A 144179-nucleotide genomic window follows, 5' to 3' on the forward strand; every position below is an offset into this window, starting at 1 on the left:
AAAGTAGATACGTTGGAGACGTATCAACTCCCCCAAGCTTAACCCATTGCTTGTCCTTAAGCAATTCAGTTGACAAACTGAAAGTGATAAAGAGAAACTTTTACAAACTTTGTTTGATCTTTTTGCAAATATGTAAAGCCAGCATTCAAGTTTTCAGCAAAGATTATGAACTAACCATATTCACAATAACATTTTAGGTCTCACGTTTCTTCATATCAATGGCATAATCAACTAGGGAGTAATAATAATAAATCTTGGATGACAACACTTTCTCAAACAATCATGATATGATATAACAAGATGGTATCTCGCTAGCCCTTTCTGAGACCGCAAAACATAAATGCAGAGCACCCTTGAAGATCAAGGACTGACTAGACATTGTAATTCATGGTAAAAGAGACCCAGTCACAGTCATACTCAATATCAATTAATAACAATGCATACAAATGAAATCACATGCATACTCAATATCAATTAATAACAATGCATGCAAATGAAAGTGGTGCTCTCTAACTGGTGCTTTTTATAAGAGGATGATAACTCAACATAAAAGTAAATAGATAAGCCCTTCACAGAGGGAAGCAGGGATTTGCAGAGGTGCTAGAGCTCGAGTTTTTAAAACAGAGATAAATAATATTTTGAACGACATACTTCCATTGTCAACATAACAACCAAGAGATCTCAATGTCTTCCACGCTACATACATTATAGGCGGTTCCCAAACAGAATGGTAAAGTTTATACTCCCCACCACCAACAAGCACATTCCACGCCTGGTCCGAAACAACGGGTACCGTCCAACTAACAACAATCTTGGGGGAGTTTTGTTTGCAATTATTTTGATTTGATTTGTGCATGGGACTGGGCATCTCGGTTACCAGCCATTTTCTCGTGAATGATGAGCCGAGTACAGTCATCATGAGAATAACCCACCTATCATGGAAGATATAGATAACCCTAGTTGATACATGAGTGATTCGAGCATACAAAACATAATTTCATTTGAAGGTTTAGAGTTTGGCACATGCTAATTTACTTGGAACGACAGGTAAACTACCACATATAGGTAGGTATGGCGGACTCATATGGAATAACTTTGGGGTTTATGGAAGTGGATGCACAAGCAGTATTCCTTCTTAGTACATGTGAAGGCTAGAAAGGGATTGGGAAGCGACGGACTAGAGAGCGACATAGTCATAAACATGCATTAGGATTAACCAACAATGAGTGCAAGCATGAGTAGGATATAAATCACCATGAACATAAATATCGTGGAGGCGATGTTGATTTTGTTTCAACTACATGCGTGAACATGTGCCAAGCCAAGTCACTCGAATCATTCAAAGGAGGATACCATCCTATCATACTACATCACAACCATTTTAACAGCATGTTGGCATGCAAGGTAAGCCATTATAACTCCCAGCTAATTAAGCATGGAGTGAGTAACTATAATCTCTAATTGTCATTGCAAACATGTTTCCTTCATAATAGGCTGAATTAGGAACGATGAACTAATCATATTTACGAAAACAAGATAGGTCGAGTTCATACCAGCTTTTACTCATCTCAATCATTTCATCATATATCGTCATTATTGCCTTTCACTTGCACGACCAAATGATGTGGATAATAATAATAGTGCACGTGCATTGGACTAAGCTGGAATCTGTAAACATTTATCCAAAGGAGAAGACAAGGTAATATGGGCTCTTTGTTAGATCAACAATAATGCATATGAGAGCCACTCATAATTTTCATCGTGGTCTTCTCCTCTTGACCCCAAAGAAAAGAAAATAATTTCAAAGAACAAGAAAACTATTTACACGGGAAAGCTCCTAACAAGCAAAAGAAGATCAAGAAATCTTTTTGGGCTTTCTTATTGATACTACTACTAAGCAAGCATGGAAAGTAAACTAGCTAAAAGCTATAACTAATTTTTTTCATTTTTCTCAAAGTTTTTCAAACACACAAGAAGAAAGCAAGAAAATAAAATAAACTAGCATGGATAATACAATGAAAAAGTATGAACACCGACAACTAGAATTAGTGTGTGAACATGAATGTAATGTCGGTGAGAAATACGTACTCCCCCAAGCTTAGGCTTTTGGCCTAAGTTGGTCTAAGCCCATGGATCAAAGTAGCCCTCTCCGGTGTACTGAGGAGGATCCTCGGGGTTCCACTTGTTAGCGAGCTCATGCGGATTCCATTGATAAATAGACTCTTGATATGGATTAGGTGATGGCTCTGGCTCTGGATCTGGGGACCGTGTCCGCTCCTAGTTTGCATGAATGTCCGCGGGCATGATGAGGTATTTGCCTGAATGAATATTAAACAAAGAAGGTGCAAGCAAGGTAATAATCTGACAAGTCTTTTCACTAAATACCAGGTTATAAATGAGTCTCTTTTCCTTATCATAGCAAAGAAAATCATGTGCTACCATACTTTGATAATCTAAGTAAATAGTGGGCAGTAACTTTTCTTCTTTCTCATAGTGTCTAATAGGTATCTCAACATATTTAGCAAGACGAGAACCATAGATGCCTCCAAAATTGGGCCCTTCGTACGGTTTGAACTCAACAGTTTAGCAACCATAGCGCCTAAACTGAAAGTTTTATCACGAAGTAGAGCATGGCGTAAAATGGTAAGGTCTGGAGCACCGAGGCCCCCACTGTTCTCGTGACCAATTAAACATCTACTAGCAAATATTGCATAGTAACACAGGATAGGAAAATGTATACCAGTAGTTCTTGCATCCGACACTTTCCTCCTTTCCCCTACAGTAATTTCACCAAAAAAAATCTTCCACATCACTAGGATGTGGTTCCTCAACGCTGCCCTCAAAAGGTAATTTGCAAACCTCACAAAAATCATAGAGCAACATCTCCTTATACTCATCATATAAGTAAAATTCTACCGATGGCGGTGGTCTCCTAGCATGAAAATGAAAATTTTGCACGAAAGTATTAGTGAGTAGGAGATACTGTTTACACTGATCGTGGAGAAATTCGGTGATGCCTGCATTCTCAGCCAAGTAATAGAAATCCTCATAAATTCCGGCTGCCTTCAAGAATGTATCACATGGCCATTCACACGGTTGGACCTCCGCGGTGCGAGGAAGGTTGTACTTGGGCTTTTCAATCTCTTCATTCTCCTTTTCCTTCGAAGCCCGACTCGAGGAGCCTCTCAACAATCTCCTCAACATTTTCTTCCTCTAAAAATTTCTGAAATTTTTAGTGAGTCAAAATAAAAGTGAACCAAACTCAACAAGATTGAAAGCAACTACTCCCACAAGTGCCTAGAGGCTATATCATGCATTAAAACTACTTTGGACCATATAAATTTGACATGCAAGCTCAAGAACAGGGTCACCTCAGCTGCAAAAATTTGCAATAAATAAAGCACTAGACAAAAACTAATTGGACCATTGGAGGAGTTACATAACGAAGAACAATCCCCCAAAGAAGTTTTGTGAATAGAGATTTGAGCAAGGAGATCGAAAATGGCAGCGAAATGAGCAAGAACACGAGTTTGAGCTACGTGATGATTTTTTCTGAAAGAACACGAAGTGGATGGGTGCCGGAATAAGTGGAGGGGGGCCACGTGGGGCCCATGATGCAGGGGGCGCGCCCAGGGGGTAGGGCACACCCTCCACCCTCGTGGCTAGCTGGTGTGGCCCCCTGGTGTGTTCTAAGTGCCAGAAATTATCAAATATTCTATAACAAATCATACTAAATTTTCAGGGCATTTGGAGAACTTTTATTTTTGGGGCATGTTTTATTCCAAGGATAATTCAGAAAACAGACAGAAAATACTCTTTTTGCTTTATTTAAACTAAATAACAGAAAGTAAAAGGAAGATATAGAAAGTTGTGCCTTCTAAATTCATCCATCTCATGCTCATCAAAAGGAATCCATTAACAAGGTTGATCAAGTCTTATTAACAAACCTCTTTCGAATAACATGAAATCGGAGAATTTTCGAATAACACTAGGTTACCTCAATGGGAATATGCATGTCCCCAACAACAAGAATATCATATTTCTTTTTGACAGTAGGAAGAGGGAATTCAAACCCTCCAATAGTGATAGTTGGAATTTTTCCAATGGAATTGATAGTTGGAAAGTGTACCGTATGCTCATTACCATTAACATGAAAAGTGACATTGCCTTTGTTGCAATCAATAATGGCCCCTGCAGTATTCAGAAAGGGTGTGCCAAGGATGATCGACATATTGTCGTCCTCGGGAATATCAAGAATAACAAAGTCCATTAAGATAGTAATGTTTGCAACCACAACAAGCACATCCTCACAAATACCAATGGGTATAGCAGTTGATTTATCATCCCATTGCAAAGAGATTTCAGTAGGTGTCAACTTATTCCAATCAAGTCTATGATATGAAGAGAAAGGCATAACACTAACACCGGCTCCAAGATCACATAAAGCAGTTTTAACATAGTTTCTTTTAATGGAGCATGGTATAGTTGGTCCTCCTGGATCTCCTAGTTTCTTTGGCATTCCACCCTTAAAAGTATAATTAGCAAGCATGGAGGTAATTTCAGCTTCTAGTATCTTTATTCTATTAGTAACAATATCTTTCATATACTTAGCATAAGGATGCATTTTAAGCATATCAGTCAAACGCATACGCAAAAAGATGGGTCTAATCATTTCAGCAAAGTGCTAAAAATCCTCATCATCCTTTTTCTTGGATGGCTTAGGGGGAAAAGGCATAGGTTTCTGAACCCATGGTTCTCTTTCTTTACCGTGCTTCCTAGCAACAAAGTCTCTCTTATCATAACAATGATTCTTTTATTGTGGGTTATCAAGATCAACAGCAGGTTCAATCTCTACATCATTATTATTACGAGGTTGAGCATCAACATGAACATCATCATTGACATTATCACTAGGTTCATGTTCATCACCAAATTGTGTTTCAGCATTAGAAATAGAAATACCATTGGGATTCTCAGGTGTGTCAATAACAGGTTCACTATAAGCATGCAAATTCCTATCATTATTCTTTTTCTTTTTATTAGTAGGTCTAGGTGCATCAGTATTAATTCTCTGAGAATCTTTCTCAACTCTCTTAGGATGGCCCTCATGATACAAAGGTTCCTGGGTCATTTTACCACCTCTAGTGATAACCTTAACAACATTATCATTGTTCTTACTATTCAACTCATTGAGCAAATCATCTTGTTCCAAGTACTTGTTCTACTTGAGTTGTAACCGTGGAAGCATGTTTACTAATAAGCTAAAGATCACTTTTAACTCTAGACATATAATCACTCAAGTGTTCAACCATATAAGCATTACGTTTCAATTGTCTACCAACATAAGCATTGAAGTTTTCTTATTTAACAATAAAATTATCAAACTCATCCAAGCATTGACTAGCAGACTTATTATGAGGAATATCACCTTCATCAAATCTATAGAGAGAATTTACCTTTACTACCTGTGTCGGGTTATCAAGATCATGTATCTCTTCAATAGGCGGTAAATTATTAACATCTTCAACTTTAATACCTTTTTCTTTCATAGATTTCTTTGCCTCTTGCATATCTCAGGACTGAGAAATATAATACCCCTTTTCTTCGGAGTTTGCTTGGGAGTTGGTTCAGGAAGTGTCCAATCATTACATTACTCAATATATTATTCAATAGCAATTCAGCTTGCTCAACAACTCTTTCCTTGAAAACACAACCGACATAACTATCCAGGTGGTCTCTGGAAGCATCGCCTAGTCCGTTAGAAAAGATATCAAGTATTTCATTTTTCTTGAGAGGATGATCAGGCAATGCATTAAGTAATCGGAGAAGCCTCCCCCAAGCTTGTGGGAGACTCTCTTCTTCAATTTGCACAAAATTAAATATTTCCCTTAAAGCAGCTTGTTTCTTATGAGCGGGAACATATTTTGCAGAGAAGTAATAAATCATATCCTTGGGACTACGCACACAACCAGGAGCAAGAGAATTAAACCATATCTTAGCATCACCCTTTAATGAGAAAGGAAACAACTTAAGAATATAGTAATAGTAAATTTTTTCCTCATGAGTAAATAAGGTGGCTTTATCATTCAGTTTAGTAAGATGTGCCACAACAGTTTCAGACTCATAGCCATGGAAAGGATCAGATTCAATCAAAGTAATTAACTCAGGATCTACAGAGAATTCATAATTCTTATCAGTAACACAGATAGGTGAAGTAGCAAACACGGTATCATATTGCATTCTAGCATTCAAAGACTTTTCTTCCAGCTTAGCTAATAGTTTCTTAAGATCATATCTATCATTACAAGCAAGAAAGTCTCTAGCAGTTTCTTCATCCATAACATAACCCTCAGGTACAATCGGCAATTCATATCCAGGGGGAGAATCTTCATCATCACTTTCATTAATATCATCAGTTTCAGTAATTTCATTCTCTCTAACCCTAGCAAGTTGTTCATCAAGAAATTCATCTAGTGGCACAGTATTATCAAGAAGAGAAGTAGTATCATCATAAGCATCATTGAGGGAGTCCTGGACTAGGGGGTGTCCGGATAGCCGAACTATCATCATCGGCCGGACTCCAAGACTATGAAGACACAAGATTGAAGACTTCGCCCCGTGTCCGGATGGGACTTTCCTTGGCGTGGAAGGCAAGCTTGGCGATACGGATATGTAGATCTCCTATCATTGTAACCGACTCTGTGTAACCCTAGCCCTCTCCGGTGTCTATATAAACTGGATGGCTTTAGTCCGTAGGACGAACAACAATCATACCATAGGCTAGCTTCTAGGGTTTAGCCTCCTTGATCTCGTGGTAGATCTACTCTTGTAACACACATCATCAATATTAATCAAGCAGGACGTAGGGTTTTACCTCCATCAAGAGGGCCCGAACCTGGGTAAAACATCGTGTCCCTTGTCTCCTGTTACCATCCGCCTAGACGCACAGTTCGGGACCCCCTACCCGAGATCCGCCGGTTTTGACACTGACATTGGTGCTTTCATTGAGAGTTCCTCTGTGTCGTCGCTGATAGGCTCGATGGCTTCTTCAATCATCAACAACGACGTAGTCCAGGGTGAGACCTTCCTCCCTGGACAGATCTTCGTATTCAGCGGCTTTGCACTGCGGGCCAATTCACTTGGCCATCTGGAGCAGATCGAAAGCTACGCCCCTGGCCGTCAGGTCAGATTTGGAAGTTTGAACTTCACGACTGACATCCGCGGGGACTTGATCTTCGATGTGTTCGGGCCACAGCCAAGGGCGCCGCACTGTCACGATGGGCATGATTTAGCTCTGCAGCCGGACAGTACCCCGGAGGCCGCACTCGAGTCCGCTTCGATCTTCAATTCGGAGCCGGCTGCGCAGATCGAGGACGGATGGTTAGACACCGCCTCAGGAGCTGCAACCTCTACGGAGATAGAGCCGAACACTGACCTTATCCCTCATGAAGCTCGTGACTCCGAGGTGCCGGACTCCTTGTCGGACTCCGAACCTCCCGTGCCCCCTCCAATCGAATCCGGTTGGGCGCCGGTCATGGATTTCACCGCTGCGGACATCTTTCAACACTCACCTTTCGGCGACATCTTGAGTTCGCTAAAGTATCTCTCGCTATCAGGAGAGCCCTGGCCGGACTGCGGCCAGGACGGTTGGGATGTGGACGACGAAGAAATTCAAAGCCCACCCACCACCCACTTAATAGCCACTGTTGACGATCTAACCGACATGCTAGACTATGACTCCGAAGACATCAACGGTATGGACGACGATGCCGGAGACGACCAAGAACTAGCGCCTACCGGGCACTGGAAAGCCACCTCATCATATGACATATACATGGTGGATATCCCAAAGGATGGGAATGGCGAAGGAACAGCGGAGGATGACCCCTCCAAGAAACAGCCTAAGCGCCGGCGTCAGCGGCGCCGCTCTAAATCCCGCCACAGCAAGAATGAAGATTCCGGCAGCGGAGATAATAACACCCCGGACAGTGCCGAAGACAACCCACTCCAGCAAGATTCAGCACAGGAGGATGGAGACGCCAGCCCTCATGAGAGAGCGGCAGAAGAAGAGGTAGAGGACTATATGCCTCCCTCTGGAGACGAGGCAAGCCTCGACGACGACGAATTCGTCGTGCCTGAGGATCCCGTCGAACAAGAGCGTTTTAAACGCAGGCTTATGGCCACGGCAAACAGCCTCAAGAAAAAGCAGCAACAGCTTAGAGCTGATCAAGATCTGCTAGCCGACAGATGGACTGAAGTCCTCGCGGCCGAAGAGCATGAGCTCGAACGCCCCTCCAAAAGTTACCCTAAATGCAAGCTGCTCCCCCGATTAGAGGAGGAGGCGTATGAACCTGCATCACCAGCAGACAATATGGCTGACCGACCACCCCATGGTCGCGACAGAGAGGCCCCTAGGCCCTTCACTAGAACCGTACCCCGGCATCGCTCGAAAAGCACAAAGCCACAGGGGAAAGCTCCGGACTTGTGAGATATATTGGAGGATAAGGCAAGACAATCAAGATCGATCTATGGATCGCGTGGGCGCCCCATGATACATGACGACAACCATCGCGCCGGACACAGTAAGTCCGGCCGGGCCGAACAAAATAGACAAAGCTCTTTCGAGCTCCGTCGTGATATCGCCCAGTACAGAGGCGCCGCACACCCACTATGCTTCACAGACGAAGTAATGGATCATCAAATCCCCGAAGGGTTTAAACCCGTGAACATTGAATCCTACGATGGCACAACAGACCCCGCAGTTTGGATCGAAGACTATCTCCTTCACATCCACATGGCCCACGGTGATGATCTTCATGCCATCAAATATCTCCCACTCAAGCTTAAAGGACCAGCCCGACATTGGCTTAACAGCTTGCCAGCAGAGTCAATCGGGAGTTGGGAAGACCTGGAAGCCGCACTCCTCGACAACTTCCAAGGCACGTATGTGCGACCACCAGACACTGATGACCTAAGCCACATAATTCAGCAGCCAGACGAATCGGCCAGACAATTCTGGACACGGTTCTTAACCAAGAAAAACCAAATCGTCGACTGTCCGGATGCGGAGGCCCTCGCAGCCTTCAAACACAACATCTGCGACGAGTGGCTTGCCCGGCACCCGGGATAGGAAAAGCCAAAATCCATGGCAGCCCTCACATCACTCATGACCCACTTCTGCGCGGGTGAGGACAGCTGGCTAGCACGCAGCAATAACCTCAGCAAAAACTCTGGCAGTCCGGATTTCAAGGACCGTAATGGTAGGTCGCGTCGCAACAAAAACAAATGCCGCATTAACGGCGATAACAGTGAAGATACGACAGTCAATGCCGGATTCAGAGGCTCTAAACCTGGTCAGCGGAAAAAGCCATTCAAAAGAACTAATCCGGGTCCGTCCAATTTGGACCGAATAATCGACCGCTCGTGCCAGATACACGACACCCCCGAAAAGCCAGCCAACCACACCAACAGGGACTGTTGGGTATTCAAGCAGGCAGGCAAGTTAATTGCCGAAAACAATGACAAGGGGCTGCATAGTGATGACGAGGAATTGACCCGACCGCCGAACAATAGAGGACAAAAGGGTTTCCCCCCACAGGTGCGGACGGTGAACATGATATACGCAACGCACATACCCAAAAGGGAGCGGAAGCATGCACTCAGGGATGTATATGTGATGGAGCCAGTTGCCTCGAAGTTCAATCCATGGTCCTCCTGCCCGATCACTTTTGATCGAAGGGACCACCCCACCAGCATCAGCCATGGCGGATTCGCCGCATTGGTTCTAGACCCAATCGTTGATGGATTTCACCTCACCAGAGTCCTGATGGACGGCGGCAGCAGCCTGAACCTGCTTTATCAGGACACAATGTGCAAAATGGGCATAGACCCCTCAAGGATTAAACCTACCAAGACGACCTTTAAAGGCGCCATACCAGGTGTAGAAGCCAATTGTACAGGCTCAGTTACACTAGAAGTGGTCTTCGGATCCCCGGATAACTTCCAAAGCGAGCAGTTAATCTTCGACATAGTTCCGTTCCACAGCGGCTATCATGCTCTGCTCGAACGTACTGCGTTCACAAAGTTCAACGCGGTGCCGCACTACGCATACCTCAAGCTCAAGATTCCAGGCCCTCAAGGAGTCATCATGGTCAACGGAAACACTGAACGCTCTCTCCGAACGGAGGAACATATAGCGGCTCTCGCGACAGAAGTACAGTGCAACCTCTTAAGGTAATTCTCGAGTCCGGCCATTAAGCGACCAGACACGGCTAAACGCGCCCGGAGTAACATACAACAAGACCACCTGGCACATTCCGAGCACGCGTAGCAGTGCGGCCCCAACCCCAGCCCCTGCAAAACGTCAAGACAGGTCCTTTGCGTACACCATTACGCTCTGCAGATACCATGGGCATGGGGAGAGGGGCATGACCACGATAGGCCCAGAATATGGCTTAACCACACCAGGGGCTCTCAAGTGTGTCATTCTTTTTTTTCTTTTCTTTTCTTTCTATTTTTACCCACAGGACTCCGTTCGTCAGAGGCCCTGTCCGGCAGCAGACCTGCCGAACTCACGATGCAACAGCCAGGGAAGGAGAAAGGCTACAACGAATATCCAGGTGGTCTCCACTACGAGCATTAAATCTGTTTTATGCACCATTCCGCAGCCTACCCCTGGAGGGGGACATGTTTAACAGTCCCATCCCTTGCTTATCGCACCATTTGTATCGTTCTGCACTTACAGCAGTTTTTCTTGAATAAGTAATGCATCACCTTTTTGCTTCCAATTGCATTTCTCTCTTATACATATGTTCATTTGTGACATGTCGCATCCGTACGTTTTGGTACAGCTAAATACACCAGGGGCTTATGTTTCCCGCATCATGGTGTGATAAGTCCGAACACTTTCACAAGTGCGGCACCCCGAACTTATAGCATTATATGCATCGGCTCCGAATCATGTCTTGGGTCAATAGTTGGGTTTGCCCGGCTCCCATGTTTTGGTACCTTACGTTCTGTTGTATCGGCTAAGGTAGCACTGGGAGAACCACTGCGATTGCGCCCCGGTTGAGCTGGGCGAGCGCCTCAGTGGAGAAAGCTAAAACTGACCGTCATGATGAGGCGAGAGCTGGTCGCTGTTTGAGAAGTTTTTTGCGAGTCCTTAAAGACTTATGCCGCTTAGAGCGAAGAGCCGACTTTGTCCGACCCAGGCGTGGATAGCGCCCCAAATTCGGCCTTCCAAAGACTAGGGGCTTCGCCGAAATTTAAAATTATAGAATTCTATGGCTAAGTGAGAGTGTTCAAGCATTATAAGTCCGGTTGCCTTGTTCGTTGTGTTGAGCACCTCCCTAGATGGACCCAAATATGGGAACAAGAGTGCTCAAATTTATCCCGAACACCCCAGCACTCGTGGCATGGGGGCTGAAGACGATGACTTGCCATCTCTCAGATTTGATAAACAGCCGCACAGAAGGTAATATTTTAAATTAAAATGCGTTGCTTAGCGCAAATGAACTAAGTTTTTAGCGCATAGGATAACAAAATGCGAGTCTACTCAAATATTACATCTTTGGAGCACTCACCCGCAATAGTGCGGGCGCCCTTCAGCACACTCTTATAATACATCTTGGGCGTGTGATGCTCCTTGGCCTACGGTGGCGGGTCCATCATGAGCTTCTGGGCATCCATCTTGCCCCAGTGCACCTTTGCGCGGGCAAGGGCTCGACGGGCACCTTCAATACATGCGGAGTGCTTGATGACTTCAACCCACGGGCACGCATCCACTAGCCGCCGCACCAGGCCGAAGTAGCTCCCAGGCATGGCCTCCTTAGGCCACAGCCGAACTATGAGGCCCTTCATGGCCTGTTTGGCCGCCTTGTGGAGCTCGACCAGCTGCTTCAGCTGGTCGCTAAGGGGCACCGGATGTCCGGCCTCAGCATACTGAGACCAGAAGACCTTCTACGTCGAGCTCCCCTCCTCGGCCCGGTAGATCGCGGCAGCATCGGACACGCTGCAAGGAAGATCTGCGAACGCTCCTGGAGAGCTCCAAATTCGGGTAAGCAACAGGTAATTAACACTCACATGCTTACTTTGCATGAAAAATGCCTTACCCGCTGCTATTTTCTTCAACGCCTCGATTTCTTGGAGGGCCTTGTAGGCTTCGGCCTTAGTGGCTTTGGCACTCTCAAGAGCCGTTGCAAGCTCAGACTCTCGAGTCTTCGAGTCACGCTCCAGGCTCTCATGTTTTTTCAAAAGATCCAGGAGCTCTTGATGTACCTCCGCCACCCGTGCCTCCTGCTTCTCTCGCTCGGTGCGCTCCGCGGCCGCATTGTGTTCAGCTGCGGCCACCGCCTCTTTCAGGGTCGCCACCTCGTTAGTGGCCCCTGCAATACCCAGGTTATCCTTGTCATTCTTTTTGCAACCAAAATCCTTTTCTGTAAGGTACAATTTTAATAAGGTGTTACTCACCTTCCTTGTCCTCCAGCCGCTTCTTGGCACGGCCGAGCTCGTTCTCGGACCGCTCGAGGCTTTCCTTCAAAGTATTGACCTCCGCAGTCAGTGCGGCAGAGGTCAGCAGCGCAGCCTACAATCCCATATTGACATATTTTTTATGACTCCTGCGTATATCTTCTTAGATCCTCAGTCCGACTTTTCTTTCCGAACACCGAACCGAGCATCAGGGGCTACTGTCTATGCGGTACTATTTTACATATATCAAAATTCTTAACTCAAAGCCTGTTAGAAGGCTGCTGCAGGCTTCGGTCAGCCCGCTCTTGGCGAGCTGCACCTTCTGAATCACCGCACTCATAACAGTGCGGTGTTCCTCTTTGATGGAGGCGCTATTGAGCGCCTCCAGCAAGCTATCCGGCGCCTCCGGTTGGATGGAGGCTGCCGGCGTCACGGTCTTGCCCTTCTTACGAAGGGGCCGCCCACCGGACTCCGGAGGCACTATGGGATCCGGAGCCGAGTCCGGTGCAAAGTCCGGGAGGTTGTCCTGCGACACCTCCGGGGCCTCCTCCTCCTGGCGGGTCCCTTCCCGGGATCCCACCTCGGCATCATCCATGTCACGGGGGATGGAGGCGGTCGGAAGAGAATCCATATCCGACGCACCTAAGGACCCGCTCGACGAAGCGGGAAGATCGTCCTTGGGCGGACTGCAGGGTTGTATGCGGCATTAGAAATACATTGTGTGTCAAAAAAGAAAAACCATGAAGTTATTCGGGAGTCCGGATACTCATGATCTCGCCAGGGGCTTGGCCCTTGGAGGCCAGTCCTTGTCGTCGTCACTGGCGTTGGCAGAGCAGTCCGGGGGAAGAGTTTTTCCCTTCTTGGACCCTTCGACCTCCCTCGTTGGGGAGGCCTTCCTTTTCTTCCCTCCCCCCACTGGGGGAGAGGCTTTCTTCTTCTCCTCCTCCCCTTGGTGAGAGGAGTCGGCCTCGGAGTCATCATCCGATAGCACCTGAAAACGGGAACTCTTCCGAGTCCCCGTGTCCTTCTTCTTGGCCTTCTTCTCCGGCACCACGTGGGGTGCCGGAGCCAGCAGCCCTGTTAGGCGGGCGGCCGCTGGGTCCTCTGGCAATGGGGCCGGACAGATAGTCTGCTCGGCCTTCGCCAGCCAGCCCTGTCAAAGAAAGGGAGCTTAGATCCCGCATAGAGTCAAACTATGGAAAACAAGCGTCCCGTAAAGGACAAAATCGCTTACCTCGTCAGCCGGACGCTGCGAGCCGAATCCGCGATCTTCGGTAGCGGAAGCGGGAGTCTCGGCGCCCTTGAACAGCACCTTCCAGACATCTTCGTACGTAGTGTCGAAGAGCCCGCTCAAAGTCTGGTGCTGCGCCGGATCGAACTCCCACATGTTGAAGCCCCGTCGTTGGCACGGGAGAATCTGGCGAATGAGCATAACCTGGACTACGTTGACGAGCTTGAGCTTCTTGTCCACTAGCTTTTGGATACAGGCTTGGAGTCTGGTCAGCTCCTCCGAATCACCCCAAGTCCGGCCGCTCTCTTTCCAGGAGGTGAGCCGTGTGGGGTTGCCAGATCTGAATTCGGGGGCCGCTGCCCATTCAGGGTCACGCGGCTCGGTGATGTAGAATCACCCCGATTGCCACCCCTTGATGGTTTCCACGAAAGTGCCCTCAAGCCAAGTAACGTTGGACATCCTGGCCACCATGGCGCCTCCGCACTCCGCTTTGCTGCCTTTCACAACCTTCGGCTTGACACTGAAGGTCTTGAGCCACAAGCCGAAGTGGGTCTGGATGCAGAGGAAGGCCTCACACACGACGATAAACACCGAGATGTTGAGGATGAAATTCGGGGCCAGATCGTGGAAATCCAGGCCGTAGTAGAACATGAGCCCCCGGACAAAGGGATGGAGTGGGAAGCCCAGTCCGTGGAGGAAATGGGTAAGAAATACTACCCTCTCATGGGGCCTGGGGGTGGGGATGAGCTCTCCCTCGTCGGGGAGCCGATGCGCGATGTTGCTGGACAAATATCCGGCGCTGCGCAGCTTCTGGCTGTGCCCCTCCGTAACGGAGGAGGCCATCCACTTGCCTCCCGCTCTGGACATAGTTGGAGAAGGTTGAGGTGAGATGTGCGGACTTGGGCGCTGGAGCTCGAGTTCGCAGAGATGGATAAGCCAAGGAGGAAGAAGGCGCAGGTAAAAGGGTTGGGTCTTTATCCCCTTATATGGGCGGACAAAAACATGTGTCCCCACCGGCCTGATAAAACTCGCTTATCTCCCAAGCGCCGCAATCAATGGCACGGTTGGGTGACCCACGTCTGTATTGATGGGAATCCCGGAATAAGGGGAACACAACCTCTGCTTCGACAAGACGTGCCAAGGAAACCGCTTCACTAAACACGCTGAGGTGGTACAATAAAAACAATTCGAGTAAAGGCTTGGTAGTGGTGTGACATCACGCCACGAAATACGTCAGCAGATTGAACTTGTGTAAATATTATTCTCTCTACGGTGGTATGTGGAAATTATTTTGCAGAGCCGGACACTATCCTAGTGTTCACAATCTTCTATAAATTATTCGGAGGAGGAACCCGCCTTGCAATGCTGAAGACAATATGCGCGCCGGACTCGTCGTCATTGAAGCCTGGTTCAGGGGCTACTGAGGGAGTCCTGGACTAGGGGGTGTCTGGATAGCCGAACTATCATCATCGGCCGGACTCCAAGACTATGAAGACACAAGATTGAAGACTTCGCCCCGTGTCCGGATGGGACTTTCCTTGGCGTGGAAGGCAAGCTTGGCGATATGGATATGTAGATCTCCTACCATTGTAACCGACTCTGTGTAACCCTAGCCCTCTCCGGTGTCTATATAAACCGGATGGCTTTAGTCCATAGGACGAACAACAATCATACCATAGGCTAGCTTCTAGGGTTTAGCCTCCTTGATCTCGTGGTAGATCTACTCTTGTAACACACATCATCAATATTAATCAAGCAGGACGTAGGGTTTTACCTCCATCAAGAGGGCCCGAACCTGGGTAAAACATCGTGTCCCTTGTCTCCTGTTACCATCCGCCTAGACGCACAGTTCGGGACCCCCTACCCGAGATCCGCCGGTTTTGACACCGACAATCGTGCATAGCAGAAGTGGCATCATCAATAACATGCGGCATATCGGAATCAATAGCAGGTGTAGGTGTCGCAAGTTTACTCAAACTAGAAGGTGAATCAAGTGCAGAGCTAGATGGCAGTTCCTTATCCCCTCGTAGTTGAGGGATAGATCTTGGTTTTGTTGCCTTTTAGATTCCTCATAGTGATCAACAGAAATAAATCCCAAGTGACTCAGATAATAGCGCTATGCTCCCTGGCAACGGCGCCAGAAAAAGGTCTTGATAACCCACAAGTATAGGGGATCACAACAGTTTTTGAGGGTAGAGTATTCAACCCAAATTTATTGATTCGACATAAGGGGAGCCAAAGAATATTCTCAAGTATTAGCAGCTGAGTTGTCAATTCAACCACAACTAAAAGACTTAATATCTGCAGCAAAGTATTTAGTAGCAAAGTAGTATGGAAGTAACAGTAACGGTGGTAAAAGTAACAGTAACAGTTTTATAACAATCATAACAGTGGCAACAAAAAAGTAACTTAGCAAAGATCAATATGAAACGAGCTCGTAGGTAACGGATCAATGATGGATAATTATATCGGATAGCATTCATCATGCAACAGTTATAACATAGGGTGACATCGAACTAGCTCCAATTCATCAATATGATGTAGGCATGTATTCCGAATATAGTCATACGTGCTTATGGAAAAGAACTTGCATGCCATCTTTTGTCCTACCCTACCGTGGCAGCGTGGTCCTATTGGAAACTAAGGGATATTAAGGCCTCCTTTTAATAGAGAACCGGACCAAAGCATTAGCACTTGGTGAATACATGAACTCCTCAAACTACGGTCATCACCGGGAAGTGTCCCGACTATTGTCACTTCGGGGTTTCCCAGATCATAACACGTAGTAGGTGACTATAACTTGCAATATAGGATCAAGAATACTCATATAGTCATGAAAACATAATAGGTTCAGATCTGAAATCATGGCACTCGGGCCCTAGTGACAAGCATTAAGCATGGCAAAGTCATATCAACATCAATCTTAGAACATAATGGATACCAGGGATCAAACCCTAGCAAAACTAACTCGATTACATGGTAAATCTCATCCAACCCATCACCGTCTACCAAGCCTACGATGGGATTACTCATGCACGGCGGTGAGCATTATGAAATTGGTGACGGAGGATGGTTGATGATGAGGATTGATACGTCCATTTTGCATCATGCTTTTATATCAATATTTATTGCATTATGGGCTATTATTACATGTTATGTCACAATACTTATGCCATTTCTCTCTTATATTATAAGGTTTACGAGAATGCCGGCAGCTAGAAATCTAGACTGTAAAAGGAGCAAATATTAGAGACCTATTCTGCACAACTCCAAAAGGCCTGGAACTTCACGGAGATCAGTTTTGGAATATATTAAAAATATTGGGCGAAGAAAGCACCAGAGGGGGGCCACCAGTCATCCACGAGGGTGGAGGGCGCGTCCCTGCTTCGTGGGCCCCCTGGCAGGCCCCCGGCGTCCATCTTCTGCTATATGGTGTATTTTTCCCTGGAAAAAATCAGAGAGAAGCTTTTGGGACGAAGCGCCGCCGTCTCGAGGTGGAACCTGGGCAGGACCAATCTAGGGCTCCGGCGGAGCTATTCTGCCGGGGAAACATCCCTTCGGGAGGGGGAAATCACCACCATCGTCATCACCATCGATCATCTCATTGTGAGGGGGTCAATCTCCATGAACATCTTCACCAGCACCATCTCCTCTCAAACCCTAGTTCATCTCTTGTATCCGATCTTTGTCTCAAAACCTGAGATTGGTACCTGTGGGTTGCTAGTAGTGTTGATTACTCCTTGTAGTTGATGCTAGTTGGTTTATTCGGTGGAAGATCATATGTTCAGATCCTTAATGCTTATTAATACCCCTCTGATTATGAACATGAATATGCTTTGCGAATAGTTACGTTTGTTCCTGAGGACATGGGAGAAGTCTTGTTATAAGTAATCATGTGAATTTGGTATTCGTTCGATATTTTGATCAGATGTATGTTGTCTCTCCTCTAGTGGTGTTATGTGAACGTCGACTACATGACACTTCACCATGATTTGGGCCTAGGGGAAGGCATTGGGAAGTAATAAGTAGATGATGGGTTGCTAGAGTGACAGAAGCTTAAACCCTATGCGTTGCTTCGTAAGGGGCTGATTTGGATCCATATGTTTCATGCTATGGTTAGGTTTACCTTAATTCTTCTTTCGTAGTTGCGGATGCTTGCGAGAGGGGTTAATCATAAGTGGGAGGATTTTCCAAGTAAGGACAACATCCAAGCACCGTCCACCCACATATCAAATTATCAAAGTAACGAGCACGAATCATATGAGCATGACGAAAACTAGCTTAACAGTAATTCCCATGTGTTCTCGGGAGCACTTTGCTTTATATAAGAGTTCGTCTAGGCTTGTGCTTTGATACAAAAAGGATTGGGCCACCTTGCTGCACCTTGTTACTTTTGCTACTTGTCACTTGTTACGAATTACCTAATCACAAAACTATCGGTTACCCATAATTCAGTGCTTGCAGAGAATACCTTATTGAGAACCGTTTGTCATTTCCTTCTGCTCCTCGTTGGGTTCGACACTCTTACTTATCGAAAGGACTATGATATATCCCCTATACTCGTGCGTCATCAAGACTCTTTTCTAGTGCCGTTGCCGGGGAGTGAAGCGCCTTTGGTAAGTGGAATTTGGTAAGGAAACATTTATATAGTGTGCTGAAATTTACTCTCACTTGTTACTATGGAAAATAATCCTTTGAGGGGCTTGTTCAGGGTATCTTCACCCCGACCAAAAGTGCAAAGAGTTGCTCCTCAACCTACCGAAACTACTTAAAATATTTACTTTGAAACTCCTTTGGGTATGATAGAGAAACTGCTAGCTAATCCCTATATAGGAGATGGAACATTATATCCCGATATGTACCTAATCTATGTGGATGAAATTTGTGGATTATTTAAGCTTGCAGGTATGCCCGAGGATGTTGTCAAGAAGAAGGTCTTCCCTTTATCTTTGAAGGGAAAGGCATTGACATGGTATAGGCTATTTGATGATATTGGATCATGGAACTACAACCGATTGAAATTGGAATTTCATCAGAAGTTTTATCCTATGCATCTGGTTCATCGTGATGGTAATCATATATATATAATTTTTGGCCTTGTGAGGGAGAAAGTATCGCTCAAGCTTGGGGGAGGCTTAAGTCAATGTTATATTCATGCCCCAATCATGAGCTCTCGAGAGAAATTATTATTCAAAATTTTTATGCTTGGCTTTCTCATAATGATCGCTCCATGCTCAATACTTCTTGTATTGGTTCTTTTATGATGAAGACTATTGAATTCAAATGGGATTTATTGGAAAGAATTAAACACAACTCTGAATATTGGGAACACGACGAAGGTAAAGAGTCAGGTATAAACCTTAAGTTTGATTGTGTTAAATCTTTTATGGATACCGATGCTTTTCGTGATTTTAGCACTAAATATGGACTTGACTCTGAGATAGTAGCTTCTTTCTGTGAATCATTTGCTACTCATGTTGATCTCCCTAAGGAGAAGTGGTTTAAATATAATCCTCCCATTTAAGTGAAGTAGTAGAACCTATTAAAGTTGAAGAAGAAACTATTACTTATAATGTTGATCCTATTGTTCCTATTGCTTATATTGAGAAACCACCTTTCCCTGTTAGAATAAAGAATCATGCTAAAGCTTCAACTGTGGTTCGCAAGAGTAATACTAGAACACCTACACCCCCTAAGCAAATTAAAGTTGAACCTAGTATTGCTATGGTTAAAGATCTCTTGGTCGATAATATTGATGGGCATGCTATTTATTTCTGTGATGAAGCTGCTAGAATTGCTAAACCCGAGACTAAAGATAAACATAGACCTGTTGTTGGCATGCCTATTGTTTCCATTAAAATAGGAGACAATTGTTATCATGGCTTACGTGATATGGGTGCTAGTGTGAGTGCAATACCTTATACCCTATATAAAGAAATTATGAATGATATTGCACCTGCTGAGATAGAAGATATTGATGTTACTATTAAGCTTGCAAATAGAGATACTGTTTCACCAGTTGGGATTGTTAGAGATGTTGAAGTTTTGTGTCGGAAAATTAAATACCCTACTGATTTTCTTGTTCTTGCTTCCCCACAAGATGACTTTTGTCCCATTATATTTGGTAGACCCTTCTTGAATATTGTTAATGCTAAGATAGACTATGAAAATGATATTGTTACTGTTGGTTTAGGGGATATGTCTCATCATTTTAATTTCTCTAAATTTCATAGACAACCCCATGATAAAGAATTGCCTAGTAAGGATGAAATTATTGGTCTTGCTTCTATTGCCGTGCCTCCTAATGATCCTTTAGAACAATATTTGCTAGACCATGAAAATGATATGTTTATGAATGAAAGAATGGAAATAGATGAAGTATTCTTTAATCATGGACCTATTTTGAAACACAACTTGCCTTTTGAAATCCTAGGGGATCCTCCTCCACCCAAGGGAGATCCCGTATTTGAACTTAAACAATTACCTGATAATCTTAAATATGCTTATCTTGATGAAAAAAGATATATCCTGTTATTATTAATGCTAACCTTTCAGAGCATGAAGAAGAGAAATTATTGAAAACTCTGAAGAAGCACCATGCTGCTATTGGATATACTCTCTATGATCTTAAGGGCATTAGTCCCACTCTATGCCAACACAAAATAAAATTGGAGAAAGACGCTAAACCAATTGTTGATCACCAAAGACGGTTCAATCCTAAGATGAAAGAAGTGGTAAGAAATGAAATTCTAAAGGTTTTGGAGGCAGGTATAATTTATCCTATTGCTGATAGTCAGTGGGTAAGTCCCATTCATTGTGTCCCTAAGAAGGGAGGTATTACTGTTGTTCCTAATGATAAGAATGAATTGATCCCACAAAGAATTGTTACATGTTATAGAATGGTAATTGATTTCCACAAATTAAATAAAGCTACTAGAAAAGATCATTACCCTCTACCTTTTATTGATCAAATGCCAGAAATACTATCCAAACATACACATTTTCTCTTTCTAGATGGTTATTCTGGTTTCTCTCAAATACCTGTGTTGAAAGAGGATCAAGAAAAGACCACTTTTACTTGCCCTTTCGGTACTTTTGCTTATAGACGTATGCCTCTTGGTTTATGCAATGCACCTGCTACCTTTCAAAGATGCATGATTGCTATATTCTCTGACTTTTGTGAAAATATTGTTGAGGTTTTCATGGATGATTTCTCCGTTTACGATACTTCTTTTGATAATTGCTTAAGCAACCTTGATCAAGTTTTGCGGAGATGCAAAGAAGCTAATCTTGTCTTGAATTGGGAGAAGTGCCACATTATGGTTAATGAAGGTATTGTCTTGGGGCATAAAATTTTTGAAAGAGGTATTGAAGTTGATAAAGCTAAAGTAGATGCTATTGAGAAAATGTCGTGTCCTAAAGATATCAAAGGTATAAGAAGATTCCTTGATCATGCTAGTTTCTATAGGAGGTTTATTAAAGACTTCTCTAAAATTTCTAGGCCTTCCACTAATCTCTTGCAAAAAGATGTTCCTTTTGTTTTTGATGATGATTGTGTAGAAGCATTTGAAATACTTAAGAAAGCCTTGATTTTTGCACCTATTGTTCAGCCACCTGATTGGAGTTTACCCTTTGAAATTATGTGTGATGCTAGTAATTATGCTGTTGGTGTTGTTCTAGGACAAAGAGTTGATAAGAAATTAAATGTTATCCAATATGCTAGTAAAACTCTAGACAGTGCCTAGAGAAATTATGCTACTACTGAAAAAGAATTTTTAGTAGTTGTATTTTCTTGTGACAAGTTCAGACCTTCTATTGTTGATTCCAAAGTAACTGTTCACACCGATCATGCTGCTATTAAATATCTTATGGAAAAGAAATATGCTAAACCTAGACTTATTAGATGAGTTATGTTGTTACAAGAATTTGATTTGCATATTATTGATAGAAAGGGAGCTGAGAACCCCATTGCAGACAACTTGTCTAGGTTAGAAAATGTTCTTGATGACCCACTACCTATTGATGATAGCTTTCTGGATGAACAATTAGCTGTCATAAATGCTTCGCGTACTATTCCATGGTATGCTGATTATGCTAATTATATTATTGCTAAATTTATACCACCTAGTTTCACATACCAACAAAAGATAAAGTTTTTCTATGATTTAAGACATTACTTTTGGGATGACCCACATATTTATAAAGAAGGAGTAGATGGAGTTATTAGACGTTGTGTACCTGAGAATGAACATGAACATATCCTATGCAAGTGTCACTCCGAGGCTTACGGAGGACACCACACTGGAGATAGAACTGCACATAAGGTATGGCAATCCGGTTTTTATTGGCCTACTCTTTTCAAAGATGCCCGTAAGTTTGTCTTGTCTTGCGATGAATGTTGATTGGTAATATTAGTAGACGTCAAAAGCGTGAGTTTAATGTAGGTGATTATGTTTTGCTATACAACTCTCGTTTAAGATTTTTTGCAGGAAAACTTCTCTCTAAATGGGAAGGTCCTTACATTATCGAGGAGGTCTATCGTTCCGGTACCATAAAAATCAACAACACCAAAGGCACAAATCCAAAGGTGGTAAACGGTCAAAGAATCAAACATTATATCTCAGGTAATCCCATAAATGTTGAAACCAATGTTATTAACACCATAACCCCAGAGGAATACATAAGGGACACTTTCCAGAACGTTTCATACTCCGAAAAGGAAGAGGTATGTGGTACAGTAAGTAAACCAACTCCAAAACTATTCAAATAGCAAATTTTCTCTGTTTTGGAATATTTTAAAAAAAGGAAAATTAAAAGTAGTCCGAAAGAGACACGGGGCAGCCACGAGGGTGGAGGGCGCGCCCTACCCCCCTGGGCGTGCCCCCTGCCTCATGGACACCTCGTGTGCCCTCTGGACTCCATTTTCTTACATCATACTTCTTTTGGTCGGTAAAAATTCATTATATAATCTCCCGAAGGTTTTGACCACCGTACCACGACAAAATCCTTTGTTTTTGTTACGAGTTCTTTTTCCGGTAGATCTAGATCACCATGACGTCTCGAAGCGCCCCCAAGGACAAGTTTTTCGAGAAGGTCATCAACCCTTACCTCGCGGAGGTGCTGCAACATCCTCAAACCATTGAGATGCATGAGGGGGTGCTGCACATCCGCGATGTTAAGGGAGTGAAGAGGACCGGAAGCGTGAAGACAAGACTCGAAGCAATGGAGCAACAAGTTTTCAAGTGCCAAGGGATGGTGGAACGTGGCCTCAATGCCAATCACATGATGATCGTGGAGTTCACCAACAACCACAAGCTGGATGCCAAGAATATCGAGGAGGCCATCTTCAAGCTTCACGAGAAAATCGAGCACCTCCAGGCCCAGATCTATGACCTGCAAAACCAAAACTGTAAGTATGAATATAGATTCAAGAGGATGAGTTTTGCTACAGATTTGAGGATCCCGGAGACTCATTCATCCTTCTATGATGGTGAGCCTATGCCTTGGAAGATGGACGACAAGCCTGCATGATCAAAAACTCCATCATCACCACCTCCAAAGAAAGAGACATAAATACATGGGTATGGGCACTCCCCTTGGCGACTCCCAAGCTTGGGGAAGGGTCCCCGGTATCGTATTACCATCACACTTCTATCTTTACCATTTTACTTAGTTCGGTCCTTTTAGTTATATCTTGATCTAGTAGAATAAAGTTTTAGTATGATCTAGCTTTGAGTTTTGTCTTGATCTCTATCTATGTAATCGAGTCCGTGAGTTATATATAATAAAGAGTAGTTATTATGAGGGAATTAAAGAAAGAATAAAAAGAAATAAAAAGATCATATTGATCTTAGGGAGAGTAATGACTTCACATATAAAGAGTATGATGAATAAAAGTTGTTGAGAGTTGACAAACATAGTTTTGGTCATTGTTGCAATTAATAGGAAGTAATAAAGAAAGAGTGGTGTTCACATATAAATATACTATATTGGACATCTTTTGTGATTGTGAGCACTCATTAAAATATGACATGCTAAAAAGATGATGTTGAACAAGGAAGACAACGTAATGGGTTATGTTTCCTTATATCCGAATAAGTTATATTGTCATGGATCATCCAACATGTTGAGATTGCCTTTCCCCCTCATGCTAGCCAAATTCTTTGCACCAAGCAGAGATACTACTTGTGCTGCCAAACATCCCCAAACCCAGTTTTGCCATGAGAGTCCACCATACCTACCTATGGATTGAGTAAGATCCTTCAACTAAGTTGTCATCGGTGCAAGCAATAAAAATTGCTCTCTAAATATGTATGATCTATTAGTTTGAAGAAAATAAGATTTATACGAGCTTGTGATATGGAAGAAATAAAAGCGACAGACTGCACAATAAAGGTCCCTATCACAAGTGGCAATATAAAGTGACGTTCTTTTGCATTAAGATTTTGTGCATCCAACCATAAAAGCGCATGACAACCTCTGCTTCCCTCTCCGAAGGGCCTATCTTTTATTTTTAACTTCTACCCTCATACAAAAGTCATGGTGAACTTCACCTTTCCTTTTTACACTTTTATCCTTTGGCAAGACCTATGTGTTGGAAAGATCCTGATATATATATATATCCACTTGGATGTAGGTTCTCATAAAATATTATTGTTGACATTACCCTTGAGGTAAAAGGTTGGGAGGGGAAACTATAAGCCCCTATCTTTCTCTATGTCCGATTGAAACTTTGTACCCATAAGTATCGCGTGAGTGTTAGTAATTATGAAAGACTAAATGATAGTTGAGTATGTGGACTTGCTGAAAAACTCTTATATTGTCTCTTTCTGATGTTATGATAAATTGCAATTGCTTCAATGACTGAAATCATAGTTTGTTAGTTTTCAATGAAGTTTCTGATTCATACTTTACATTGTGAATAGAAAAATATATTTAGCATAAGAAATTATATGACAATATATGTTGCTATTCTAAAGATGATCATGATACCCTCATGTCTGTATTTTATTTTATCGACACCTCTATCTCTAAACATGTGGACATATTTCTCGATATCGGCTTTCGCTTGAGGACAAGCAACGTCTAAGCTTGGGGAACTTGATACATCCATTTTGGATCATGCTTTTATATCAATATTTATTGCATTATGGGCTATTATTACACGTTATGTCGCAATACTTATGCCTTTTCTCTCTTATTTTATAAGGTTTACATGAAGAGGGAGAATGTCAGCAGCTGGAATTCTGGATTAGAAAAGGAGCAAACATTATAGACCTATTCTGCACAACTCCAAAAGTCCTGAAACTTCATGGAGATTATTTTTGGAATATTAAAAATATTGGGCGAGGAAAGCACCATAGGGGGCCACCAGTCATCCACGAGGGTGGAGGGCGCGCCCTACCCCCCTGGCGCGCTGATGTCTACTGCGCAACCTTCTCCTTGTAGACATTATTGGGACTCCAAGTGCAGAGGTTTGTAGGTAAGTAGCAAATTTCCCTCAAGTGGAGGACCTAAGGTTTATCAATCCGTGGGAGGTGTAGGATGAAGATGGTCTCTCTCAAACAACCCTGCAACCAAATAACAAAGAGTCTCTTGTGTCCCAACACACCCAATACAATGGTAAATTGTATAGGTGCACTAGTTCGGCGAAGAGATGGTGATACAAGTGCAATATGGATGGTAGATATAGGTTTTTGTAATCTGAAAATATAAAAACAGCAAGGTAACTAATGATAAAAGTGAGCGTAAACGGTATTGCAATGCTAGGAAGCAAGGCCTAGGGTTCATACTTTCACTAGTGCAAGTTCTCTCAACAATAATAACATAATTGGATCATATAACTATCCCTCAACATGCAACAAAGAGTCACTCCAAAGTCACTAATAGCGGAGAACAAACGAAGAGATTATTGTAGGGTACGAAACCACCTCAAAGTTATCCTTTCTGATCGATCTATTCAAGAGTCCGTAGTAAAATATCATGAAGCTATTCTTTCTGTCCGATCTATCATAGAGTTCGTACTAGAATAACACCTTAAGACACACATCAACCAAAACCCTAATGTCACCTAGATACTCCATTGTCACCTCAAGTATCTGTGGGCATGATTATACGATATGCATCACACAATCTCAGATTCATCTATTCAACCAACACAAAGTTCTTCAAAGAGTTCCCCAAAGATTCTACCGGAGAGTCAAGATGAAAACGTGTGCCAACCCCTATGCATAAGTTCACTGAACCCGCAAGTTGATCACCAAAACATACATCAAGTAGATCACGTGAATATCCCATTGTCACCACAGATAAGCACGGCAAGACATAAATCAAGTGTTCTCAAATCCTTAAAGACTCAATCCGACAAGATAACTTCAAAGGGAAAACTCAATCCATTACAAGAGAGTAGAGGGGGAGAAACATCATAAGATCCAACTATAATAGCAAAGCTCGCGATACATCAAGATCATGCCAAATCAAGAACACGAGAGAGAGATCAAACACATAGCTACTGGTACATACCCTCAGCCATGAGGGTGAACTACTCCCTCCTCCTCATGGAGAGCACAGGGATGATGAAGATGGCCATTGGTGAGGGATCCCCCCTCCGGCAAGGTGCCGGAACAGGCTCCCGAGAGGTTTTTGGTGGCTACAGAGGCTTGCGGCAGCAGAACTCCTGATCTAGGTTATTTTCTGGGGGTTTCTGTATTTGTAGGATTTTTTGGCGTCGGGAACAAGTCAGGGTGGTCTCCAAGTTGTCCACGAGGCAGGGGGCACACCCAGGGGGTACGGCTCGCCCTCCACCTTCGTGGACGACTCAGGACTCTTGTGGCCCAACTCTTTCACTTCTGGGGCTTCTTTTGGTCCATAAAAAATCGTCAAAAATCGGCATGTCAATTGGACTCCGTTTGGTATTCCTTTTCTGTAAAACTCAAAAACAAGGAAAAAACAGAAACTGGCACTGGGCTCCAGCTTAATAGGTTAGTCCCAAAAATAACATAAAAGTGCTTAGTAAAGCCCATAAACATCCAAAATAGGTAATATAATAGCATGGAACAATAAAAAATTATAGATACGTTGGAGATGTATCAAGCATCCCCAAGCTTAATTCCTGCTCGTCCTCGAGTAGGTAAATGATAAAAATAGAATTTTTGATGTGGAATGCTACCTAGCATATTCTCAATGTAACTTTCTTTATTGTGGCATGAATGTTCATATCCAGAAGATTCAAGATAAAAGTTTAATATTGACATAAGAGTAATAATACAAGCATACGAACAAGTAATCATGTCTTATCAAAATAACATAGCCAAAGAAACTTTATCCCTACAAAATCATATAGTTAGGCTATGCTTCATTTTTGTCACACAAAATACTCCCATCATGCACAACCCCGGTTTCAGCCAAGCAATTGGTTCATACTTTTTAACACGCTTCAGCTTTTTTCAACTCTCATGCAATACATGAGCGTAAGCCATGGATATAGCACTATGGGTGGAATAGAATATGATGATGGAGGTTGTGTGGAGAAGACAAAAAAGGAAGAAAGTCTCATATTGACGAGGCTAATCAACGGGCTATGGAGATGCCCATCAATTGATGTGAACATGAGGAGTAGGGATTGCCATGCAACGGATGCACTATAGCTATAAATGTATGAAAGCTCAACAAAAGAAACTAAGTGGGTGTGCATCCAACTTGCTTGCTCAGGAAGACCTAGGGCATTTTGAGGAAGCCCATTATTGGAATATACAAGCCAAGTTCTATAATGAAAAATTCCCACTAGTATATGAAAGTGACAAAGTAAGAGACTCTCTATCATAAAGATCATGGTGCTACTTTGAAGCACAAGTGTGGAAAAGGATAGTAACATTGTCCCCCTTTTTTGGGCCTTTTTTTATTTGGCCTTCTTTTTTATTTGGCCTTTCTATTTTTTTGGCCTTTCTTTTCAAGGGACAATGCTCTAATAATGATGATCATCACACTTCTATTTACTTACAACTCATGGATTACAACTCGATACTAGAACAAAATATGACTCTATATAAATGCCTCCGGTAGTGTACTGGGGTGGGCAATGAATCAAGAGTGACATGTATGAAAAATTATGCATGGTGGCTTTGCCACAAATACGATGTCAACTACATGATCATGCAAGGCAATATGACAATGATGAAACGTGTCATAATAAATGAAACAGTGGAAAGTTGCATGGCAATGTATATCGGAATGGCTATGGAAATGCCATAATAGGTAGGTATGGTGGCTGTTTTGAGGAAGATATATGGAGGTTTATGTGTGATAGAGCGTATCATATCACGGGTTTTGGATGCATCGGCAAAGTTTGCACCAACTCTCAAGGTGAGAAAGGGCAATGCACGGTACCGTAGAGGCTAGCAATGATGGAAGGGTAAGAGTGCGTATAATCCATGGACTCACATTAGTCATAAAGAACTCATATACTTATTGCAAAAAAAATATTAGCCCTCGAAGCAAATTACTACTACGCATGCTCCTAGGGGAAGGGTTGGTAGGAGTTAACCATCGCGCGATCCCGACCGCCACTCATAAGGAAGGCAATCAAAAGAGCACCCCATGCTACAAATTTGTTACACAACTTTTACCATACGTGCATGCTGCAGGACTTGCCAACTTCAACACAAGTATTTCTCAATTTCATAATTACCCAACTAGCATGACTCTAACATTACCACCTTTATATCTCAAAACAATCATCAAGCATCAAGTTGATCATAGTATTCAATGCACTTTCTATGATAGTTTTTATTATACCCAACTTGGATGCCCATCATACTAGGACCAATTTTATAACCATAGCAAATACCATGCTGTTCTAAAAGACTCTCAAAATAATATAAGTGAAGCATGAGAGATCAATAATTTCTACAAAATAAAACCACCACCGTGCTCTAAAAATATATAAGTGAAGCACTAGAGCAAAATTGCCTAGCTCAAAAGATATAAGTGAAGCACATAGAGTATTCTAATAAATTATGAATCATGTGTTTCTCTACAAAAAGGTGCGTAAATCAAGGATGATTGTGGTAAAATAAAAAGCAAAGACTCATATCATACAAGACGCTCCAAGCAAAACACATATCATGTGGTGAATAAAAGTATAGCTCCAAGTAAAGTTACCGATGAACGAAGACGAAAGAGGGGATGCCATCCGGGGCATCCCCAAGCTTAGGCTCTTGGTTGTCATTGAATATTTCCTTGGGGTGCCTTGGGCATCCCCAATCTTAGGCTTTTGCCACTCCTTATTCCATAGTCCATCGAATCTTTACCCAAAACTTGAAAACTTCACAACACAAAAGTCAACAGAAAACTCGTAAGCTTCGTTAGTATAAGAAAATAAAACCACCACTTAGGTACTGTTGTGAACTCATTATAATTTCATATCGGTGTACTATATACTGTATCCAACTTATCTATGGTTCATACCCTCAGATACTACTCATAGATTCATCAAAATAAGCAAACAACACATAGAAAACAGAATCTGTCAAAAACAGAACAGTCTGTAGTGATCTGTATCATTCGAATACTTCTGTAACTCCAAAAATTCTGAAATAAATTGTTGGACCTGAGGATTTTGTCTATTAATCATCTTCAAAAATAATCAACCTAAAAGAACTCTCCAGTAAAAAATGGCAGCTAATCTCGTGAGTGCTAAAGTTTCTGTTTTTTACAGCAAGATCAAAAAGACTTCACCCAAATCTTCCCAAAGGTTCTACTTGGCACAAACACTAATTAAAATATAGAACCACATATAAACAGAGGCTAGATAAATTATTTATTACTAAACAGGAGCAAAAAATCAAAGAACAAAAATAAAATTGGGTTGCCTCCCAACAAGCGCTATCGTTTAACGCCCCTAGCTAGGCATGATGATTTCAATGATGCTCACACAAAAGATACGAGTTGAAACATAAAGGGAGCATCATGAAGAATATGACTAGCAAATTTAAGTCTAACCCACTTCCTATGCATAGGGATTTTGTAAGCAAACAACTTATGGGAACAATAATCAACTAGCATAGGAAGGCAAAACAAGCATAACTTCAAGATTTTAAGCACATAGAGAGGAAACTTGATATTATTGAAATTCCTACAAGCATAAGTTCCTCCCTCATAATAATTTTCAGTATCATCATGAATGAATTCAACAATATAACTATAACATAAAGCATTCTTTTCATGATCTACAAGCATTATAAGCAAAATTCTTCTTATTTGGAATAGTGGGAGTATCATAAGAGACTCAAAGACTATAAAATGTTTCGACATTAAAAGAGTAATGTTCAGAAAAAGTGTAATCGTAATCATGACAAGTTTTATAAATATAAACGTCACTACTTTTTATAGCATAAGTATCATCACAATAATCATCATAAGTAGCAACTTTGTTCTCATCATAATCAATTGAAACCTCTTCCAAGATAGTGGAATCATTACTAAATAAAGTCATGACCTCTCCAAATCCACTTTCATAAATATTATAAGATTCAACACCCCCCAAAATAGTGGGATCATTACTTCCTAAAGTTGACAGTCTTCCAAACCCACTTTCATCAATATAACCATCATAAATAGGAGGCATGCTATCATCATAATAAATTTGCACATCAAAACTTGGGAGGCTAAAAATATCATCTTCATTAAACATAGCATCCCCAAGCTTGGGACAAACCCTAATTGCAGCAAATATATTCTCAAACATGTCATTCTCATCAAACATAGCATCCCCAAGCTTGGGTCTTTTCATATCATAAGCATAATCACTCTCATCATTAATAGTATGGATAGCACCAATAGTATAGCAATTATCATCATCACAATGAGTAATAGGAGCAACATCATTTGAGAGGGATACCTTTCTACCTTTGCTTCTCTGTCTTTTCTTTTTCTTCTTCACATCCTGTGTGGGTTTAACCTTCTTTTTTGAGCTCCTTATTAATGAGATTGGTTGAATAGAAAGCTCCTCCTCGTTGCTTGATTCATCATAAGAAATAATAGGAGGATATTGGGAAGTCTCTTCCCTTTCATTAGTATTCTCTTCATCTTCTATTTGCTTTCTTTTCTTTATGTAATTGGAAATATAAGGATTTTCAATGCAATTCACCGCACAATACATATAAATTTCCTCTAGATCAATATCAAGGAATTCCTCAAGATTATATTCAAGAATATGCTTAGTTATACGTTTCATTTCGTCATAACCCAAAAGCAAACTAATTTCATTATGATATGCAAGGGAAATCAAGTCATCACAATTTTTGGACACGGTTCGATCATGAAACAATTTGCATTGGAGATTTAAATGACCGCGTTCATTGCAAAGTTCACAAGTATGGCAAAGAAATTTTAAATTTTTAGCACAAACATCTAGCCTCCCTTGCAACCATTTAGTTTCTAAATACTTATGCCTCTTGCAAAATCTATCTTCCCTATTTGGTGTGTACTTGCAAACTCTATGCACTCCACAAAAATTGACATGCTTATAAGAGACATTTTCATCATGACTAGTGATATCATCATTAGTACTATGGATATTCAAAGAGTTCATACTAACAACATTGCAATCATGCTCATCATTCAAAGATTTAGTGCCAAACATTTTATAGACTTCTTCTTCTATCACTTGAGCACAATTTTCCTTTCCATCATTCTCACGAAAGATATTAAAAAGATGATGTTAGTTGGTACATGTGGGTTGCTAGTAGTGTTGATTACTCCTTGTAGTTGATGTTAGTTGGTTTATTCGTGGAAGATCATATGTTCGGATCCTTAATGCTTATTAATACCCATTTGATTATGAACATGAATATGCTTTGTGAGTAATTACATTTGTTCCTGAGGACATGGGAGAAGTCTTGTCATAAGTAATCATGTGAATTTGGTATTCGTTCGATATTTTGATGAGATGTATGTTGTCTCTCCTCTAGTGGTGTTATGTGAATGTCGACTACATGAAACTTCACCATGATTACGGGAAGGCATTGGGAAGTAATAAGTAGATGATGGGTTGCTAGAGCGACAGAAGCTTAAACCCTAGTTTATGCGTTGTTTCGTAAGGGGATGATTTGGATCCATATGTTTCATGCTATGGTTAGGTTTACCTTAATTCTTCTATCATAGTTGCGGATGCTTGCAAGAGGGGTTAATCATAAGTGGGAGGCTTGTCCAAGTAAGGACAACACCCAAGCACCGGTCCACCCATGTCAGGACCCCGATCCTATGCCACATCGATCTAGCATGTAACACCTCATATCCCTTTGCGGCCTCATGCACGGTATTCCCACGGTGTCGCCTTACCAGGCCCGTGACCGTTTGCGCCTTTTGGCTCACGTATATGATAGTGTCGCTAGCATCCATATGACAAAGAACCCGGGCAGACATGGCTAGTTGTAAACCCAAAGTGGCACTAACTTACAGGGACAGGCATACATGACCCAACAACGAATGTGTCGGTCATCAGCGAGTGAATCCGGGTTGTAGCAACTGGGCTAGCAGGACTCCGGTAAACCGGGTTGTAGCAGGCTAACAGGACTCCGGTAGACACCGCGTGACATTTCCCCGAAGGGACAGACACAGGAACGAAGAAGGACACATGCCGGCCAGCCTAAGTGTTCCAGAGCAGTAGGAAGCTACCAGGGCTCATTGGAAGCACTAGGAGACATTTCCCGGTAAGAGAGGCTACCAAGGATAAACAACTAGATAGTCAGATCCCACACATACCAAGCATTTCAATAACATACACACAATATGCTCAATATGTGCAAATACAACATGGCATCACAACATGACTCTACAACTCAAGTATTTATTCAATAGGCCCCGAGGAGCGAGATATTACAAACATGGATCTCATGACCCAGCATTCAGAGCATACAAGTCAAAACACAAGCGGAAGCTTAACATGTCTGAGTACACACAACTATAAATGAAAAAGGCTGAGAAGAATGACTATCTACCAGATCCTGCCGAGGGCACAAGATCGTAGCTAAAGGTAACAAGCTAAACGACGAAGTCCACGCGAGACTACTAGTGAGACTGAAGTCTCTCTGCAAAAACATAAAATAGGCAAACGTGAGTACAAATGTACCCAGCAAGACTTAGATCAGAACTAACTACATATGCATCAGTATCAACAAAGGGGGATGGTGGGGTTTAACTGCAGCAAGCCAGCTTTGACTCGGTGGCTATCCTGAACTACGCCTGCGGTAACTCTTTTGAGGTGGCGCACCCGAGTCCACATATTCACCATATTGATACACCACTATGGATCCGCTCCCGTCTCCCTACGAGAACTTCATCCATAGCACTCACACTTATCTTGCGTATTTTAGAGTATCCACTTTCACTTGTCTATGAACTGTACAGGCAACCCAGAAGTCCTTTACCGTGGACACGGCTATTCGAATAGATGATGTTAACCCTGCAGGGGTGTACTTCTTCACACACACTCTCACCACTTACCGCCGTTTACACGACATGTACTCCGCAACCTTCAAGCGGAAGCCCAACGAGGGTGTCGGCCACGGCCTACCTAAACACTCAAGTCTCTAGTCCAGGTTTATCGCCTATTCAGGTTCCATCCGCAGGGAGTCCGGCCGAGGTTTCCACATACGGCCCCGAACGATGTGTACAGGGTTCCAAGACTCCAAACGGGCGTTCGGCATACCCGACCACGTGCCTACCGCATCATAGCCCACCCCTCGAGTCAGCGCTGCCCACGACCTCCAGCATACTACAAACACCAGAAACTACTTGCAACTCCTAGACAGAGGACAAGGGTGATTAAGAAGCCGAGAGGGTCCATTGGTTTTGGGCCCAATGCGTGGTAGTAAATGTTTCATGGATCACAAACACAGGACGGCTTCAATGAGACAACCCACCATGTACTCTTGCATGGCCTCTCACCGCTACCTTTACCAAATCGTGTTCACACACTTAGCTCACACATAGTAGGACATGTTCACACACCTCTGATTCATCCCCGATGAATCCGACCTGACTCAACACTAAGCAGTAGCAGGCATGACAAACAAGCATGAATGAGTAGGCACAACAGGGCTCAAACAACTCCTACTCATGCTAGTGGGTTTCATCTATTTACTGTGGCAATGACAGGTCATGCAGAAGATAAAGGGGTTCAACTACCGCAGCAAGTAATAGATGAATTGTTGTTGTCCTAATGCAGTAAAAGAGAGCAGGAGCGAGAGAGTAGGATTGTATCGGAATGAACAAGGGGTTTTTGCTTGCCTGGCACTTCTGAAGATAGTATAGTTCTTCATCGGTGTCATCGATCACATCGTCGGTACACGTCTACTGAGAGGGGACAAGCACCGACAAACAAAGAAGAAACACAATCAATGCAATGCACAATATGATGCATGCTCATGACATGGCAAAATGAGTTTGTTGGGCTAATGCAACTACAACCTGATGGGTTTGAGCCATTTTGAACCAAAAGTTCAATCCCAAACTCAACTTGTGAATTTAAATAGTGTCTTATCATGTTTTGCACTAAACAGCAAAGTTAAGTTGCTTTAACATGCATGAAACCAGTACAGATGGATAGATTGGATTTTTCTGATAATGTTCATATATAACTTATTTCATTCTGAGCTACGGTTGATTTTCTATGATTTTTAGAAGTTTAGGACATCTTCTGGAATTTCCTGAATAAACTTAAATCCAGAAATGCTTTACTATGTCAGCATTGCATCACTGTGACGTCAGCAGGTCAACAGGGGCTGGCCCGGGTCATACCTAACGTGTGGGGTCCACACGTCAGTGTAACAGGGCAGGAACAGAGGCTGACCAGAGGGTCCAGGTCAACATTGACATGGCAGGGTCAAACTGACACATGGGGTCGGCTGTATTAACGTAAACTAAACAAGGAATAAATCTGGGGTTAATTAGGGCATAAGGCCCACGTGTTAGTGGTTGTGGGGTTGGTTAGCACGGTTATTAGCAGGTGGTTAGGTGCTAATGACGGCGCCACGTCGGCCTCACCAGAGTTCGGCCGGCGGTGACCAAAACCGCGGCGGCAATTCTACGGACCTATGCTATAGGCGGCGGATGGATGTGCAGAGACCACCAGGACAAAGCCCAGGCTCGGCCGCATCCAGGGGAGGCAATGGATCAACACGGGGTGGCTGGAGCTCGCCGGAATGGGGCTCGCGGCGACGCCGGAGTTCGGGTGTTTGCGGGGTTGATTGTACGGTGCACGGGAGGGCGAGCTGGTGGGCGTTCTTGGCTCCTGAGAGCACGGTGAGTTCGGTGATACGCTCGAATGTGAGTACCAGCGACTGTGGCTGCGGCGGCAACATGGACGGCGTCCGAAAGCTCACGGCTCCGGCGATTGGCGTGGCTAGAGCGAGCAAAAACGCGCGGGGAGAGAGGGGAATCAAAGAGGAGCTTACGGTGGCATCGACGACGGTCTCAGTGGGCTCAGGGACGGCTTGTTGATGACGAAATGACGGCGGTGATCTCGGGCCTCCCAGCTCGCGTGGCTTGTCGAGGATTAAGAAGACAACGTGGAGGAGCTTCTAGGCACGTCAGTGAGGCGTGGGGTAGCCGGTGGCCGTGGGAACGGCGAGCGGCGTGACGGGCGGGTTCGGGCGGCTGCGCATGAGAGAGACAGAGGAGAGGAGAAGCACGGCGAGAGTGAGAGAGAGAGGTCGGGGGGGCTGCGTGGCGTCACCTGAAGAGGCCAGGGCGAAGCGACAAGCAGGAGGTGGCCGGGCATGCGCCGACGTGCGTCGGCCACGCGCCCATCCTCCTGGCAAAGGAGGAAGACGATAGGGGAGGGTGCCAGGTGGGCTGGGCCGGCCACTTGGGCCGCCAGGTGGCTGCACAAGTGAGGTAAGCCCAGGTAAGTTCCTTCCTCTCTCTCTTCTTTTGTTTCAGTTTTCTATTTTTCTATAATCTTTGTGGCTTTTCTAAAAATACCTAGACCCTTTCAAAAATCACCAAACTGCACATTCCCACTGTATAGAATATATCCAACATGGAACATTTCAGTTTAGGATTATTTGGGCATTTACAATATTTACTAGCATTTAAATGCCCAAATTCAAATAACATATGATTTAATCTAGTGACCTTTGGATGACCTAGAAATTTGTGCACCATTTTTGTCAGAGGTTCTAGACCGGCAAAGATGATGAACATTTTAGAATGGCATTTTTGGTTCATTGAAAATGATTTTAGTAAACCCTAGTTGGTTTAAGGGGGGTGCTGGGGGTTCTGTCATCCCCATTTCAAGTTTCTGAGGAATTTAAACATGAGGCAACACCAAAAAGCTAGCATAGATCATACCAGAATTAGGGATGTGACAACTCACCCCCACTAAACAAGAATCTCGTCCCGAGATTCAAGATGTGAGGTAAGAAGGCAAAGGGGACACTAAGTATCACAAACTTCATGATCCAACTGTCTTCTCGAGGTTGTTGATTTGTTGACTCAAATCGATCTTGACGTCTTTGCTTTTGAGATCTTCATCCTACACGAGGACAAAAGAGCAAAACATGTCTACATGGATGGATCATCTTAATGATCACAAGATCAACTCACGGGGTGAATCATTGAAACATCTCTCGAGATGAGACACGAAGCATACAACTAGAGGGATGGAGTGGAACAGATGACGAAGGTTCACTAGGTAGACAACAATTCCACACTTAAGAGGGTGGTGAACGGTTGTCAACATAGCGAGCAGTTGAGTTGCCATGATACCATAACGAGCACCCTAGAGAAGGATGACTCGTGGAATTATCCCTTAAGTGGCAAAAAGAATTACTTTTGATTCATAGATCAATAAAATTCTCTATACCAACCTAGGGCAAATCTCGAGCAATCGTTTGAAGGAGTTCGAAAGAATGACATACCCTGACTAGAATGGATGATGTGGACTACCTTGTTGAATACAACGTAATGGATGATCTCTACTTATCATCGGAAATGGATGGAACCCATGGTAGGATGGCACAACGGCGGTGCAAGATGGGAATAAAAGGCAAATGCTGGGAATGATTCTAGTAACTGGGGAGAAACCCAACAGTAGAGAGTGAGCCCACTGTTTGGAAAGGTTATAACATAACCGAGGGAACCGTGAGCACAAGGATCCGTAAGGAGCAACTTCTAGAATAAGTCGCACGAAATCCTCATGGAGAAGATAGTCAAGTGGCTCAAACAAGATACTACAATGATAGATCCTCTGGCTAGGTGTGTCGGCCAGAACATCAACCTTGTCGGGGCCTACATCATAGGTTTTGGAAAAGTTCCAACCATCATAACTGCCTGAGATTCAGATCTGGTTGGTAACAGAATATTTCAGACAACATGTTTGGAGAAAGAAAGGTAGCAACACAAATTGACGAGATGACGTTGCAAGATTCTCGGGAAATTAACTACGGTAGCATGCTCCAAAACATGAGCTGGTTCTGCTAAACACAGATGACGTTGCGAGATTCTCGGGAAATTAACTACGGTAGCATGCTCCAAAACATGAGCTGGTTCTGCTAAACACATGTGAACATGCTGTCCCAGATAAGCATGACCACATAGTAGTGTTACAATGAGACACTACCGGGTCCTAGTTAGGAACCATCTTGCGGAGAGCGAAGTCCTTGCATAAGTCATATGATTAGCTCTTATGAAGGATCTTCTTTTCTTTGAGCAAATCAATCAGTGGCTTGGTGTGCTAGGGAAACATATGGGGTGGAGGTAATTAATCTACCAAACCATAGAATACTTCGCACATATGCATGACTGATTTGGGATGATTCCAGGGGAAACAAAACAAACCTTTCTCAAATTCACGGGGGCAACTTGCATCAAATGCACATGAACTAGAGGAAGTCACTTCTTCCATCCAAGCATAAGCTTCATGAATGGATCACGAAAGCATTGCTTACAAAATTTCCAACACTAGCTTAATGTCCAACAAAGTCATGGAGAAGATAGGGATGTTGTCGATGGGCTCAACAACAATTCATCCATGTTTCCATGAAGATGGAATTCCATATCACTGGACTCCCACCATTATGTGAACACGGTGATAGCATTGGCCAGACCAAAAGATGTAATGGCGTATGCTCGAGGGATCAACCACGAGTAAGAGAACATTGCGAACATCGTTGGTTCTGATTTGACTTGACGATAGCCCATACTCAAGTCAAAGTTTTGGCAAGACAATAGATCCAACAGCTGATCACGAGGACCAATTGGTGAAGATATCATCTTTCTTCAACACACACACAAACACAAAGATATCCCTTTAGAAAGAACCAAATTCGGCAAAGCCTTTTATCTTCCAACTCCCCAAGTTGTTGTTTAGCTTAACCAACTAGCTCAGGGGTATCCAACACAGATTCTTGGAGAAGGGGTGGTTTATAAGAAACCAACTTGATCACGAACTCAACATAGCGGTCAGGTGACAACCTGGTTATACTTCCGAGAAGATATACGGAAAATCACAAACCACCAATATGTCACTAAGCTCGAGAACAATCTTGCTTTTCAGGCAAGACGATATGATCAAATAAGCAAGGATTGACACTATCCTAACTCATTGATCGAGAAGTGCACCGGAAATAAGGAATAGGTAGCACGATAAACCCTAGGGTGATGATTCAATAATCAACATGCTAAGGATAAGATTATTGTCCATTAACTACCAAGCAACACAATTGCTAGGAGTATTGATTTCACACATCACGATTCACTTGTCGGCATTCCGGTTGCGACAACACGACACCGATGAATGAATAATGATGGCGAGAAGTATCACTACATCAAGAATTCATAAGAGAAGGTGCAATTCTCATGACATTCCTGACATAAAGTGGGTAATACTTCAGGGTAGAACAGACCAAAAGCTTGATTGCATTTGATCTGCGGAATACAACTGCTTTGACCCAATCCTAGAAATGGATGAGGTACTGGAGTTTGTTTCTCCTAGTCATTCTGAACTAGAATGGCTTGATGGACCATAAGAATGATAGGCACCGATGAACGAATGCACACATACTCTTGACTATTGATTGATAGGCGAAGGTCAGAAGACAACTAAAGAGGGACAACTGAAAGGAACATATGCCTTTCTGAGTTGTGGATGCATGGATTAGTATGCCGAACAAATTCAGCATATTTCTTCTGGATAACCCATGCAGAGAGCTAGGATTGGCAGAGTCACAATATAGAATGGGGAAGTCATCGAGAGCACTCTTGTTGTGATCCTTTGGTTCAACGAGGAACTTCTGCTAAGGATGGTTCATGGTATTTGGAAGAATGATATACCACGGACCTCGAAGACTATCACAAAGGTTACTAATATCCTAAAGGTACGAGCAACACTATCAACACGAGGTAAGTAGAGTGAATCTTGGGTCAAGAACCTAGGAATAGAATGCCTACTAACTAAGTGGCATCACGAGATGCTTTCGAGAATGATGGCCAGAATCATCACATTGGGAATACAAAGCATTGCTAGATTACTAGGTGACTCCCTGAGACACCTAGGGTCATAATAATAGCTCCAACATATGTGTCGAGGCAATAGAGTACCTCAACTCACCGATTAGTGTGGTTGAACTGGCCCAAAGGGACATCGGGAATAGGAAGAAGGGATTTGCAAATGCACCAGACTATTTAGAAACCTGGGATGACTCGGACAGCATAACGGCTGTAAATGCTCAAAAATATTTGAGACATCCTGCAAATTGGTGGCGTAACCACTCAACATCACAATATCAAAGTTCCGAGATCAACTGTCAACACACAGAGGTAGTAGGAACTAAACTCGGGCTTGAAACCAACAATCATATAAGTCTACAGGCCAGTAACACGTGACCCTGATAGAAAGAAGAGAAAGCCTAGTTCCTTAACCCTGTAGGAAAGATATGATGACTCATATCAGAAGGGCATAAGGTAAAGGAGTAAAAAGAGCCTTACGTTCCATCCCACAATCAATCCCCCTACATATAAGTAAATCATTTCTAGACTCAACTTTGACCAGTTTGGCTTGGTAATCCTACAAGCAGTCAGGCTCTGATACCAAAGTTGTCAGGACCCCGATCCTATGCCACACCGATCTAGCATGTAACACCTCATATCTCTTTGCGGCCTCACGCACAGTATTCCCACGGGTGACACCTTACCAGGCCCGAGACCATTTGCGCCTTTTGGCTCACGTATATGATAGTGTTGCTAGCATCCATATGACAAAGAACACTGGCTGACATGGCTAGTTGTAAACCCAAAGTGGCACTAACTTACAGGGACAGACATACATGACCCAACAACAAACGTGTCGGTCATCAGCAAGTGAATCCGGGCTGTAGCAACTGGGCTAGCAGGACTTCGGTAAACCGAGCTGTAGGAGGCTAACAGAACTCCGGTAGACACCGCCTGACATTTCCTCGAAGGGACAGACGCATGAACGAAGAAGGACACATGTTGGCCAGCCTAAGTGTTCCGGAGCAGTAGCAAGCTACTAGGGCTCAGTGGAAGCACTAGGAGACATTTCCCGGTAAGAGAGGCTACCAAGGATAAACAACTAGATAGTCAGATCCCACACATACCAAGCATTTCAATAACGTACACACAATATGCTCGATATGTGCAAATACAACATGGCATCACAACATGACTCTAAAACTCAAGTATTTATTCAATAGGCTCCGAGGAGCGAGATATTACAAACATGGGTCTCATGACCCAGCATTCAGAGCATACAAGTCAAAACACAAGCGGAAGCTTAACATGTCTGAGTACAGACAACTATAAATGAAAAAGGCTGAGAAGCCTGACTATCTAGCAGATCCTACCGAGGGCACAAGATCGTAGCTGAGGTAACAAGCTAAACGTCGAAGTCCACGCGGGACTACTAGTGAGATGATAACCCACAAGTGTAGGGAATCGCAACAGCTTTGGAGGGTAAAGTATTCAACCCAAATTTATTGATTCGACACAAGGGGAGCCAAAGAATATTCTTGAGTATTAGCAGTTGAGTTGTCAATTCAGCCACACCTGGATAACTTAATATCTGCAGCAAAGTATTTAGTAGCAAAGTGGTATGATAATAAAGGTAACAGTAGCAAAAGTAAAGATAAATGTTTTTGGGTTTTTGTAGTAGTTGTAACAATAGCAATGGAAAAGTAAATAAGCGAAGAACAATATGTGAAAAGCTCGTAGGCAATGGATCAGTGATGGATAATTATGCCGGATGCGATTCCTCATGTAATAGCTATAACATAGCGTGACATAGAACTAGCTCCAATTCATCAAAGTAATGTAGGCATGTATTCCGTAAATAGTCATACATGCTTATGGAAAAGAACTTGCATGCTATCTTTTGTCCTACCCTCCCGTGGAAGCGGGGTCCTAGCGGAAACTAAGGGATATTAAGGCCTCATTTTAATAGAGAACCGGAACAAAGCATTAGCACATAGTGAATACATGAACTCCTCAAACTACGGTCATCACCGAGAAGTATCCCTATTATTGTCAATTCGGGGTTGTCGGATCATAACACATAATAGGTGACTATAGACTTGCAAGATAGGATCAAGAACACACATATATTCATGAAAACATAATAGGTTCAGATCTGAAATCATGGCACTCAGGCCCTAGTGACAAGCATTAAGCATAGCAAAGTCATAGCAACATCAGTCTCAGAACATAGTGGATACTAGGGATCAAACCCTAACAAAACTAACTTGACTACATGGTAAATCTCATCCAACCCATCACCGTCCAGCAAGCCTACGATGGAATTACTCACGCACGGCAGTGGGCATCATGAAATTGGTGGTGGAGCATGGTTGATGATGACGACGGCGACGAATCCCCCTCTCCGGAGCCCCGAACGGACTCCAGATCAGCCCTCCCGAGAGAGATTAGGACTTGGCGGCGGCTCCGTGTCGTAAAATGCGATGAAACTTTCTCTTTGATTTTTTTCTCCCCGAACGTGAATATATGGAGTTGGAGTTGAGGTCGGTGGAGGTCCAGGGGGCCCACGAGATTGGAGGGCGCGCCCTAGGGGGGGCTGTCTCGTGGACAACCTATGGGCCCCCTGGTCTTGATTCTTTCGCCAAAAATTCTTATTAATTCCAAAAAGTGCCTCCGTGGATTTTCAGGACATTTTGAGAACTTTTCTTTTTCTACACATAAAACAACATCATGGCAGTTCTGCTAAAAACAGCATCAGTCCGGGTTAGTTTCAATCAGATCATGCAAGTTAGGGTCCAAAACAAGGGCAAAAGTGTTTGGAAAAGTAGATACGTTGGAGACATATCAACTCCCCCAAGCTTAAACCTTTTCTTGTCCTCAAGCAATTCAGTTGACAAACTGAAAGTGATAAAGAAAAACTTTTCAAACTCTGTTTGCTCTTGTTGTTGTAAACATGAAAAGCCAACATTCAAGTTTCAGCAAATACTATGAACTAACCATACTCACAATAACACCTAGGTCTCACAATTACTCATATCAATAGCATAATCAGCTAGCGAGCCATAATAATAAAACTCGGATGACAACACTTTCTCAAAATAATCATAACATGATATAACAAAATGGTATCTTGCTAGCCCTTTTTGAGACCGCAAAACATAAATGCAGAGCACCTTTAAAGATCAAGGACTGACTAAACATTGTAATTCATGGTAAAAGAGATCCAGTCAAGTCATACCCAATATAAACCAATAGTAATGAATGCAAATGATAGTGTGCTCTCCAGCGGGTGCTTTTAATAAGAAGGGTGATGACTCAACATAAAAGTAAATAGATAGGCCCTTCACAGAGGGAAGCAGGGATTTGTAGAGGTGCCAGAGCTCGATTTTAAAATAGAGATTGAATAACATTTTGAGCGGCATACTTTTGCTGTCAACGCAACAACTATGAGATGGCCGTATCTTCCATACTACATGCATTATAGGCAGTTCCCAAACAGAATGGTAAAGGTTTATAGTCCCCCAACCACCAACAAGCATCAATCCATGGCTTGCTCGAAACAATGAGTGCCTCCAACATACAACAGCCCTGGGGGAGTTTTGTTTAATTATTTTGATTTGCTTTGATCTTTTTGGATCATGGGACTGGGCATCCCGGTTACCGGCCCTTTCTCGTGAATGAGGAGCGGAGTCCACTCCTCTTGAGAATAACCCACCTAGCATGGAAGATATAGGCAGCCCTAGTTGAAACATGAGCTGCTCGAGCATACAAAATAGAATTTCATTTGAAGGTTTGGAGTTTGGCACATACAAATTTACTTGGAACGCAGGTAAATACCGCATATAGGTAGGTATAGTGGACTCATATGGAACAACTTTGGGGTTTAAGGAGTTTGGATGCACAAGCAGTATTCCCGCTTAGTACAGGTGAAGGCTAGCAAAAGACTGGGAAGCGACCAACTAAGAGAGCGACAACAGTCATAAACATGCATTAAAGTTAATTTACACCGAATACAAGCATGAGTAGGATATAATCCACCATGAACATAAATATCGTGAAGGCTATGTTGATTTGATTCAACTACATGCGTGAACATGTGCCAAGTCGAGTCACTCAATTCATTCAAAGGAGGATACCATCCCATCATATCACATCATAATCATTCTAATAGCATGTTGGCACAAAAGGTAAACCATTATAACTCATAGCTAATCAAGCATGGCACAAGAAACTATAATCTCTAAATGTCATTGCAAATATGTTTACTTCATAATAGCTGACTCAGAAACGATGAACTCATCATATTTACAAAAACAAGAGAGCTCGAGTTCATACCAGCTTTTCTCATCCCAATAAGTCCATCATATATCATCATTATTGCCTTTCACTTGCACGACCGAATGATGTGTATAATAATAAGAGTGTACGTGCATTGGACTAAGCTGGGATCTGCAAGCATTCAACTCAAGAGAGAAGACAAGGTAATATGGGCTCTAAGTTAAATAAACAATCATGCATTATAAGAGCCACTAAGCATTTTCAATATGGTCTTCTCGACCCCCAAAGGAAAGAAAATAAAATAAAACTATTTACACGGGAAAGCTCCCAAGAAGTAAGAAGAAGAAGTAGAAATCTTTTTGGGTTTTCATTTTAATTTCTACTACAAGCATGAAAATTAAACTAACTATTTTTTTGGTTTTTCTTAAAGTTTATCAAACACATAAGAAGAAAGCTAGAAAAAGGAAATTAAACTAGCATGGATAATACAATGAAAGAGTATGAGCACCGACGACTAGTGTGTGAACATGAATGTAAAATCGGTGAGAAATATGTACTCCCCCAAGCTTAGGCTTTTGGCCTAAGTTGGTCTAGTACCAATGACCGCCTGGCTGATATCCAAAAGTGAAACTGGAGTTGTACTGAGATGCAGAGGCAACAGCCTCCTGAGCAGCAGCGTGTTGGCGAGCTGCCTCCATTCCCCTCTCGTCTTCAGCTGCTTCTTACCTGGTGACAACATATCTTCCTTTTGCCTGATAATCAAAAAGGTAGGGAGCAGGAAGAGTAACAGGGACGACGTTGCGTTTGTCATAGATTAGTCAATAATGGAGGAATTGTTCATTCCTCTCAAGAAAATGATGATCAAACATAGCTTCTTTATCCAAATAAATAGGAGGTAAAATCATATCCCCCTCTCGTGGGGCTATATTAAGAAAATTAGCCACACGGGTTGCATAAATTCCTCCAAATAAATACCCCTTATACTATTATTATGCAACCTACATGCAACTATTGCCCCCAAGTTATAACCTTTATAACCTGACACAGCACTCTTGAGGACACAAAGATCAGGGACACACATGTGACATGCTTCGTCCTTACCATTAATGCATCTACCAATAAAGAGAGCAAAATAATGTGTAGCAGGAAAATGAATGCTCCATATGGTAGCTTGTGCTATGTCCCTAGATTCTCCCACAGTAATACTAGCAAGAAAATCTCTAAATTCAGATTTGCGAGGATCATTAATATTACCCCACTGCGCGAGTTTGCAAGTAGTTGTGAAATCCTCTAAATCCATAGTATAAGATGTATCATAAATATCAAACATAACACTAGGAGAATTACGCGCACATATATATTGGAACCTCCGCACAAAGGAATCAGTCAATTGATAGTATTGAGGACACTTATCTTGTAAGAAGTCCTCCAGCTCGTCATTACGCACATACGCGTCAAATTCCTCCTTGAAGCCTGCTTCGACCATAAAATCATCGGATGGCCACTCACAAGCTCGTACATTTGCGTCCCTCGGAAATTCAACATCTTGCTCACGTATAGCAATCCTTGACCCTTTCTTTGCCGAGGAACCACCTTGGTACATTCTTCTAAGCATATTTCTTTTTCTGAAAATTTCTGAAAATTTAGTAACTTCAAAATAAAAGTGAATAAAACTAAACAAGATTGATAGCAACTACTCCTACAAGTGCCTAGAGACTATATCATGCATTGGAATTGCTTGGGACCTCAAAAATTTAACATGCAAGCTCAAGAACATGGTCACCTACGCAGCAAAAATTTGCAATGAATAAAGCACTAGAACAAAAACTAATTGGACCAATGGAGGAGTCACATACCAAGCAACAATCTCCCAAAGCAGTTTTGTGAATGGAGCTTTGAGCAAGGAGATCGAAAATCGCAGCAAAACGAGCTAGAACTCGTGCTTGAGCTGGATGGGGATTTTTTTGGGTAGAAGATGAAGTGTGTGGGTGCTGGCATAAGTGGAGGGGGCCACCAGTGGCCCACGAGACAGGGGGCGCGCCCTCCACTCTCGTGGCCTGGTGCTTGCCCCTCCTGCAGTGTTTTCAGTGCCTAAAATCCTCAAATATTCCAGAAAAAATCATACTAAATTTGTTGGGCATTTGGAGCACTTCTATTTTCAGACTATTTTTTAATGCACGGATAATTCAGAAAACAGACGGATAATACTATTTTTGCTTTATTTATTCTAAATAACAGAAAGTAAAAAGAGGGTACAGAAGGTTGTGCCTTCTAGTTTCATCCATCTCGTGATCATCAAGATGAATCCACTAACAAGGTTGATCAAGTCTTGTTAACAAACTCATTCTGAATAACACGGAACCGGAGAAATTTCGAATAACACTAAGTTACCTCAACGGGGATATAAAAATCCCCAACAATAAGAATATCATACTTTTTCTTGTCAGTAGGAAGAGGAAATTCAAAACCTCCAAAAATGATAGTTGGAACTTTTTCAATAGAATTGATGCTATGAACTTGAGATTGTTTCCTCGGAAAGTGTACCATATGCTCATTACCATTAACATGAAAAGTGACATTGCCTTTGTTGCAATCAATAACAGCCCCTGCAGTATTAAGAAAAGGTCTACCAAGGATAATAGACATATTATCGTCCTTGGGAATATCAAGAATAACAAAGTCCGTTAAGATAGTGACATTTGCAACCACAACAGGCACGTCCTCACAAATACCGATAGGTATAGCAGTTGATTTATCAGCCATTTGCAAAGATATTTCAGTAGGTGTCAACTTATTCAATTCAAGTCTACGATATAAAGAGAGAGGCATAACACTAACACCGGCTCCAAGATCACATAAAGCAATTCTAACATAATTTCTTTTAATGGAACAAGGTATAGTTGGCACACCCGGATCTCCAAGTTTCTTTGGTATTCCACCCTTAAAAGTATAATTAGCAAGCATGGTGGAAATTTCAGCTTCTGGTATCTTTCTTTTATTTGTAATGATATCCTTCATATACTTAGCATAAGGGTTTACTTTGAGCATATCAGTTAAGCGCATACGTAAGAAAATAGGTCTAATCATTTCAGCAAAGCGCTCAAAATCCTCATCATCCTTTGACTTGGATGGTTTAGGAGGAAAGGGCATGGGTTTCTGAACCCATGGTTCTCTTTCTTTACCGTTCTTCCTAGCAACAAAATCTCTCTTATCATAACATTGATTCTTTGATTGTGGGTTATCAAGATCAACAGCAGGTTCAATCTCTGCATCATTGTTTTTGCTAGGTTGAGCATCAACATGAACATTATCATTAACATTATCACTAGGTTCATGTTCATCACCTAATTGTGTTTCAGCATCAGAAATAGAAATATCATTGGGATTCTCAGGTGTGTCTATAGTAGGTTCACTAGAAGCATGCAAAGTTCTATCGTTTTTCTTTTTCTTCTTTTTAGAAGAACTAGGTGCCTCTAAATTATTTCTCTGAGAATCTTGCTCGATTCTCTTAGGGTGGCCTCCAGGATACAAGGGTTCCTGAGTCATTCTACCAGTTCTAGTAGCCACTCTAACCGCAAAGTCATTTTTATTATTCAATTCATCAAGCAAATCATTTTGAGCTTTGAGTACTTGCTCAGCTTGAGTAGCAACCATAGAAGCATATTTGCTAACGAGGTGAAGTTCATCTTTAACTCTAGCTAGATTATCGCTTACGCGTCCTATCTCGAAAGCATTATTCTTTAACTCTCTACCAACATAAGTATTAAAACTTTCTTGTCTAGCCATAAAGTCATCAAATTCATCTAAGCACGGGCTATGAAAGTTAGTAGAGGGTATTTTAACTTTGTCATATATATAGAGAGAATTTACCTTTACTACCTATGTAGGGTTATCAAGACAATATGGTTCTTCAACAGGCGGTATATTAAGACCATGTATTTCTTCAATAGGAGGTAAATTCTTAACATGTTCAGCTTTAATACCTTTTTCTTTCATTCATTTCTTTGCCTCTTGCATATCTTCAGGACTGAGAAATAAAACACCTCTCTTCTTCGGAGTGGGTTTAGGAATAGGCTCAGGAGTTGGCTCAATTGGTTCAGGAATTACTTCAGGAATTGGCTCAGGAAGAGTCCAATTATTTTCATTAGTCAACATATTATTCAGTAATATTTCAGCTTCGTCGACTGTTCTTTACCTGAAAACACAACCAACACAACTATCCAAGTAGTCCTTGGAAGCATCGGTTAGTCCATTATAAAAGATATCAAGTATTTCATTTTTCTTAAGAGGATGATCAGGCAAAGCATTAAGTAACCGGATAAGCCTCCCCCAAGCTTTTGGGAGACTCTCTTATTTGATTTGCACAAAGTTATATATTTCCCGCAAGGCAGCTTGTCTCTTATGAGCAGGGAAATATTTAGGAGAGAAGTAATAAATCATATCCTGGGGACTACGCACACAACCAGGAGCAAGGGAATTATACCAAGTCTTAGCATCACCCTTTAATGAGAACGGAAATATCTTAAGGATATAAAAATAGCGAGACTTCTCATCATGAGTAAACAGGGTAGCTATATCATTCAACTTGGTAAGATGTGCCACAACAGTTTTAGATTCAAGGCCATAAAAAGGATCAGATTCAACTAAAGTAATAATCTCAGGATCAACAAAGAATTCATAATCGTTATCAGTAACACAGATAGGTGAAGTAGCAAAAGCAGGGTTAGGTTTCATTCTAGCATTAAGAGACTGCTGCTTCCATTTAGCTAATAATTTGTTAAGATTATATCTATCATTGCAAGCAAAGATTTCCCTAGCAGCTTCTTCATTCATAACATAACCCTTAGGAACAACAGGTAATACATAATCATTGGGAGAACCTTCATCATCACTATCATCAGTAATAGGATCTTCATTAATTTCATTCCCCCTAACTCTAGCAAGTTGTTCATCAAGAAATTCACCTAATGGCAGAGTAGTATCACGCACAGAAGTAGTTTCATCATGCATAGCAGAAGTGGCATCATCAATAACATACGATATATCATAATTGTACAGGCAACCCAGAAGTCCTTTACCGCAGACACGGCTATTCGAATAGATGATATTAACCCTGCAGGGGTGTACTTCTTCACACACGCTCTCACCACTTACTGCCATTTACACGACATGTACTTGGGAACCTTCAAGCGGAAGCCCAACGAGGGTGTCGGCCACGGCCTACCTAAACACTCAAGTCTCTAGTCCAGGTTTATCGCCTATTCAGGTTCCATCCGCGGGGAGTCCGGTCGAGGTTTCCACATACGGCCCTGAACAATGTGTACAGGGTTCCGCGACACCAAACGGGCGCCTGCCATAGCCGGCCACATGCCTACCGCATCACAGCCCACCCCTCGGGTCAGCGCTGCCCACGGCCTCCAGCATACTACAAACACCAGAAACTACTTGCAACTCTTGGACAGAGGACAAGGGTGATTAAGAAGCCGAGAGGGTCCATTGGTTTCGGGCCCAATGCGTGGTAGTAACTGTTTCATGGATCACAAACATAGAACTCAGTTCCTAAGGACAGCTTCAATGAGACAACCCACCATGTACTCCTACATGGCCTCTCACCGCTACCTTTACCAAATCGTGTTCACACACTTAGCTCACACATAGTAGGACATGTTCACACACCTCTGATTCATCCCCGATGAATCAGACCTGACTCAACTCTAAGCAGTAGCAGGCATGACAAACAAGCATGAATGAGTAGGCACAACAGGGCTCAAACAACTCCTACTCATGCTAGTGGGTTTCATCTATTTACTGTGGCAATGAGAGGTCATGCAGAGGATAAAGGGGTTCAGCTATCGCAACAAGTAACAGATGAATCGTTGTTGTCCTAATGCAGTAAAAGAGAGTAGGAGCGAGAGAGTAGGATTGTATCGGAATGAACAAGGGGTTTTTTCTTTCCTGGCACTTCTGAAGATAGTATAGTTCTTCATCGATGTCATCGATCACATCGTCGGTGCACGTCTACTCAAAGGGGACAAGCACCGACAAACAAAGAAGAAACACAATCAATGCAATGCATAATATGATGCATGATCATGACATGCAAGAATGAGTGTGTTGGGCAAATGCAACTACAACCAGATGGGTTTGAGCCATTTTGAACCAAAAGTTCAATCCCAAACTCAACTTATGAATTTAAATAGTGCCTTATCATGTTTTGCACTAAACAGCAAGGTTAAGTTGCTTTAACATGCATGAAACCAGTATAGATGGATAGATTAGATTTTTGATAATTTTTCATATATAACTTATTTCATTCTGAGCTACGGTTGATTTTCTATGATTTTTAGAAGTTTAGGACATTTTCTGGAATTTCCTGATTAAAGTTAAATCCAGAAAATGCTTTACGGCATCAGCATTGCATCAATGTGACGTCAGCAGGTCAATAGAGGTTGGCCTGGGTCAAACCTGATGTGTGGGGTCCACACGTCAGTGTAACAGGGTAGGAATAGAGGCTGACCAGTGGGTCCAGGTCAACATTGACGTGGCAGGGTCAAACTGACACGTGGGGTCGGCTGTATTAACCTAAACTAAACAGGGAATAAATCCGGGGTTAATTAGGGCGTAGGGCCCATGTGTCAGTGGCTGTGGGGTTGGTTAGCGGGGTTATTAGAACGTGGTTAGGTGCTAATGATGATGCCAGGTCGGCCTCGCCGGAGTTCGGCCGGCGGTGACCAAAACTGCGGTGGCAATTCGCCGGACCTACGCTACAGGCAGCGGATGGATGTGCGGAGTGTTGGGTTTCGTAGTAATTTCAAAAAATTTCCTACGCACACGCAAGATCATGTGATGCATAGCAACGAGGGGAGAGTATTGTCTACGTACCCAACGCAGACCGACTGCGGAAGCGATGACACGACGTAGAGGAAGTAGTCGTACGTCTTCTCGATCCAACCGATCAAGCACCGAAACTACGGCACCTCCGAGTTCGAGCACACGTTCAGCTCGATGACGATCCCCGGACTCCGATCCAGCAAAGTGTTGGGGAAGAGTTCCGTCAGCACGACGGCGTGGTGACGATCTTGATGAACTACAGCAGCAGGGCTTCGCCTAAACTCCGCTACAGTATTATCGAGGAATATGGTGGCAGGGGGCACCGCACACGGCTAAGGAATCGATCACGTGGATCAACTTGTGTCAACTTGTGTGTTTAGAGGTGCCCCTGCCTCCGTATATAAAGGAGGAGAGGAGGGGAGGCTGGCCGGCCAAGGGGGGGAGGCGCAGGAGAGTCCTACTCCCTCTGGGAGTAGGATTCCCCCTCCAATCCTAGTCCAACTAGGATTCCTCGGAGGGGAAAAGAGGAGGAGGGGGCCGGCCACCTCTCCTAGTCCTAATAGGACTAGGGGAAGGGGGGGCGCGCAGCCCATCTAGGGCAGCCCCTTCTCTTTTCCACTAAGGCCCACTATGGCCCAAATAGCTCCCGGGGGGTTCCGGTAACCCTCTTGGTATTCCGGTAAAATCCCGATTTCACCCAGAACACTTCCGATATCCAAATATAGGCTTCCAATATATCAATCTTTACGTCTCGACCATTTCGAGACTCCTCGTCATGTCCGTGATCACATCCGGGACTCCGAACAACCTTCGGTACATCAAAATGCATAAACTCATAATATAACTGTCATCGTAACCTTAAGCGTGCGGACCCTACGGGTTCGAGAACAATGTAGACATGACCGAGACACGTCTCCGGTCAATAACCAATAGCGGGACCTGGATGCCCATATTGGCTCCTACATATTCTACGAAGATCTTTATCGGTCAGACCGCATAACAACATACGTTGTTCCCTTTGTCATCGGTATGTTACTTGCCCGAGATTCGATCATCGGTATCCAATACCTAGTTCAATCTCGTTACCGGCAAGTCTCTTTACTCGTTCCGTAATACATTATCTCACAACTAACATATTAGTTGTAATGCTTGCAAGGCTTATGTGATGTGTATTACCGAGAGGGCCCAGAGATACCTCTCCGACAATCGGAGTGACAAAGCCTAATCTCGAAATACGCCAACCAAACATCGACCATTGGAGACACCTGTAGTACTCCTTTATAATCACCCAGTTACGTTGTGACGTTTGGTAGTACCCAAAGTGTTCCTCCGGTAAACGGGAGTTGCATAATCTCATAGTCATAGGAACATGTATAAGTCATGAAGAAAGCAATAGCAACAAACTAAACGATCAGGTGCTAAGCTAATGGAATGGGTCATGTCAATCAGATCATTCTACTAATGATGTGACCTCGTTAATCAAATAACAACTCATTGTTCATGGTTAGGAAACATAACCATCTTTGATTAACGAGCTAGTCAAGTAGAGGCATACTAGTGACACTATGTTTGTCTATGTATTCACACATGTATTATGTTTCCGGTAAATACAATTCTAGCATGAATAATAAACATTTATCATGATTATGAGGAAATAAATAATAACTTTATTATTGCCTCTAGGGCATATTTCCTTCAGTCTCCCACTTGCACTAGAGTCAATAATCTAGATTACACTGTAATGATTCTAACACCCATGGAGCCTTGGTGCTGATCATGTTTTGCTCGTGGAAGAGGCTTAGTCAACGGGTCTGCAACATTCAGATCCGTATGTATCTTGCAAATCTCTATGTCTCCCACCTGGACTAGATCCCGGATGGAGTTGAAGCGTCTCTTGATGTGCTTGGTCCTTTTGTGAAATCTGGATTCCTTTGCCAAGGCAATTGCACCAGTATTGTCACAAAAGATTTTCATTGGACCCGATGCACTAGGTATGACACCTAGATCGGATATGAACTCCTTCATCCAGACTCCTTCGTTTGCTGCTTCCGAAGCAGCTATGTACTCCGCTTCACATGTAGATCCCGCTACGACGCTTTGTTTAGAACTGCACCAACTGACAGCTCCACCGTTCAATGTAAACACGTATCCGGTTTGCGATTTAGAATCGTCCGGATCAGTGTCAAAGCTTGCATCAACGTAACCTTTTACGGTGAGCTCTTTGTCACCTCCATATACGAGAAACATATCCTTAGTCCTTTTCAGGTATTTCAGGATGTTCTTGACCGCTGTCCAGTGATCCACTCCTGGATTACTTTGGTACCTCCCTGCTAAACTTATAGCAAGGCACACATCAGGTCTGGTACACAGCATTGCATACATGATAGAGCCTATGGCTGATGCATAGGGAACATCTTTCATATTCTCTCTATCTTCTGCAGTGGTCGGGCATTGAGTCTTACTCAACTTCACACCTTGTAATACAGGCAAGAATCCTTTCTTTGCTTGATCCATTTTGAATTTCTTCAAAATCTTGTCAAGGTATGTGCTTTGTGAAAGTCCAATTAAGCGTCTTGATCTATCTCTATAGATCTTAAAGCCTAATATGTAAGCAGCTTCACCGAGGTCTTTCATTGAAAAACTTTTATTCAAGTATCCCTTTATGCTATCCAGAAATTCTATATCATTTCCAATCAGTAATATGTCATCCACATATAATATCAGAAATGCTACAGAGCTCCCACTCACTTTCTTGTAAATACAGGCTTCTCCGAAAGTCTGTATAAAACCAAATGCTTTGATCACACTATCAAAACGTTTATTCCAACTCCGAGAGGCTTGCACCAGTCCATAAATGGATCGCTGGAGCTTGCACACTTTGTTAGCTCCCTTTGGATCGACAAAACCTTCTGGTTGCATCATATACAACTCTTCTTCCAGAAATCCATTCAGGAATGCAGTTTTGACATCCATCTGCCAAATTTCATAATCATAAAATGCGGCAATTGCTAACATGATTCGGACGGACTTAAGCATCGCTACGGGTGAGAAGGTCTCATCGTAGTCAATCTCTTGAACTTGCCGAAAACCTTTTGCGACAAGTCGAGCTTTGTAGACAGTAACATTACCATCAGCGTCAGTCTTCTTCTTAAAGATCCATTTATTCTCAATTGCTTGCCGATCATCGGGCAAGTCAACCAAAGTCCATACTTTGTTCTCATACATGGATCCCATCTCAGATTTCATGGCTTCAAGCCACTTTGCGGAATCTGGGCTCACCATCGCTTCTTCATAGTTCGTAGGTTCATCATGATCTAGTAGCATGACCTCCAGAACAGGATTACCGTACCACTCTGGTGCGGATCTTACTCTGGTTGATCTACGAGGTTCAGTAGTATCTTGATCTGAAGTTTCATGATCATTATCATTGGCTTCCTCACTAACTGGTGTAGGTGTCACTGAAACAGTTTTCTGTGATGAACTACTTTCCAGTAAGGGAGCAGGTACAGTTACCTCGTCAAGTTCCACTTTCCTCCCACTCACTTCTTTCGAGAGAAACTCCTTCTCTAGAAATGATCCATTCTTAGCAACGAATGTCTTGCCTTCGGATCTGTGATAGAAGGTGTACCCAACAGTTTCCTTTGGGTATCCTATGAAGACACATTTCTCCGATTTGGGTTCGAGCTTATCAGGTTGAAGTTTTTTCACATAAGCATCGCAGCCCCAAACTTTAAGAAACGACAACTTTGGTTTCTTGCCAAACCACAGTTCATAAGGCGTCGTCTCAACGGATTTTGATGGTGCCCTATTTAACGTGAATGCGGCCGTCTCTAAAGCATAACCCCAAAATGATAGCGATATATCGGTAAGAGACATCATAGATCGCACCATATCTAGTAAAGTACGATTACGACGTTCGGACACACCATTACGCTGTGGTGTTCCGGGTGGCGTGAGTTGCGAAACTATTCCACAGTTTTTCAAATGTACACCAAACTCGTAACTCAAATATTCTCCTCCACGATCAGATCGTAGAAACTTTATTTTCTTGTTACGATGATTTTCAACTTCACTCTGAAATTCTTTGAACTTTTCAAATGTTTCAGACTTATGTTTCATTAAGTAGACATACCCATATCTGCTTAAATCATCTGTGAAGGTGAGAAAATAACGATATCCGCCACGAGCCTCAATATTCATTGGACCACATACATCGGTATGTATGATTTCCAACAAATCTGTTGCTCTCTCCATAGAACCGGAGAACGGTGTTTTAGTCATCTTGCCCATGAGGCACGGTTCGCAAGTACCAAGTGATTCATAATCAAGTGGTTCTAAAAGTCCATCAGCATGGAGTTTCTTCATGCGCTTTATACCGATATGACCTAAACGACAGTGCCACAAATAAGTTGCACTTTCATTATCAACTCTGCATCTTTTGGTTTCAACATTATGAATATGTGTATTACTACTATCGAGATTCAATAAGAATAGACCACTCTTCAAGGGTGCATGACCATAAAAGATATTACTCATATAAATAGAACAACCATTATTCTCTGATTTAAATGAATAACCATCTCGCATTAAACAAGATCCAGATATAATGTTCATGCTCAACGCTGGCACCAAATAACAATTATTTAGGTATAATATTAATCCCGAAGGTGGATGTAGAGGTAGCGTGCCGACTGCGATCACATCGACTTTGGAACCGTTTCCCACGCGCATCGTCACCTCGTCCTTTGCCAGTGCTCGCTTATTCCGTAGTCCCTGTTTCGAGTTGCAAATATTAGCAACAGAACCAGTATCAAATACCCAGGTGCTACTGCGAGTTCTAGTAAGGTACACATCAATAACATGTATATCACATATACCTTTGTTCACCTTGCCATCCTTCTTATCCGCCAAATACTTGGGGCAGTTCCGCTTCCAGTGACCAGTCTGCTTGCAGTAGAAGCACTCAGTTTCAGGCTTAGGTCCAGACTTGGGTTTCTTCTCTTGAGCAGCAACTTGCTTGCCGTTCTTCTTGAAGTTCCCCTTCTTCTTCCCTTTTCCCTTTTTCTTGAAACTAGTGGTTTTGTTAACCATCAACACTTGATGCTCCTTCTTGATTTCTACCTCCGCAGTTTTCAGCATTGCGAAGAGCTCGGGAATAGTCTTGTTCATCCCTTGCATATTATAGTTCATCACGAAGCTCTTGTAGCTTGGTGGCAGTGATTGGAGAATTCTGTCGATGACGCAATCATCAGGAAGATTAACTCCCAATTGAATCAAGTGATTATTATACCCAGACATTTTGAGTATATGCTCACTGACAGAACTGTTCTCCTCCATCTTGCAGCTATAGAACTTATTGGAGACTTCATATCTCTCAATCCGGGCATTTGCTTGAAATATTAACTTCAACTCCTGGAACATCTCATATGCTCCATGACGTTCGAAACGTCGTTGAAGTCCCGATTCTAAGCCGTAAAGCATGGCACACTGAACTATTGAGTAGTCATCAGCTTTGCTCTGCCAGACGTTCATAACATCTGGTGTTGCTCCAGCAGCAGGCTTGGCACCCAGCGGTGCTTCTAGGACGTAATTCTTCTGTGCAGCAATGAGGATAATCCTCAAGTTACGGACCCAGTCCGTGTAATTGCTACCATCATCTTTCAACTTTGCTTTCTCAAGGAACGCATTAAAATTCAACGGAACAACATCACAAGCCATCTATCTACAATCAACATACACAAGCAAGATACTATCAGGTACTAAGTTCATGATAAATTTAAGTTCAATTAATCATATTACTTAAGAACTCCCACTTAGATAGATATCCCTCTAATCTTCTAAGTGATTACGTGATCCAAATCAACTAAACCATGACCGATCATCACGTGAGATGGAGTAGTTTTCAATGGTGAACATCGTTTATGTTGATCATATCTACTATATGATTCACGCTCGACCTTTCGGTCTCCGTGTTCTGAGGCCATATCTGCATATGCTAGGCTCGTCAAGTTTAACCTGAGTATTCTGCGTGTGCAAAAACTGGCTTGCACCCGTTGTAGATGGACGTAGAGCTTATCACACCCGATCATCACGTGGTGTCTGGGCACGACGAACTTTGGCAACGGTGCATACTCAGGGAGAACACTTCTTGATAATTTAGTGAGAGATCATCTTATAATGCTACCGTCAATCAAAGCAAGATAAGATGCATAAAAAAGATAAACATCACATGCAATCAATATAAGTGATATGATATGGCCATCATCATCTTGTGCCTGTGATCTCCATCTCCGAAGCACCGTCATGATCACCATCGTCACCGGCGCGACACCATGATCTCCATCGTAGCATCGTTGTCGTCTCGCCAATCTTATGCTTCCACGACTATCACTACCGTTTAGTAATAAAGTAAAGCATTACATCGCGATTGCATTGCATACAATAAAGCGACAACCATATGGCTCCTGCCAGTTGCCGATAACTTGGTTACAAAACATGATCATCTCATACAATAAAATTCAGCATCATGCCTTGACCATATCACATCACAACATGCCCTGCAAAAACAAGTTAGACGTCCTCTACTTTGTTGTTGCATGTTTTTACGTGGCTGCTACGGGCTTAAGTAAGAACCAATCTCACCTACGCATCAAAACCACAACGATAGTTTGCCAAATAGACTCCGTTTTAACCTTCGCAAGGACCGGGCGTAGCCATACTTGGTTCAACTAAAGTTGGAGAGACAGTCGCCCGCAAGCCATCTCTGTGCAAAAACACGTCGAGGGAACCGGTCTCGCGTAAGCGTACGCGTAAGGTTGGTCTGGGTCGTCTCGTCCAACAATACCGCCGAACCAAAATATGACATGCTGGTAGGCAGTATGACTTGTATCGTCCACAACTCACTTGTGTTCTACTCGTGCAGATAACATCAACATCAATAACCTAGGCTCGGATGCCACTGTTGGGTTTCGTAGTAATTTCAAAAAAAATTCCTACGCACACGCAAGATCATGTGATGCATAGCAACGAGGGGAGAGTATTGTCTACGTACCCAACGCAGACCGACTGCGGAAGCGATGACACGACGTAGAGGAAGTAGTCGTACGTCTTCTCGATCCAACCGATCAAGCACCGAAACTACGGCACCTCCGAGTTCGAGCACACGTTCAGCTCGATGACGATCCCCGGACTCCGATCCAGCAAAGTGTTGGGGAAGAGTTCCGTCAGCACGACGGCGTGGTGACGATCTTGATGAACTACAGCAGCAGGGCTTCGCCTAAACTCCGCTACAGTATTATCGAGGAATATGGTGGCAGGGGGCACCGCACACGGCTAAGGAATCGATCACGTGGATCAACTTGTGTCAACTTGTGTGTTTAGAGGTGCCCCTGCCTCCGTATATAAAGGAGGAGAGGAGGGGAGGCTGGCCGGCCAAGGGGGGGAGGCGCAGGAGAGTCCTACTCCCTCTGGGAGTAGGATTCCCCCTCCAATCCTAGTCCAACTAGGATTCCTCGGAGGGGAAAAGAGGAGGAGGGGGCCGGCCACCTCTCCTAGTCCTAATAGGACTAGGGGAAGGGGGGGCGCGCAGCCCATCTAGGGCAGCCCCTTCTCTTTTCCACTAAGGCCCACTATGGCCCAAATAGCTCCCGGGGGGTTCCGGTAACCCTCTCGGTATTCCGGTAAAATCCCGATTTCACCCGGAACACTTCCGATATCCAAATATAGGCTTCCAATATATCAATCTTTACGTCTCGACCATTTCGGGACTCCTCGTCATGTCCGTGATCACATCCGGGACTCCGAACAACCTTCGGTACATCAAAATGCATAAACTCATAATATAACTGTCATCGTAACCTTAAGCGTGCGGACCCTACGGGTTCGAGAACAATGTAGACATGACCGAGACACGTCTCCGGTCAATAACCAATAGCGGGACCTGGATGCCCATATTGGCTCCTACATATTCTACGAAGATCTTTATCGGTCAGACCGCATAACAACATACGTTGTTCCCTTTGTCATCGGTATGTTACTTGCCCGAGATTCGATCATCGGTATCCAATACCTAGTTCAATCTCGTTACCGGCAAGTCTCTTTACTCGTTCCGTAATACATTATCTCACAACTAACATATTAGTTGTAATGCTTGCAAGGCTTATGTGATGTGTATTACCGAGAGGGCCCAGAGATACCTCTCCGACAATCGGAGTGACAAATCCTAATCTCGAAATACGCCAACCAAACATCGACCATTGGAGACACCTGTAGTACTCCTTTATAATCACCCAGTTACATTGTGACGTTTGGTAGTACCCAAAGTGTTCCTCCGGTAAACGGGAGTTGCATAATCTCATAGTCATAGGAACATGTATAAGTCATGAAGAAAGCAATAGCAACAAACTAAACGATCAGGTGCTAAGCTAATGGAATGGGTCATGTCAATCAGATCATTCTACTAATGATGTGACCTCGTTAATCAAATAACAACTCATTGTTCATGGTTAGGAAACATAACCATCTTTGATTAACGAGCTAGTCAAGTAGAGGCATACTAGTGACACTATGTTTGTCTATGTATTCACACATGTATTATGTTTCCGGTAAATACAATTCTAGCATGAATAATAAACATTTATCATGATTATGAGGAAATAAATAATAACTTTATTATTGCCTCTAGGGCATATTTCCTTCACGGAGACCACCAGTACGAAGCCCAGGCTCGGCCACATCCAGGGGAGGCAACGGATCGACGCGGGGTGGCCGGAGCTCGCTGGAACGGGGCTCCCGGCGGCGCCAGAGTTCGGGTGTTTGCGGGGTTGGTGCTACGGTGCACGAGAGGGCGAGCTGGTGGGTATTCTTGGCTCCTGGGAGCACGGTGAGTTTGGTGACACGCTCGAATGCGAGCACCAGCGACTGTGGTTGCGGCGATGACATGGACGGCGGCCGGAAGCTCATGGCTCCGGTGATTGGCGTGGCTAGAGCGAGCAAAAATGCGCGGGGAGAGAGGGGAATCGAAGAGGAGCTCACGGTGGCGACGTCGGTCTCAGTGGGCTCGGGGACGGCTTGGTGACGTCGAAACGACGGCGGCAATCTCGGGCGGCTGATGATAAAGATGACGGCGGTGGCGACGTTCCAGGCCCTCCCGGCTCACGTGGCTCATCGAGGACAAAGAAGACAACCTAGCGGAGCTTCTAGGCGCGTCGGTGAGGCATGGGGTGGCCGGTGGCCGCTAGAACGATGAGCGGCACGATGGGCGGGTTCAGGCGACTACGCGTGAGAGAGACAAAGGAGGGGAGAAGCACGGGGAGAGTGAGAGAGAGGTCGGGGGGGCTGCATGGTGTCGCCCGATGAGGCCAGGGCGAAGCGGCAAGCAGGAGGTGGCCGGGCGTGCGCTGGCGTGCGTCGGCCACGTGCCCATCCTCCTGGCAAAGGAGGAAGACGACATGGGAGGGTGCCAGGTGGGCTGGGCCGGCCACTTGGGCCACCAGGTGGCTGCACAGGTGAGGTAAGCCCAGGTAGTTCCTTTCTCTCTCTCTTCTTTTGTTTCAGTTTTCTATTTTTTTGTAATCTTTGTGGCTTTTCTAAAAATACCTAGACCCTTTGAAAAATCACCAAACTGCTCATGCCCACTGTATAGAATATATCCAACATGGAACATTTCAGTTTAGGATTATTTGGGCATTTAAAATATTTACTAGCATTTAAATGCCCAAATTCAAATAACATATGATTTAATCCAGTGACCTTTGGATGACCTAGAAATTTGTGCACCATTTTTGTCAGAGGTTTTAGACCAAGGCAAAGATGATGAACATTTTAGAAGGGCATTTTGGGTTCATTGAAAATGATTTTAGTAAACCCTAGTTGGTTTAAGGGAGGTGCTGGGGGTTCTGTCATCCCCATTTCAACTTTTCTGAGGAATTTAAACATGATGCAACACCGAAAAGCTAGCATAGGTTAGACCAGAATTAGGGATGTGACAACCCACATATAAAATTATCAAAGTAACGAACGCGAATCATATGAGTATGATGAAAACCATCTTGACAATAATTCCCATGTGTCCTCGAGAGCACTTTTCTTTATATAAAAGTCCGTCCAGGGTTGTACTTTGCTATAAAAAGGATTGGGCCACCTTGCTGCACCTTGTTACTTTTGTTACTTGTCACTCATTATGAATTACCTTATCACAAAAATATTTGTTACCGACAATTTTGGTGCTTACAGAGAATACCTTGCCAAAAACCGCTTGTCATTTCCTTCTGCTCCTTGTTGGGTTCGACACTCTTACTTATCGAAAGGACTACGATAGATCCCCTATACTTGTGGGTCATCAACGATGGCAACAGATTCCCCTCTTCGGAGCCCTGAACGGACTTCAGATCAGCCCTCCCAAGGAAGAAATAGGGCTTGGCGGCGGCTCCGTATCGTAAAACGCGATGAATCCTTCTCTCTAAATTTTTTCTCCCCGAACATGAATATATGGAGTTGGAGTTGAGGTTGGTGGAGGTCCAGGGAGCCACGAGGTAGGGAGCACGCCCCCACCCTCGTGGCCAGGGTGTGGGGCCCCTTCGGTTGATTCTTTTAATAATATTTTTTATTAATTCCAAAAAATATCTCTGTGAAGTTTCAGGTCATTCCGAGAACTTTTATTTCTGCACAAAAATAACACCATAGCAATTCTGTAGAAAACAGCATCAGTTCGGGTTAGTTCCATCCAAATCATGTAAATTAGAGTCCAAAACAAAGGCAAAAGAGTTTGGAAAAGTAGATACGTTGGAGACGTATCATCAATCCCTTCACGGTTACTTGCAAAAGTGAGATCTGATAGAGATAGATAAACGATAAAGTAAATATTTTTTGTATTTTTGGTTTATAGATCGGAAAATAAAAGATTGCAAGAATAGTAGATTGAAAACTAAGATTGTAGATTGGAAACTTGTATGATGGAAAATAGACCCGGGGGGCATAGGTTTCACTAGAGGCTTCTCTCAAGATAGCAAATAATACGGTGGGTGAACAAATTACTGCCGAGCAATTGATAGAAAAGTGCAAAGTTATGACGATATCTAAGGCAATGGTCATGAATATAGGCATCACGTTTGTGTCAAGTAGACCGAAACGATTCTGCATCTACTACTATTACTCCACACATCGACCGCTATCCATCATGCATCTAGAGAATTAATTTTGTAAAGAACGTAGTAACGCATTAAGCAAGATGACATGATGTAGAGGAATTAACTCAAGCAATATGATGAAAACCCCATCTTTTTATCCTTGATGGAAACAATACAATACGTGCCTTGCTGCCCCTATTGTCACTGGGAAAGGACACCACAAGATTGAACCCAAAGCTAAGCACTTCTCCCATTGCAAGAAAAACCAATCTAGTTGGCCAAACCAAACTGATAGTTCGAAGAGAATTACAAAGATATCAAATCATGCATACAAGAATTCAGAGAAGATTCAAATAATATTCATAGATAAGCTGATCATAAATCCACAATTCATTAGATCTCGGCAAACACACCGCAAAAAAAGTATTACATCGAATAGATCTCGAAGAACATCGAGGAGAACATGGTATTGAGAATCAAAGAGAGAGAAGAAGCCATCTAGCTACTAGCTATGGACAGGTAGGTCGGTGGTAAACTACTCATGCTTCATCGGAAGGGAAATAGAGTTGATGTAGAAGCCCTCCATGATCGAATCCCCCTTCAGCGGGATGCCGGAAAAGGCCTCTAGATGGGATCTCATGGGTACAGAAGGTTGAGGCGGCAAAAAAATGTTTTCGTGGATGCCTCTGTTGGTTTGGGGATATATGGGAATATATAGGCGAATTAATTAGGTCAGGAGGTGCATGAGGGGCCCACAAGGGTGGGGGCGCGCCCTATCCCTGGGTGTTCCCTCTGTGCTTGTGGCCGCCTCGTGGCTCCTCTGACTTCATCTCCAAGTCTCCTGGTTGTCTTCTGGTCCAAGAAAAATCATCACGAAGGTTTCATTCCGTTTGGACTCCGTTTGGTATTCCTTTTCTGCAAAACTTAAAAACAGGGAAAAACAGGAACTGGCACTGGGCTCTAGGTTAATAGGTTAGTGCCAAAAATAATATAAAATAGCATATTAATGCATATAAAACATCCAAAATAGATAATATAATAGCATGGAACAATAAAAAATTATAGACATGTTGGAGACGTATCAGGCCGTCAAGCGAATCTTTCGATATTTGGATCATACCCCAAACTTTGGCTTATGGTACCCCAATGGAGCAAGCTTTGATCTCATGGGCTATTCAGACTCGGATTGGGCGGGAGATTGTGTGGAGATGAAGTCAACTTATGGAAGGTGACATTTCCTTGGTCGCTCTTTGGTGAGCTGGTCTTTGAAGAAGCAAAATTGTGTGTCTCTACCTTCCATCGAGGCCGAGTATGCAGATGCTGCGAGTTGTTGTGTACAATTGCTATGGATGAGGCAAACTTTAAAGGATTACGGTGTCACTTGTGACAAAGTGCCTCTTCTATGTGACAATGAAAGTGCTATCAAGATCTCTCACAATCTGGTGCAACATAGCAAGACGAAGCACATTGAGATTGGTCATCATTTCATTCGGGATCACATCAAGCATGGAGATATTGAGATCATCTACATCAACACTCAAGAGCAACTAGCGAATATTTTCACCAAGCCTCTAGATGAAGCAAGATTTCGCAAGTTAAGGCATGAGCTAAATATCATTGATTCGAGCAATGTGGCTTGAATCTAGGCACATCCCACCACATTCACAATTTTATCTTGTTCTAGATGTAGGCATGTACATAGGGGGAGTGGTGTTCTCTCAATGAACTCTCCCTCCCCCAATTATGCATAAATTGATCAAGTCTTTCACATTAGCCATTGTTGATGGTACTTGTGCTTCAAAGATGAGTTTTGGTCATGGGCCCAAGGTTAAAATCTTCGCAATGCCATACCAATTGACTCAACATAGGTGGCTTCAGCCACCGCCCTCTTTTTGAGAAGTAGCTACTAGAGTTGGTTTTTGTTGGTTTTCTCCGCCTATTTATATTTTCTTTCTCTCGCATTCGCTGCACACACACATGTGGATTCGTTTGTTTGGCTCTTGCACTTATGAGTGTATTTGTTTGCTATACGGCATTGTTTGCGATCCACCAAGCCCCTCTCATCCCCAAAGACATGATTTCACCCTTGCAAGTGTCTCGCTTGATCATGCTCTCGTTTTTCGTTTTTATTTTTCATTTTTCCTTGGGATCTTTCTTTTCTCATACTTTTCAAAAAAAAAACTCTCTGGGCACCTCGGGCACCCGGACATTTACGCGTCCAGGCACCTGGGACCAAAGGCACCCGGACGCTTTTGGTCCGGGCACCCAGACGGGATCTGGCCGCTCGTCCTCCGTAAGTCGGGCTAGAGGGGGCTGGGCTAGGCTTTTCTCCCCATTTTCCCCTCACCAGCAGCCGCCGCCGCCCACCCTTCGCCGCTGGAGCTTCTCCAGGCGCCCGGAGCTCCCTCCCAGGAGTTCCTCCCCTTACCTTCATGGTTTCCTCTGGTATATTCCTCTTTTTCTTGGTCAAATCCAGCTTGTCCGTGTTTAGGTCGGATTTGATCTATGTTTGCATTTTTTGGGGGGGTCCTTCATTTGGACGGTGGGATCCGTGCACGCCCGGTGCTCCGCGGCTGAGGCGTCTTCGGGTGCCGGGCGGCCTTCGGCCGGGTGCCCGGGCCGTCCCATGGGGCTCGCCCTTCCCCCACCCCGGGTGGCTGATCCTTGTGTCCGCATGCCCGGACCTCCACTGGGCTGCTCCCCGAGTGCCCGAACTTTGCCCCCAGGTGTCCGGCCGTATCTGCTTATTTTTATTTTTATTTTCTTTCTTTCTCTCTTCGGTTTGATGCATGGACTCTTGCACTCATCCCTCCTCCATATCTTGTCTTTGCTCTTAGACTCGTCAGGTGGGGCTATTGGTGCTCATCGCGCTATGAAGAAGAAAGATGTTGTAGGTAAAGGCAAGTTTGTTCCTACGAAATCCACTGGGGAGTGTTCCGTGGTTGCACTCCCGGGTCGTGCACACTGCAAGGCTACTTGCAGTTCCATCATTGAGGCATCTAGCAGCGACGACGATGAAGAAGAGCAGTTTGTGGCCAATTTTGCTGATGCTCAAGATGATGATGGGTAGTGATGCTCTCGCGGAAGAGGAAGAAGTTGATCAGGAATTTGATCCCTTATCACATGATGATCTCAACAAGGTCTCCAAGGTTGAGTATCGGCAAGTTCGTAATGAGAATCCGTATGCTCATGGCCGTGATGATGGTATTGATTGGAAGTTCTAGAACGAGTTTCAATGTCGCATCTTTGATGAGATCCTAAAGATCAAGAAGTACAAGGTGGCTCCTCATCGCACTGTGCAGCTTGAGTACGTCTGTTCTCGTGATGACCTATTATGTGGTGTATTTGAGGCTCTTGACAAGATGGGATTGCTCCCATTTCTGCGTTTCAACAAGGCATACAATAAGGAGCTCATTTCACAATTTTATGCCACTGTCTACTTCGAATTTGGCTCTGATTGTTCATTTTTATGGCGGTCAGATGGTTCTACTCTTCGTGGTTCTATGGCTGACTTGGCCTCTATCACTGGGTATACCTTCTTTCCTGTGCCTCATGATGATTTTGCCACTGTTGTTCAGCATACTCGCACGAAGAAGGCTCTTGTTTTTTGCATATAAGCCGGGTACTCCAGATTCTATGGTGGGCATTATTCGTGGTTTGCTGCCCAAGTATGCCACCCTTCACCAGATCCTCCGTACCTCATTGGGTCCCAAGACAAGCTCTTCTGATACGCTCTGGTGCACTACCATTGACCTACTCATTTATGCTCACGAAGAATGGAAAGTGGATGTTCTCAATTTCATGTATGAGGAGATGAAGTCGTGTGTATTTGAAAAGAAGTCCTATGTGTTTCCTCCATTAATTTAGGCTCTCATTGAGATGAAGATTCGTGACAAAGACCAGCTCTTCAAAAGTTTCCCATCACTTTGTGCAAGAGGCACGTCAACTATAAGCCACTAGTTCATGAGGATCTGTTACATTTGGTGGGCAAGGAACCCAGGCATTCAAAGGTTTTTGCTGTTGCTCGGGCTATTGATCTTGGAGGTTCCTCCTCATGAGGTGTTGCTTCAGAGGATCCCACTATTTTTGCTCACTCTATTGTGTCTTCGCCTTCTTTTTCTAAGAAGGAGAAGAACATGTTGTTTCGTGCATTCAACAACTTGTTCAAGATGTGCCAGTCCACTGCAAGGCGTCAAGTGGTGGAGACTAACTTCTGCAAGAGTCAAATGTGTCAGTTGAAGGCTGCCAGAGAGCATGAGTCTGGGGTGACTGGGCCTAGGGGTCCTAAGGACACTGATAGTGCTTCCACGGCCTACTCCAACCCTTGCCTTGCCTACATTCCCAAGGATGAAGATGATGACGCTGTCGGTGCCCCTCCTCACGTTTAGGGTGTTTCATTAGCATCGCCTTTTCCCTTTTTGTGTCTCGATGCCAAATGGGGAGAAATGTTATATTAGGATTCGCCATGTGCTTGGAGAGATTGCAAGCCCTTGCCTTATCTTTGATCTTTCTATGGGCTTGTAATACTTTTATGTTCGGTTGTGAGTACTCTAATATGCGTGTGTGAGACTTTGTTAGCTGGATCTTGGTATCTTTGTTTCTTGCATTTTATTTGCTTTGCTCTAACAGCACCTCTAGTTTGGGATCTTTACCACCCGTGTCATTTATTTTTGTTTGATCTCAAACTACCTTGTGCAACTTATTCTTCTCGTTTACATTTATTAGGTTGCACTTGGCTATTGATGTAGGGGGAGCCATCTTGATGATGTGATATGGGTTCATGGCATATTTTAAAATATGCACATGTCAAGGGGGAGCCTTCTACATCAATAGTGTTGCAAGGCATTGAGTTATATCTTCTTCTCTAATGGTTGCAATGTGCGAATCATATTGTTATCAATTCACCAAAAAGGGGGAGATTGAAAGTGCAATTGTCACTAAATTACATTTTGATGATTGATCACAATATGATTTGCAAGGACTAATGTCGGTTGTCAAGTTTATTTTAGGTCTTTGACATGTCTTGTGCGTCTATGGACGTTGGCAGCCCTATTAAGACCAAAGAGGAAAAAGACGATGTTCGTTGGCGGCTCGAGAAGTATGTTGGCTTCGTTTGAGGCATAGGAACATCCGTACTATCAAGAGGGGTTGCTATGATCTCAGAGTTGGGGAACTCAGATATCTCTTTTCCTTTCCTTTCATCTGTTTCGGGCATGTCGGGAGTTTCTTATTTGTCTTGTGCAGGGGCTGCCTCCATCTCCTCGCCATCTCTCTGCCCAGTAAGGGTTCCCGGCCTCTTCTCCGCCTTCTCTTGTTCCTCCCTGATCAGGGCGGGTGCCCCGGTGTCTGGGGCCCCCGGGTGCCCGGCCCCTCCACCGCGCCCCTCCCTGACCGGTGCGGGTGCTCGGGGTCTGGGGGCCCCCGGGTGCCCGGCCCCTCCCCCACCTTCACCTCGCCCTCCCTGACGGGTGTGGGTGCCCAGGGTCTCCTTGCCTCCTCCCTGCCTGGTGCGGGTGCCCGAGGCTTGGGACCCCAAGGTGCCCGGACCCTCCCAGCCGCTCCACCCCCCCCTCTATGGCTGCTCTGGGTGCCCGGGGCTTGCAGCCCTCGTGTGCCTAGTCCCGGTCCTTGCGCCTCTCCTATCCACTCCAGGTACCCGGGGCCTTGACCCACCCCCGGGTGCCTGGATTTCACTATTTTTCTCTGTTTTGTCCGGGCGCCCGGGCCCCTTTAGTCCGGGTACCCAGGGCAGCAGCTGCTACACATGCAAATACTCCGTGGGGGTATTTATACCCCCCCCTTCTTCCTCCTCCCAACCCAAACCATTGCCCAAGCTTTGCTCCTCCATTCCCAAACCACCAAAAGCTTGAGATCTCCCTTCTCAACCACCCGAACTTCACAATACTTTGAGGATAGGAGGAGGTTCCCCCGATCTAAACTTCCACCTAACCGATTTGTGTTCCCCGGCTTCTACATCATCATCAACTTGTTACTCTTGGGTGTTTTGACACCCTGAAAGTGCAACTATCCCTAGGTGGTTTTGGTAATTCATAACAACATATAGCTCATTGATCTAATGCTATTCCAAGACAAATATTTCAGGAAAGCTCAATGAATGGCATGGCATGGATGATGAAAGTGGATCCCTCAAAATATTAAGGACAAAGGATTGGCTCAAGCTCAAAAGCTCAAGACTCTACATTTTACATTTTAGTGATCCAAGATCACATTGAGTCTATAGGAAAAGCCAATACTATCAAGGAGGGATGAGGTGTTGCTTAATGAGACTCTTGCTTCAAGTGCTTAGTGATATGCTCCAAAAACCCTCAACTACTTTCTCACATCCACATATGACCTAAACCCAAAGTCAAAATCGGTCCTACCGATTCTTTCTATCCAGCGCCACCGAGTTCAAATGTCATAGCCACTGCCACAAACCCTAGGCAAATCGGTCTCACCGATAGGGATCTCGGTCTCACCGAGATGGGATTGTAATCTCTCTGTTTCCCTTTGTAACGTTTCGGTCTAACCGAAGTGAGCGATCGGTCCCACCGAGATTGCAATGTAAACTCTCTGTTTCCCTTTCGTAACATTTCGGTCTCACCAAAAAGAGCGAATCGGTCCCACCGAGTTTACCTGACCAACTCTCTGGTTTGCTAATTACCAAAATCAGTCTCATCGAGTTTGTGTAATCGGTGTCCCCAAGATTACGTTATGCCCTAACCCTAACTATATCGGTCTTACCGAGTTGCATGTCGGTCCCACTGAAATCACTAACGGTCACTAGGTTTACTGAATCGGTCCGACCGAGTTTTTTGATTCGGCCCCACCAAGTTTGGTAAATTGTGTGTAACAGTTAGATTTTGTGTGGAGGCTATATATACCCCTCCACCTCCTCTTCATTCATGGAGAGAGCCATCAGAACAAACCTACACTTCCAACTTACCAGTTTTGAGAGAGAACCACGTACTCATGTGTTGAGGCCAAGATATTCCATTCCTACCATATGAATCTTGATCTCTAGCCCTCCCCAAGTTGCTTTCCACTCAAATCTTCTTTCCACCAGATCCAAATCCTATGAGAGAGAGTTGAGTGTTGGGGAGACTATCATTTGAAGCACAAGAGCAAGGAGTTCATCCTCAATGCACCATTTGTTACTTCTTGGAGAGTGGTGTCTCCTAGATTGGCTAGGTGACACTTGGGAGCCTCCGACAAGATTGTGGAGTTGAACCAAGGAGTTTGTAAGGGCAAGGAGATCGCCTACTTCGTGAAGATCTACCGATAGTGAGGCAAGTCCTTCGTGGGCGATGGCGATGGTGGGATAGACAAGGTTGCTTCTTCGTGGATCCTTCGCGGGTGGAGCCCTCCGTGGACTCACGCAACCGTTACCCTTCGTGGGTTGAAGTCTCCATCAACGTGGATGTATGATATCACCACCTATCGGAACCACGACAAAAACATCCGTGCCTCCAATTGCGTTTGAATCCTCCGAACCCTTCCCTTTACATTCTTACAAGTTTCATGCTTTAATTTCCACTGCTCATATACTCTTTGCATGCTTGCTTGAATTGTGTGAAGATTGCTTGACTTGTCCAAAGATAGCTAAAATCTGCAAAAGTCTAAAATTGGGAAAAAGGTTAAGTTTTTAATTGGTTAAGTAGTCTAATCACTCCCCCTCTAGACATACTTCAAGGTCCTACAAGTGGTATCAGAGCTTTGGTCTCAATTTGCTTTGATTTCCATAGCTTTTGGTGGTCATAGCCTTAGTTTCACAACCTAGGAGAGTATGGCGTCTAGCGAGGGAAATTATCACCGTAGAGGTCCTTACTTTGATGGCACTAATTTTGCTAGTTGGAAGCATAAGATGAAAATGCATATTCTCGGACATAACCCCGCCGTTTGGGCTATTGTGTGTATTGGCTTGCAAGGTGAATTCTTTGATGGGAGAGAGCCGAACCGTGAAGCTAGCGCGGATGAATTGAAGATGCTGCAATACAACACTCAAGCTTGTGATATCCTCTTCAATGGCTTGTGCCCCGAAGAATTCAACAAAATCAGCCGTCTTGAGAATGCAAAGGAAATTTGGGATACTTTGATTGATATGCATGAAGGTACCGACTCCGTCAAGGAATCCAGGTTGGATGTGCTCCAAAGTCAGCTTGACAAGTTCAAAATGAAGGATGGTGAAGGTGTCGCTGAAATGTACTCTAGGCTTGCTCTTATCACAAATGAGATTGCCGGCTTAGGAAGTGAGGAGATGACAAACAGATTCATCATCAAGAAGATCCTAAGAGCATTGGATGGAAAGTATGATACCGTGTGCACATTGATCCAAATGATGCCAAATTACAAAGATCTCAAGCAAACAGAAGTCATTGGAAGAATTGTTGCTCATGAGGTGTCACTCAAGGATAAGGAGGAACTTCACAACAAGTCAAGTGGTGCTTACAAAGCCTCATGTGAAGCCCCCACATCATCAAGTGGGAAACAAACCTTTAATGAAGAATTGAGCTTAATGGTGAAGAACTTCAACAAATTCTACAAGAGTAGAAGCAAAGAAAGAAGCTCTAAGTCAAGGTCCTACAATGACAAAAGATCTTCTAGTCGAGAGCGCAATTGCTACAATTGTGGGAGACCCGGACACTATTCCAATGAGTGTACGGCACCCTACAAAAGAAGATAAGATTCTCCAAAAAGAAGAAGTAGAAGAGAAGAATCACCACCAAGAGAGAGAAGGAGTAGAGATGATCGTTATGAACGAAGACCCTCACGAAGAAGCAAGGATTCTTCGGAAAGGAAGGACAAGTCACCAAAGAGCTACACAAAACGAACACATCAAGCTCATGTTGGTGAATGGGTATCTGGCTCTGACTCCGACAATCACTCCGAGAGAAGCTATCACTCCGACTCCGAATATACTCAAGATGAAGGTGTTGCCGATCTAGCACTTGTGTCAACCAACTCCTACGATATATTTGATTCACCAAATGAAGGAATTGGAAGATGCTTCATGGACAAAGGTCCTAAGGTAACACACCCCGAGTATGTTGATTTTAATAGTGATGAAGATGACTTGCTAGGTGATGATGATTTACTTATTGACAACTCTAGTAATGAATACTATGATGAAACGTCAATTAATCATGCTAATCAAGATAAAACGAATGACAATGATAAGGAGAAGATTGAGCTTCTAACTAAAGAACTAAACACTCTTAAGTTAGCTCATGAAACTATCTTCGAAGATCATCGAGAACTTTTAAGGGCTCATGAGAAGTTACGCTTTGAAAAGCTCAATCTTGAGCAAGAGCATGAGTTCTTAAAGGCAATCAATGATGATCTCCGTAAGAAAAGTTCTTCTTACATTGCCAAGCGTTTACTCTTATCTACTTACATGCCTCAAGTCAAGTCTAGTAACAAGAACAAGAAAGATTCTTCCTCTAGTAGTAACAATAATAATGCCAAATCCAATATTGTTGCTTCTAGTAGTTCTCTTGATTCCACTAATGATTCTCTTAGCCAAGTTACACTTGAGCAAGAAAATAGCTTATTGAAGGGAATTATAGAGAAAGGTGTATACAAGAGCCTTGCCGGAGTAAGCAATTCGAGGAAATTGTACGCAAGCAAGGAAGGCACCGGAAGAATCAAGGTGTTGGTTTTGAACGAAAGTTCAATGCCAATGGAGTTGAGTGGGAAGAAGATCAATACCCCAAGACGAAGTTTGTTCCTCAACAAGAGAAGTATGATCCTACTTCCTTCAAGGGAACACAAGCACAAGATGATCTTCCACCACAAGACCACAAGAACAAAGGCAAGGACAAGCTTCAAGAGGAGATTGATGCATTTGAAGAAGCACCTAAGGCCTTGGTCAAGTGGGTTCCCAAGACTACGTCAAGTTCTACTTCATCAAGTACAACTACAACTCCAAGGATTCCCATCAAGATGATGTGGATCCCGAAGAAGAAGAACTAGAGAGTTCTTGAGGGTGACTCCGCCAACATTCTTCACTCATATCATTATGGCAAGGACAAGTGCAATCAACTTCCATATCTTGCACTAGTTCAAGGAGTCACAAACCCTCATGTTGGAAAGGCAAGGGACAAGGTAACCTGATGTTTTCATGGACATCATCTTGTGTGTGCATCACTCTATGTCCATGGATATTCTTGTTTGTTCCTTGTGGGACTAACCCATGTAGGTATTGAAAGTGCAACTCACTCCAAAGGATTGCTCCAAATGATCTACATCAACGTTGAGCATCCACATCTTCAACACCTACATGAAGTCATCATCGACAAAACCCAAGGTTAGTTCATCCCTCTAAGGGGGGATCTCACATCTAGGGGAGCTTAACTCTAAGAATTGAGTCAAAGCAACTCTAATGATGTGAACACATCAATGCATTATGTAAAAGTGGTAACCCCACTTGAGCTTAAACGATGAGTATGACCTATGATCAAATGTTCTCATTTGACTCCTAAGTCAATATACTCATATATAGATGACCTAGTCATCGCCAATTGTTTGATAGATGCTAGAATTGGTTGTGCATGCTTTGCCACATATTTCATTTGCCATTTTATTGTGTGAGCATGTTGGTTGCATATTTTACTCATTCGAGGACATCCACTTGTTGTTTTGATTGATTGGTTTCTTTTTCCTTTGGCCAAGTGGATGGAAAAGAATGCCTAAGAACCTTCTCTACCTATCTATGCTTTTCTCGCCTCAAACTCTACTCATGCTACATCACAAAATTTGATCAAGTCAGATTCGAACCACTCTGTGTGAGGAGCACTCGGAGTTCCCGATTCGTCATAGACTTAAACTTCCAAAACTTCTTTGTGCTTTTCGGTCTGACCGATTCTTCCATTTTGGTCATACCGAGATCACTAAGTCGATCTAGGTTTTCAATCTCAGTGCAACCGATTTGAACTTTTCGGTTACACCGAGTTGCTGTAACTGTCAACAGTTATGCATCTCGGTGCCACCGAGTCGTTCCACTTGGTCACACCGACAGTGTTTGGCTATATATTCACATCGGCAAATTTTTTGGAAAACTTTCTCCAAACCTCTTCGCCCGCGCATAGCTCGCTCTGCCTTCTAGGTCTCCAGGATCATTGACTTCGTCGCCAGTCGCCTCCTGTCGCTGGTCTCCGCCGCCGTCAACAGATTTCATCTCCGCCGTTGCCACCATAGCGAGTTCATCGCCGAACTAGGGTATGAACTCGATCACAGTGCTATCCTTGTCTGATTCTTAGCACATTGTGTTCATTATCATTCTTGCCACGAATGAAACACCTCTATCCAGTCAAAACGATCCTTAGAATAGATGTGATTTGAAAATTTAGGGTTAGGTTTCCGCCGAAACCATCTCGGACCCACCGAGTTGAAAAACTCGGTCCCACCGATTTGGCTAACGCCATTGCACTAGTAACTCTCGGTCTGACCGTGAATTGCTAATCGGTGTGACCGATTTTAGAACTTTGTGACACCCTAGCAGTCTCGGTGCCACCAAACTGTGACTCGGTCTGACCGAGATCACTAGTTTAGGTTCCCAAACCGCTTCGGTATCACCGAGTTTGAAAATCGGTTGATCCGAAATGCTTTCTGTGGAAAACTAAAACTAAGTTTTTGAATCATTCTTTTGCAAAAATCTCTGCATTTTGTGATGCTCATCCACTCTATCTCATCTATAACTATTCACAAGGTCAGCAGTCGGTGTATTCAGCATGTCAGACCAAAGTGATAGTCAGAACAGGGAAGAAGAGCAGATTCACATGAGTGAGGGCACTAGTCCCTCTAGCACTTCAGATGATGGCAGCAGAAGCACTCCTAGCAATTTGCCTAAAGCAGCCACAAGAGCCAGAAGGAAGAGAACCTCAGACTCTGAGGATGAAGACTATGTGGCAGTAGAGGATGAGGCCACTTCCAAGAAGAAGGTGGTCAAGAAAGAATATGGGTCAGCTGCAGCCACTAAGCCAGTTGTGCAGAAAAAGGCACCTGCCAGAAGGGTACCCACTTCCAAACCCAGGAAGGTTGCCACTCGAGAAACCATGAAGTTTACTATTGAGTCAGAAGATGAGGCTGCTGGTTAAGACAAGAAGAAGAAGAGAGTCAGAACCACCACTACTAAAGTTCTTGGCAATCCCTCTATGAGGAGAGACTCTGAGGAAGAGGAAGAAAAGGTTACTGCACCAGCACCCAAGGCTCAGAAGCTTATGGGTGATGCTGTAAGATCAGGGGCTGCAACATCAAAGCCCAAAGAAGCACCCAAAGCTGCCTCCAAGCCCAAGAATGCACCAAAGAGGAACACCAGGAGTATACTAGCTGCTAAGAAGAACAAGGCCCCAGTTCCTGAAACTGTTGCTGAGGAAGAAGAAGATGAAGAGCATGTGTTGAGAAAGCTAAAGCCAAAGATTCCAGACCACAATTATGCTCATCCTGTGGCTGAGAACATGAAGCTGAGAAAGGATGCAGGACTCAGACAGTGGAGGTTGTCTGATCCCTATGCTATCAGGAGAAGGAATGTTGTTGACTACAGGTTCCACACTAAGGAACAGCAGGATTTCTATGAGACAGTGTTGTTGGACAAGAAGCCTATAGTTTGTGACATGAGGTGGGTCGACTGGACCTACATGAAGGAGAATGAGGAACACTATCCTGGAGTGCAAGACAGTTTCATTGCTTGTGGAGTTGCAGACTTTGTTGGGCAGAAGCTCACAAAGTGGAATGATGAGCTCATTATGCAATTCTACTCCACAGCACATTTCTACCCAGATGGCAGGATTGTGTGGATGTCTGAAGGTACAAGGTACCAATCAACTATTGAGGAATGGGCAAATCTGATCAATGCACCCAAGGAGCAGGAAGATGACTTGGATGTCTATGCCAAGAAGAAGATGGATCACAATTCCATGGCTCATATGTACAAGGAGATCCCAGATGCTGCAGTTGAGACACATAAATTTGGATCTGTACATTATCTTCTGTCAGGACTCCCAACGATCAACTGGATCCTCAGGCATACTCTATTGCCCAAGTCAGGTGACCACAACATGATAAGAGGCCATGCTATAAACTTGCTACACTTGTTTGATGTGCCACAGAAATTCAAGGTCATGAGCCTCATTGTTGAGACTATCAAGAGGACAGCAGCAGACCAGAAGAGAAGTTGTGGGTATGCCCCACAGATTCAGGAGCTGATTAACTCCAAGATGGGCACAGGCACATACTTGCTGGACAAGGAACATTTTGCTATCTATCCAGAATTTGAGGACAACCAAGTGGTTATGGATGAAGATGAACCATCTTCTGTGCATGCTCAAGCCAAGAAGGAGAAGGCAAGGACAGAGAAGGCTACCAAGATGCCAACAATGGAAGAGGCATCTCAGTACTTTCTGAAAAGCAAACAGGATCAACTAGGCTACTTGATTGCATCCACTCTGAGGATTGAGAAGGGGCTGGCCACCTTGACTCAAAACCAGGAGAGCCTGGAGAGGATCATGGAGCAGAAGTTCTACAATTTAGATGTGAAGGTGACTGAGATCCAGTCTGTTGTTGAGCAGCTTCAGGATGACATGGAGGAGAGGAAGGGCAAGACAACCACAGATGCATTTGCCAGAGTGCCTAGAGCTCAGAGATCAGCTGCAGTGCCAGTGACAGACACCAGAGCCACTTCATCTGCACCAGCTACAGTTCCTACAGCTCCAATGCAACCAGCTTCAGCACCCACACCTCCAGCTCCATCTACATCAACTGATGCTTTCGTCCTTGGCGTTCTATCTACACCACCACCTGAAGATCAAGCCTGAGAGTCGATCTAGTACTATGCATTTTCTATGAACTTTTTGGTAACTTGTTGCCAAAGGGGGAGAAAAATGTATAGATCATAGGCTTCGAGAGAGAGTGTTGCTTTTTGTTCTCTCTTGTTTTGGTGGTTAAACTTTATTTGTTTGTTTGAGATACTCTATGTCTGTGTGATACTTGATGATCATGTCGTTGATCATATGCTACATTTATGCTTGTTAGATGACATTATTTTACTTATCCTTATATGATCATTCACTTTGCTTGGTGATGAGTGCATGTATTCAATCTTTATTATTTTGAGCGCTCCACCAAGATGTATGTGACATGGAAGAGTAACCCATGAGCCTAATTCCTTGTGCATTTGCAGTCCAAAGCAAATCTTAAACTATGCACAAATTTAGGGGGAGCTCTTGCTTATCACATACTTCTCAAAGCGACGATGTTTTTCAATCTTATTATCATTTGTCGAAGCTTTGATCTATATGTTGTCATCAATTACCAAAAAGGGGGAGATTGAAAGTGCAACTATCCCTAGGTGGTTTTGGTAATTCATAACAACATATAGCTCATTGAGCTAATGCTATTCCAAGACAAATATTTCAGGAAAGCTCAATGAATGGCATGGCATGGATGATGAAAGTGGATCCCTCAAAATATTAAGGACAAAGGATTGGCTCAAGCTCAAAAGCTCAAGACTCTACATTTTACATTTTAGTGATCCAAGATCACATTGAGTCTATAGGAAAAGCCAATACTATCAAGGAGGGATGAGGTGTTGCTTAATGAGCCTCTTGCTTCAAGTGCTTAGTGATATGCTCCAAAAACCCTCAACTACTTTCTCACATCCACATATGACCTAAATCCAAAGTCAAAATCGGTCCTACCGATTCTTTCTATCCGGCGCCACCGAGTTCAAATGTCATAGCCACTGCCACAAACCCTAGGCAAATTGGTCTCACCGATAGGGATCTCGGTCTCACCGAGATGGGATTGTAATCTCTCTGTTTCCCTTCGTAACGTTTCGGTCTAACCGAAGTGAGCGATCGGTCCCACCGAGATTGCAATGTAAACTCTCTGTTTCCCTTTCGTAACATTTCGGTCTCACTGAAAAGAGCGAATCGGTCCCACCGAGTTTACCTGACCAACTCTCTGGTTAGCTAATTACCAAAATCGGTCTCACCGAGTTTGTGTAATCGGTCTCACCGAGATAATGTTATGCCCTAACCCTAACCATATCGGTCTTACTGAGTTGCATGTCGGTCCCACCGAAATCACTAACAGTCACTAGGTTTACTGAATCGGTCCGACCGAGTTTGTTGATTCGGTCCCACCAAGTTTGATAAATTGTGTGTAACGGTTAGATTTTGTGTGGAGGCTATATATACCCCTCCACCTCCTCTTCATTCATGGAGAGAGCCATCAGAACAAACCTACACTTCCAACTTACTAGTTCTGAGAGAGAACCACCTATTCATGTGTTGAGGCCAAGCTATTCCATTCCTACCATATGAATCTTGATCTCTAGCCTTCCCCAAGTTGCTTTCCACTCAAATCTTCTTTCCACCAGATCCAAATCCTATGAGAGATAGTTGAGTGTTGGGGAGACTATCATTTGAAGCACAAGAGCAAGGAGTTCATCATCAATGCACCATTTGTTACTTCTTGGAGAGTGGTGTCTCCTAGATTGGCTAGGTGTCACTTGGGAGCCTCCGACAAGATTGTGGAGTTGAACCAAGGAGTTTGTAAGGGCAAGGAGATCGCCTACTTCATGAAGATCTACCGCTAGTGAGGCAAGTCCTTCATGGGCGACGACCATGCTGGGATAGACAAGGTTGCTTCTTCGTGGACCCTTCGTGGGTGGAGCCCTCGTGGACTCACGCAACCATTACCCTTCGTGGGTTGAAGTCTCCATCAACGTGGATGTACGATAGCACCACCTATCGGAACCACGACAAAAACATCGTGTCTCCAATTGTGTTTGAATCCTCCGAACCCTTCCCTTTACATTCTTGCAAGTTGCATGCTTTAATTTCCGCTGCTCATATACTCTTTGCATGCTTGCTTGAATTGTGTGAAGATTGCTTGACTTGTCCAAAGATAGCTAAAATCTGCCAAAGTCTAAAATTGGGAAAAGGATTAAGTTTTTAATTAGTCAAGTAGTCTAATCACCCCCCTCTAGACATACTTCAAGGTCCTACACACCCTAGACAGAAGAGGTATCCTTGGAGCCACAATCCATTGTGTTGAAGCTTCGTGGTTATGTTGGGAGCCTCCAATTGAGTTGTGGAGAGAGTCCCAACCTTGTTTGTAAAGGTCCGGTTGCCGCCTTCAAGGGTACCACTAGTGGAATCACGACATCTCGCATTGTGTGAGGGCATGAGGAGAATACGGTGTCCCTAGTGGCTTCTTGGGGAGAATTGTGCCTCCACACTGCTCCAACGGAGACGTACTTCCTCTCAAAGGGAAGAAAATTCAGTAGCACATCCTCGTCTCCACCGGCTCCAATTGTGGTTATCTCTTACCTTTACTTTGTGCAAGCTTTACTTGTGTTTTATCTCTAGTTTGCTTGTGTTGCTTGTGTTGCTTGCATCATATAGGTTGCTCACCTAGTCACATATCTAGACAACCTATTTGTTGAAAACCCTGTTTTGTTAAGAAAAGCTAAAAACTGGTAGTTGCCTATTCACCCCCACTACAAAAAAATACACTTCCTTGATGATACGTGTTTGTCACAGTAGGTCACGTTTTCTGTCATGCATGTACATCCATGACGATTTTATGACAGAATAAGATAGTCATACGGATAACCCGCTAACAGCCATGACCAATGCCGATTTTCCACGTGTAAAATTCTCATTGGCCGACAGAACCACGTGTCAGCTCCGCGTTGGCACAGGTGTCACTCATCCAATGGGCGAGATGCGCCTATGATATGTTGACACGTGGACCAGCCCAAAAGTGGCCCATAAAGATTAAATGGGCCGGCCCAACAAAAGTCCCACAAGATTTTGCGGACCATAATGGGTCAGCCCAGCTAAAGGCCCACGAGATTTTGCGGACCATAATGGGCCGGCCCAACTAAAGGCCCACGAGATTTTGCGGACCGTAATGGGCCGGCCCAGCTAAAGGCCCACGAGATTTTGCGGACCATAATGGGTCGGCCTAGCTAAAGGCCCACAACATTTTGCGGACCATAATGGGCCAGCCCAGCTAAAGGCTCATGAGATTTCGCCGACCATAATGGGCCGGCCCAGCTGAAGGCCCACAAGATTTTGAGGGCACTAGTGGGTCGGCCCATTAACAGGCTGCCATGTTTTGGGCCAAATGCCAGCCTATATTTGATCCGGTCCATTAATAGCCTACCACGTTCCGGGCCTAATAAAGGCCCATATGAGATCCAGCCTGTTAAAATCCTACCACGTTCTGGGCCAAATTACGGCCCAGATTAGGTCCGGCCCTTTAAAAGGCTTTGGGCTAAATTATGGTGCATATGAAATTTGGCCCGTCAATTAGACGCTATGCTTTTGGGCCCACTTGCTAAAGGCTCATTTAGTAAATCGGCCTGATATTAATTTCAGCCTGTTAAAGGCCCGCTTAACATTTTGGCCCTATATTTATTTCGGACTGTTAAAAGCCCGTCATATAGTTGGGCCTAACTACGGCCCAGTTGGCATCCGGCCTACTCATAGCCAATAACCTGATTGGGCCAAACAAGGACCGAGATAATTTTTTCCTGTTAACGGCCCGTGATGTGATTAGCACAATCATGGGACAGGGCCTATTTCGGCCTGCTGCCGGCCCATGAGCTGTTCGGCATGTTTCAGGCCCAACCTACTTTTCAGCCTCCTAAAGGACCATTGGGTTTTCTTGCGAAAATAGGGCCGGCGGTTCACTCGGCCTATTAAAAGCCCGAATCTACTAGTGGGCCAGTTTACATTTAGGCCTGTTAACAGACCAAGATGACGGGGCCCATGATGCGGATCATACATAGCAATTTGCATGATGGCCTGATTATGTACCATAATTTTACTGTTTGATCGGTTTACTGCGAAGACAAGATATATATACAATAAAATAACTACAACATCGTGAATAATAAAAAACCTAGACTATACAATAAAGAAATTACGGCATATTACATCCACTGGGCATCAAAGGTCACCACTATGATAATAAAGCACAAGTAGACAACATATTACATACACTGGGCATCAAAGATCGCCACCAGTGCAAATAAACACGCCGACAAAATAATATACAAAACCGACAGCACTTCAATAGAGTTCAAGAAAGGTTAGCCCTGCTTGGGGGCTGCAGCGCAAGCAGCTGAGCAAGCTGATGAGACTGCGCTTGTTTGACACTTATATCCTCCTCACTCTGAAAGATAAACAAGCAGACATATGACAGGTTTTGCACATATAAGTATCATTGCTGACAATTCATCACATTTCTTAATGACGAATAAAGTGACACAGTTTAAAATAGCATTAACACAATATTGTATTGTTCAAGTCAAGACATGGCAGGAAATGACATTGTGAAGGAGTTGGCAGCTTCACGACACCACTGGATTACAAATCAAGAACTCATAAGTATCAATGGTTAGTGTGCTCTCAATTTATACCATTTCAGATTGGCAAATAAAGAGACGGTTTAAATAAAAGTAGAATGATATGAAATTGTTCGTAGTTAAGACATTGCAGAATATGACATTGTGCTGTAGTGGGTAGGTTCACCACACCACTGAATTACGGATCAAGAACAGAAGCATACATGCAGTGCAAAGAATATTACTTGCTTTATATAGTTTAATTTACATGGTATGAAGAAGGAACTTGGTTGTACAACTGAAAACTTAAATTGAGAAGGACAAACTTTTGTTTATGAACTACATAATAAACTTTAAACATGCAATTTGATGCAAACACCAAAAATAAACAGCTGCTGCAGTCATGCCTAACCAAATATACACAACAAAGTTTTAAGGCTTGAGAAGGAGAAACATACATTGTTGTTGAAGACAGGCTCTATAAAGCCCTTGTCCATGCTGATGGGGGGGGGCAATTCAAGAAGTTTACCACAGAATCTTCTTCATAAGCATTGCCTTTATTCTACATTTTGTTAAGAGTAAATATAGATGTGATAATATAAGAAAAAATGGAGAATATTTAAGATAAGATGAAGAGTGATGCTACATAACCAAGTAGCTATAAATGTATGTGTAGCAATATAGGCAAAAGGTACAGCCAAGAGAAATGCAGAGCTAAACTTCTTCAGTACCATCGGTGTTATCCAATCTTCTGGTAAGAGTAAATATAGATTTGATGTGTAGAAGATGGAGGGCAAAGGAAAATAAGCTGCAGAGTGATGGTACATGAACAACTACCTACCAATATAAGTACACTCACAGCAGGTACTTACAAGAACAATGCAGAGCTAAAAAAATTCATTGGCATTGGATATATTCTACACTAATGTAACCATTCATACAAATCAGATAATTTGGTGCGAACAATTGATAAGCTATCATGCATACTGCTGTCACATAATGAACCAGGTATGTATGCAAGTAGAGTGATACATGACAACATGTACTAACAAGAGCAAAGTAGCGGGCAGCATATTTGCATTATCATGTCGTTATTTTCAAACGGAATTCTTCTTCGAGCAGATTTCCTGCAAAAAAGATCCATAAGGCACATGTGGAAAAGTAGAAGTTCGAATTGTCATGTGATATCATAGACAGTACCTCATCCTGGAAACGAGACCAGTGCATAACAAGGTTTTTCCATTCAATGCCTTCTAAATTTAGCACAGGGGACTTCACCGGAAATTCGTTTATAGACTTGCCATCAAAGTGTGATTTCCTCAGGTAACACCGATACTGCTGCAATGCTTCCTTGAAAAGCGCAAGAAACCTTTGCTCATCATGACTATCCAGATTGACCCTCGCCTACTTACAACAATGTAATGTAAATCATTGATGTGTTCAATCAGCAGAAAACGGGAAAATAATCACCATGAATAATAGTACTTACACATAAGTGGGACAGGAAGATGTGAAAATGGTATTTGTCTTCACTATAATCTTCCCATGATGGGAATATATGCACGTAGTCCCTAACAACATTGAAAGCATTGTCTTTTAAATTGGGAATAACTAGAATGGGGTTCCAATCTGCAGGAATTGGCCATCTCTGCAGTTGGGATAGGTCTTCGGCCGGTGGACTTGCTGTACTTTTGCTGGAGTTGGATTTTTCTGTGGTACGGCTGGTGCTATGGCAACTGAAATTTCCATACCTTTTGCTGGAGTGCGGGTCATGTGTGGTGGGGATAGTAGTGTGGCCAGTGAAGTATGGGTACAGTCTGCTGGAGTCGGACCTATGTTTTGTGTCACTGGTTGTACAACCAATATAAGTGGGTTGTTGTCTGATTTCTCCGACACCACCATGTTTTTCAAGGACTTTGCTGGTGCTCCTTCAGGTTCGGCAATCACCCTATGCACAAGAATAGCATTTGAGTGGAAAAACATGGTATGATGACAGATGGAATATGCATTGATAATGGATGGGCATGGCATCTCGACATATATGATGAGTAAACTAAGAAGATGGCGGTGCAACAAAGTAGAAGAAATGCAAGACAACATATGCAAGATACGTGCAATCAATAAAACCTTGCCAAGTTAGAACAGGTACCTTGATGGGTGAACAGGACAGGCCATCTGCCTTTGACTCCTCGAGGTTAGAATAGCCATTAGGATCATATTCTGAAAGAGAATCTACAGGTGGGGAGCGTATGAGTTTCATTGCATCCAGAATGGCACTCAATGCCTTGGTGCCAATTTTTAAGTCATTGCAGTGTTCCACAATATTCTTCCGATGCGCAGATTCTGATATTCACTGTAATTACATATAATATCTGAGAACCATGAAAACATAAATAGTGGTGAGATCCTTTCCTTTATAATATCTGCGTGTGTGATCCTTTCCCGACGTCTCTGTTATCTCTACTCTCTTCTCTACTGTTATATTTATTTTATATTTTACTATTTATCTCTACTCTCTACTTTTTTCTTTTAAGAAACAGAGTTGGTGATGATGGTGTGCCTGCCATCCTGCAATATAGTCCGTCCGATTTATATCCGATGGATAGGAAGGAAACGATGGCAATTTTGCAGAAAGATACCCACACCCCTCTCCGGATTTGCAAACAAGGCCTTCCCTCGTTCATCCTTTTCTCCCACAAGATAAACTACTCATACAAATGTATCTTGATGCGTGCAATGCATTGGCATCTTGCTAGTTATAAAAGACTTTCCATCATTTGCCACACTACTGGTTGCAGATGAAGAACCTACCCAAGCACAGCGCGATATAGGAGTGACGCACAATTACAAGCTGATATTCTGTTAAACAATGGAGGCTATAACCAATTACTTTTACGGGAACAATAGCAACCAGGAAATTTGAAGGGTATGTATGAACAAAATTGGAACTGCACATGTACTGCTAAGTGAATCAATACACACATTACCAATCGAGGAGGAGAACAATGGTCGCAGTGGCCTCTGTGCATCATGGTCGGCAACGGGAGTCAATTCATTGTCCATGACGGTGGTACTTCTGCGCTTGGCATCGGCTTCCGGGAAGCAGATCTGAGACTGTGGAAGATGGTACCGGGGAAGAGGCTCCATGTACGATGACGACGGTGGAACGGCTCTAGTGCGACGTACGAGGTCGTCGATGAGTGTGGCACCCCAGCTCAGAGAAAACCAGAACGCCCCGTATTCTAGCCTAGAGATCGAGATGAAGTCTTATGGAATACGACACTGCTTAGCACAGAACAAACAAGCCTTCTATTATTACACGAATATGAATACAAGGTCTCTGATATTACAATGAATAACATCGGCACGGCGACACTACGCCATCCTCAGTTGCTCTATGCAAGCAGCAGAACAACTCGATGCAGCGGAATAACTCTAGCAGCGGAACAACGACGACGGTGGTGAACTCCACTCCGCAGGGACTCTGGCTGGAACGCTTATCCTAGCTCGCATGAACGGAAACCACGACAAGCAAGCAATCAAATCCGGCATGACCTGCAAGCTGGCATGACACACCAAGCTCACAACAACCAGAAGCATTCAAGATAGACAACAGCATGGCAATTACAGGTTAAAAAAGAATTATCATGATATCATCAGAACAATATAACATGAACATGATACAGCTAACACAACATGAACATATTAATCCGACAATACTAGCATGCAACCTGATAACACTATATGCACCACTTATTCTGCTCGGGTTACTTCGTAACCAACACATGCATCACTTACCAACCTCGGGCATCACACGATCATCTCAGGATCAAATCAAGCTTGGTATGAACAATACCGTAGTGATCATTAAATGACCACAAGGAGCTTGATCTATGAATCTTGCCTTGGAAGCTTCTCTGGTATTTTGCGAGGGAAGATTGGGTTGCTTCCACCAGAAGCTTCCACCAGAAGATTAGGTTGCTTCCAGCTCTGGTGAAAATGGCGTGTTCTGGCCGGGCCAACCATGTCCAGTGGAATGACAGTGACTTAAGTATAAATGAGGAAACAAATCGTTCCAGGGGCAAAGAAGTGATTTGCACTTAGCTCCAAAGTAAATTAGCAGCCAATGGTTTGTGTAGTGCAGTGGGGACACCAGCTAGGTAACTCAGTAAATAGCTTTTTTGGGCGGTTTATCCATCGAAGGACTTTCATCCTGGGGAGTTTGGGAAGAAATGGACCAATATTTACTGCAGTTGCTTCACAACTAACCAAAATGGTCCAGAAACTAGATCATGATGGTGCACTCACATGGAGTGTCAACTTGGGCTAAGATTGGGCAAAGCTTGATAATTTGGTCATATGAAGATGCTCACCAAGTATCATACCATTTGGCAAAGCCAAAATGGTACTTGCTTTACAAACATCTCTGTTGACCAGAAAATTGAAATGATATTGGTGATCAAATGGATCAATGAAATGATGCCAAATTGGGTGTAGAGATGTTTTATGGGTATAAGAATGATCTCGTAATTTATCAGGATTTGTGAAGCAATAGAAGATGCACTTGCTTCACAACCTGAAAATATTGCCAGAATGAAAGATTTGCTCCTGTGCTCACATAGTTGATTGGATGGGGCTGCAAATGGGTGAAGGGGGTTTAATATGAGCACATTAACTAGTGTACAAAAGTTCATCTCATTTGGATACTCCTAGCTAGTACTTCCTTCACAAAGTCTTCTGTCTAACAGAAACTTTGAAAATTCACTAAGGAAGGTTGGCTAGGCAAATAAAGTTGAACTTGTGCATGAGGCAATTATTTGGACATATAAACATGCCCAAAAAGGTTGGGAGCCACTAGTAAAAATATAAATTATATTTCCTTCACAAAGTGCCATTCAGGACAAAATAGAAACAGGAATATTGGGAATTATTTTTTAACATGGCAATGAAAAGTTTTGCCATATTTGATCAAGATATGACCCAAACAATTTATGAGAATTATTTGGGAATTTTAGGAGTGAGGGAAATATAGGTTGCTTCACAACCTAGGGCAATTTGAGTTATTCCTTTAATAGAAAAGGAATATTCCTAATAAAAAGAATATTGGGATTTGGGCATGGATGAAAATGACAGGGTCTAGGGAAAGATTTGGGAATGATAAGCCACTCTGGAAGAAAAGAAGAGGGTATCTTCTTCAGTTTCCAGACCACAAAGCCACGGAAAAAGAAAAACTCACGCAAAAACTTCAGAAAAACAAAAGAAAAAGAAAGGGCCAAAAATCAGGCTGTCACAAACCTTACCCCCTTAAAGAAATCTCGTCCTCGAGATTTGGTTGCTCAGGGAACAAGTATGAATATTCTGAATTAAGGAAACCATTTCCAACTCGGGTATCCTTTTTCCTTTATTGTTGTTCCAACTAAATTTTTATCTGACTGGCCCTGGGTGGTTTGCTTTACAGTATCCACATTCTGACAGATCTTACCTAGCTTGCTCATGCTTATATAGGTTCCAATTTCTTTTTCTTTTTTTTCTGCTGACTAGCTGAGTGTGATTTAATTATCATGACTAAAATATATGTCCGTCTCACAAATCCAAAAGTGATTTCCGCTGGGTGTGCCACCCGGCACTGACAACCTTTTATAAAGTGATGATCAGATTTTTCTAATGAACACCCAAGCTCTGACTCATTGCATTGGGTTGCTCCACTAAATGCAGGTCCTTTGGGTTCCAAACAGTGAGTTAAAACATAACCGTTTCCTGACAGATTCTGACTCATCGCAGAAGTTTCTGAATCATCTTAATTGGTTCCACTGTCATGAGTATCGGATCCGTACCTAATATTTGAGTGTCTCCTGTCGCGGCCAGCATAAAGGGTTTGACCTGTATGATAATATCTGCAAACTTGGCTGACAGTGGTTCTAATGGACGAAATTTTGTTCACGACAGCCTATCCATGATGATTCATATAAGTGAGGACTCAGGCTTCCAGACTGTTATTTCTCATGCCGATTACTCATGCTGTAGGCATATCCATGTGGATCAATACTGACTTAGACTGTCCGGGGGATCTGCACCACGGGGGTCGTGTACAATTTTCATACCAGCCTCACTGGTCTTGCTTCTTTATTATTGTTTTCTTGGTTTGGATCTTTGGCTGAAATAGCTGGGCCATATTGCTTCTTCGTATGACCATAGGTACTATTGGTGCAATTTTTTGGCAATTGTAGTTTATCCTCATTTTTCTGATAAGGTAACCCATTAAATGGCAGGTTCAACACCTCTCATTTTCTGACCACAAGAAAATGATCATCCGAAATCCTTGCAAGAAATCGGCAAATAAATCAGTAGCCACCAGAAAAGTCTTTACAACTCAGATCTGGGACATTACAGGAATAACTCAACCACGGCTCAGGACAGCCGAAAAGCAGCTCAGAGCATGAGACCGGGTCGATAAGAAGAAGGTGGCAGCTCCCTAAAATAGCCAAAAAGCAGCTATAGGGCTACTGTCACAAAAAGAAACTCAACAGCTGTACGAGACGGCCGAAAAGCAGCTCAGACTCGTGACATTCATTGAAGAGAGAAACAAAATTAGGCATCCACCCGGGATAGCTAGAAACAGCTTAGATCACAGGCGTGGTGCCGACATTAGAGAAAAGGGGACAAGGGCTCATCAGGATCATTTTCCAGTTCACAAGTATTTGTATGGAGCTCATTGATGTCGTCAATCCTCATAATCCTTTGTCACACTACGGTGTATACAGGCTTTCTTCTATTAATCATCCTCACGTGGTTGTCAGATCCTCATCCGAGTGACTTGTAAGATCTTGATGGTATACTCATTGCATATATATAAGGACCTGATTCCGAGACAGACGTGTATTCTGACTGATTCTTGATTCTGACCAAAATTTTGCGGATCTGATTCTTGGGATTCACTCCATATGCTATCAATTCACAGTGTACTACCTTGTACTAATGTCTTACTGAGGAATATTTGCTGGCTTGTGCTAGAAACTTTCATCGGACAGCTTGGTGAAGAAGACTGGGTATCGTGCTTCAGAAGCTTACCCCCTTAAAGACTTTGCTGGGGAAAGGCTCAGTACCTTATGCCAAAAGCTTTTGCGGTTGCTTACAGAAGAAGGTGGAGTACCTTGCGCGAGAAGTCATCCATGTATCATACTGAGGAACATAGATGAATCTTGCCTTGGAAGCTTCTCTGGTATTTTGTGATGGAAGATTGGGTTGCTTCCACCAGAAGCTTCTTATTGTGATATGCGAACCGCTTTCCACATATATAACCATCTGAATATTTTTGCTATTGATTCCTTGCATGAAATGAGGTTTTGCAGGACTATTCTCATTTCCGAGTATATGCCATATTTTTGTTTGCTTCCAGTTACATCGAGTTCCAAAATCATCCTCAACGAAAAATTAAGCTTGTATCTGAGCCATACCTTTGATAATATTCTGTCAACCTTGCACACAATTTATCTTCTTGCTGATTTAATCATTTTGTTGTGATGAGTACACGCTGAGGGAGACTTGACACTCAGTAACATGATCAGATATTCCCCAATCTGAGTGTAGTTGGCTGAGAATTCCATACTGTTGTGAGGAGTGCACGTTAAATGCAAACTTTATACTGGCATTCCATCCAAGATTTCTTTTGTATTCAGATGAGCTATTTCCAGTCTCACTGCAGTCTGCTGACAATTCCATTCTGTTTAGCTGAGTTTCCAAATATATGCATTTCTTGCTGACTCTTAGGGTCCGGTGTCGGCTGACGAGCAACTTTAATAGGGGGAAAATTTGTAACACCGAAGGCCCAAAGAAAGGAACAACAGAAACGACTAAAACAAAAGCACACAAGCATTCTACTAATATAATAAATCAAGCAATCATCACATATTACTGCTACTCACACAATATGCATGTCTACTTAAGCACACAAATTTCACGAAACCTCCGGTACTACGATCTAACATGATGTGACGATGTGCACGAGGACGAATAGATGTGTGGAAGAGTTGGTGTAAACAATGCTACACCAAGTGCTAGCTTAGCCAGATAGCAACCTGGACTAGCTCGGAGACGAGGACGTATTCGGTAATCATGCAGTAGGACACGAAGGTCGCAACCACATCATTATCAAGCGGGCGGAAAAAGGATCCGTACTCGTCCAAGAAATAGGATTGCAGGGAAAAACTAAGGTTGCTGACATTGCCCTTCCTTGATAACTAAGATCATTAAGGGTTGCCAATACGACAAAATAAAAGAATGATCCGGGATAGAAACATTTCCATCACCGAACCGATAGGCGGGACTGAAAGAAAGACATCGGCGTGATATCTGAGCACCATTTTTGCAAACAGTGTCGGGATCACTTGGCATCACTCTACTGGGACAGAAATGACACCAAACACCGAAGGGAAAAGGAACTGGAGAAATGCAAAGGTTGAGTTGTAGTGGATCCGAACCGATGCCAGCTACACTCACGAGATAAATTGTTATCACAACTAAGGCTATATGCATGCTACGCAACAAACAAATGCATCAACCAAATGCAATAAACAAGCCAGAATCTATACTACCGATTTCTAACGTTCGCGCAGTCTAGGGCGTCCTACAGCTAGACTGGCTCTGATACCAAGCCTGTGGCACACCGGCTCAGAGAAAACCGGAACTCCCCATATTCCAGCCCAGAGATCGAGATGAAGTCTTCTAGAATATGGCACTTCTTAGCATAGAACAAACCAGCCTTCTATTATTACACGAATATGAATACAAGGTCTCTGATATTACAATGAATAACATCGGCACGAAGACACTACGCCATCCTCAGTTGCTCTATGCAAGCAGCAGAACAACTCGATGCAGCGGAATAACTCTAGCAGCGGAACAACGACGACGGTGGTGAACTCCACTCCGCAGGGACTCTGGCTGGAACGCTTATCCTAGCTCACATGAACGGAAACCACGACAACCAAGCAATCAAATCCGGCATGACCTGCAAGCTGGCATGACATGCCAGGTCAGTACATTGAATGTACTTGCAAGCTCACAACAACCAGAAGCATTCAAGACAGATAACAACATGGCAATTATAGGTTAAACAAGAATTATCATGATATCATTAGAACAATATAACATGAACATGATACAGCTAACACAACGTGAACATATTAATCGGACAATACTAGCATGCAACCTGATAACACTATATGCACCACTTATTCTGCTCGGGTTACTTCGTAACCAACACATGCACCCCTTACCAACCTTGGACATCACACGATCATCTCATGATCAAATCAAGCTTGGTATGAACAATACCGTAGTGATCATTAAATGACCACAAGGAGCTTGATCTTTACCCATGATTCTCGCACAACATCACGAATATCCAACAATTTGGTATCCTCGATACCACGGTGATCTTTCCGGCGATCACCACCACGACCAACACTTGGTCCCAAACCGTGATCCTTATGGCGATCACAACCATGGGTTGTCACTAATCAAGTTATTCTTATTACTGTTGACTCATGGTGTACCCTACTTTCGAACTGGGCCCTTATCCGCGGGCGCGGCTATCGATAGATTGAATATACACTATGCAGAGGTTAGTACACTATACTCACACTACGGAACCCATGGCCTCGCACTCCCATTCGGGTGGACCAACGGTGTTCCGACAAAACCACTCTATTGCCATGACACTCTCACGGCCACTCCGACTCACTCCCCACTGGGCTAAGTCATGGGTGGCCCCGTGTCTACCTCGAGATACCTCAAACCACCATCGTGGCCCAAAACAATAAACCGTCCCAAACAGGGACATGTGCACATAACAACAACAACAGGCACATAAGGCTTATGTCCGCCTACCTGATCAAGGTAGCGCGCGCCCATAACCTTCCCTCGTTGGAGGCACCGGCGAGAGGCACGACAATAGACCCAGTTAGGACCATCCCATACCGGTAAGCATGGTTGCACTGGTCAGCATCGTTTCAGCGGCACCATGACTCAGCCAAAGTTGTTCAAGTTCAATTTAATCCGGTTAACTTGAATGCAAATATGCTGAGCCATGATAAAATGCATGAACATGAAATCAACATAATCATGAGGGTATCACATAACTATCCATCATATCAACAATAAATCATATCCATTGAGCATGGCATACTAACTAGCATGACCATCACCAACATCAACATGTACTACTAGCAAGCATAAACATATGAAAGGAAATACTAGCAGGTAGAACATGATAACAGAGTACAAAACAACATAGCCCAAAAGTGAACATGCAAATCTAAACATTACCGAAACAACGATAACCATCTTTTCAACAAGCAAATAATTAATAAAGATTCAAGTTGAAAACCATGGCTACTGCATGACTATCATGCAAGTGGGTATTTTGGCTTTCCTAGGGATGAAGAAGGCACCGGGAGAAAGTGCGAGAAGCTCGTGGAACGAATCACCGGAAACCGTTCTCTCTCGGAGGGGGCTGATTAAGGGCGAGGGCATAATGGTCATTTTCACAGTGTCAAATCATAGTGAAAGCATGACCAACAGAACGGGCTCGACGAAACAAAGAAGTGGGCTTTGGAATCACCTCATTTGGAGTTACGGATAAAAAGTTATGAAGAGTTGAAGTTCAGGGACTTTTCTGCAAAAATAACATCACAACCAAGTCCTTGAGTGGATAAGGCAGAAACGGGTTTTCGGAAATACACTTTCAGTCAGTGAAAACGTACTCACCAGAAATACGCTTCCACTTGCCACGTCAGCGGGGACAAGTCAACGCGGGGTCGGCCCTTGAGTGGCTGACAGGTGGGGTCAGCAGGGGAGGCAGGGCCCGCCTGGCCAGCTGGAGGGGGCACGGGCGCTCGTCCCCTTCCTCCCGCTCGCCCTGTTCCTCGCGTGAGGTAGAGGCAGAGTAGGGGAGGGAAGCGGTGAGGGGGCCGGCCGGCTCCAGCCGTCTCCGGCCGAGCCGAGGGCACCAGCGGGACCGGGGCGACGAGGGGGTCCCGTTCAGAGGGTGCACGGCCGCCGGGGAGGAGAGAGCTGGAGGGGAGAGGCGGTGCCATTGGGAGGTAGAGGCGGTTCGGTGGTGGTGGTGTTCGTCAGAGCAAGGTGCTCCGGCGAGGGCTGAGGAGTCGGGGCGGCTTGCGGGGACGAGGGGGAGGCCGTGGTGAGGTCGGGGAGGCACGAGGAGGCTCGGAATGGCCGGACGGGGAGGAGGCCGAATGGCGGAGGCAGCGGCTGAGCTCGAGGAACACGACCACGGGACTCTCTGGCGAGAGGTAAGGGGTTTGGGCGAACCACGAGGAGGTGGGTGAGCTCGTGGACAACACCAGAGGAGGAGAGGAGGCTCGAGCTCACCGGAACCAAGGAGGAACCGCAGCGGCCGAGGCGAACTCCAGTGAAACGAGGAGGGGGCCGAGGACTCCGGTGGACTAGAGAGGCGAGGGAGGAGTGAATGAGTTGCGGGGGGACTCGGGCTTGCTATATATAAGCCAGGGGAAGCCTCTGGAGCATCACAAGCGAGCTCCAACATGGCTCTAATGGTGGACAGTGACGGGGCATGACACGGGCATGGACCTAGCGACACATTTATGGTGAACAACGATGAAGCAGTGACGCAGAGCGATGCAGAGGCTCATGGGGCAGCTACTAGACATGGTTGGAGGTCGAGACGAGGATGGAGGAGACGAGCACAGCGGCAAGAACCAGCCAGAGCACGAAATGTGCGTGACGCCATCGTGATCATCACGAGCTCTGGTGAAAATGGCGTGTTCTGGCCGGGCCGGCCATGTCCAGTGGAATGACCTTAGTGACCTAAGTATAAATGAGGAAACAAATCGTTCCAATGGCAAAGAAGTGGTTTGCACTTAGCTCCAAAGAAAATTAGCAACCAAGTGTTTGTGCAATGCAGTGGGGACACCAGCTAGGTAACTTAGTAAATAGCTTGTCTGGGGGGGGGGGTTTATCTATCGAAGGACTTTCATCCTAGGGAGTTTGGGAAGAAATGGACCAATATTTACTGCAGTTGCTTCACAACTGACCAAAATGGTCCAGAAACTAGATCATGATGGTGCACTCACATGGAGTGTCAACTTGGGCTAAGATTGGGCAAAGCTTGATAATTTGGTCATATGAAGATGCTTACCAAGTATCATACCATTTGGCAAAGCCAAAATGGTACTTGCTTTACAAACATCTCTGCTGACCAGAAACTTGAAATAATATTGGTGATCAAATGTATCAATGAAATGATGCCAAATTGGGTGGAGAGATGTTTTATGGGTATAAGAATGATCTAGTAATTTATCAGGATTTTTGAAGCAATATAAAATGCACTTGCTTCACAACCTGAAAATATTGCCAAAATCAAAGATTTTCTCCTGTGCTCACATAGTTGATTGGATTGGGCTGCAAATGGGTGAAGGGGTTTAATATGAGCACACTAAGGAGTGTGCAAAATTTCATCTCATTTGTATACTCCTAGCTAGTACTTCCTTCACAAAGTCTTCTCTCTGACAGAAACTTTGAAGATTCACTGAGGAAGATTGGCTAGGCAAATAAAGTTGAACTTTGTGCATGAGGCAATTATTTGGACATATAAACATGCCCAAAAAGGTTGGGAGCCACTAGTAAAAATATAAATGACATTTCCTTCACAAAGTGTCATTCAGGGCAGAATAGAAAAGGGAATATTAGGGAATTATTTTTGAACATAGCAATGAATTTTTTTGCCATATTTGATCAAGATATGACCCAAACAATTTGTGAGAATTATTTTGGAATTTTAGGAGTGAGGGAAATATAGGTTGCTTCACAACCTAGGGCAATTTGAGTTATTCCTTTAATAGAAAAGGAATATTCCCAATAAAAAGAATATTGGGATTTGGGCTAGGATGAAAATGACAGGGTCTAGGGAAAGATTTGGGAATGACAAGACACTCTGGAAGCAAAGAAGAGGGCATCTTCTTCAGTTTCCAGACCACAAAGCCACAGAAAAAGAAAAACTCACGCAAAAACCTCGGAAAAACAAAAGAAAAAGAAAGGGCCAAAAATCATGCTGTCACAATGATGCAGATGCCCTACGGTGGACGAGTGCGCCGATGTAGAAGGGGAGGAGCATGAAGGCTGCGGTGTCGTGGAGAAGTCTATTTTGCGGTGGGGATAGAAAATGAGGAGTATTCAGGTGTATACTCTGGGTGCCAGGGTGGGGTTGGCTGAGTAGGCTGAATCTGAAGTTACGAAAACAGCCCCCTCCCAAGCATCATCCGTAGGCCTGTTCTGAAGGCTATGATGGTAACTTCCCACTGCTCGAATCAGGATCGTGGGAGATTTTCCCGCCGACCTCAAAATTTTGTGACACTGAACTCCCCGTGTGCTGTGCTGGGTGATTCGGCTAAGCAACTAGCGAGCAGTACTAGTAACTACTAGCACTCCCTCCATTTTTATTAATTCTGCATATTAGGTTTGACCAAAGTCAAACTTCCTAAACTTTGACCAAGTTTATAGAAAAATATAAACATTTACCATAACAAAATGTATGATGTGAAAGTACATTCAATAACGAATCTAATGGTATTTATTTGTTATTGTATATGTTAATATTTTTTGTTATAAACTTTCTGAGAGTTTACAAAACTTAACTTTGACCAATGCTAATATGCTGACTTAAATAAAAAACGGAGGGAGTACACATTTGTTTTCTTAATTTGTAGTTAATTAATCATTTGTTGTAATTGTGAAATAAATATATTAGGCTAGTGACTTCGAATGTAATGGTCTATACAATTCAATAGTTACAATCATTATTGAATTTCAAGATTATACGAGGTCTATAGTACTTCACAATATGCTCAAACTCACATAATCCCAGTCAAATGAGAATCTAAATGCATTTCATAGTTATTACTTTGTAGGATGCAACAAAACCAACCATAACTCTACATCATCCATTATAAAAGCAACATTTTGAACACATCCCAATGTGTGAATGAAACGTGTAGAGAGAGCTTGCGAAGATGGAGCAGATAGGGCGGGAAAGATTGTATGTATGTGGATGAGAGAATAGGAGACAAACCTAACGAGACAGAGAGAGAGAGAGAGAGAGAGAGAGAGAGAGAGAGGAAGAAGTTAGGTCTGTGAGAAAGATGGAGACATGTAATATACATGAGATGCGTGTGCATCCGAATTCTGTACACGTGGAAGGAGAAGAGACAACAGGTTTGATGAGAGAGCTGGAAAAACATGGACGAGAGAGGAAGGATCTCATGGGTTGAGGGATTGATAATTTTGTGCGGGGGAGAGAGGAATTGATAATTTTGTCCGGGAGAGAAAGGGGGAGGAGTCAGTCAGCCGTCGTCACATCATCCTGCTTCCAAATGGCCCCGCATTCTCTAGCGCAGTGTGGTCGCTGATGAGGATACAGACCTGGGGTAGGGTCATGGGCCTGACCCATATGGCCTACCCAAGGTCACTACCCTAGAAGATAAGAAGTCCAAGAAGCAATAAGGGACCCCCAGTCAAAGATGTCGAGTGCAATCCACTCGACCAGTCATGTCACTCGGGTGTCCCCCTACCTATTGTCACTCGACCATCCAAGGAATCACTCGACCTACCGAAGATCAGGAGTCACTCAGCATTGCAACGGGCAGGCGTTCACTTCGTAGTCTTTAAGGTCATTAATAGCACTTAAGACTAGCATTATCAATAACGTCCCTACTTTATGTACATTAAGCCCCTTGTAATGGAGGACGGTGAGGGTCCAGGCGTACTCTATATAAGCCACCCCCTCCTCTAGCACAAGGGTTCGCACCCCCTGTAACATCACATGCATATAATCCAATCAACCGCCTCCGGGCACCGAGACGTAGGGCTATTACTTCCTCCGAGAAGGGCCTGAACTCGTAAACCCCGTGTGTACACCTTCACCATAGCTGAGATCTTGCCTCTCCATACCTACCCCCTTTCTACTATCAGTCTTAGGACCACGACAGTTGGCGCCCACCGTGCGACAGGTGTCTTAGCGACTTGTTGGTGAAGTTGCAAATTTTTTTGATCATCATCATCATGGTTTCCGTCGGCGGATTAGCTGAGGGCCGCGAGATCCGTCTCGGCGCGCTCGTTTTCATCGTCGACGACTCCGCTTGGCTTCAGGAAGCTTCCCTTGACGTTGAGGCGCTCCCCATCCGAGGGGCGATGCACTTTCACGCGTGCGTTCATAGCGTCCTTCTCCGACAGCCGTCGACTCAGTATTAGTCGGCTCCGATGGTGTCTTCCCTCCCCGTTGTTCGCCGCCGCAAGCGATCCAGTCGGTCGCGACTTCAGCGGTGGGTGAAACACGCGGTGGCTCGACGTTCGGCCACCCATCAAGTCGCGGCAATCGAGCCCGATGAAACTCTCCATGGCTTGTTCGATCTGTTGACTGGGTCTACGGAGACCGCATCCGAGTGCGATAGCAGCGACCCTGCGACTGAAGTCTTGATGGTCGATGGACTGTGAGGTCCGCCTGGTTTCCGCCGTGATGACGTCGAGGATGGTGGCGGTGATCCGTCGTGCATCCATGAGGAATACCATCCTGAATCCTTTTCTTCGCAGCAAAGGGAAGAACTCTGTCGCCGCAACATGGATGCACTCCACAAGCCCATCGTTGGAGAAACCCCCGAGGCTCAGGCCTTGGAAGAGGTGCACTTGGCTAATTTGGCCGAGCACACTCGACTGGAGAACCTTCAGCGTGCTCTCGACGAGCGTGCTCGGGAGTGGATCCCCGAGTCTAGTCGATGATAGCTTTTCCCGCCTCCACCTAAGGTATACCGCACTCAGATCGAAAATATCATAGTTGCGGCCCGAATAGCAGAGTCAATTCAACCTTCCCAGTCGAAGGCCGGCAGAGGTTTGATGCAGATCCGGGCCTTGCTCCGGGCAGCAGGAGAATACAACACAATAGTGTCTCAGTCACAGAATAGGATTCACAGCAGGTCTGAAGTAGCGGATACAGTTCAGTCGGCCCACAGCCTTCGCCCCAGCGGCGTGAAGGTCATGGACAATATGATCATTGGCTCGACCGCAACAATCGTCGTCGAGTGCCCACACCTCCTCCGAGGAGTGCATCATATGTGCCTCGGTAGTACGATGATAGACGTTGTCATAGTGGCGAGCGCAGAGCACCAGTCGACCCAAGAGAGCCAGACTTCGATGCAAGATCTATCCTCGTTCAAGGTCTAGTCGACCGGAACAAAGCACATAGAGAAGACCCTGGCAGAGATCGTCTGAGTGGCAGCAGAGTGCATGTTTTAGGTCCAGAGTGTTTGAGCAGAGCCATCAGGGCTGCGGTGATTCCTCCCAACTTTAGGTTGGCGACCAGGGTCAGTAAGTTCACTGGAGAGTCCAATCCTGAAACTTGGCTGGAGGATTACCGAGTGGCTGTACAGATTGGTGGCGGGAATGATGAAGTAGCAATGAAGCATCTTCCTCTGATGTTGGAAGGGTCGGCCCAAGCGTGGTTGACTCAGTTAGCTCCAGGCAGTATATATAGTTGGGAAGAGCTTGCTCGGGTGTTCGTCAGAACTTTTGAGGGCACTTGCAAGCAGCCAGCAGGGTTGACAGAGTTGCAGCATTGTGTGCAGAAACTGAGTGAGACTTTAAGGGATTTCATTCAGAGGTGGACCACTTTGCATCACACCGTTGAAAATGTATCCGAGCATCAAGCAGTGTGTGCCTTCAAGGAAGGCGTCAAATACCGAGAGTTGGTCCTGAAGTTCGGTCGGACTGGAGATATGACTCTGACCTGGATGATGGAAATAGCCACCCGGTATGCTAACGGAGAAGAAGAGGATCGACTCTACATCGGAAAGGGAAAACCAGTCGGCCAAGAGGCCGGTGGAGGTAATTCCAGTCGGAAACAGAAACATAAGGCCGAGCCTGCAACACACGGTGAGATTGCACCAGTGGCTCAAGGAAAGTTTAAAGGAAAACCTAAAGGGCCCTGGCCCCCTAAAAAGGTAAAGGATCAAGTAGGAAATGATGTGTTGGATTTACCGTGTCACATCCACACGAAGAAGGACGAAGAGGGTAATCTGATTTACCCTAAGCATACCACTCGACAATGTCGACTCCTGATCCAGCAGTTCCGAGAAAAACAGCCCGTTGAGGAGGAAAAAGAGTCAAACAAAGATGAGGACGAAGAGGAAGACGACGGTTATCCCAAAGTCAATTCCACCCTGATGATTTTTGCCGATGTGGAGAGCAAGAGTCGGTTGAAAGTTATCAACAGAGAAGTGAGTATGGTCGCTCCAGCGACGACGACCACATACCTGAAATGGTCTCGGACAGCCATCACATTCGACCAGTATGATCACCCTGCGCGTATAGCCACCCCCGGGAGGCAGGCATTGGTGGTCGGCCCAGTGGTCGGAGGCACTAGACTGACTAAAGTGCTGATGGATGGTGGTAGCGGCCTGAATATTCTTTATGCTAAAACCTTGAAGGGGATAGGCATTCCAATGTCCAAACTTAGCGAGAGCAATATGAGTTTCCATGGCGTTATCCCTGGAAAGAAAGCCGAATCACTCGGCCAGATCGCTCTCGACGTGGTTTTTGGTGATTCCAAGCATTACCGTAAGGAAAAGTTGACATTTGAAGTCGTGGATTTCCAGAGTGCTTATCATGCCATTCTAGGTAGACCTGCCTATGCACGTTTTATGGCTCGACCATGTTACGTGTACCTCAAGTTGAAGATGCCTGGCCCTAGAGGTGTGATCACAGTTACTAGCAATCGGCAGAAAGCAGAGGAATGCTTCCAGAAGGGTTCCAAAATTGCCGATGCACAAATGAGAGCGGTTGAATTTCAAGAATATCAGAAGAACGCAGATCTGAGTGATTTGCTCCGAGCTAAGAAGCCCGCCATTGATTCTGCATTTCAGTCGTCTGGTGAAACGAAGCCGATTCATATTCACCCGACTGATCCCAATGCTGCACCGACCCATATATCAACGACACTCGACAGCAAATAGGAAGAAGCGCTCATCCAGTTCCTCCATGAGAACTGGGACATCTTTGCATGGGAACCCTCTGACATGTCGGGTGTACCCAGGGAACTAGCTGAGCACCGTTTGCGTGTTGACCCCAAGGTAAAACCCGTCAAAGAGCATCTTCGGCGGTCCGCCGTACAGAAGAGAAAAGCAAATGGCGAGGAAGTGGCTCGGCTGCTAGCAGCAGAGTTCATCCATGAGATCTACCACTCTGAGTGGCTTGCCAATGTAATCATGGTCCCTAAGAAGGACGATTCACTTCGTATGTGCATTGATTTCAATCATATCAACCGGGCCTACTCGAAAGATCATTTCCCTCTCCCCCGCATCGATCAGATTGTTGACTCGACGGTGGGGTGTGAGCTCTTGTCTTTTTTAGATGCATATTCCGGGTATCATCAGATCTGACTGTATGGTCCTGATGAAATAAAAACAGCCTTCATCACCCCATTCGGGTGCTTTTGCTATGTCACCATGCCATTTGGTCTTAAAAATGCCGGAGCCACATTCATGAGAATGACTCCGAAGTGCCTACTCATTCAAATTAGTCGGAATGTGGAAGCATACATGGACGACATTGTGGTCAAGTCTCGCAAAGGTTCCGACCTACTGACTGACCTCACAGAAACCTTTGCCAACCTAAGAAGGTACGATATCAAGCTTAATCCGTCGAAGTGCACATTCGGAGTTACAGGTGGAAAGTTACTTGATTTTCTCATTTTCAAACGAGGGATTGACGCCAATCCATAAAAAGTTGATACCATCCTCCGAATGAAACGCCCTGTGCGTGTGCATGACGTTCAGAAGCTTACTGGTTGTTTGGCCGCCTTGAGTCGATTCATTTCTCGTCTCGGTGAAAAGGCCTTACCTCTTTACCGATTGATGAGGAAATCTGATAAGTTCGAGTGGACTGAGGAAGTTGATGCAGCGTTTGCAGAGTTCAAAACCCTACTTTCCACCCAGCCAGTGCTTGCTTCACCAATCAGCAAAGAGCCTTTACTACTTTATATTACAGCCACTGGACAAGTTGTCCGTACAGTACTCACGTTTGAGTGAGAAGAAGAAGGAAATGCTTACAAGGTTCAGCACCCAGTATATTATCTCTTTGAAATTTTGACTCCATCCAAGCAACGATATCCACATTATCAGAAGCTTGTCTATGGAATCTACATGACCATGAGGAAGGTTGCACATTATTTCTCTGATCACTCCATTACAGTCGTCAGCGACGCACCATTATCTGAAATTCTGAACAACAGAGATGCAACTGGTCGAGTGGCAAAATGGGCGATTGAACTCCTTCCATTGAATATCAAGTTTGAGGCAAAGAAAGCTATCAAGTCCCAAGCAATCGCAGATTTCCTTGCCGAGTGGATTGAGTAGCAATTGCTGACTCAAGTTCACTCGGAGCATTGGACTATGTTCTTCGATGGCTCCAAGATGCTGAATGGTTTAGGTGCTAGGGTAGTATTGGTATCTCCCCGTGGAGACAAGCTTAGCTATGTTCTCCAGATTCATTTTGATTCCTCCAATAACGAAGCTGAATATGAAGGACTTTTATACGGGTTGCGTATGGCCATTTCACTCGGTGTCCGTCGCCTTATGGTCTACGGCAACTCGGATTTGGTGGTTAATCAAGTGATGAAAGAGTGGGATGTCAGGAGCCTGACCATGACTGGTTATTGCAATGCGGTAAGAAAGCTGTAAAAGAAGTTTGAAGGGTTGGAGCTTCACCATATACCCCGACTGGAAAATCAAGTTGTAGATGAATTAGCAAAGATAGGTTCTAAGAGAGAGGCCATTCCCAGCAATGTGTTTTTGGAGCATATTCATTCACCTTCAGTTAAGGAAGATCCTTTCACTGAAGAGTCCCCACAGCCTAAGAGCGCCACAGATCCGACTGAAGTCAAAATCCCTGCCGTGGTCGACTTAGTCATGGAGGTTTTGGTCGTCACTCCTAACTGGATAGTGTTGTATGTTGCATACATTCTTAGGAAAGAACTTCCAGAGGATGAAGAAGAGTCTGGACAGATCGTCCAACGGTATAAAGCCTTTACCGTGATAAAAGGTCAGTTGTTCAGAGAACGTGTAACTGGAGTCTGCCAGAAATGCATCACGCCAGAAGAAGGCCGAATGATCCTCAATGATATTCACTCGGGGACCTGTGGTCACCATGTGTCCTCTCGGACCATCGTGGCCAAAGCATACCGAGTCGGATTTTACTGGCCATGTGCCAATGAGATGGTGAAAGAAATAGTGGACAAATGTGAAGGCTGCCAATTTTACTCCAACATGTCCCATAAGCCTACGTCAGCTCTGAAAACTATTCCACTCGTCTGGCCTTTCGCTGTCTGGGGGTTGGACATGGTCGGACCTCTGAGGACTGGCAGGAGTGTATTTATCCATGTGCTGGTGGCAGTCGACAAGTTTACCAAATGGATCGAAGCCAAGCCCAATAAAAACCTTGAAGCAAGTACAGTTGTAAGTTTCATCAGAGAATTGATATTCAGATATGGTGTTCCACACAGCATCATCACAGATAACGGGTCGAACTTTGAGTCTGACGAGTTCAGAGCCTTTTGTGCTTCCCAAGGCACGAGGGTCAATTACTCTTCGGTCGCCCATCCTCAGTCGAATGGGCAGGCTGAAAGAGCAAGTGGATTGATTCTCGAAGGACTAAAACCCCAGTTGATGAGTGACCTCAAGCATGCAGCATGGGCCTGGGTCGATGAACTTCCATCCGTACTTTGGGGGTTGAGGACAACTCCTAATTGGTCGACTGGTTGAACTCCATTCTTCTTAGTCTACGGAGCCGAAGCCGTACACCCGAGTGATCTGCTCCACAATGCGCCCCGAGTCGAGCTCTTCTCAGAAGAGGAAGCAGAACAGGCTCGGCAAGATGCAGTCGATCTTCTGGAAGAAGAAAGAGAGATGTCCTTGATCCGATCGACCATTTATCAACAAGACCTGCGTCGATTCCATGCCAGAAACGTAAGGGGTCGAGCATTTCAGGAGGGCGACTTGGTTCTTCGAGTGGACCAGCAGAAACCACACAAGCTCGCTCCTCCTTGGGAAGGCCCTTTCGTCGTCACCAAAGTGCTCCACAACGGAGCATATCGTCTCTTCAACGTCGAGCACAATAAAGATGAGCCACGGGCTAGGAATGCAGAACTGCTCAGCCCCTTTTAGTCTTAAAGCATTCAGACTGTTGAGATGTAATAAGAAGTACCTTTTAGTTTGATTATCAAAAGACATGATTTTACAGTCTTCCGAATGATTGTTGTTCATTTTTTACATGTTCTAAAATCCCCCAGTGGGTGCCTTAGCTGCGAATTCGTTTCACCTAAGTTGAAGAGAAAATCCTACCGAGTGGTGAGCCAGCCTCTCACTCGGAGGCTTAGCTGCGAATCCGTTTCGCCTAAGTGTTAAAAAAATCCTACCGAGTGGTGAGATAGCCTCTCACTCGGAGGCTTAGCTGCAGTCCAGTACTTGCCTAAGTGTTAGAAAATCCTATCGAGTGGTGATCCAGCCTCGCACTCGGGGGCTTAGCTGCAGTCCAGTACTCGCCTAAGTGTTAAAAAATCCTATCGAGTGGTGAGCCAGTGATGACCCGCAAGTATATGGGATAGTTGTAGACTCTTTCGATAACTAAGAGTGTCGAACCCAACAAGGAGCTAAAGGTAGAACAAATACTCTCTCAAGTCCTATCGGCCACTGATATGACTCTACGCACGCTTGACGTTCGCTTTACCTAGAACAAGTATGAAACTAGAAGTACTTTGTAGGTGTGATAGGATAGGTTTGCAAGATAATAAAGAACACGTAAATAAAAAGTAGGGGCTGTTTAGATAAATATGCAATAAAGTAAATATAGCGAGTGTGGAAAAGTGGTGGTTGGAGTTGTGAAATTGTCCCTAGGCCATTGACTACGTTACTAGACCGGTAATCACTATTGCAATTCTATTTGAGGGAGAGGCATAAGCTAACATACTTTCTCTACTTGGATCATATGCACTTATGATTGGAACTCTAGCAAGCATCCGCAACTACTAAAGATTCATTAAGGTAAAACCCAACCATGGCATTAAAGTATCAAGTCCCCTTTATCCCATACGCAACAATCCCCTTACTCGGGTTTGTGTTTCAGTCACTCACGCAACCCACTATAAGCGAATCATGAACGCATTGAAACACCCTACAGCGGGAATCCCTCACGCTTGCGCGACATGGAGGACTCCATAGGACAGCACCAATAATAAAACATGCAACTCAAACCAATCATAGCAATTCATCAATCACCGATTATGACAACGGATATCTACTCAGACATCATAGGATGGCAACACATCATTGGATAATAATATGAAGCATAAAGCACCATGTTCAAGTAGAGGGTACAACGGGTTGCGGGAGAGTGGAACTCTGTAGATAGAGGGGGGAAGGTGATGGAGATGTTGGTGAAGATGACGACGGTGTTGGTGAAGATCGCGGTGATGATTATGGCCCCCGGCGGCGTTCTGGCGCCACCGGAAGCAAGGGGGGAGAGCCCCCCTTATTCTTCTTCTTCCTTGACCTCCTCCCTAGATGGGAGAAGGGTTTCCCCTCTGGTCCTTGGCTCCCATGGTGTGGGAGGGGCGAGAGCCCCTCCGAGATTGGATCTATCTCTCTGTTTCTGCGTTCTCAGATTCTGCCCCTTCACCGTTTCTTTTATATTCGGGGATCCGTAACTCCGATTGGGGTGAATCTTTCGCTCAGATTTTTCTCATAAAATTAGCTTTCTTGCGGAAGAAGAAGAGCTTCAACCGCCTTACGGGTGGCCCAGGAGAGTGCCAGGCACGCCCAGGGGGGTGGGTGTGCCCTCCTATCTCCTGGCCACCTTGGGCACCGTTTCGCGTTGATTCTTCCTCCGGAAAATCCCAAATATTCCAAAATAATTCTCCATCCGTTTTTATCCCGTTTGGATTCCGTTTGATATTGGGTTTCTGCAAAACATAAAACATGCAACAAACAGGAACTGGCACTGGGCACTGGATCAATATGTTAGCCCCAAAAATAGTATAAAAAGTTGCCAAAAGTATATGAAAGTTGAAGAATATTGGCATGGAACAATCAAAAATTATAGATACGATTGAGACGTATTAGCATCCCCAAGCTTAATTCCTGCTCATCCTTGAGTAGGTAAATGATAAAAAAGATAATTTTTGATGTCGAATGCTACCTAGCATAATCTTGATCATATGTCTAATCATGGCATGAATATTAAGACACGAGTGATTCAAAGCAATAGTCTATCATGTGACATAAAAACAATAATACTTCAAGTGTACTAATAAAGCAATCATGTCTTTTCAAAACAACAAGGCCAAAGCAAGCTTATCCCTACGAAATCATATAGTTTGGCCATGCTTCATTTTCGTCACACAAAATGCTCCCATCATGCACAACCCCGATGACAAGCCGAGCAATTGGTTCATACTTTTTAACGCACTTCAGCTTTTTCAACTCTCAAGCAATACATGAGCACAAGCCATGGATATAGCACTATAGGTGGAATAGAATATGATGGTGGGGTTTTATATGGAGAAGACAAAAAAGGGAGAAAGTCTCACATCGACGCGGCTAATCAACGGGCTATGGAGATGCCCATCAATTGATGTCAATGCGAGGAGTAGGGATTTCCATGCAACGGATGCACTAGAGCTATAAATGTATGAAAGCTCAACAAAAGAAACTAGTGGGTGTGCATCCAACTTGCTTGCTCATGAAGACCTAGGGCATTTGAGGAAGCCCATTGTTGGAATATACAAGCCAAGTTCTATAATGAAAATTCCCACTAGTATATGGAAGTGATAATGTAGGAGACTCTCTATATGAAGAACATGGTGCTACTTTGAATCACAAGTGTGGAAAAAGGATAGTAACATTGCCCCTTTTCTTTTTCTTTTTTTTTCTTTTTCTTTTTTTGGGTGGGCTTCTTTGGCCCCCTTTTTTATTTAGGCTTCTTTGGCCTTTCCTTTTTTTTTCTTTTTTTTCATTTTTTCATGGGGCAATTCTCTATAATGATGATCATCACACTTTTATTTACTTACAACTCAATATTACAACTCGATACTAGAACAAAGATATGAACCTATATGAATGCTTCCGGCGGTGTACCGAGATGTGCAATGATCTAGCGTAGTAATGACATCAAAAACAGACAAGCCATGAAAACATCATGCTAGCTATCTTACGATCATGCAAAGCAATATGACAATGAATGCTCAAGTCATGTATATGATGATGATGGAAGTTGCATGGCAATATATCTCGGAATGGCTATGGAAATGCCATGATAGGTAGGTATGGTGGTTGTTTTGAGGAAGATATAAGGAGGCTTATGTGTGATAGAGCATATCATATCACGGGTTTGGATGCACCGACAAAGTTTGCACCAACTCTCGAGGTGAGAAAGGGCAATGCACGGTACCGAAGAGGCTAGCAATGATGGAAAGGTAAAAGTGCGTATATTCCATGGACTCACATTAGTCATAAAGAACCCATATATTTATTGCAAAATGTTATTAGCCCTCGAAGCAAAGTACTACTACGCATGCCCCTAGGGGGATAGATTGGTAGGAAAAGACCATCGCTCGTCCCCGACCGCCACTCATAAGGAAGACAATCAAAGAAACACCCCATGCTTCAAATTTATCACACAAGGGTTACCATACGTGCATGCTATGGGACTTGCAAACCTCAACAAAGTGTCTCTACAATCCACAACCACCCACTAGCATGACTCTAATATCACCATCTTTATATCGCAAAACTATTGCAAGGAATCAAACATATCATATTCAGCGATCTACAAGCTTACGTAGGATTTTATAACTAACCATGTGAGTGACCAATTCCTGTCATCTCTCTCAATAGATATAAGTGAATCAAGAGAGTTTAATTCTTTCTACAAAAGATATGCCCACGCTCTAACAAATATAAGTGAAGCAAAAGAGCATTCTACAAATGGCGGTTTTCTATGTGAAGAGAAACAGGTAATCCAGACTTCAAATGATATAAGTGAAGCACATGAAGCATTCTATAAAGCCATACTCAAAAGATATAAGTGAAGTGCAAAGAGCATTCTATAAATCAACCAAGGACTATATCATACCAGCATGGCGCATAAAATAAAAATGAAAACTAAATGCAAAAGACGCTCCAAGACTTGCACATATCGCATGAACGAAACGAATACGAAAACATACCGATACTTGTTGAAGAAAGAGGGGATGCCTTCCGGGGCATCCCCAAGCTTGAGATCTTGCCTCTCTTCCTTTTCCTCATATCGAGACATCCTCGATTAGACACTTCATCCATACAACACTTCAACAGAAAACTCGGTAAGATCTGTTAGTGTAATAAAGCGAATCACCACTCTAGGTACTGTTGTAAATCAATTCATATCTTGTTTTTGCATTGTGTATACTGTAATATAGCTTTTCCATGGCTTAATCCACTGATATAAATTGATAGGTTCATCAAAACAAGCAAACTATGCATCAAAAACAGAATCTGTCAAAAAGAGAACAGTCTATAGCAATCTGAACATTCAACATACTTCTGTTACCCCACAAATTCTACAAAAAAGAGTAAAAATAAAAAAGTTATACAGAAAGACAGTGCAAAAAGATTCAGAACCGTTTGACGTTCCAGATAAAAATGTAAAATCGCGCACTACAGCCAAAGTTTCTGTCCTGCACCGTACAAACCAACAAGCATTGTAAATATCCTAAAGGCAAACCTTGGCACATTATTTTTATAATACAATGGAATTGTACAAGGGGATAATTATTTTTGATGAAAAGTTTCTGTAATTAAGATTCACAAAGTTTCCGTGAGCATGAACAAAGTTCAAGGAGCTCTCCCACTTCAACAATGCTTGTCTCTCTCACTTTCACTTTCCTTTTTGAAAAGTTTTTGAGTTCCCCTCTTTATTTTTTTGTTTTTAGACTATATAAAAGCACTCAACAGAAATAAATGACTCTCTAAAACTTCCGAGTTGTCTCCCTGGCAGCGCTTTCATTAAAGTCATTAAGCTAGGCATATAGTGCACAAGTAATGGATCCACCCGGATCCCAAGGTATATCAAAGCCAATTTTAATTAACAATGACTTTTAATTTAGTAGTGAGCACAAAGTAACATATATCGTGCAACAACGAAGTCTAACTCTCTTTCTATGCATCGGCATGTCATAAAAGAACAATTCATGCACACCAAGTAAAGTCCAATGCATAGTATAAGCAGTTTCTTGCAATTCTATCGTGTTGGAAACATAAAGAGGCGGAGATGTAGTTCCTCTCTCATAATAATTGCAAGTAGGAGCAGCAAGCACATGCATATTAAATCTATCAAAATCATCATGTGTAGTAGTAAAAGGAAACCCATCAATATAATCCTTAATAAGCACAAACTTCTTCAATAAAGTGTAGTCGAGAGAATTCGAAAAGATAATAGGACTATCATGTGTGGGTGCAATAGCAACAATTTCATGTTTAACATAAGGAACTATAGCAAGTTCATCTCCATAAGCATAATTCATATTGGCATCTTGGCCACAAGCATAGCAAGCATCATCAAAAAGGGACATTTCAAGAGAATCAACGGGGTCATAGCAATCATCCTTCGGTAAGCACGAAGGGGAATTAAACAATGTATGAGTTGAAGAGTTACTCTCATTAGAAGGTGGGCATGGGTGATCAATCCGCTCTTCCTCCTTTTGTTCTTCGCTCTCCTCATCATCTTTTTCATCCAATGAGCTCACAGTTTCATCAATTTCTTCTTCCATAGCTTCCTGCAAAATATTAGTCTCTTCTTGGACAGCGGAGACTTTCTCAATAAATGCATTAATATTGTAATTGTATTCATAATTTTCATAGCAATATCTAAGTATACCAAGATTTTCAGGCCTATAAACATCATCATCAAAAGCTTCATACTTTTCAAACAAAGATTCAATTTCATAAGCAGCCTTAAAAGCAATAAATTCTTCAATTTGTTCAACATCATAGTAATCATATATACCATTATCATAAGAAGCTAAGGTTTCGTTATCATTAAATTTGCATGAAAAGGGAAGGTGTGGAGCCTTCATCCTAGAGCAACAAGTAATATCATATCTCAAGCATAGATCCCGGGCATACCAACGCAACATATTAATTTGATCCTATAATAGTTTCCCTTTTTGTGTAAAGTGATAATCCCTAAAGTATTCACGTTGATCCAACGTGTCTCCCATTATAAAGTTGAATGGGGTTTTCTCAGGATTATCAAAGTAGTACATAATATCTTTCACATAATGAGAATCGAGTGTTTTAGGAGTTACCCCATCTCCATGAGTAGCAAGTACACCTAATTTTTTTGGTATTTCGTGTTCTATATCCATAACTAAAGATAAAGAACAACTAAGAACAGCAAAAAAAATTACTTAGTGATAAAGCAAACAAGCACACACGAGAATATTCACCCCACGCTATTGCGCCCCGGCAACGGTGCCAGAAAAAGGTCTTGATGACCCGCAAGTATACGGGATAGTTGTAGCCTCTTTTTGATAAGTAAGAGTGTCGAACCCAACGAGGAGCTAAAGGTAGAACAAATACTCTCTCAAGTCCTATCGGCCACTGATACGACTCTATGCATGCTTGCCGTTCGCTTTACCTAGATCAAGTATGAAACTAGAAGTACTTTGTAGGTGTGATAGGATAGGTTTGCAAGATAATAAAGAAAACGTAAATAAAAAGTAGGCGTTGTTTAGATAAAGATACAATAAAATAATATAGCGAGTGTGGAAAAGTGGTGGTAGGAGTTAATGGGCTTTATTTTTGATTGTTCCATGCTATTATATTACCCCTTTTGGATGTTTATGGGCTTTATTTTACACATTATATCATTTTTGGGACTAACCTACTAACAGGAGGCCCAGCCCGTATTGCTGTTTTTTTGCCTATTTCCGTATTTCGAAGAAAAGGAATATCAAACGGAATCCAAACGGAATGAAACCTTCGTGAGCGTGATTTTTGGAATGAACGTGATCCAGAGGACTTAGCGTGCAAGTCAAGAAGCAGCCGAGGAGGCCACGAGAGGGTAGGGCGCGCCCACCCCGACAGGGCGCGCCCCCCTGTCTCGTGGGCCCCTCGGGCGGCCACCGACATACTTCTTCCTCCTATATAAGCCTACGTACCCCGAAAACATCCAGGGAACCAACGAAACACAATTTCCACCGTCGTAACCTTCTGTATCAGCGAGATCCCATCTTGGAGCCTTCGCCGGCGCTCCGCCGGAGGGGGAATGAACCACGGAGGGCTTCTACATCAACACCATAGCCCTCCGATGAGTTGTGAGTAGTTTACCACAGACCTTCGGGTCCTTAGTTTTTAGCTGGATGGCTTCTTATCTCTTTTTGGATCTCAATACAATGTTCTGCCCCTCTCTTGTGGAGATCTATTCGATGTAATCTCTTTTTGCGGTGTGTTTGTCGAGATCCGATGAATTGTGGGTTTATGATCAAGTTTATCTATGAGAAATATTTGAATCTCCTCTAAATTATTTTATGTATGATTGAGTTATCTTTGCAAGTCTCTTCGAATTATCGGTTTGGTTTGGCCTACTAGATTGATTTTTCTTGCCATGGGAGAAGTGCTTAGCTTCGGGTTCAATCTTGTGGTGTCCTTACCCAGTGACAGAAATGGTTGCAAGGCATGTATTGTATTGTTGCCATCGAGGATAAAAATATGGGGTTTATATCATATTGCTTGAGTTTATCCCTCTACATCATGTCATCTTGCTTAAGGCGTTACTCTGTTCTTATGAACTTAATACTCTAGATGCAGGCAGGAGTCGGTCGATGTGTGGAGTAACAGTAGTAGATGCAGGAAGGAGTCGGTCTACTTGTTGCGGACGTGATGCCTATATACATGATCATGCCTAGATAATCTCATAATTATTTGCTTTTCTATCAATTGCTCGACAGTAATTTGTTCACCCACCGTAATACTTATGCTATCTTGAGAGAAGCCTCTAGTGAAACCTATGGCCCCCGGGTCTATCTTTTATCATATAAGTTTCCAATCTACTTTTATTTGCATCTTTACTTTTTGCATCTATATTATAAAATACCAAAAATATGTTTATCTTATCATACTATCTCTATTAGATCTAACTTTCGCAAGTGGCCGTGAAGGAATTGACAACCCCTTTATTGCGTTGGTTGCGAGTTCTTTGTTTGTTTGTGTAGGTGCGTGGGACTTTTGAGGAGCCTCCTACTGGATTGATACCTTGGTTCTCAAAAACTGAGGGAAATACTTACGCTACTATTGCTGCATCACCCTTTCCTCTTCAAGGAAAACCAACACAAGCTCAAGACGTAGCACTGGCCTCTCCCTCCTGGTCCTGCTCCAGAGCTTATTTGCCATTGGGCATCAAATACATCTGAGTAAAAACCTACAAGATGAAAAGTCGAGTAAAATTCAGTCAAGATCAAGTACAGTCAGAACATATATGCAAGGCAGTCAGAATAAAGAGCATACCTTGTCGGGCTGATTGTCGTCGCTGAAGGGGATGACTTGCCTGGCTCCTCTGGGGTTGTCCTGGTTGCCTGTGATGCTCCTCAACCACATGGCCACGGTCTTGGGTGGCACTTCTTCTGGATGGACCCGAGCGGTATCGTCAGATCTGGAGTACAGCCACATAGGATGGTCACGAGCCTGAAGAGGCTGGATGCGTCGACTGAGGAACACTTCCAATAGGTCCAGGCCAGTGACACCCTCATTGAACAGTTGGACCACTTTCTCCACCAACATCTTCGTCTTCACGTTCTCAGCAGCAGTCACTTTCAGTGGAGAAGGAGTCTGGACACGGTCGAATGTAAAGTGGGGAAGGCCGGTCGACTGGCCTGGAGTTGCGATGTCCTGGCAGTAGAACCAGGTCGACTGCCAGCCTTTGACCAATTCAGGGAAAGTCATAGCAGGGAAAGCACTCCTATGCCTCTTCTGAATACCCAAACCCCCAAACATCTGGATGACATGGGTCTTCGAGTCACTCGATTTTGCTTTCTTCACCGACTGGGATCGGATGGTGAAGATATGTTTAGAAAGACCCCAGTGCGGTCGACACCCCAAAAAGTTTTCACACATCGACACGAACGCGGCCAGGTACGTGATGGTATTGGGAGAAAAATGGTGGAGTTGAGCACCGAAGAAGTTCAGGAAGCCCCGGAAGAAGGGGTGTGGAGGGAGCAAAAATCCCTGGTCGACGTGGGTGGCGAGCAATACACACTCACTCGGTCGAGGCTGTGGCTCCATCTCTCCCTCAGGCAGCCTTGCCGCACCCTTGGCGATCAGTCTGGACTCCGCCAGCTCGTCTAGATCTTCTTGCCGGAGCCAAGACCGGATCCAATTGCCCAGGATCCAGCCTGGTGGCAGCCCCGCGCGCGATGATGACCCGTGGTTCTGCTTCTTGCCTTTCACCGCCCCCGTCGCCTTCTTCGCACGCTCCAGCACTGTCATTTTTTCCTTCACCATGGCGGCAATGCGGCAGCGTCGAGAGCAGAAGAGCTGGATGCGGTGGAGAAGCAGGAGAAGAAGAAAGAGAAACATGTGTGCACAGTGTAGCCGCCTCGGCCCCGTCACCTTATAAAGGGCTGCTTCCGAGTGGCTGACGCGTGGGACCAGGCGATCCTGTCAAATCCCGCAATAGTCGTGCGCAACGTACGTGGCGAAAAAGGTGGCATGGAAATCGAGGCACCACTGTCTATCCGCTCCGCCTACTTCGGCGCTCCCTGTCTCGCGCGCTTCCCGAAATTTCGCATCCCGTGAAATCCGGGATACTCTGCAGGCAATCGCGCCAAGGATTCTACACTCCAAGATAGCACTCGACAGATGGTGCTATAAGTTCAGTCGGCAACTTTCTCAATGGATCAAGGCAATTGAATCGACGCTGAAGTGCCAACGTGAGTTTTTCATCTTGCAGAAAACGCTCACGAGGTGCAAAAGCTCGGAACAAGTTCAACTTCAACCTACTTTCCACTCGAACCTTAATCCATTCGGGGGCTACTGATGAGGATAAAGACCTGGGGTAAGGTCATGGGCCTGACCCATACGTCCTACCCAAGGTCACTACCCTAGAAGATAAGAAGTCCAAGAGGCAACAAGGGACCCCCAGTCAAAGATGTCGAGTGCAATCCACTCGACCAGTCATATCACTCGGGTGTCCCCCTACCTATTGTCACTCGACCATCCAAGGAATCACTCGACCTACCAAACATTAGGAGTCACTTAGCATTGCAATGGGCAGACGTTCACTCCGTAGTCTTTAAGGTCATTAATAGCACTTAAGGATGGCGTTATCAGTAACGCCCCTACTTTATGTACATTAAGCCCCTTGTAATGGAGGACAGTGAGGGTCCAGGCGTACTCTATATAAGCCACCCCCCTCCTTTGGCACAAGGGTTCGCACCCCCTATAACATCACATGCATATAATCCAATTGACTGCCTCCGGGCACCGAGACGTAGGGCTATTACTTCCTCCGAGAAGGGCCTGAACTCGTAAACCCCCTGTGTACACCTTCACCACAGCTGAGATCTTGCCTCTCCATACCTACCCCCCCTTTCTATTGTCAGTCTTAGGACCACGACAGTCGCCGTCTTCGATCTCCTCGATGCCCTCTTTCAAGATTGAGGTGTTGTGCATGCTGGGGTGCAGAGAAGCACAAGTGAGAGTGGTCGCCATATAACCTTGGATGGGGATGGATTGTGTGCTTGGGGAGGGTGTGTGTGTGTGCAGTGTGTGTTTATGTGTGTGTGTGTGTGTGTCAGATATTGAGAGAAATCGAACCTATGGAGAGAAATGTGTGTGTATGTGACGGAAAGCTACATGCTAAATAGGGTTTTCACGAAGAGATTGTGCGTGCGAGATAGAGAGCAATGTGCGGGCCTTGAGGTGGGCAGGGGCCGGGTGAGGGTGTCAAAATGTGTGCATTGATGCATGTGTTGCATGCGATCGTGCGAGGGACGGACGAATCGAGAGAGATGGTTGTTGTGTTACGGATGCTCCTCTCTCTAACACACACACAAGTAAAATAGAAGACCGTTCTCTCATGTATAAACAACGTATCGGCATCTGTCTATGTCTCACTCATGCATGATCATTTGCACATTCACACCTGTCTATGTCTCTATCACACGCACACCGTCTCCACATTGCCCTTCCACCGCAACACACATATGGACACATAAACACGTTCTCTCTCAGTCACACACACAAAATCAGTATTAAAAAAACTAGGGCACACCTAAAACGTCCAAATCCAAATAAACACGAACTTGAGCTAAATTTAAATATATGGAAGTATTGTAGCGTCAAACATTTTCAGGAAAAAAAGTTGAGTAATATTCGGGGATTGTTTTCACACACACACAAAAAAAGGTTCGGTGGATGTCCTTCGAGCGCGACACGGAGATGCACCGTCCGATGGATCGCGTGGCCGCGGTTCACACGCTTGCACAGGATTCCGTATCATTGTTGTGGTAACTAATATAAGCGTTGCCTCAGTCTAATGTTTACGTGTACTAGTACAGTTTTCTTTTAAGTTTGACCAACCCTATATAAAACTAAACTAAGCTCCCATACACGCACTCATCAATATGCCGCCGCCGCTGTTGCGCATGCCGGCGCCTGCCTTCTCCGCCAACAATTTCTCTCCCATCACCGCCGTGTCGCCGCCATCCCTGTGCCATGAAGCCAAAGGCTTGCCCGCTCATGTCATCTGCAGTCCCTCCTCGCGATGCTGCCATGCTGCCAAGCACATGAGCAGCTGGTGGAGCCGCGTCTATGCATGTAGCATATGAAGAGGAGGACTAGCGCATGCTCCAGCATGACGGTGAGGAGGAACTAGCGTGTCATTGTTGTCTCCGCCCGTGCGGAGGAGGCGCGTATGGTGGCTGTCGTGGCAGAAGCTGGTCGCGCCCACGTCGAGCCCGCAAACCGGGTGTGGACGCGGAATCTACCTTCGAGACCTTGAATGCCCCGTGGATCCTGCAATCTGAAGGAGCAATTTGGGTCAGTCGACTCTTGTGAGCCATTGGATGCAACATGGATGGCTAGAAGGGCTTCTTCAACCTCCGATATTGATGCACGGTTCATCTTCTCAGCCCGCCACACGCCTAACCGCCTGTCGCCGCCACCCCACCCTCCCCTGTACCGCCTGCCACCGCCATGCTCCCTCCCACCCCCACCATCTGTTTAACCCTGGGCACGATCCATTTTTCTAGGCGAACTGCATTCCACACCCAACACTCATAAGATAGATCATGGGCACCCTGCCACCCTAATATAGATACTGGGGTAGCTTCTCTGCCGTCTTCTTCCTTCGCTCCGTCGAACTTCTTTCACAAATCGACTGACCCAAATTATACTACTAGTACGAACATATTAAGTACAGTAGGAACACGAAGATACGAGCAGTAGTACCAACTGCAAGAAGAACAGTAGTAAGACATAGTACTAGTACTATTGTACGTACTAAAGAGTTCAAATAACGAGGAAGAACATAAAGTTCAAATAACAAGAAAGAACATAAACATAGTTCTGCTGGGGGCTTAGCACAACACACCCCTGAAATAAAACTAAGCAACTAGTCTGCTTGACACTGCAGTAGAACCAGCATAAGCGACGGCACTGCCACCTTACTTGGAGTCCAAGTCCACGTCCTCGACTTCGTCCTCGTCCCTCTTCCTCTTCCTCATCACCGACGCTTCTTTGCTTGAACCGGACATTGGGCTCTGCTTCTTCATCCAACCCTTGTAGATATTTAAACAAAGGTAGGCATCCATTGCTGCGTACAAGATGTGATCTTCATCTAATGTCTTCGACTCCCATGCATGATGAAACTCGTGGTGAGGTTTCTTCAGTTTAGCATATGAAGGATCAATCATGGCTGCTGCCAGGGTCAGGGTTGAAGGCTGAGAGGAGGACACCATGCTTGCCTTCTGGAGATCGAAGGGATGGCCTACAACAAGGCATATCCGACCCAGGACATCCATGTCGTTCTTAAAGTCTATAGTAATGAATGTCACTCTTTCATCCTTGAGGAAGTTCTTAAAATCATGGCACTCAACATCGGCATGGCATATGTGGTAGACCAAGCACATGTTATGTACGCAAACCTGGATCACGGCGGGCTTCTTCTTCTCTGCCTCCTTTAGAATCTTCTCTCTTTCTAGGACTGTGGTGTACTCAACATCTAGCCCAGCGACCCACTCATCCTTTGAACTATTGAACATGCATACGAAGCGAGCAAGGCATGCTTTCACCATCGCGGATCCACGTGTGTAGATGACGATGAAATCATCGCCGGTGATGACTCTAACCTGGTACTCCGCAGCAACCATGGAGATTTGGAGGCCATGGATTTTGGAGGAGGGTTAGGAGAAGTTGAACTGGTGCAATGTGAAAGGACGGGACGACTGGGAGCGAACTGTTGTAAGGTACTGTACTAGTAGAAGATGGGGATGATACGTCTCCAACGTATCTATAATTTTTGATTGTTCCATGCTATTATATTACCTGTTTTCGATGTTTATGGACTTTACTTTACACTTTTATATCATTTTTGGGACTAACCTACTAACCGGAGGCCCAGCCCGAATTGTTGTTTTTTGCCTATTTCAGTGTTTCGAAGAAAAGGAATATCAAACGGAGTCCAAACGGAATGAAACCTTCGGGAGCGATCTTTTTGGAACAAATGCAATCCAGGAAACTTGGAGTGGACATCAAGCAGCAGACGAGGAAGCCATGAGGCAGGAGGGTGCGCCCCCCACCCTCGTGGGCCCCTCATGGCTCCACCGACCTACTTCTTCCTCCTATATATATCCACGTACCCCGACAACATCCAGGAGCACCATGAAAACCTATTTCCACCGCCGCAACCTTCTGTATCCGCGAGATCCCATCTTGGAGCCTTCGCCGGCACTCCCCCGGAGGGCGAATCGACCATGGAGGGCCTCTACATCATCACCAAGGCCTCTGCGATGAGTTGTGAGTAGTTTACCATAGACCTTCGGGTCCATAGTTATTAGCTAGATGGCTTTTTCTGTCTCTTTGAATCTCAATACAAATTTCTCCTCGATCTTCTTGGAGATCTATTCGATGCAACTCTTTTTGCGGTGTGTTTGTCGAGATCCGATGAATTGTGAGTTTATGATCAAGTTTATCTATGAGAAATATTTGAATCTTTTCTGAATTCTTTTATGTATGATTGGTTATCTTTGCAAGTCTCTTCGAATTATCATTTTGGTTTGGCCTACTAGATTGATCTTTCTTGCAATGGGAGAAGTGCTTAGCTTTGGGTTTAATCTTGCGGTGTCCTTTCCCAGTGACAGGAGGGGCAGCAAGGCACGTATTGTATTGTTGCCATCGAGGATAAAAAGATAGGGTTTATATCATACAGTTTGAGTTTATCCTTCTACATCATGTCATCTTTCTTAATGCGTTACTCTATTCTTATGAACTTAATACTCTAGATGCATGCTGGATAGTGGTCGATGTGTGGAGTAATAGTAGTAGATGCAGGCAGGAGTCGGTCTACTTGTTGCGGACGTGATGCCTATATACATGATCATGCCTAGATATTCTCATAACTATGCACTTTTCTATCAATTGCTCGATAGTAATTTGTTCACCCACCGTAATACTTATGCTATCTTGAGAAAAGCCACTAGTGAAACCTATGGCCCCTGGGTCTATCTTTTATCATATAAGTTTCCGACGTACTTTATTTTGCAATCTTTACTTTTCAATCTATATCATAAAAATACCAAAAATATTTATCTTATCTTATTATCTCTATCAGATCTCACTTCCGCAAGTGGTTGTGGAGGGATTGACAACCCCTTTATCGCGTTGGTTGCGAGGTTCTTGTTTGTTTGTGTAGGTGTGAGGAACTTGTGAGGAGACTCCTACTGGATTGATACCTTAGTTCTCAAAAACTGAAGGAAATACTTACGCTACTTTGCTGCATCACCCTTTCCTCTTCAAGGGAAAACCAACGCAGTGCTCAAGAGGTAGCAAGAAGGATTTCTGGCGCCATTGCCGAGGAGGTCTTCGCACAAATCAAGACATACCAAGTACCCATCACAAACTCATCTCCCTCGCATTACATTATTTGCCATTTGCCTCTCGTTTTTCCTCTCCCCCACTTCACCCTTGCCATTTTATTCGCCCTTCTTCTGTTCGTCTTTTCGTTTGCTTTGATGTCTTACTTGGCTCGTTTGCTCGTTTGGTTGGAATAGTTGTTTATTTATTCTAAACAGAGAACCTAAGATCTATGGATCCTCATCTGCTTGCCAATCCGTTTAATAGATCCAATTATGATGAACCAAATTCTAGTGATTTGAGTGCACTAGATTATCTTTATGAGGTTTTGCTTGAAATTCATGAATCTGAAAATTGTGATGAAGAAATTTATGAAGAGATTCACGATAGCTCCTTGAATAAAAAGCATGATTGCAATGATTTTATCATAAATTCTATTAATGTCAATTGTTTTAATCAAAACCACAAGCTTGGGGATGCTAGTTTTGCTATGTCCACTACTTGTTGCAATGATCATGATTGGGGTGATTCTTCTTATGATCTTGAAATTTTATTTAAGCCCCATGATGAATATGAGATTGATAATAATGTTTGCAATAATACTGAAAGTGGGTTTGGAAGAGTGTCAACTTTAGATCCCACATATTTGGATAATGTTCAATCTTATGAAGTTTTTGATAAAAGTGGGTTTGGAGAGGTCATGACTTTAGTTAATGATAATCCCACTATTTTGGAAGAGTGTCAACTTCACATGCATGTGGATCGTGCTGAGAATACGTTATGCGATAGCTATTTTGTTGAATTTGCCTATGATCCTACATGTAAATAATATATTACGAGAGAGGAAAATATGGTCGTAGAAATTTTTATCTTACTAAATTACCTCTCGTCATGTTGAGATTGCTATCATCTCTTTCTTCTTCCTTGCATATGCTAGTTTTTCCTTGCCTTGCTAATTTGTTCGCTTATAAAAAACCTATGCATAGGAAGTATGTTAGACTTAAGCGTGTTTGTCACATGTTTTATGATGCTCTCTCTATGCTTCAATTCTTGTCTTTCATGTGAGCATCATTCAAATCTCAATGCCTAGCTAAAAAGGCTTTAAAGAAAAGCGCTTGTTGAGAGACAACCCAATATTTTTCCTTGCTGTTATTCAATAAATAATTCATCTAGCTTCTGTTTAGATGTGGTTTTATGTTTTAATTAGTGTTTGTGCCAAGTAGAACCTATAGGATAACCTACAGTAATAGTTAATTTGATTCTTCTGAAAAACAGAAACTTTTGCACGCACGAGAATAATTTTAATAAATCACAGAAACGTGATTTTTAGTTGATTATTATTGCATAAGATCAGTAGACAAATTGACCAGGACTTCTTATTTTGGTAGGATTTTTAGAGTTCCATAATTATTCGAAAGTTACAGATTTCTACAGACTGTTCTGTTTTTGACAGATTCTGTTTTTCGTGTGTTGTTTGTTTATTTTGATGAATCTATGGCTAGTATCAGGGGGTATGAATCATAGAGAAGTTGTAATACAGTAGGTTTAACACCAATATAAATAAAGAATGAGTTCATTACAGTACCTTAAGTGGTGGTTTTTCTTTCTTGCACTAACGGAGCTTATGAGATTTCTTGTTGAGTTTTGTGTTGTGAAGTTTTCAAGTTTTGGGTAAAGATTTGATGGACTATGGAATAAGGAGTGGCAAGAGCCTAAGATTGTGGATGCCCATGGCACCCCAATATAATTCAAGGACAACCAAAATCCTAAGCTTGGGGATGCCCCGGAAGGCATCCCCTCTTTCGTCTTCGTCTATCGGTAACTTTACTTCGAGCTATATTTTTATTCGCCACATGATATGTGTTTTGCTTGGAGCATCTTGTATGATATGATCTTTTCTTTTTAGTTTACCACAATCATCCTTGCTGTACACACCTTTTGGGAGAGACACACATGATTTGGAATTTATTAGAATGCTCTATGTGCTTCACTTATATCTTTTGAGCTAGACAATTTTGCTCTAGTGCTTCACTTATATCTTTTAGAGCATGGCGGTGGTTTTACTTTGTAGAAATTATTGATCTCTCTTGCTTCACTTATATTATTTTGAGAGTCTTTTAGAACAGCATGGTATTCTATGGTTATAAAATTGGTCCTAGAATGATGGGCATCCAAGTTGGGTATAATAAAAACTATCACAGAAAGTGAATTGGATGCTATGATCAATTTGATGCTTGATAATTGTTTTGAGATATAGAGGTGGTGATATTAGAGTCATGCTAGTTGGGTGATTATGAATTTGAGAAGTACTTGTGTTGAAGTTGGCAAGTCCCGTAGCATGCACGTATGGTAAAAGTTGTGTAACAAATTTGTTGCATGAGGTGCTCTTTTGATTGCCTTCCTTATGAGTGGAGGTTGGGGGCGCGTGATGGTTAACTCCTACCAACCTTCCCCCTAGGAGCATGCGTAGTAGTACTTTGCTTCGAGGGCTAATAAAACTTTTGCAATAATTATATCAGTTCTTTATGACTAATGTGAGTCCATGGATTATACGCACTCTTACCCTTCCATCATTGCTAGCCTCTTCGGTACTGTGCATTGCCCTTTCTCACCTTGATAGTTGGTGCAAACTTCGCCGGTGCATCCAAACCCCGTGATATGATACGCTCTATCACACATAAACCTCCTTATATCTTCCTCAAAACAGGCACCATACCTACCTATTATGGCATTTCCATAGCCATTCCGAGATATATTGTCATGCAACTTTCCACCATTCTGTTTATCATGACGCGCATCATCATTGTCATATTGCCTTGCATGATCATGTAGTTGACATCGTATTCGTGGCAAAGCTACCATGCATAATTTTTTATACATGTCACTCTTGATTCATTGCCCATCCTAGTACACCACCGGAGGCATTCATATAGAGTCATATTTTGTTCTAGTATCGAGTTGTAATTCATGAGTTCTAAATAAATAGAAGTGTGATGATCATCATTATTAGAGCATTGTCCCCTATAAAAAAAGAAAGGCCAAATAAAAAAAGTCCAAAGGAAAAAAGAGGAAAAAAGACAAAGGCCAAATAGAAAGGCCCAAAAAATAAAAATAAAATAAAAAAGGGGGACAATGTTACTATCTTTTTCCAGACTTGTGCTTCAAAGTAGCACCGTGTTCTTCATTTAGAGAGTCTCCTATGTTGTCACTTTCATATACTAGTGGGAATTTTTCATTATATAACTTGGCTTGTATATTCCAACGATGGTCTTCCTCAAAATGCCCTAGGTCTTCGTGAGCAAGCAAGTTGGATGCACACCCACTTAGTTTCTTTTGTTGAGCTTTCATAGATTTATAGCTCTAGTGCATCCGTTGCATGGCAATCCCTACTCCTCATGTTGACATCAATTGATGGGCATCTCCATAGTCCATTTATTAGCCTCGTCAATGTGAGACTTTCTCCCTTTTTGTCTTCTCCACACAACCTCCATCATCATATTCTATTCCACCCATAGTGTTATATCCATGGCTCACGCTCATGTATTGCGTGAGGGTTGAAAAAAGATGAAGCGCGTTAAAAAGTATGATCCAATTGCTTGGCTGATACCGGGGTTGTGCACGATGGGAGTATTTTGTGTGACAAAAATGAAACATAGCCTAACTATATGATTTTGTAGGGATGAACTTTCTTTAGCCATGTTATTTTGAGAAGACATGATTGCTTTGTTAGTATGCTTGAAGTATTACTATTTCTTATGTCAATATGAACTTTTGTCTTGAATCAGTTGGATCTGAACATTCATGCCACAATAAAGAAAATTACATTGAGAAATATGCTAGGTAGCATTCCACATCAAAAATTCTGTTTTTATCATTTACCTACTCAAGGACGAGCAGGAATTAAGCTTGGGGATGCTTGATACGTCTCCAACGTATCTACAATTTTTATTGTTCCATGCTATTATATTACCCGTTTTGGATGTTTATGGGCTTTAATTTACACTTTTATATCATTTTTGGGACTATCCTACTAACCGGAGGCCCAGCCCAAATTGCTGCTTTTTTTGCCTATTTCAGTGTTTCGAAGAAAAGGAATATCAAACGGAGTCCAAACGGAATGAAACCTTCGGGGGTGATCTTTTTGGAACAAACGCAATCCAGGAGACTTGGAGTGGACACCAAGCAGCAGACGAGGAAGCCACGATGCAGGAGGGCGCGCCCTAGGGGGGTGGGCACGCCCCCCACACTCGTAGGCCCCTTGTGGCTCCACTGACCTACTTCTTCCTCCTATATATATCCACGTACCCCGAGAACATCCAGGAGCACCACGAAAACCTATTTCCATCGCTGCAACCATTTGTATCCGCAAGATCCCATCTTGGAGCCTTCGTCGAAGCTCCGCCAGAGGGGGAATCGACCACAGAGGGCCTCTACATCATCACCAAGGCCTCTCCAATGAGTTGTGAGTAGTTTACCACAGACCTTCGGGTCCATAGTTATTAGCTAGATGGCTTTTTCTCTCTCTTTGAATCTCAATACAAAGTTCTCGATCTTCTTGGAGATCTATTCGATGTAACTCTTGTTGCAGTGTGTTTGTCGAGATCTGATGAATTGTGGGTTTATGATCAAGTTTATCTATGAGAAATATTTGAATCTCCTCTGAATTCTTTTATGTATGATTGGTTATCTTTGCAAGTCTCTTCAAATTATCATTTTGGTTTGGCCTACTAGATTGATCTCTCTTGCAATGGGAGAACTGCTTACCTTTGGGTTCAATCTTGTGGTGTCCTTTCCCAGTGACAGCAGGGGCAGCAAGGCACGTATTGTATTGTTTCCATCGAGGATAAAAGGATGGGGTTTATATCATATTGTTTGAGTTTATCCCTCTACATCATGGTATCTTTCTTAATGCGTTACTCTGTTCTTATGAACTTAATACTCTAGATGCATGCTGGATAGCGGTCGATGTGTGGAGTAATAGTAGTAGATGCAGGCAGGAGTCAGTCTACTTGTCACGGACGTGATGCCTATATACATGATCATGCCTAGATATTCTCATAACTATGCACTTTTCTATCAATTGCTCGATAGTAATTTGTTCACCCACTGTAATACTTATGCTATCTTGAGAGAAGCCACTAGTGAAACCTATGGCTCCTGGGTCAATCTTTTATCATATATGTTTCCGATCTACTTTATTTTGCAATCTTTACTTTTCAATCTATATCATAAAAATACCAAAAATATTTATCTTATCTTATTATCTCTATCAGATCTCACTTTTGCAAGTGGCCGTGAAGGGATTAACAACCCCTTTATCGCGTTGGTTGCGAGGTTCTTGTTTGTTTGTGTAGGTGAGAGGGACTTGTGTGGAGCCTCCTACTGGATTGATACCTTGGTTCTCAAAAACTGAGGGAAATACTTACGCTACTTTGCTGCATCACCCTTTCCTCTTCAAGGGAAAACCAACGCAGTGCTCAAGAGGTAGCAGGGGATGAGTAGGGCGTGCGAACGGCATGGGGTTGTTGACTTGCTAGATGGATAAATGGCTGCAAGCCCCCAAAGAGTTCCCGAGTACTATGCGGGACCCACTAGATGTCATGTCTACTAGACCCATATCGTAGGCCTGACGGTATAGCTTCTACCTGTTCGCATGCCATGCCGGCGCTTGGATGTAACTTCACTTACTTCCGTCAACCGTCGCGCCTCCCACGACCTTCACCACCCTCACGTGGTCGCGTCCTTTGAGACTTCGACCAGCTATAAATGAGCAATGTTTTGCCTACTCCGCATGCATGGTACTCCCTCTGGTCCTTTTTACTTCCGGCAACCGTTTGCAAAGTTTTTGACCAAATTTATACTAAAAATATCAATATCTTCAATACTGGTTATAATGAGTATAAGAACTACATTTTATAATGAGTATAAAAATATTGATTTGACATTGTGAATGTTGATACATTTTTCTATAAGTTTGGTCAAAGTAGAGGTACATTGACTTCAGACAAAACTTAAATGCACAATGCAAACTAGTTCCTCCGCCCAGGTGCGTGCCATGTCCTATCTAGTCATCACAACAAGATTAGCTATTAGAGTACTACTACCTCCCTTCTAGTTTAAAGGGCTCGATTCAAAAGTTTCACCTACTCTTACCAAGATAGAGGCGGTGGAATAGTTTTCGTAGTCTGCAAAAGAACTCAACTAATGTTGTCGTTCTTCACAAAAAATGTGTTTACCAATGCATTATCGCACTGCATGCATGCATGAACACTAGTTACTCTAACCCTCCTCTCTTCTTTAATTCTTTACCACATCAGCATGTTTGTTATTCCCGCGTGCATGATACCAGCTAAGATACCACCATTATGGCCACCCTTAATCATCGCATGCAATAATTTAGTGCACCTTGAAATATGAACATGTGTGGGGCGTGTATGTTTTTAAGGACTTGAGACTATACCTAGCCCGGCATGCAAGATGACTTATTATGCACCCTTCCCCATACATGCAAGAAGCCCGTTCGTCTCCAAATCTTTTCCTCTCCATGTGTGAAAACAATATGCCTGCTAGACTCTCCTTCTCCCTCCGGCGGTCCCACCACCCCACCCCGTGTGGAAAAAATCTGCATGCATGACTCTCCTCCTCCCGTGCTCGTCCAATCCATTGTGACCAGCAATATTTCCACCCCTTCCCTCCCCCATAATTTACTCCAACAAATATGCCCACATAGCTGTTACGTTAATCACGCAACATATCTTACGGGACGCTGCTTTAGTTACTTAACTACAGGTGCATTGGGTCACTGACATATGGGCCCAACAGGGGTCTGGCCCAGATGTGAGTGACGCAACTGGACCTGCAGTTAAGTCAGCGCAGCTCAGTCCATATCTTACGTAGGTGTGCCATTGTTCGCTATAAATACCACGCCTCCCACGGCATTCAGAAGAACGCTCACGTTCATCGTTATCTCCTCCCCCTCCCTCTCACGTCGACCACCATGGCATCGCCCCTCCCAAACCCTAGGCGCCCCTCGCTGGACTGCACGGACGGTCATGCATCGTCGTTCCGTTCCTCACCGCCACTAGTCGAGGAGGACGCGTCGAGGTGGACGCAACGGTGTTCCCACTCTCGCCAGCATGCGCGTCTGAGGACGCGCCGGCTCCCCGCTACGAGGAGAACTTCGCGCCGCTAGCCGAGCCCCCCGGCCTTGAGGAGCTTTGGAAAGAAATGGATGTTGCGTTGTGAGAGGCTTTGCCTCCAGCAGAGCACGCCAAAATAGAGGCAGAGAAGAAGGTTGAGGAAGAGAAGCGCGCCGCGAGGCAAGCTGCCTGGCAGGTCTATGTCGCGTCCAAGAGAGTCAGGCAATTGGCTCTTTGGCAAAAGGCTCGTGCGAGGGCCGTGAGGGTGGCGGAGGACGCCCGTGCCAAAGCCCTGAGTGCAGTCGGGCCCAAGCGCCTCATCTACGCTTGGCGGTACGTGGATTGGGTGCATGCATCCAGCAAGGAGGAGTACCTATTGGCGCCGGATCACCACACCGGTGAGATCGTGCTCACCTGCCGGCAAGCCGCCAATCAGCACCTCGCGAGTTGCGAGGCTGAGGAATAGGCATTGTTTCGGTGCACTGGGAAATGGCTGCGCACCAGGGCACTTGTGGCACGCCGCAAGCGCTCCTGCGAGTGTTGTGGCTTTTAGTAGGAGTATAATTTAGCTTCGTAAGGCGATCTCATTAGTTTTTGTATGCAAATGATAAATCCTGAACGTTCGGGAATTATTAGTGTCCTTAATTAAGTATGTAAAAGGGAAAGTTTGGAAACCTTGTGTATCCGTACGCATTTTGTAAGTACATGCATATAGCACAAACTTTACTATATACTATCACACTACATGTCTCTCTCTATATATGCTTGCAGACTGTGCTACTCCCTCCGTCCAGGTGAATAAGTCATCTTTGGTTATGCACCATGACCAAGAAGGAGGGAAGACTTATACACCTAGATGGAGGGAGTACTACTATTACTTACGTACGTGCAAATGCACGTTTTAACATTATGATGCGGTATATGTAAAAGTAGAAAAACAGCACTACTCAAGCTTATGAAACGATTCAATGCAAAAACAAATGCAAAAAATGCTCGTTTCATTTTTTACTTTTAGCTTCCTTCTCTATGGTTATTTCTCTGTCATACTTTGTACGGAGTATCTCACTGGTCGGAAAGGCATGCAAATTCCCAAACCGCTTCCTACACCGTGTATCGATTTTTTTTGCCTAACAAGTATTGTCGTGCAATTGGAATTCCAACTTGTGTACTACTACTAGTAGGAGTACCAGGGACCAGTTTGTTTAGGCTTCTAGATTAGTAATCCCATTACTACTACCTCCGTCCTGGTTTATTGGTCCCCATTGTATGTGTCAAATTTTGATCATAAATTTAACTAATGAAATGTTTGTGCATGTCACATGCACTAACATTTTATCAATTAAATATTTGGTCAAAATTTAGCACAAATTACAATGGTGATGAATAAACCAGGACGGAGATACTAGTAGTATTTTAGAAGCACAAAAAAATGAGTGAGGCGCCTTAATTTTACTCTCCACTGTGACTAGTCTTATGGGAAAAGCTGGGGAAGACTTACTTTTTAAGCCGCCAAAAGAATTGGCCCTAGGAGTAGTAGCTAGGGATACTAGGAGTAGTAGCTAGGGATCGAGTGTGCGAGATGAACTGGAGAAAGTAAATGCAGAGAGATGAAATGCAAAAAAGACGGAGGGATGTGATGGTTGCTTGTCCGTTCATTTTACCAGGCCACTTATTACTGGAAGTTGTTGGGTTTTGTGATATGATGGCTTTACTGTCACGCCACAAGCGGGGTAAGACTCCCGTGCAGCGCTGCCCTCTACACTAGTACTACATCGTTCGTGGTTTATTAGTCCCTCATTGAATTTGACTGAAGATTTAACTAACAAAATGTTAGTGCATGTCAACAAAAACTATATCGTTGGATTCGTATTTGAACATAGTTTTCAATGATATAATTTTAGGTGACATGCATCAACATTTATCATACTATATATAATGTTAATTCAATTTTTGGTCGTACTAATCTATAGTAAGGTGCCCGTGCGTTGCACAGAAGAGTGAAATGCATTGACCGGGGAGTTGTTTATTTTGACAAAGGATGTGGGGGTCATCTCATGTGTAACGGGCATCGATAGGTTTCTTCAGATATTATTTCATCTCTAGAGCTCAGAAACATCCGGGTGAAATAGATAAAAAAGTATCTTTTGCAAACAAAAGTGTTCAACTGTTCAACCTGCATCCGAAACTTGTGAAGAAATGACACTTATTGTGCTTTGCAAGAAATGATCTTTAAGAATTAGTTTTTGAGTATCGATTGTTATACATGTTGGCTACAGATGACATGGCACTTTCTTATAGTCAATAGTTGGCTATACTATTAAGTATTAACCATGCCCTTATACACCTAAACAGAGGGATTAAATTAGGATGACTTGGAAGGGGGCAAAGAATGGTTCATCATAAGTCTTTCACCAGTATTGTAGTAAAAATTCATACATGGAAGATTCTAGACTAAACCATAAATGGATACGCTTTTATTCATGCACGATACTCCAATAGAGCAAGATCATGCATGGAAGTGTCCACATGCTTAGACAGCGGATTACATTGAGCGAAGACTAATGATCAACATTTAACTAGGTAATGCATATATCCAGGTGAACCTCCTTGGAGTCCCCGTGCACCATGTTGGGGGGGGGGAATCATACCATGAGTCTTCCATGTCCACATCGGCGGGAAGGTCCTAGCTCAGCACAGTCCTAGTCAGCATGATGGAGGCGGTGTCGCCGCCCACATACCTCTGAGGGGTAGTAACATTGAGCACGCACCCGTACATCGGCCTCGTGTCAGTGTTAGCGTTAGCGGCATCGCCCCTGATGCACACTGCAGAGACGGGGCGGCGGCCTGCGGGGGCCTCACCGGTGCCCACGATCAAGAGGAAGATGCTGCCATCCTCCTCCGAGGCTAGCAGGCGGCAGTGATCCTCCAGCGACTCCGGCACAGTGAACGGGTAGCACGTCTCGTACTTGATGTTCTTCGCCAAGGGCCAGTAATGAGCATCGCACGCCTGCATGAGGTGATGCACGATGTCCGCCAGCGAGCCCCAAAACGGCATCGGGCACTCATAGCAGTAGATGAAGGGCTCCTTGGAGGCATCGATCAAGACATCCATGAAACGGGAGTGGTTGTAGGGGACGTTGCACCAGTTGAATATATGAGCAAGTTACTACGAGATTTAGTCCGAATAAGCACAAAATAAATCATGACGGCTATAATAGAGATTAAACTAATCATGTGGACTAGCATAGTACATGAAAAGATAGAATCTAGGCCACATACTAGAAACATGAATTCTACCATGATTTCAAACAAGGAGGACAGAAAAACATACGGTGCAACGGGAGCAGCACCATTGGCATTGAGGTTGTCGCTCATGTCGTTGAGGAAGAGGTTGCCGAGGTCGGGGAAGAAGTCATTGTCGGTGAAGTCGTCGCTGCCAGCAGTCGCGAGAGTGCACTCCCCAAATTTCAGCAGCACCCGCCGAATGGAGCGCAGGAGGGAGTGGCTGTAGGGGATGTTGCGGCCACCGAATGGAGCACGGGAGTAGCACACAAAGCAGTAGATGGTGCTCCTCCCTAAGTCTCTATCTCTACTGTTATGTCTATCTCTACTACTCTTCTTTGTTTTTTATAACAAATCAAATAGTACTGCGCCGTCTGCTGCACGCCCGGCTGAACACCCCTCCTCGCCTCCATCATCACCAACTGAGTCTTTTATAGGAGTAGGAGTAGAGAAAAAACTGAGTTGATGATGATGGTGTGCCTACCATCTTATAATATAGACTGTCTGATCTATATCTGACGGATAGAAATCAAACTATGACAATTTTACAAAAGATACCCGCACCTCTCTCCACATTTACAGATAAGGCCTTCCTCGTTCATCCTTATCTCCCACAACCTCATTGCCGAGCAATTAAAAAAGGAAGTCTCTGGAATAATCTGGCATGGTGGCCGCTGCCGGCGCCGTCCATCCCCATGCCTCTGCCCAGTCCGACCACCAGTCACCACCACGCCCCACTCCTCCTCGCCTTATCTATCATCTTTCTCGAGATATCATTTTTTGATGAAATAGTCGAGATACCGTTTTCCGATAAAATTCTTGAGATATCATTAGTTTTTACACATGGGATTACTCCTGCATGGGTCAATCACAATAGGTGTTTTGTAAAAAATGCATCTTGATGTTCCGTGAAATGCACAGGAATCTTGCTAATTTTTTTGTATATAATTCCAAACACCACGTAGACACGGTCTTTGACCATTTTACAACTATGTTAGTATCATTGTTAGTGGTCAGCCGGTGCAAGTTATAGCCCCGGGTGTTCTAACCTTTTTTTAGTAATGATATCTGGCGATTGTTCGCCACGAGCTTAATCCTGGCAAATCCCACGTAACCATTAGATTTCCATCCGACGGTGGCCTCTTTTTAAGCCATAGTATTTGACAAAACCGCCACCCTTACACACGTACTATAACTGCAGCGTGGGCGTTTGCAACTGCCATGTCTTCTAGCGAACGTTTGCTGGGGATTGAAGTTAGCATCAATGGTGGTTCGTAGTCGTTCCACACTCGGGCATTGAAGTTTGTAACTATTTTAGATTATAATATACTACTCCTCCGGTGCTAGTAGTAGAGCATAGTCCTACTCCACTACTACTCTACTCAAGCAAGTTAGGGCATAGTAGTAGGTACTGTAGGGAGTACCAGTACTGTGATCACTCAAGCATGTTTTCTGGCATCGATACGACCCTACGCTGCTTGTATGTGTCTCATAAGTCAAGCGGTGTGATGTAGTCATCATCACCTGTCCACTTCCTGCAGCACATATTCGCTTCTCCATCTTTGTCCGCACATAATCTCGTCCAACCTTCCATCCCTGCTAAGGCACCTCCCGCCTCGTCCGAAACCCAAGCACTAACAATGGAAGAACCGAGCAGCGTCCACCGAAAGAGTGGCTGGAATTCGCTACCCACAGAGGTAATCAAGATCATTGTTTCACGTGTGGACAATCTTAGTACCATACCGCTCGCCGTGTGCTCGTCGGGGCTGTACCGTTTACTCAAAGCCCTCAGGCCGGAGCTTTTTAAGCCAGCTCCTTGCTTGCTGGTGCCGCCTGATCTTCAAAAACGGCATGTCACGCAGCATAATGATTGTAGGATGGCGAGCATCAACCCCCTTGACTACGATCGGATTCCCGTCACCCTCAACTACATTAACGGTATGTACTAGGTCGGCATGAATACGTCTTGGATGGTGCTCGTCGACGGTTGCGGCAGCTGGATGCTGCTACCTCTTGAGCTTGCGTTGGTTTTCCTCGAAGAGGAGAGGGTGATGCAGCAAAGTGTAGCGTAATTATTTCCCTCAGTTTTGAGAACCAAGGTATCAATCCAGTAGGAGGCTCCTCAAAAGTCCCACACACCTACACAAATATAGTGAGAACTCGCAACCAACGCAATAAAGGGGTTGTCAATCCCTTCACGGCCACTTGCGAAAGTGAGATCTAATAAAGATAGTATGATAAGATAAATATATTTTTGGTATTTTGTAATATAGATGCAAATAAAGTAGATGGAAAGCAAATATGATAAGAGATAGACCCGGGGGCCATAGGTTTCACTAGAGACTTCTCTCGAGATAGCATAAGTATTACGGTGGGTGAACAAATTACTGTCGGGCAATTGATAGAAAAGCGCATAGTTATGAGATTATCTAGGCATGATCATGTATATAGGCATCACGTCCATAACAAGTAGACCGACTCCTGCCAGCATCTACTACTATTACTCCACACATCGACCGCTATCCACCATGCATCTAGAGTATTAAGTTCATAAGAACAGAGTAACACATTAAGCAAGAAGACATGATGTAGAGGGATAAACACATGCAATATGATATAAACCCCATCTTTTTATCCTCGATGGCAACAATACAATACGTGTCTTGCAACCCTTTCTGTCACTGGGTAAGAACACCGCAAGATTGAACCCAAAGCTAAGCACTTCTCCCATGGCAAGAAAGACCAATCTAGTAGGCCAAACCAAACTGATAATTCGAAGAGACTTCCAAAGATAACTCAATCATACATAAAAGAATTCAGAGAATATTCAAATATTACTCATAGATAAACTTGATCATAAACCCACAATTCATTGGATCTCGACAAACACACCGCAAAAAGAGATTACATCGAATAGATCTCCACAAGAGAGGGGGGAACATTGTATTGAGATACAAAAAGAGAGAAGAAACCATCTAGCTAATAACTATGGACCCGTAGGTCTATGTTAAACTACTCACAACTCATCGGAGAGGCAAGGATGTTGATGTAGAGGCCCTCCATGGTTGCTTCCCCCTCTGGCAGAGTGCCGGCAAGGGCTCCAAGATGGGATCTCGCGGATACAGAAGGTTACGGTGGTGGAAATTGTGTTTCGTGGTGCCCCTGGATGTTTTTGTTGGAAATATGCCCTAGAGGCAATAATAAATTAGTTATTATTATATTTCCTTGTTCATGATAATCGTTTATTATCCATGCTATAATTGTATTGATAGGAAACTCAGATACATGTGTGGGTACATAGACAACACCATTTCCCTAGTAAGCCTCTAGTTGACTAGCTTGTTGATCAACAGATGGTTACGGTTTCCTGACCATGGACATTGGATGTCATTGATAACGGGATCACATCATTAGGAGAATGATGTGATGGACAAGACCCAATCCTAAGCCTAGCACAGAGATCGTGTAGTTCATATGCTAAAGCTTTTCTAATGTCAAGTATCATTTCCTTAGACCATGAGATTGTGCAACTCCCGGATACCGTAGGAATGCTTTGGGTGTACCAAACGTCACAATGTAACTGGGTGACTATAAAGGTGCACTACAGGTATCTCCGAAAGTGTCTGTTGGGTTGGCACGAATCGAGACTGGGATTTGTCACTCCGTGTGACGGAGAGGTATCTCTGGGCCCACTCGGTAGGACATCAACATAATGTGCACAATGTGATCAAGGGGTTGATCACGGGATGATGTGTTACGGAACGAGTAAAGAGACTTGCCGGTAACGAGATTGAACAAGGTATCGGTATACCAACGATCGAATCTCGGGCAAGTACAATACCGTTAGACAAAGGGAATTGTATACGGGATCGATTGAGTCCTTGACATCGTGGTTCATCCGATGAGATCATCGTGGAACATGTGGGAGCCAACATGGGTATCCAGATCCCGCTGTTGGTTATTGACCGGAGAACGTCTCGGTCATGTCTACATGGTTCCCGAACCCGTAGGGTCTACACACTTAAGGTTCGATGACGCTAGGGTTATAAAGGAAGTTTGTATGTGGTTGCCGAATGTTGTTCGGAGTCCCGGATGAGATCCCGGACGTCACGAGGAGTTCCGGAATGGTCCGGAGGTAAAGATTTATATATGGAAAGTTGTTGTTCGGGTTCCAGGAAAAGTTCGGTTTTTTCCGGTATTGTACCGGGAAGCTTCCAGAAGGTTCTGGAGGATTCCGGAGGGGTCCGGAGGTCCGGAAATTGTTCCACCACATCCAATACAGCAGCATGGGCTGTAGGGGGGCGCCCTAGCCTTAATGGGCCAGGGGAACCAGCACCCCCAAGGCCCATGCGCATGGGAGAGGGGAAACCCTAAGGGGGAGGGCCTCCACTTGACTTTGGAGGCACTCCTCCCCCCTTGGCTGCCGCCCCCTCCTCAGATTGGATCTGAGGGGGTCGGCCCCCCTCTCCCTTGCCCCTATATATATGTGGGGGTGGGAGGGTAGCCGCACCCCAAGTTCTGGCGCAGCCCTCCCCCTCTCCCAAGTACTCCTCCTCTCCTGGGGTGCTTGGTGAAGCCCTGCAGGATTGCCACGCTCCTCCATCACCACCACGCCGTTGTGCTGCTGCTGGATGGAGTCTTCCTCAACCTCTCCCTCTCTTCTTGCTGGATCAAGGCATGGGAGACGTCACCGGGCTGTACGTGTGTTGAACGCGGAGGTGCCGTCCGTTCGGCACTAGGATCTCCGGTGATTTGGATCACGACGAGTACGACTCCTTCAACCCCGTTCTCTTGAACGCTTCCACTTAGCGATCTACAAGGGTATGTAGATGCACTCTCCTTCCCCTCGTTGTTGGTTTCTCCATAGATAGATCTTAGTGACACGTAGGAAAATTTTGAATTTCTGCTACGTTCCCCAACAGTGGTATCAGAGCTAGCTCTATTGCGTAGATTCTTTGCACGAGTAGAACACAAAGTAGTTGTGGGCGTTGATTTTGTTCAATATGCTTACCGTTACTAGTCCAATCTTGATTCGGCGACATTGTGGGATGAAGCGGCCCGGACCGACCTTACACGTACACTTACGTGAGACAGGTTCCACCGACTGACATGCACTTGTTGCATAAGGTGGCTAGAGGTGCCAGTCTCTCCCACTTTAGTCGGATCGGATTCGATGAAAAGGGTCCTTATGAAGGGTAAATAGCAATTGACATATCACGTTGTGGTTTTTGCGTAGGTAAGAAACATTCTTGCTAGAAACCCATAGCAGCCACATAAAACATGCAAACAACAATTAGAGGACGTCTAACTTGTTTTTGCAGGGTATGCTATGTGATGTGATTTGGCCAAGAAGAATGTGATGAATGATATGTGATGTATGAGATTGATCATGTTCTTGTAATAGGAATCACGACTTGCATGTCGATGAGTATGACAATCGGCAGGAGCCATAGGAGTTGTCTTTATTTATTGTATGACCTGCGTGTCATTGAACAACGCCATGTAATTACTTTACTTTATTGCTAACCAGTAGCCATAGTAGTAGAAGTAATAAGTTGGCGAGACAACTTCATGGAGACACGATGATGGAGATCATGGTGTCATACCGGTGACGATGATGATCATGGAGCCCCGAAGATGGAGATCAAAAGGAGCAATATGATATTGGCCATATCATGTCACTTTTTGATTGCATGTCATGTTTATCATGTTTATGCATCTTATTTGCTTAGAACGACGGTAGTAAATAAGATGATCCCTCATTAAAATTTCAAGAAAGTGTTCCCCCTAACTGTGCACCGTTGCGAAAGTTCGTCGTTTTGAAGCACCACGTGATGATCGGGTGTGATAGATTCTTACGTTCACATACAACAGTGTAAGCCAGATTTACACACGCGAGACACTTAGGTTGACTTGACGAGCCTAGCATGTACAGACATGGCCTCGGAACATAAGAGACCGAAAGGTCGAGCATGAGTCGTATGGTAGATACGATCAACATGAAGATGTTCACTGATGATGACTAGTCCATCTCACGTGATGATCGGACACGGCCTAGTTGACTCAGATCATGTAATCACTTAGATGACTAGAGGGATGTCTATCTGAGTGGGAGTTCATTAGATGAACTTAATTATCCTGAACATAGTCGAAAGCCCTTTGCAAATTATGTCATAGCTCGCACTTTAGTTCTACTGTTTTAGATATGTTCCTAGAGAAAATATAGTTGAAAGTTGACAGTAGCGATTATGCGATCAGTAGAAAGCTTATGTCCTTAATGCACCGCTCAGTGTGAAGAACCCCAAACATCGTCTGTGGATGTTGCGAACATCGGACATACACGTTTTTGATAACTACGTGATAGTTCAGTTAAATGGTTTAGAGAAGAGGCACCAAAGACGTTTTTCAAAACATCGCGGAACATATGAGATGTTTCGAGGGCTGAAATTGGGATTTCAGGCTCGTGCCCACGTCAAGAGGTATAAGACCTCCGATGATTTTCTTAGCCTACAAACTAAGGGAGAAAAGCTCAATTGTTGAGCTTGTGCTCAAACTGTCTAAGTGCAACAATCACTTGAATCGAGTGGGAGTTGATCTTCCAGATGAGATAGTGATGTTTCTCCAAAGTCATTGCCACCAAGCTGCTAGAGCTTCATGATGAACTATAACATATCAGGGATAGATATGATGATCCTTGAGGTATTCACGATGTTTGACACCACGAAAGTAGAAATCAAGAAGGAGCATCAATTGTTGATGGTTGGTGAAACCACTAGTTTCAAGAAGGTCAAGGGCAAGAAGGGATACTTCATGAAATGGCAAATCAGCTGCTGCTCTAGTGAAGAAACCCAAGGTTGAACCCAAACCCGAGACTAAGTGCTTCTATAATAAGGGGAACAGCCACTGGAGCAGGATTACCCTAGATACTTGGTAGATAAGAAGGCTGGAAAGGTCGATAGAAGTATATTGGATATACATTATGTTAATGTGTACTTTACTAGTACTCCTAGTAGCACCAGGGTATTAGATACCGGTTCGGTTGCTAAGTGTTAGTAACTCGAAATAAAAGGCTACAGAATAAACGGAGACTAGCTAAAGGTGAGCTAACAATATGTGTTGGAAGTGTTTCCAAGTTTGATGTGATCAAACATCGCACGCTCCCTCTACCATCAAGATTAGTATTAAACCTGAATAATTGTCATTTGGTGTTTGCGTTGAGCATAGACATGATTGGATTATGTCTATCGCAATACGGTTATTCATTTAAGGAGAATAATGGTTACTCTATTTATTTGAATAATACCTTCAATGGTCTTGCACCTAAAGGAATGGTTTATTGAATCTCGATCATAGTAATACACATTTTCATGCCAAAAGATATAAGATAGTAATGATAGTACCACCTACTTGTGGCACTGCCATGTAAGTCATATTGGTATAAAACGCATGAAGAAGCTCCATGTTGATGGATCTTTGGACTCACTCATTTTTGAAAAGTTTGAGACATGCGAACCATGTCTATTGGTGTATACGCATGAAGAAACTCCATGCAGATGGATCGTTTGGACTCACTTGATTTTGAATCACTTGAGATATGCAAATCATACCACATGGGCAAAATGACTGAAAAGCCTCGGTTTTAGTAAGATGGAACAATATAGCAACTTGTTGGAAGTAACACATTTTGATGTGTGCAGTCCAATGAGTGCTGAGGCATGTAGTGAATATCGTTATGTTCTTACTTCACGGATGATTTGAGTAGATACTGAGTGTATTTACTTGATGAAACACAAGTCTGAATTATTGAATGGTTCAAGTAATTTCAGAGTGAAGTTGAAGATCATCGTGACAAGAGGATAAAATGTCTATGATATGATCATAGAGATGAGTATCTGAGTTACGAGCTTTGGCACGCAATTAAGACATTGTGCAAATTGTTTCACAATGAATACCACCTGGAACACCATAGTGTGATGGTGTGTCCGAACATCATAGTTGCACCCTATTGGATATGGTGCGTACCATGGTGTCTCTTATCGAATTACCACTATCGTTCATGGGTTAGGCATTAGACACAACCGCACTCACTTTAATAGGGCACCACGTAATTCCATTGAGATGACACCGTGAGAACTATGGTTTAGAGAAACCTAAGTTGTCGTTTCTTAAAAGTTTGGGGCTGCGACGCTTATGTGAAAAGTTTCAGGTTGATAAGCTTGAACCCAAAACGGATAAAATGCATCTTCATAGGACACCCAAAACAGTTGGGTATACCTCCTAATTCAGATCCGAAAGCAATAGGGATTGTTTCTTGAATCGGGTCCTTTCTCGAGGAAAGGTTTGTCTCAAGAATTGAGTGGGAGGTGGAGACTTGATGAGGTTATTGAACCGTCACTTCAACAAGTGTGTAGCAGGGCACAGGAAGTTGTTCCTGTGGCGCCTACACCAATTGAAGTAGAAGGTTATGATAGTGATCATGAAGTTTCGGATCAAGTCACTGTCGTACCTCGTAGGGTGACAAGGATGCGTACTACTTCAGAATGGTACAGTAATCCTGTCTTGAAGGTCATGTTGCTAGACAACAATGAACCTACGAGCTATGGAGAAGCGGTGGTGGGCCCATATTCCGACAAATGGTTGGAAGCCATGAAATCCGAGATAGGATCCATGTATCAGAACAAAGCATGGACTTTGGTGGACTTGCCCGATGATCGGCAAGCCATTGAGATAAATGGATCTTTAAGAAGAAGACGGACGTGGACGGTAATATCACCGTCTATGAAGCTCGACTTGTGGCGAAGAGTTTTTCACAAGTTCAAGGAGTTGACTACGATGAGATTTTCTCATTCGTAGCGATGCTTAAGTCCGTCGGAATCATGTTAGCATTAGCTGCATTTATGAAATCTGGCAGATGGATGTGAAAACGAGTTTCCTTACCAGTTTTTGTAAGGAAAGGTTGTATGTGATAAAATCAGAAAGGTTTTGTCGATCCTAAGGATGCTAAAAGGTATGCTAGCTCTAGCGATCCTTCTAAGGACTGGAGTAAGCATCTCGGAGTTGGAATATACGCTTTGATGAGATGATCAAAGATTTTGGGTTTATATAATGTTTATGAGAAACTTGTATTTCCAAAGAAGTGAGTGGGGGCACTATAGAATTTCTGATGAGTATATGTTATTGACATATTGTTGATCAGAAATGATGTAGAATTTCTAGACAGCTTATAGGGTTATTTGAAAAGTGTTTTTCAAGGGAAAACCTGGATTAAGCTACTTGAACATTGAGCATCAAGATCTACGAGGATAGATCAAAAACCGCTTAATGGTACTTTAAAATGAGCATATACCTTGACATGATCTTGAAGGTGTTCAAGATGGATCAGTCAAAGAAGGAGTTCTGGCCTGAGATGTAAGGTATGAAGTTAAGACTTAAAGCTCGACCATGGCAGAAAAGAGAGAAAGGACGAAGGTCGTCCCCTATGCTTTAGACGTAGGCTCTATAGTATGCTATGCTATGTACCACACCTGATGTGTGCCTTGCTACATATCTGGCAAGAGGGTACAAAGGTGATCAAGGAGTGGATCACCAGATAGCGGTCAAAATTATCCTTAGAGGAATAAGGATATGTTTCTCGATTATGGAGGTGATAAAGAGTTCGGCGTAAAGGGTTACGTCGATGCAAGCTTTAACACCTATCCGAATGACTCTGAGTAGCAAACCGGATACGTATAGCGGAGTGACCATTTGGAATAATTCCAAGTGGAGCGTGGAAGCAGCATTTACAATATGACCTAGAGATTTGCGAAGTACATACGGATCTTAATGTTGCAGACCCGTTGACTAAAACCTCTCTTGCAAGCAAAACATGATCAAACCTCAGAACTCATTGAGTCTTAATCACATGATGATGTGAACTAGTTTAGTGACACTAGTAAACTCTTTGGATGTTGGTCACATGGCGATGTGACCTGTGAGTGTTAATCACATGGCGATGTGAACTAGATTATTGACTCTAGTGCAAGTGGGAGACTGTTGGAAATATGCCCTAGAGGCAATAATAGATTAGTTATTATTATATTTCCTTGTTCATGATAATCGTTTATTATCCATGCTATAATTGTATTCATGGGAAACTCAGATACATGTGTGGGTACATAGACAACACCATGTCCCTAGTAAGCCTCTAGTTGACTAGCTCGTTGATCAACAGATGGTTACGGTTTCCTGACCATGGACATTGGATGTCGTTGATAACGGGATCACATCATTAGCAGAATGATGTGATGGACAAGACCCAATCCTAAGCCTAGCACAGAGATCGTGTAGTTCGTATGCCAAAGCTTTTCTAATGTCAAGTATCATTTCCTTAGACCATGAGATTGTGCAACTCCCGGATACCGTAGGAATGCTTTGGGTGTACCAAACGTCACAACGTAACTGGGTGACTATAAAGGTGCACTACAGGTATCTCCGAAAGTGTCTGTTGGGTTGGCACGAATCGAGACTGGGATTTGTCACTCCGTGTGATGGAGAGGTATCTCTGGGCCCACTCGGTAGGACATCATCATAATGTGCACAATGTGACCAAGGGGTTGATCACGGGATGATGTGTTACGGAACGAGTAAAGAGACTTGCCGGTAACGAGATTGAACAAGGTATCGGTATACCGACGATCGAATCTCCGGCAAGTACAATACCGTTAGACAAAGGGAATTGTATACGGGATCGATTGAGTCCTTGACATCGTGGTTCATCCGATGAGATCATCATGGAACATGTGGGAGCCAACATGGGTATCCAGATCCCGCTGTTGGTTATTGACCGGAGAACGTCTCGGTCATGTCTGCATGGTTCCCGAACCCGTATGGTCTACACACTTAAGGTTCGATGACGCTAGGGTTATAAAGGAAGTTTGTATGTGGTTGCCGAATGTTGTTCGGAGTCCCGGATGAGATCCCGGACGTCACGAGGAGTTCCGGAATGGTCCGGAGGTAAAGATTTATATATGGAAAGTTGTTGTTCGGGTTCCAGGAAAAGTTTGGTTTTTTTCGGTATTGTACCGGGAAGCTTCCAGAAGGTTCCGGAGGATTCCGGAGGGGTCCGGAGGTCCGGAAATTGTTCCACCACATCCAATACAGCAGCATGGGCTGTAGGGGGGCGCCCTAGCCTTAATGGGCCAGGGGAACCAGCACCCCCAAGGCCCATGCGCATGGGAGAGGGGAAACCCTAAGGGGGAGGGCCTCCACTTGACTTTGGAGGCACTCCCCCCCCCCCTTGGCTGCCGCCCCCTCCTCAGATTGGATCTGAGGGGGCCGGCCCCCCTCTCCCTTGCCCCTATATATATGTGGGGGGTGGGAGGGCAGCCGCACCCCAAGTTCTGGTGCAGCCCTCCCCCTCTCCCAAGTACTCCTCCTCTCCCGCGGTGCTTGGTGAAGCCATGCAGGATTGCCACGCTCCTCCATCACCACCACGCCGTTGTGCTGCTGCTGGATGGAGTCTTCCTCAACCTCTCCCTATCTTCTTGCTGGATCAAGGCATGGGAGACATCACCGGGCTGTACGTGTGTTGAACGCGGAGGTGCCGTCCGTTCAGCACTAGGATCTCCGGTGATTTGGATCACGATGAGTATGACTCCTTCAACCCCGTTCTCTTGAACGCTTCCACTTAGCGATCTACAAGGGTATGTAGATGCACTCTCCTTCCCCTCGTTGCTGGTTTCTCCATAGATAGATCTTGGTGACACGTAGGAAAATTTTGAATTTCTGCTACGTTCCCCAACAGTTTTCGGGGTACATAGGTATATATAGGAGGAAGAAGTACGTCGGTGGCCGCCCGAGGGGCCCACAAGACAGGGGGCGCGCCCTACTGGGGGGGCGCACCCTCCTATCTAGTGGGGCCCTCGGAGCTTTCTTGACTTGCACTCCAGGCTCTCCGGATCAGATTTGTTCCAAAAATAACGCTCCCGAAGGTTTCATTCCATTTGGACTCCGTTTGATATTCCTTTTCTTCGAAATACTGAAATAGGCAAAAAAACAGCAATATGGGCTGGGCCTTCGGTTAGTAGGTTAGTCCCAAAAATGATATAAATGTGTAAAATAAAGCCCATAAACATCCAAAAGGGGTAATATAATAGCATGGAACAATCAAAAATTATAGATACGTTGGAGACGTATCAAGCATCCCCAAGCTTAATTCCTGCTCGTCCTCGAGTAGGTAAATGATAAAAAGTGAATTTTGATGTGGAATGCTACCTAGGATAATTCATAATGTGACTTTCTTTATTGTGGCATGAATGTTCAGATCCAAATGAATACAAAATAAAAGTTCATATTGACATAAGAAATAGTAATACTTCAAGCATACTAATCAAAGTAATCATGTCTTCTCAAAATAACATGGCTAAAGAAAGTTATCCCTACAAAATCATATAGTCTGGCTATGCTCTATCTTCATCACACAAAATATTTAATCATGCACAACCCTGATGACAAGCCAAGCAATTGTTTCATACTTTAAAAATCTCAAACTTTTTCAACTTTCATGCAATACATGAGCGTGAGCCATGGACATAGCACTATATGTGGAATAGAATGGTGGTTGTGGAGAAGACAAAAAAGGAGAAGATAGTCTCACATCAACTAGGCGTATCAACGGTCTATGGAGATGCCCATTAATAGATATCAATGTGAGTGAGTAGGGATTGCCATGCAATGGATGCACTAGAGCTATAAATATATGAAAGCTCAATAAAAGAAACTAAGTGGGGTGCATAACTTGCTTGCTCACGAAGACCTAGGGCACTTTTGAGGAGGCCCATCATTGGAATATACAAGCCAAGTTCTATAATGAAAATTTCCCACTAGTATATGAAAGTGACAACATATGAGACTCTCTATCATGAAGATCATGGTGCTATTTTGAAGCACAAGTGTGGAAAAAGAGATAGTAGCATTGTCCCTTCTCTCTTTTTCTCTCTTTTTATTTTTTTATTTTTTCCTTTTCTTTTCTTTCTTCTTTGGCCTTCTTTTTTTTCTTTTGGCCTTTCTCTTTTTTTTATGTTCTATTTTTTCTTTTTGTAAAGTCCGAAGTCTCATCCCGACTTGTGGGGGAATCATAGTCTTCATCATCCTTTCCTCACTAGGACAATGCTCTAATAATGAAGATCATTACACTTTTATGGATTTACAACTCAAAGCTAGAACAAGATATGACTCTATATGAATGTCTCCGGCAGTGTACCGGGATATGCAATGAATCAAGAGCGACATGTATGAAAATTATGAAAGTGGCCTTGCCACAAATACAATGTCAACCACATGATCATGCAAAAAGCAATATGACAAAAGTAATGCGTGTCATATGAACGGAACGGTGGAAAGTTGCATGGCAATATATCTCGGAATGGCTATGGAAATGCCATAATAGGTAGATATGGTGGCTGTTTTGAGGAAGGTAAATGGTGGGTGTATGGTACCGGTGAAAATTGCACGGTACAAGAGAGGCTAGCAATGGTGGAAGGGTGAAAGAGTGCGTATAATCCATGGACTCAACATTAATCAAAAGAACTCATATACTTGTTGCAAAAATTTAGAAGTCATCAAAAACCAAAGTACTAAGTGCATGCTCCTAGGGGGGTAGATTGGTAGGAAAAGACCATCGCTCGTCCCCGACCGCCACTCATAAGGAAGACAATCAATAAATAAAATTGTGCTCCAACTTCATCACAAAGCGGTTCAACATACGTGCATGCTACAGGAATCACAAGCTTCAACACAAGCATTCTTTAAATTCATAATCACCCAACTAGCATGACTTTAATATCACTACCTCCATATCTCAAAACAATTATCAAGTATCAAATTGATCATAGCATCCAATTCACTTTCTATGATAGTTTTTATTATACCCAACTTGGATGCTCATCATTCTAGGACCAACTTTATGATCATAGCAAATACCATGCTGTTGTAAAAGACTCTCAAAATAATATAAGTGAAGCATGAGAGACTAGCAATTTCTTCAAAATTAAGACACCACCATGCTCTAAAAGATATAAGTGAAGCACTAGAGCAAAAACTATTAAGCTCAAAAGATATAAGTGAAGCACATAGAGTATTCTAGCAAATTCTAATCAAATAGGCTTCTCCCAAAAGGTGTGTACAGCAACGATGATTGTGGCAAACTAAAAAGCAAAGACTAATATAATACACGATGCAGCAAAGGATGATTGCTACATATTAAGCTTGCGTTGGTTTTCCTCGAAGAGGAGAGGGTGATGCAGCAAAGTGTAGCGTAAGTATTTCCCTCAGTTTTGAGAACCAAGATATCAATCTAGTAGGAGGCTCCTCAAAAGTCCCACGCACCTACACAAACAAATTGAGAACTCGCAACCAACGCAATAAAGGGGTTGTCAATCCCTTCACGGCCACTTGCGAAAGTGAGATCTAATAAAGATAGTATGATAAGATAAATATATTTTTGGTATTTTGTAATATAGATGCAAATAAAGTAGATGGAAAGCAAATATGATAAGAGATAGACCCGGGGGCCATAGGTTTCACTAGAGGCTTCTCTCGAGATAGCATAAGTATTACGATGGGTGAACAAATTACTATCGAGCAATTGATAGAAAAGCGCATAGTTATGAGATTATCTAGGCATGATCATGTATATAGGCATCACGTCCATAACAAGTAGACCGACTCCTGCCTGCATCTACTACTATTACTCCACACATCGACCGCTATCCAGCATGCATCTAGAGTATTAAGTTCATAAGAACAGAGTAACGCATTAAGCAAGAAGACATGATGTAGAGGGATAAACACATGCAATATGATATAAATGTTGGAAATATGCCCTAGAGGAAATAATAAAATGGTTATTATTATATTTCCTTGTTCATGATAATTGTCTATTGTTCATGCTATAATTGTGTTATCCGGAAATCGTAATACATGTGTGAATATATAGACCACAACACGTCCCTAGTGAGCCTCTGGTTGACTAGCTCGTTGATCAACATATAGTCATGGTTTCCTGACTATGGACATTGGATGTCATTGATAACGGGATCACATCATTAGGAGAATGATGTGATGGACAAGACCCAATCCTAAGCATAGCACAAGATTGCGTAGTTTGTTTCGCTAGAGATTTTCCAAATGTCAAGTATCATTTCCTTAGACCATGAGATTGTGCAACTCCTGGATACTGTAGGAGTGCTTTGGGTGTGCCAAACATCACAACGTAACTGGATGACTATAAAGGTGCATTATGGGTATCTCCGAAAGTGTCTGTTGGGTTGGCACAAATCGAGACTGGGATTTGTCACTCCGTATGACAGAGAGGTATCTCTGGGCCCACTCGGTAATGCATCATCATAATGAGCTCAATGTGACCAAGTGTCTGGTCACGGGATCATGCATTACGGTATGAGTAAAGTGACTTGCCGGTAACGAGATTAAACGAGGTATTGGGATACCGACGATCGAATCTCGGGCAAGTAACGTACGATTGACAAAGGGAATTGTCTACGGGATTGATCGAATCATCGACATCGTGGTTCATCCGATGAGATCATCAAGGAGCATGTGGGAGCCAACATGGGTATCCAGATCCCGCTGTTGGTTATTGACCGGAGAGGCGTCTCGGTCATGTCTGCATGTCTCCCAAACCCGTAGGGTCTACACACTTAAGGTTTGGTGACGCTAGGGTTGTTGAGATATTAGTATGCAGTAACCCAAAAGTTGTTTTGAGTCCCGGATGAGAATCCGGACGTCATGAGGAGTTCTGGAATGGTCCGGAGGTGAAGATTTGCATATAGGAAGTTCAGTTTCGGCCATCGGGAAAGTTTCAGGGGTCACCGGTATTTTACCGGGATCACCGGAAGGGTCCCGGGGGTCCACCGGGTGGGGCCACCTGTCTCGGAGGGCCCCATGGGCTGAAGTGGGAGGGGAACCAGCCCCTGGTGGGCTGGTGCGCCCCCCTTGGGGCCCCCTGCGCCTAGGGTTGGAAACCCTAGGGGTGGGGGCGCCTCACTTGCCTTGGAGAGCAAGCCACCCCCTTGGCCGCCGCCCCCCCTTGGAGATGGGATCTCCTAGGGCCGGCGCCCCCCTAGGGGCCCTATATAAAGAGGGGGGAGGGAGGGCAGCGACACCCCAAGTCTCTGGCGCCTCCCTCTCCCCTGCGACACCTCTCCCTCTCGCAAGTGCTTGGCGAAGCCCTGCCGAGATCGCTGCTGCATCGACCACCACGCTGTCGTGCTGCTGGATCTCCATCAACCTCTCCTTCCCCCTTGCTGGATCAAGAAGGAGGAGACGTCTTCCCAACCGTACGTGTGTTGAACGCGGAGGTGTCGTCCGTTCGGCGCTAGGATCTTCGGTGATTTGGATCACGACGAGTACGACTCCCTCAACCCCGTTCTCTTGAACGCTTCCGTGCGCGATCTACAAGGGTATGTAGATGCACTCCTTTCTCTCGTTGCTAGATGACTCCATAGATTGATCTTGGTGAAGCGTAGAAAAAATTTATTTTCTGCAACGTTCCCCAACAGTGGTATCATAGCTAGGTCTATGCGTAGTTACTATGCATGAGTAGAACACAAACTTGTTGTGGGCGTAGATGTTGTCAATTTTCTTGCCACTAATAGTCTTATCTTGCTTCGGCGGCATGGTGGGATGAAGCGGCCCGGACCAACCTTACACGTACGCTTACGTGAGAAAGGTTCCACCGACTGACATGCACTAGTTGCATAAGGTGGCTAGCGGGTGTCTGTCTCTCCCACTTTAGTTGGAGCGGATTCGATGAAAAGGGTCCTTATGAAGGGTAAATAGAAATTGTCATATCACGTTGTGGTTTTACGTAGGTAAGAAACGTTCTTGCTAGAAACCTATAGAAGCCACGTAAAAACTTGCAACAACAATTAGAGGACGTCTAACTTGTTTTTGCAGCATATGCCTTGTGATGTGATATGGCCAAAAGAATGTGATGAATGATATATGTGATGTATGAAATTGATCATGTTCTTGTAATAGGAATCACGACTTGCATGTCGATGAGTATGACAACCGGCAGGAGCCATAGGAGTTGTCTTTATTTTTTTGTATGACCTGCGTGTCATTAAATAACGCCATGTAAATTACTTTACTTTATTGCTAAACGCGTTAGCCATAGAAGTAGAAGTAATCGTTGGCGTGACAACTTCATGGAGATCATGATGATGGATTTCATGGTGTCATGCCGGTGACGAAGATGATCATGGCGCCCCGAAGATGGAGATCAAAGGAGCAATATGATATTGGCCATATCATGTCACTATTTGATTGCATGTGATGTTTATCATGTTTTACATCTTATTTGCTTAGAACGACGGTAGCTTAAATAAGATGATCCCTCATAATAATTTCAAGAAAGTGTTCCCCCTAACTGTGCACCGTTGCGAAGGTTCGTTGTTTCGAAGCACCACGTGATGATCGGGTGTGATAGATCCTAACATTCGAATACAACGGGTGTAAGCAAGATTTACACACGCAATACACTTAGGTTGACTTGACGAGCCTAGCATGTACAGACATGGCCTCGGAACAAGGAAGACCGAAAGGTCGAGCATGAGTCGTATAGAAGATACGATCAACATGAAGATGTTCACCGATGTTGACTAGTCCGTCTCACGTGATGATCGGACACGACCTAGTTGACTCGGATCATGTTTCACTTAGATGACTAGAGGGATGTCTGTCTGAGTGGGAGTTCATTGAATAATTTGATTAGATGAACTTAATTATCAT

This window comes from Triticum aestivum, chromosome 3B (genome assembly GCF_018294505.1).
Source record: "Triticum aestivum cultivar Chinese Spring chromosome 3B, IWGSC CS RefSeq v2.1, whole genome shotgun sequence".
NCBI lineage: Eukaryota > Viridiplantae > Streptophyta > Magnoliopsida > Poales > Poaceae > Triticum > Triticum aestivum.